The sequence below is a fragment of the Aethalodelphis obliquidens genome, unplaced genomic scaffold, assembly GCF_003676395.1.
Source record: "Aethalodelphis obliquidens isolate GAN/ISIS:26980383/991018 unplaced genomic scaffold, ASM367639v1 scaffold45, whole genome shotgun sequence".
NCBI classification, from domain to species: domain Eukaryota; kingdom Metazoa; phylum Chordata; class Mammalia; order Artiodactyla; family Delphinidae; genus Aethalodelphis; species Aethalodelphis obliquidens.
Window position 1 is genome coordinate 1,313,298 of NW_020837989.1, and position 144,179 is coordinate 1,457,476.

The 144,179-nt window shown below is 38.6% G+C and overlaps 1 protein-coding gene and 2 pseudogenes across 5 annotated transcripts; 2 read left to right on the forward strand and 1 right to left on the reverse strand.

Annotated features, from left to right (window-relative positions):
• Positions 1-10,685: 10,685 nt before the first annotated feature.
• Positions 10,686-33,260, forward strand: LOC113606757 (RNA-binding motif protein, X-linked 2 pseudogene; annotated as a pseudogene).
• A 19,666-nt stretch (positions 33,261-52,926) lies between these two features.
• CLINT1 (clathrin interactor 1) lies at positions 52,927-118,834 on the forward strand. Of its 5 annotated transcripts, XM_027081419.1 has the most exons (13): positions 52,952-53,160; positions 76,452-76,506; positions 89,407-89,511; positions 90,049-90,145; positions 91,715-91,823; positions 92,775-92,939; positions 95,778-95,955; positions 99,527-99,773; positions 101,840-101,909; positions 109,146-109,220; positions 112,996-113,288; positions 115,157-115,361; positions 116,567-118,834. In XM_027081419.1, the coding sequence occupies exons 3-13, from the start codon at positions 89,420-89,422 to the stop codon at positions 116,911-116,913; spliced, it is 1,878 nt and encodes a 625-aa protein (XP_026937220.1). In that variant the 5' UTR covers positions 52,952-53,160; positions 76,452-76,506; positions 89,407-89,419; the 3' UTR covers positions 116,914-118,834. The 5 variants fall into 5 exon arrangements, with proteins under 5 accessions (XP_026937218.1, XP_026937219.1, XP_026937220.1 ...); XM_027081417.1 differs by lacking the exon at positions 76,452-76,506 and having other exon boundaries at positions 52,927-53,160; XM_027081418.1 differs by lacking the exon at positions 76,452-76,506 and having other exon boundaries at positions 52,927-53,160; positions 115,211-115,361.
• On the reverse strand, positions 96,385-96,585 carry LOC113606941 (uncharacterized; annotated as a pseudogene).
• Positions 118,835-144,179: the final 25,345 nt, after the last annotated feature.

A 144,179-nucleotide genomic window follows, 5' to 3' on the forward strand; every position in this document is an offset into this window, starting at 1 on the left:
GGCAAACTAATGAGTATAACAAAAAAGAAGGAGATTTACAGATATAGAGAACAAACTAGTGGTTACAGTGGGGAGGGAGGAAGGGGTACTATGGGGACCAGGGAGTGGGAGGTACAAACTATTGGGTGTAAGATAGGCTCAAGGTTGTATTGTACAACACGGAATATAGCCAATGTTTTTGTAATAACTGTAAGTAGAGTGTAACCTTTAAAATTGTATTTTAAAAATAGTATTGTAGGGCTTCCCTGGTGGTGCAGTGGTTGAGAGTCTGCCTGCCGATGCAGGGGACACAGGTTCGTGCCCTGGTCCGGGAAGATCCCACATGCCGCAGAGCGGCTGGGCCCGTGAGCCATGGTCGCTGAGCCTGAGCGTCCGGAGCCTGTGCTCCGCAACGGAATAGGCCACAGCAGTGAGAGGCCCGCGTACCGCAAAAAAAAAAAAAAAAAAAAAAGTATTGTACCAATATAAAAAAAACTTTTGGAGGTTCAAAGTGCTGAGCTTTACTGGAATCTACCCATATATCCCCATCTTAATTTTCAGGATCCCACTCCTGCCAACACGAAGCATAAATTTAACATACGAGACCTTGTGAGACTTGCGAACTCCATTTGTGTTGTAATTCAGCCACTCACAGGATTAGACTTCGGGTCTGATTTTCAAAAACCTAAGCCCATGGCTACAAAAGATAAGCTTTTTTCTTTTTTTCAGAGAAGTCATAGAAGATTTGTGTTTCCTTACTTGGCCTTTGCGCTAAGAATTAAAATCCCTGAGTTTATTATTTTCTTTCTCCAAATTCTCTGGTGACCTTGAAGTAGTTAATCAACTGCAGTCCTTAAATTTTTACTTCCACTACAGTGTTTTATGGTAGCAGCTACTTGGTTATCTTGCCTTCCATAGGCACTTGGCTCCAGGTGACTACAGGTGATCAGTAAAGTAAGTGATTTGCCACTATATACCTCAGTGTCCCATTTACCACTGGCAACAGGCTCATTTATGCCATAAAATCAAATCTGATCAAACAGCTAATTCCAGATTCCAATCTTTATGGTTTGATTTCCTGGAACCATTCCAGTACCAATAACCGTATCAGAGAGGGTTCGGTCGGGGAAGCAAAATCACTCTGAGTATATAAAATAAATACTTTATAAAATAAATACTTTAATATAGAAATCAGATCTTACACCATTGTGAAAGAAACTGTGAAAGAAATAAAGGTCAAGTAGGGAAAACCAGATGATCAGAAGAACCACTAACCTGTTAATCTGAGAAGCCAAGAGCAATCAGCCTCTGAAGTATGACCACAAATAAGAAGCTTGTGGAAAGGTCTATGGAAAGCTGTTGTTTCTGTGTTACTACTGCCTCTGTGGGTCCACAGCCAAGCATCTAGTGCTCAGTCTGGGACCCACAGTTAGGAAGACCTGAGAGCACCAACGACAAACTGGAACCCTACCAGCACCTGTCTGTCACCACGACTGACCACAACAACCCTCTGAGAGTAATGGCCACTTCTTCACTGCCACCTGCCCAATCTCACAAAATCTCCTCTTTCAGCCAACTCTTAACACAGAACCATACAGGGAAGGGAAGTCTGGGAAATGACTCCCAGTTAAACCAAGCTGACCCAGCATAATCTAGCACGTATAGTATACTACAACATAGGCGTATCATGCTTTCTTTGTTCCTTTATTGATTATATGTACTTAAGTTGACTCTATTAGGTGTTTAAAAGTGCTCCAATAAATATCCTTGAGTATATATCTATATCTATATCTATCTATCTATCTATCTATCTATCTATCTATCTATATATATATATTTTTTTTAACCAGTATTTTTTTAGGTAAATTCTTAGAATTAAAATTGCTGGGTCAAAGGACATATGCATTTCAAGTGTTTATGGATGAGTCCAAATTGTCCTCCAAAATGGTTATGTCAATTTATACCCTTTTCTGCCTTCTTTCGTCGTCCACACTGAATATCATTTGCCAATATGATAGAGAAAAATGGCATCTTGCTTTTTTATATCTTTCTATCTTCCATATGTCAAGAGATTTACATTTCTTCTTTCAGTTATGATTATAGTCTTTGCTCTTTTTATACAGAGTTATCTTTTTCTTGTTGATTTTAGGAGTTCTTTATCTTTTAATATATTTTAGGTAAATATTTACAAATATTTTCACTCAGCCTGTAGTTTACATTTTAATTTGGTTTATACTGTTTGACTTTTTGTTTTATTTTGTTTTGGTTAGGATCCTATCACTTAATAATGAAAAATGTCAATGTGTGCTTGTGGGCTTAGCGAAAAGATGACTCTATCAGTGTAAAAATTCCCCACTTCAAGAAAAACCACAGATGTATAGATCCAATTGATGGCAGGTTAGAAGCAAAGCTGTCCTAAATGAAGCAAAGAATTATAGCTATTCCTCTGCTCTAAACAACCCAACTGTAATTTTGAGAAAGTTCACAGAATCCCAATTCTGAATACAGAAAATCTCTTTGAATATTTAACAAATAATCGCATTAGGTTTCAGAATCCCAGTTGGAATTTCTTAGAGCCTATTTGACCAAGGGATATTAAAAATGAGGCACCCATGCTATCATCACCACCACCGTCCCTTGTTTTCACCCATGGTAGACAGTGCTAATTGATTATTCTTTCTTTCGGAGCCCAGATGTGTTCTAAAAAGCTTTCTCTATGAGGCATTCAAGGGAGGTGTTACCAATCAGCCAGATAAAATCTGTTTTGCCACCCTTTTCTAATCTAACCTCCCATTTTTAGAGGAATAAATGGGAGTCCAAGGCAGGGATGTGACTTACAAAAGAACATTCAGCAAGTTAGTTGCAAAGCCAGAGCTCAAAGCTAGCCTTCTGCCTCCCAATCTAACACTCCTTCCATGGGACAACTGTATCTTGCCACCACTAGCAAAAGCCCTTCACGGAGGATTTGGTGAAGACCTTTTCAAAGAATGAACACTACATAAATGGTTAATCACAGCATATGTGTCAATAGTATCCTGATAGCTTTAGAGCTGGGTTAACAGGGGACTAAGTTGGGCAATTAATAATCTATAAGAGGCACTGAAATACAATGACAAATCAAAGAAAGTGGAGACCTTGTCTCACTAAAAGCTCCACATGGAATTGGATGAAACATTGAGGATAAGTTGCTTGCAGAGGGCATAGGGAGCAAGGGTCCCATCAAAGAGCAAGCTCAGTACCAAAAGATCGTCTCTAAACTACTGCTCTAGGGACTTCCCTGATGATCCCATGGCTAAGACTCCGCGCTCCCAATGTAGGGGGCCCAGGTTCCATCCCTAGAACTAGATCCCACATGCTGCAACTAAGAGTTCGAATGTCACAACTAAAGACCCCGCGTGCCCATCCTGCATGCTGCAAAGAAGATGCCGCGTGCGACAATTAAGACCCCGTGCAGCCAAACAAACAAGTAAATATTAAAATAAATAAATAAATAAACTAGTGGTGTAATTAACTTTTGTTTTGCAAAGTGGAGCAATAATAAATTGTTGGAGACAATCACGGAGAGACTAAAGGCTAACAGAAGCTAGCCTCCTCTCTGATCCTCCCCCATGCATGTTCCACTTCACCTCTGAACTGATCCTGAACAAATATTTAAGGACTATCAATTTAAAGGATCACCATATTATTGGTCTGCTCTGAGCACCAAATCACTGATCCTCAGGAGGCAGTCCCAGGTCTCCAGCTAACTCCGTTTACCCCCGCCCCAAACTCTACCCATCCTTGCGTCTTAACTACTCTACAAAAGCTTTCCTGATTCCCACCCTGCCCACTGTTATCCGTTTCTCCTTTTGCTTCTCATCTGCATCTTGATTAGGCCCTGGGAATGTGCCACCTGTTATCAGCAAGTACCCCTCTATGGAGGGACAACCTGCTTCTTCTTCTCTACCAGGCACAAACTGTGCCTTTTCCTTATTTGTATGCCATGCAGCACCTGGTTGACACAGTCAGTGCTCAAAAACTGTCTGTTGATTAAATGGCAAAAAGGAAAATTCACAGTGACTCCTGGGCTTGACTTTCAAAGGGTCTGTGGAGACTTTGGAAGCACACAGAGTTCCATTTCCTCAAAGGCCTGACTGGGTCCTGTGCCATTTGTGGAAGGGTTCTGCTTGGAGAGGAATGATTTTGAATTGCCTACACTGTTTTTTTGTTTTTTTGACTGACTCCCATTTTATCATAATACTACACATATAGTAGTAATTTGTTTCTATTTGCTCTCATGCCTAAGTCTAGCAACAATTTGTTGTGAGAACCACAATGTAATTTATGTTATCGTGTATCATAAGGGCTGGAATTAGGGAGAGAGATGAGAAAGAAAGAAAAGTGGGGCAGGAATAAGAGGAGGATGAGGTTGTTGGTAATGTGAGTTCACTGATAAATGCAAATCTTTATCTAGAAGAGTGGCTCTTAACTAGGGGGAGACTGTCCCCCCAGGTAGGTTACCACATTAAATATAGTATCCAGTTAAATTTACACATTCTAAAATTTATTCATTGTTTCTCTGAAATTCAAATTTAACTACGCACCCTGTATTTTTATTTGCTAAATCCGGCAATCCTACCCAGGGGACACATGGCAATGTCTGGAGGCATTTTTGATTGTCATGACTTAGGGGTTGTTAAAAGATAAACTGAGGCATATTAAAATTCTTAAGAGTTTATTTGAACAAAAATCAATTCGTATTGGGCAGTACCAAATGGGAAGTGATTATGAACCTCCTCCAACAGGAGCTGGGGGCAAGACTTTTAGAGATAAGACCACAGAAGCAACACAAGGAAAGTATTTGATTGGCTATGGCTTAAGTGGTTGCCCTATTTGGGAAAGCCTAGGTTAGCTGTTTGTGCTTGGTTAGCCTTAGGCTTTGATACCTCAACCTTGGGGCATTTACAGCCTTAGTCGTGGTTGCTTACATAGACTAAGTAAGGCATTAGAACCACCTCAACTTAATGGCTTCCTTGTTTAATTAATTTCACAGGGTGCCACTGGCATCTACTAGGTAGAGGCCTGGGATGCTGCTAAACAGTCCCCCCCATAGCAGAGAATGATCTGGTCCAAAATGTCAACACTGCCACTGCTGAGAAGCCATGATGTAGAAGAATAATTTTCATCCCTAAAAAGTACCTAGTATGGCTAAAATAGCACCGTAGGAAAACAGTATGCATATGTATACATAAGCATATATATATATATATATATATATATATATATATATATATGGTACCCAGAAAACATGTATGCAAAGCTTTTCTAATTTAAATCTACAAGCTGTGATGATCTACGGTTTTATCACAATAACTTCTCCAATTTCTCCCAGGGGAGATAAGACAAAATTCAGATCACATTTGGAGGAAAAATACTTAGAAATAGTAAGTGATTCTCCAGGATCCCACAGAGCCCCAAGGAAAATAGAACTAAAGCTCACAACTGCTAAACACACTACTCATTCCAGCAAAGCCAGCCTCTCTGCACCTCCCCTGTTCAGCTCTCACCACTCTCAGAATAAGGCAATTGTAACGGGGTTTTCGTTTCCAAGAGATCAAAAGTTTTCACAACTGATTAGTATCCAAAAAGCAACAGCCTCCTTTAACCTGGAGATGCAAGTAGCCCAAGATTGTCAAGGGGTCTGAAGAGCTGGAGGATCTGATTAGTTTCACATGCAGAGTCACAGGATGGTCCTGCCTACTCTCCTCGAGCAGGAAAGCTGTAATAAGACTCTGAGCTTTATAAACTTGGACTAATTGGTCTGTACCCATCCAGCAGAGTTCATTATTGTCATCCCCATTTCATAAAACACAGAAGGTGGGTAGAAATCTTTTTACTCCACCACCACTGGGCACGGGCTTCTTTATTTCCCTCTTTGGATCACTATACATAAACTCCAGGTACCAAAGGTGGGGATTGCTCTGCTAATTATTCATACTAGAGGGAAGGAAAGGTCTAGAATTAAGTCAAATCTCATTGCATGTGCCTCTTAACATTCCACTTGAAGGTGAGTCCTGGCCTCAAAAAGGTTTAAAACAGTTCAGCACTCTTATCTAACAGTTCAGGAAACCAGGGAGGAAATTGCTGTCAATTACAGCCCGGACTTTGGAGCATGAGCTAAACTGATTTTGAAAGACCTGATTGCTGAACCACTTCCCGCACACTGGCGGCCAGGACTGGAGCCACGGCTGACTTCTCCAGACATGCCGTGGCAATCAAGATCCAGCCAGTTGGCCAAGTCCATCCTGCAGCCTGTTGTCACAATGGATTTTCCACTCACATATGTACAGTTATGTCTGCATGTCTTTTGTCATCACCTCGCTCTCTGAAGGGCAGCATGTCAGCCTCCTCCAGGACCATTTAATGGCTGGAGAATCTTCTATCAGGAGACCCTGCCTGACCAACGAGGTTTATGACAATCCCAGACTCTCTAGGGTTTTCACCTTGATGTTTCCCTTCCTCTGGCACTGATGAGGCTTTATCTTATGCAAGCTGGCAGCTCGCTTTCTCAAATCGGCCAAAGGATACTGGTGGCAAAGACTTGCCCGGAGAGAGTGTGGCCAGCCAAAGATGCTGGTGGTATCCTCGCTGCCAGCATTGACTCTGACTGAACAGCTCGGCACTGACTCCCTCACCCTTTAGGCTTTCCCCTACCTATCAAGAAAAAGGCAAGCCTGATAACAGGAGGTCCAGGCCCTAGAAAGATTTCTGTCCCCCCTTACCTCTCGGGGATGCTTTTAACAGTAAGGTGTGGTGGTTAAGAACAGGGCTCAAGTTTCTGCCACTTTGCTAACCTCATACAAGTTACTTTTTCACTGCCATTTCCTCATCTATAAATAGGGGATAATGATACTGAGACCACAAAGAGTTGTAGGGAGCAATAAATGAACCATGGGCACATGGCAAGGACTCAATAAATATGACCTTGTATAGTGCCGGTGGCGGTGTGGGCTCCCCCTGTCAACCAAAGTCATAGGCAAATTTAAGCCTCAGGCCCACTCTATGACACCCACGAAAATCCATCACTCATGGAAAAAACAAACTCCAAGTGGCCTCATTTTCTTGTTAGCCTGTTACACTCTAAAACCACTCTCTATCCCCACCGAGTCCCAGTGCCCTACTCCTGCCCTGTTTTTAACAGAAATATACACCACCCTTTGACCTTCACTCAGACAGCCCTTTTACATGCACCCTGGCACACATTAAAATCCTGCTGCCCATTCCATCAAAACTCCTGTTGTCTCCATCACTCTAGTCTCCTCCAGCATCACAGCATACACACTGGGCTGGCCCTGGGCACTGGCAGGTCACACCACTACCTTCAAAGGGTGACTTGAGGAATGTCAGGAGGCCATGCTTGTCCAAGGACCTCCCCGCAGTGGTCAGTCTCAGAGCCTTCCTTCTTTCCTTACTGGCCTAAAAGGCCCAGTGTGAAACTTCTAGTTTAGACAACATCAAGTAACCCATGAGTTACTATGGAGATGTTCATTTATTACATGAGAGGTGAAGGAAAGCCACTTCTCTTACTAGGTACCCAGTAAGTCATTAGTTCACCAAAATTGATCAGATTAGTGCATTGAAAAGAGAGCAGACTGAGAGAGGTGGGCCACAGATGGGGAAGTTTTGCTGGGATCATCGGGGAAAACATTTTACTGTATGAAGAACAGGCAGCTCTGGGGACCATAATTATTGGGGGAAGAATGAGGGCTTGATATCTAGGAACTTAGGAGGTAAGAGGCCCAAGACTGTAGGACAGAGATATAGGAAAGGTCAACTTCTCCCACTTTGTGTCCTGTAGCCTGAACCAGAAGGCAACAGCTGACTGGCTGGATATGCATGTTCATGAACCCATGCTGCTGCGGACAGAAAGGCATGAATATTTTAAATCTACATTTTCTGTTTCTGTCAGGAGCTTCAGAAACTTTTGCAATCAAATTGTGGAAGGCAGGAAATCTGAGGGTAGAAGTCATTACCTTATTCGGCTTAAAGAACAATAAACTTTTTTACCTGCAGGGTCTGTTGGGTAACATATCAAAAGAAAGGGGTAGCACAGGGAACTCTACTCAATACTCTATAATGGCCTACATGGGAAAAGAATCTAAAAAAGAGTGGATGTATGTATATGTATAACAGATTCACTTTGTTGTACACCTGAAACTAACACAACATTGTAAATCAACTATACCCCAATAAAAATTAAAAAGAGGGGCTTCCGTGGTGGCACAGTGGTTAAGAATCCGCCTGCCAATGCAGGAGACACGGGTTCGAGCCCTGGTCCGGGAAGATCCCACATGCCACGGAGCAATTAAGCCCGTGCACCACAACTACTGAGCCCGTGTGCCACAACTACTGAAGCCCGTGTGCCTAGAGCCCGTGCTCTGCAACAAGAGAAGCCACAGCAATAAGCCTGCGCACCACAACGAAGAGTAGCCCCCACTCGCCGCAACTAGAGAAAAGCCTGTGTGCTGCAACAAAGACACAATGCAGCCAAAAATAAATAAAATTAAATAAATTAATTTTTAAAAAATTAAAAAGAAAGGAAGGGAGGGAGGAAGGAAGGAAAGAAGGAAGGAGGGAAGGAAGGAAGGGGTAGGGAGGAACTCCGCACTTCCACTGCAGGAGGTGCAGGTAATATCCCTGTTCAGAGAACTAAGATCCCACCTGCATGCCGTGCAGCGCAAAGAAAGGGTCAGGGGAGGGTGCTCCATGTGGGGCTTTTATCATGTGCCTGTGGTGGGTCACTTTATATGGGAAAAGAATCCAAGAGTAGAAAAAGCAATAATAAATGCAGGTGAGAATAGCACATATTGTAAAGTATCTCAATTTATAAAGTCATTACTTTAGGTGACCTGAAACACTTGAAGTATCAAACGTAATTTTTTTGACTTCTACAGATGCCATTAATATTTGGCATCTAACTCCCTGATGTCTGCACACCTAAAACTAGAGGAAAAAAAGTAGGCAGACACAGTAGGGTAAAAACTCTCCCCCCACCTCCCCAAATCTCAGTGATTTGAGAGATAAAGGTTTATTTCTCATTCCCATCACAGTCCAGTGTGGAATGCATTTTTTCAAGCACCCAGATCCTTCCAGTGAATTCTCTCTTTGGAGCTGGTCAAGAAGGGAGAAGGAGAGAGCCCAAAGAAGGCTTCCTTGTGCTTAACCAGCTCAGCCCATAGGTGACTTACATCACCTGAGCTTATATTACATTGGTGGGAACTAGTCACATGGCCCAGACTTAATACAAGGAGCTGGAGAAACATAGTCCAATATATGTGCCCAGGCAGAAGAGAAAACGGATTGGCAAGCACCTAGTCTCTACCATAGCAAGTGACATTAATTTTAGCATCTAGTCAGTTTCACATTTGGTTTTCCCTTCATTAGCACAATATATAGTGCAGATTATGGTTGGGTTGAGCAAGATTCTAATTCAAAGCAGTCAGAGGAATCATCTTTCCCTAGATTGCCACATCCTTGGCAGGTTTGCTGTCACTTCCTATTTCCTGACCATAACAGACATAGCTCATTAATCATGACATTCTTCCCTATAACTCTAGTCACAGCCCCACAATCCTTCTCAGTATAGAACTACAGATATTCAGGACCAATGGATCAGAGGCAGCATGCAATACAAAACGTATTTTCATCAAGAATCATTGGATTCTTTCCACCCCTTACATTTTATAGATGAAGGAACAGAAACTCAGGGAAGTAAAATAACTTCATTCACTGACAAAGTTCTCTTTTGTCCCTACTATATATTAGACATGCTAGGTTTAAACAATACTCCTTCAAACAAGATACAGCCCTGCCTCCAGGAATTTAAAGGACAGTGGGAAGTCAGATGAGAGGAGGGTAATTACAATACAGTGTGACAAGTGCTACAAAAGAGGTAGGGGCAGGATGCTATGGGAGAACGTGACTGACATCTAACCTGCTCTTGATGAGGGTTAGGCAAATCTTGCTAGAGGAAGAGCCATCTACGCTAATCATAAAAATGAACAGACTCTAGCCAAGGAAAGGGTGAAGCTGAAGGATAAGAACATTTCAGGCAGAGGAATCAGCCTGTGCAAAGATCAAAAGGTAAAAATCAGGGCTTCCCTGGTGGCGCAGTGGTTGGGAGTCCGCCTGCCGATGCAGGGGACACAGGTTCGTGCCCCGGTCCGGGAAGATCCCACATGCTGCGGAGCGGCTGGGCCTGTGAGCCAGGGCCTCAGAGCCTGTGCGTCTGGAGCCTGTGCTCCGCAACGGGAGAGGCCACAACAGTGAGAGGCCCGTGTACCACACACACACAAAAAAATCAGGATGGCAATATATAGAAAACTGCAAGAAATTTAGCCTGACTGGACCCCACAATACAGAGAGATTAAATTAAGGGTGTATCAATTAGCTGCTGCTGTGTAACAAACCACCCAAAACTTAGTGGCTTAAAATAATAACATCATTATTATTGCTCATGAGTCTGTAGTTCAGCTGAGCTGTTCTTCTAGTCTTGGCTGGCTCATTCATGTATCAGCAGACAGCTGAGAGCTGGGCAGGTAGTCTCTCTCTCGCATGTCTGGGCATTAGCTAGCTGTAGACTGGTTTAGGATAGCCCTGGCTGTGACAGCTGGGCTCTCCTCCAAATAGTCTCTCATCCCCCTGCAGGCTAGCCTGACCTTGTCCACATGGCAGTGGCAGGATTCCAAAAGAAAGAGCAAAAGCACTCCAAGCCTCTGATGCCTGGGCTCAGAAATAACACAGTGCCACTTCCAGTGCATTCAGTAAGCCAAAGTGACAAGGACAACTCAGAGTCAAGAGGTGAGAAAACAGACTCTACCTCTTGATGGGAGAAGCTACACAATCTTTTTGCAAAGCATGCGCATATAGGGAGGAAGAGTTTAGTCTATTTTTTAAAAAGTCAACCTGCCACAGAGGGAGAGCAGTGGCAAGAGGTAAACCTGCAAAGATAGACAGGTCCAAGACATAAAAAGTCTTGTTTTTCAAACTCAGGTGTTCAGAGAGGCAATGGAGAAACAGGGAAGAGCAGCATGTTCAGATGTGAACTCTAGAAAGGTGTTACTTTAACCCAAAAGATAGTTGATGAAGGCCTGGATCATGGCAGGAGAGATGGATTGCACAGTGATTAGATTCAAGAGAAAACTACAGATACTACCTGTTGTGGGCATGGAAACGAGGGAAGCACCTAAGGTTTTATAGCTGGTGAGCAGAAGAGCTCAGATTAAAGCCAGGCCTTCTACATCCCAATCTCATGTTACTGCCATTCTTCCCACGAGTACAGTATTTTAATTAAGTTCATGGATTTTTCCATCCCTCCCCTACCAGTCACCGTGTTTCCTTGGCTGCTTTCTGAATCCATTACCAGGAAACAGAGGCACCAAGGCCATTCTAAGAAGTAAACCTCATTGAGATATGAAGCCCTGCTTATCAGAGCTAACTATCAGCGGTAGAAAGCCTTTAGAGATAGGGAAATAACAATAGACCCTAATAACAAGGGTGTCCACCTGGTGTGGCCTGGAAAATCATTAACCATTGTTAAAGAAATCCTGCTTATTGCTTACCCAGGAGCATGCTTCTCAAAGTTGCTTATGTGATAAGCAGCTCAGTTGCAAATCAGCACCTGTCATTAGGAGCATTCACCCTTTTGACTTTCAATTTAGGACTCATATTTGAAACCATTTTGTTTTTTTCTCTGCCTACAGCATCTCAGTCCTTTGGCCTGTCTCTCCCAGTCAGCAGTCTGCAGGCCTCAGTTCAATTTTAACTGCTCTAAAGAATGGCTTCTTTAGAGAGAGCTCCTCACAAGTGAATCCCATGCATGCCAAATCAATATTGCCCATATTTTGTCTGATCTTTGCAAACATACCCTCCAAACCTGATGAAATCTACCTAATTGATTTTGTAGGTCATGGTGACAAACAGAAACTACTTCTGCTTATTTATAGTGGATAATTGCCCATACACTGCACTTTTCTAGCAAGGGGCTCAAATCAGTTTTTTTTGGTTTCGTTTCGCTTTGTTTTGTTTTTTTGCAGTACGCGGGCCTCTCACTGCTGTGGCCTCTCCCGTTGCGGAGCACAGACTCCGGATGCGCAGGCTCAGCGGCCATGGCTCACGTGCCCAGCCGCTCCGCGGCATGTGGGATCCTCCCAGACCGGGGCACGAACCAGCGTCCCCTGCATCGGCAGGCGGACTCTCAACCACTGTGCCACCAGGGAAGCCCTCAAATCAGTTTCTGAATCTTCTTTCATTTAATATTACACCTTGACAGGTATGAATCAGCTATCATTATTCCTTTCTCTTTTTCAGGTCCATTGTGACAGTTGATCTCCAAAGATGGTCTCAATAATTCTGCCCACCCTTTATATTGCATACCCTTTTTCAGCAATTCCCACCAAGAAGTGGAATCTGTTTCCCCACCTCTTGAATCTGATTTGGCCTCATCACTCACATGAACCAACAGAATATGGCATAAGTGACACTGGGCAACTCAATTGGCCTTGCAGCTTCTGGTGTGGCTCTCCCGGAGCTGCTGCCATGTTAATTAATGGCAGCCTGCCAGATAGCCTGCTAAGCTAGCCAGCTAGCCAGCTGGAGGATTAAACAAGAGAATGTGTACTAAGTCCCTAGCACATAGTAGGTATTCCAGTACATGTGAGTTTCTTGCCTCATTTTCTATAGTAATCAGTTCCTATCTAGGTAAGGCTTGAATTAAATCAGTAATTTCTGCACATTTCTTTTTAAGAGTGGGAGAATGGTTTTTCCCTCTTCCTTGTTCAGAAATGTACTAAGAACCTGGTGTGATCGTGGCCAGTTGAAGCGTGTCAAATATGATTACCATCTGAAGGACAACAGCAGGGTTCTTCAGAAACCCTCTGCCCCTTAGTGAGAGAAAGGGTTCACTTTGTAATATGTTCTCATCAATGAGCACAGAGAGGACTTTGAGTTCTGAATACTAAGTATAGTTCAAAAATCCAACTTATTGGAAAGGAAAAAGGAAAATCACAGGTTTTACAACAAAGTCACTCTTCAGGTTCTCGGAATCAGTTTAAAAGACCAATTCTACTGTTTGCCTGCCAAACCTGAGTATTTTCGTCCTATGGCTGCTAACCGCATAGGTCTCCATGGGTCACCAAGGCCTCAGAGACTGGGCTGCTGTAGCAGGAAAAACCAGTCAAACTGGTGGAGGGCAGTGCAGGAGGTGGCAACTTACCTTGGAGTCCTTTGAGGTTTACAAGGAGAAAGGGGCGTGGGAGGTGGGCGGTGGCAGTGGTGAGGGTAGTGTGACATTTTCTTGCCAAGACTGTGTGACAGCAGCAGTGGCAGAGCTGATAACAGTCCAAAATCTGGAGAGTCATTAAAAGAAAAAAATACAGTGCCTGCTAAAACCTCCTGACCACCAGCAGGAAATACGATCAACCAGGGTCTGTGGTCTTTCAAAAGCACCCATCCAAGACTCCAATGCATGCTCTTCCATTCGCGGAGGCTGTGCCCATATATAGGGTGCTGTGGGTGCTAGGGACTGAGAACAGAGAAGGGAGAAGTGAGAAAGTCAATAAGCCCCACAATCAGGTGGGGAAGGTTACTCCTATGCCAGTCTTCTTTGGCATATGAGTTGATGCTTGCCAATACTTGCAATGAATTGAAGTCTGTATGAAAGTTATTTTAGTGAGTAGAAATTGTGACCCTATTTGAGCAATGTCACATTTTTTTTAAAATAAATAAATTTATTTATTTATTTATTTTTGGCTGCGTTGAATCTTCGTTGCTACATGAGGGCTTTCTCTAGTTGCGGTGAGCAGGGTCTACTCTTTGTTGTGGTGCGCAGGTTTCTCACTGTGGTGGCTTCTCGTTGCTGAGCACAGGTTCTAGGTGCACAGGCTTCAGTAGTTGTGGCATGTGGGCTCAGCAGTTGTGACTCGCAGGCTCTAGAGCACAGGCTCAGTAGTTGTGGCACACGGGCTTAGTTGCTCCGTGGCACATGGGATCTTCCCGGACCAGGGCTTGAACCCGTGTCCCCTGCATTGGCAGGCGGATTCTTAACTTGCCACCAGGGAAGTCCCAATGTCACATATTTTTATTTTTATAAACCACACAAAATCCACCTTCATGTCCCAGACGACAAGGTCAGTGAGAAGATGACAACTGTCATCAGTCATTTTTGTGGCTTCTCTCTGTCTTGGTTTGTATCAGAGCATGGGTGTGGTGCACTTCTGGAAAAAATGGAGGTAAGAGCTCTGTTCAGTCCCTGCTGGTCACTATCATCACCACTGTGCCTTCTAATATGTGCGCAAGGGTTGAGAGCTGCTCCCTCCATTTGTTGGTACTGGCCACTCTGTGTGCTTACTCCTTCAGCCTTCCTCTCCCTAAGTCCCTAGGCCACAGGGGCTGAGACATTCTTCCCAAGAGCACAGCAGCTACACAACCACCTGCTGGCCAAGGGCCTGTGATTTTTGAAGGGTTTTGTACAAGAGGCAGCCCAGATTTCAGACACCCTACACAGGAGTCTACAATTCCCATCTCGCCCCCGTCTTCAGGACAGAACTTCAGCACAGCGCTCTTATCTGGAAAATAAACAAGGTGGTCAATGCACCCGTGGACCAGGAACCTGAAACTCAAGGCTGCCTGACCTTCCTCAGATGTGAATGGAAAATCTACCTCCTTATTCTTTGGCTCAGAGTCCACCACAATGAATAAAACAAAGCATAAACTAAGTAATTATTAATGACAGCCTCCCTGATGCTGAACCATGGTCATTTCTCTGTCTTTCCACTGTTGGTAAATAACAGTAAACCTTTCCTGATAGACAAAGAAATGCAAAGTCACTTACACAACGTGTCCATGCTTTCTCTGTCCAAGCTACTGTGGTCTCTAAGACAGTCAATTCCCAGGGAGTCATCACCAATTGTTTACTTTCCAGTATAATTACAATATGATGCACAACTAGGCAGTTATGTATAATGATCCCTTCTAATAATCATCATCATCATCATTATCATTATCATATATTATCATTTATTGGGAGATTATTTTGTAATAAGCACTATGTCAAGAGATATACTTGCATTACCTCATTTTATCCTCAGAACAACCCATAGAAGCAGGCATTATTATCCCCATTTTCCAGCTGTGAAAAATCAAAGCTCATAAAGATTAAATTGCCCATGATCACTAGCTAATACATACAAGAAGTGGGGTCAAGGATACATTGTCTGACTTGAGAGCCCAAGCTTTGAACCTCTAGGATACGTAGTCTTCCTACCACATACAGGATATGCCCAAGCGTGGCTTACTAAGCCCCCGCCCGCCTCTCCGGACTTTTGTACAGCCACACATCACATTTCAGGTCCAGCAAAGAACATACAACTCCCTGAACACGACCTGCTGTTTTACACCTTGGAGCCTCAGTTTCTATGGATCACTCTGCTAGGATCACATGCTCCCCACCGCTTTTGCTCATTCATCTCACACAAATCGGCTGAGATGTAAGTTCCCCAGGAAACTTTCCCCAGGCTGGGTTTGTGTCCTCACTCTGTTGTCCCCTAGCACTCTAGGCATTCTTCTGTCATTGTCCTTACCACATCATGTTGTAGTATTATATTTCCTTTTTATTTATCTGTCCTACTAGACTTCAAAAACAGGAGTTATGTAATATATGTTTTTATATAATATATAGTCATATATAATTTATATAATATATGTTATATTATATATAATATATATGAGTCCCTTGAGCCACTGTTAACTAAAGCACAGATGAAATGACAAGGTAGCTGTGTCAAAATACTACAGCATATCTGTATATGAATCAGGTAAATGGTATTTATATATATATAAATATATACATATATACATATGTCCTGTTATATACATTAATGTTATATTTTATGATACATTTGTATTTTTTATATATATATTATATATATATATATATATATATATATATTTTTTTTTTTGCGGTACGCAGGCCTCTCACTGCCGCGGCCTCTCCCGTTGTGGCGCACAGGCTCCGGACGCGCAGGCCCAGCAGCCATGGCTCACGGGCCCAGCCGCTCCGCGGCATGTGGGATCCTCCTGAACCGGGGCACGAACCCGTGTCCCCTACATCGGCAGGCGGACTCTCAACCACTGCGCCACCAGGAAAGACCCTATATATATTTATATATATATATTTTTAATCTCCAACACGTCATACATTCCCTATTGTGTATGAGATACTCAATAAATATTTGCTGACTTGTACTTCCAACAATGTTAAGTGAGTTTCCAGATGCTTATCTAAAAGTATTACCCACAGCTTTGAAACAATGTTAAAAATGACCACCATTTAATTCAACCAGTATTTATCACAGTCACTAAAAGAGCACAAAGAGACCTTGGAGAAAATTTAGTTCACAATGGCATGTAGATGAAAGACTCTGTCTGGAATGGGAAGCAAGGAGCTGAGTTCAAGTCCCTCTTAGCTACTTTCCAGCTCAGGCACTCGTGACCTCCCTGAGCTTTGGTTGGCTCATCTGTGGAAGAGGGTGAATCGTACCTTATCTACCATGAGTGGTTGGTGTGAGGATCAATTAGAATATTTATGAATGCTGAAAACATCATATAATTAAATAGCTTTGTTTTGTTTTTGCTTTGCGTAGAGCCTGGGACATAGTAAATGTCCAATAGTTGCCAATAAAAGGAATTAATGATTAAACTCTTCATTCTCTGGTTAAGATATCAGAGGTCAGATTAAATAACTTGCTTAAGTTTCCCCCTAAACTATAAGCTCACAGAAAGCAAGACATTTTTTTTATCCCCAGCACCTAACACCTGGCCCATGGTAGATGCTCCATGCGTTTGTGGAAGGAAGAAAGGGAGGGAAGAGAGAAGGAACATCATACAGCTGGGAGTGACTGAAAAAAGGCCCTTCCGCCTGATTATGGCATTAGGTACTCTAGGTCAGTGGTTCTCAAAGTGTGGTCCTGAGAACCAGCAGCACCAGCATCAAGTAGAAACTTGTTAGAAATGCTCATACTTCATCCTAGACCTTCTGAATCAGAATCTCTGGGGGTGAGTCCCTGCAACCTAGGTTTTAACAAGACCTCCAGGAAATTCTGATGTGTGCCAAAGTTAGACATCATTGCTGGAGGAGAAACTCTTCATCATCCGCTTATATTTGACACTAAATGGACAGAAAAGGGTGAATGTATTTATGGCTTTTAAATAATGTCTTCAAAAACCCTAATGCATATTATTTTCATTGTCATTTCCTTCTGACTTGATATATTTATGATACAAGGGGGGTACATTGCTGGAAAGATTGCATCAATAATGCAATATGTTTTTGGTTAAAAATAACATTTACTGAATTGTTTTCTAAGTATAGAAGACTACATGATCGTTGCTAATAATATGGATAATACTGAAAATTGTAATGATACTTACATAGTGTTACTATATACCAAGCACTATTCTATGCACTTTTCCTATCTTAAATAACTTATTACTCAAAACAATCCCATGAGGCAGGTATAGTTTTTATCATCCTCATTTTACAGAGGGAAAATTGAAGCATGTAGAGGTTATGTAACTTGCCAAACAAAGGTCACATGGCTGGTAGAGCCAGGATTTATATCCATGCGGTCTAGCTCCAAAATTCTTGAGATTAACCATGTTATACCATAAATCACCCATAATTTAGAGATAATCACTGATTATTAATATTTACAGAGAATTCAGAATTTTCCTTGAGGTTGGTAAAATATATATCTATACATATATAAATATACACACATATCTGTGCATTTACTTATATGTATATAATATATTGATAAACTACTTATTTATAATTTATTTATTTACATGTACTAATCATAATACTTTTTACATTTTTAACTCATTTTTATATTTTTTACAAATACATTTATTTACAATTTAAAAAATAAAACTGGCTACAGATTCAATGCAATCCCTATCAAACTACCACTCCATTTTTCACAGAACTAGAACAAAAAATTTCACAATTTGTATGGAAACACAAAAGACCCCGAATAGCCAAAGCAATCTTGAGAACGAAAAACGGGGCTGGAGGAATCAGGCTCCCTGACTTCAGACTATACTACAAAGCTACAGTAATCAAGACAGTATGGTACTGGCACAAAAACAGAAATATAGATCAATGGAACAGGATAGAAAGCCCAGAGATAAACCCACGCACATATGGTCACCTTATCTTTGATAAAGGAGGCAGGAATGTACAGTGGAGAAAGGACAGCCTCTTTAATAAGTGGTGCTGGGAAAACTGGACAGGTACATGTAAAAGTATGAGATTAGATCACTCTGTAACACCATACTCAAAAATAAGCTCAAAATGGATTAAAGACCTAAATGTAAGGCCAGAAACTATCAAACTCTTAGAGGAAAACATAGGCAGAACATTCTATGACATAAATCACAGCAAGGTTCTTTTTGACCCACCTCCTAGAGGAATGGAAATAAAAACAAAAATAAACAAATGGGAACTAATGAAACTTCAAGGCTTTTGCACAGCAAAGGAAACCATAAACAAGACCAAAAGACAACCCTCAGAATGGGAGAAAATATTTGCAAATGAAGCAACTGACAAAGGATTAATTTCCAAAATTTACAAGCAGCTCATGCAGCTCAATAACAAAAAAACAAACAACCCAATCCAAAAATGGGCAGAAGACCTAAATAGACATTTCTCCAAAGAAGATATACAGACTGCCAACAAACACATGAAAGAATGATCAACATAATTAATCATTAGAGAAATGCAAATCAAAACTACAATGAGATATCATTCACACCAGTCAGAACGGCCATCATCAAAAAATCTAGAAACAATAAATGCTGGAGAGGGTGTGGAGAAAAGGGAACACTCTTGCACTGCTCGTGGGAATGTGAATTGGTTCAGCCACTATGGAGAACAGTACAGAGGTTCCTTAAAAAACTACAAATAGAACTACCATATGACCCAGCAATCCCACTATTGGGCATATACCCTGAGAAAACCAAAATTCAAAAAGAGTCATGTACCAAAATGTTCATTGCAGCTCTATTTACAATAGCCCAGAGATGGAAACAACCTAAGTGCCCATCATCGGATGAATGGATAAAGAAGATGTGGCACATATATACAATGGAATATTACTCAGCCATAAAAAGAAATGAAATTGAGCTTTTGTAATGAGGTGGATAGACCTAGAGTCTGTCATACAGAGTGAAGTAAGTCAGAAAGAGAAAGACAAATACCGTATGCTAACACATATATATGGAATTTAAGAAAAAAAAATGTCATGAAGAACGTAGGGGTAAGACAGGAATAAAGACACAGACCTACTGGAGAACAGACTTGAGGATATGGGGAGGGGGAAGGGTGAGCTGTGACAAAGCGAGAGAGAGGCATGGACATATATACACTAACAAATGTAAGGTAGATAGCTAGTGGGAAGCAGCCGCATAGCACAGGGAGATCAGCTCGGTGCTTTGTGACTGCCTGGAGGAGTGGGATAGGGAGGGTGGGAGGGAGGGAGACAGAAGAGGGAAGAGATATGGGAACATATGTATATGTATAACTGATTCACTTTGTTATAAAGCAGAAACTAACACACCATTGTAAAGCCATTATACCCCAATAAAGATGTTAAAAAATATATAAATAAATAAAACTGGGTCATGTGCTGCTATAACCTAATTATTTTATTTAATAATATATTGTATACACATTCCAATATTACTACAACTCTACAATAATTGTAATGGCTGTACTGAATTCTCTTCTAATTTATTTAATCAGTTCTCTATATTGAACAATCAGATCATATCCAGTGTTTTGTATGGTAACACGGTAATGAATATCTCTGAACTTAAAGTGTGACAATCGTGCACTTCAGTTTTGAATCTCTGAATCACTCTTCTTTATTTATTTATTTTATTTTATTTATTTTGGGCTGTGTCGGTCTTAGTTGCAGAATCTTCGTTGTGGTGTGGAGGCTTCTCTCTAGTTGAGGCGTATGAGCTCAGTAGTTGTGGTGCGTGGGCTTAGCTGCCCCGTGGCATGTGAGATCTTAGTTCCCGGACCAGGGATTGAACCTGTGTCCCCTGCATTGGAAGGCAGATTCCTTCCCACTAGACCAACAGGGAAGTCCTCGAATCACTCTTAAACATGGGCCCACATAAATAAAGAAAAATAACTCTATCCAAACAGAACATATAGTCCATAAACTTTCTCACTTTAATACTTTATGACAGCAAAATCTAATTATGCCCCACTGCCCAGCAGCAAGACTATCTAATAATTGTACATGTCATTTAAAAATACTCTGAGTGACAATTTTATTAGCTTTATATTAAGGAAACCACAGGCACTATCTTCAGAGATTCACAGATGCAGTAAAGGAAGAACTGAATAGCAATAAAAGGTCAAAATATTTATGAAGGAAAATAAAAGCTCTCCTTCCATCTAGATTCATCCCAAAGGCTAGACAGTGTCTAGAACGTAGCAAATGTTTTGTGAATGAGTATCCATCTAATACCAGTAAGTAGATGAAAACATGAGAGAAACTAGAGAAAAGGAGAAAATAGGCCCTTTTTCCAGACTTCTCTGTAAAAGGCTCTTGATTCCATTGTGGCAAATAATTTGGATATGATTCATACACCAACACTAGAGAGAAATATAAATAGCAAAGTGATTCATTTACATACCACCGCATTCCTGGTGCAGACTTCTAGGGCCTCGATGTGTTTGGATTTGGCCTGAGGTTTCTCAAATCCAAACTCCCAAGGAACTTGAGGGAAACCAAAATATTTAAGCCCAGGATGTCTGCTGCAAGCTAGTAATAATAGGATCTCTGGGTCCACACCTGTTACAGTGGGAAGGGGAGATGCAACTCTACTAACCCAGATTTAACTGGAGGATTGGAGAAGAAAAAATAATGATTGAAATAGATGTATACTGCCAGGAGTGAGTCAGTCATTTCAGTGTCAGAACCTACCGAGACCTCGTTTCCCATCATTATCTCATTCATACTTTCTTGCCAAAGTAAAATTTCGTACTGTGGAGAGACAGGTTCTTCTGGTATAACTGATCCTTTTGGATCATGTAACTAAATTTTAAAGGCATACTGTTGGCTTAAATATTTAAAAAGCTTAAGATGCTGAAGTTGGAAGGACTTTCATGTTCAACAAATCTCAGTCTAGCATTTCTCAGATGAGAAAATTAAAACCTAAAGAGACGAAGAAACTTCCAATACCACAGAGCAAATTAGTCACAGCCAAGATGAGGGCCACAATTTTGATTTCTATTCCCATACCACATGGCCACTACTCCATGCTTGTGGCCTCAGTGTAATGATATTACACTTCCTCAGACCATCAGCCAACAAATTTTATTTTACCCCAATACTGCTTAATTCCTTTGCATTCTTTTATTCAACACCTATTTACTGAACACTTTCTAGATGTCAATGTTCTAAATGCAGGTGAGAAAGTAAGCAGCAAGATGTGTCCTTGCCTTCACAGATTTAGGGGGATACAGACGAGGAGCAAGTAAAGAAGATAATTTCAGGTCATGATAAATGCTATGAAGACAACATAATACTGTGGCAAAGGGTGTCTAGGATTGGAAGAGGCTACTTTATAGAGAGTAGTCAGAGAAGGCTTATCTGAGCAGGTGACAATTGAGTTAAAACCTGAAATATGAGTAGGAGTTGGTCAATCAAAGATCTGGGTGAAAAGCATTTCAAGCAGGGAAGAAAGTAAGTGGAAAATCCCTGAGGCAGGAGTGCCAGTTCCAGGTAAGATGATGTAAGCACATTCTCTCCCAGTAGATATGGCTAGAAAGCCTGAAGTTTTCTTAACTTAAACCATAGAAGGCAAATTAGAGAAGATCAGAATTTGAAGTACCACCAAACCAGCTGTGAATTTCCCCTTTTTTCCCTGGTATCCCCAACCTGGTTTCTAGACATCCTGATATCCAGAGCTTGTCAGGAGGCAGAGAAAGAGAGGTCCAGGAGAAGCCTTCTAGAGCTGGGCTAATGCTAAGGGAGAATGGAAATTTCTTGGGGGTGGTCCTTTTCTCTGTGCTCTCAAGCACCAGCCCTCAGGCAATCCCACAGTAGCAACCACAGCAACAGTAACAGCAGCCACGACAGCAACAGTAACAGCAGCCAGGGCCTACAGGTGTCTACTTTCTCAGGAGGGGAGCCTTTCTCTCTCATTAGAGGGACTTTGAGCCTAAGGAGTTGGGGAGAACACCTATTGCTTTTTTCTTTCTTACTGTTCTCCCACCACTGATGCAGGCACAGCTGTAGGAAATCCAAGGCTGAGTGTTGTACCTAAAGGCCTGAGGACTGAACAGGGGAACACCAGGAACCTGGAAACTACAGGGAGATCATAGAAAGGGAGGAGTCAGAAAGAATTCTTTCATAAAAAAAAGGAAATGCAAATGACTCTTAAACATATGAAAAGATGTCCCATCTTGCTCATAGAGAGAGAAATGTAAATTAAAACCATGTTGAGATACCACTTCTTACCTATCAGATGGCAAAAAGTCCAAAAGATTGACCACATATTCTGTGATGTTACTTTGGGGAAACAGAACTTTTCATTCCTTTATGGTGGGAAGGCAAAATGGTACAACCTCTGTGGAGGTTAGTTGGCAATATCTACAAAATTTTCATTTTCTCTTTGACTCAGAAATTCCACTTCCAAGTTTTGATCCCAAAAATACACTTACAAAAATAGGAAAATTTCTGTGTATGCTGTGCCAAGTGCAAATTGCATTACTTGGAACAGAAAAAGCCTGGCTACAACTTAAGTGTTCATCGGTAGGAAGCTGTCTGCATAAATAATAGTCCATGCTCACAGTGGAGTTCTCCAAGCTATAAATATGCTATGAAGTGATTTCCAAGGTATAACAATGAGTGAGAAAACAAGACAGAGAAAAGTTATTGCAGTAAGCTCCTGTTTAAATACATATAGGCTTATACATACATGATATCTATGGTATGTATATACACACACACATATTATATATATATTTGCATATATATAAAAGAGATTACATATATTTAGAACAAAATGTTACCTGCTGGGGAGAGAGTGAACAAGATAGAGGGAATAAGATGAGAAACTAGACTCTGCATATAATGTGTTTTATAGATTTGACTTTTAACCACCTAAATGTCTACATGATTAACTAACAAAAATAAAGGCACTTCCTAAGAAATAAAAACAAAATAAAACAAAAACTAACAGTATATTGAAAGGAATTACTTCACATGGTTTTAAAACATAGTACTTTGGCTATGTATCCCTAGTAAAGAAAAGGAACTGCAAAACTATCTTAAAGTATGTTTAGTAATCATATTGTTAGTAACAATATTGCTGTTATTATTCTGAAACTATTATATTCATGGTAGAATAAAGCAAATAAGTAATTGTTAATGTTGTTAGGAACCAAGATTTTCAGATTAGGAGAAAATAGATACAAATACTATGAAAATCAAAGATATTACATAATACCCTGTAATAATAAATTTGTATTATTATGAACTCATGATGTCTTTCCTTTTTAAAATAAAAAAAGTATTGCCAAGATCTCTCCACTGCAATGTCATAAAAACAATAATAAACCCAATAGAAATGAGCACTGCTAATCTTCAGATCATGGCCTCCAAATACCATTTCCTTGGTAAAATAGTTGACTTGAGGTTGAAGCAGAAAATGTAAAAGACAAGTCTGGATATCGTGTGATAATAAAAAGCGAGGAAGCAGTTAAAGAAGTCTGGTGTTGCGTCAAAAGGACTCAGGAGCCATAGTGAAAAAGTTCCCCTTGGCCAAAGTTGGAATAATCTGAACATTAAATAGAATAACAACTGTAATTAATTCAAACAAGTCAAATGTACTAAACTTCATGAGTTCATTTTAAAAAAGAAGCGTTTCTGAAAGATGCTAGGGAACCAACTCACTATTCTGAATACTGGTGAATAAAGAGAAAATCAAGCATTTATTTTTGTTCTCAGAGTTTCCAAACAATTGGTGAAGGAAACATTTCTCTTTAGAAAAACAAATAAATCCCAGTTGAATGAAAAAGTAATGATAGAATTAGAATGTGACCATTTTTGCAAACCCTGAATGAAATAATGGATCTAGTCAATAATCCTCAATGGGGCTTCCCTGGTGGCACAGTGGTTGAGAGTCCGCCTGCCGATGCAGGGGATGTGGGTTCGTGCCCCGGTCCGGGAAGATCCCACATGTCGCGGAGCAGCTGGGCCCGTGAGCCATGGCCGCTGAGCCTGTGCGTCCGGAGCCTGTGCTCCGCAACGGGAGAGGCCACAACAGTGAGTGCGAGGCCTGCGTACCGCAAAAAAAAAAAAAAAATCCTCAATGATAGCTTATATTGCCATAGAGGGAGACGACCTCTCACTATGTGCCTCGTGATAGAAATTCCCAACACCACCTGTGTTCGTTTTCTAGCCTGGGTGGCTGAAACAAAAGAAATTCATTTTCTCACAGAGGCTAAAAGGCTGAAATCAAGGTGTCAGCAGGGTTGATTTCTTCTAAGGCCTCTCACCTTGCCTTGCAGATGGTCCATCTTCTTGGGTTTTCACTCTGTAACTGTCTGTGTCCAAATTTCCTCTTCTTATAAGGACACCAGCCATACTGGATTAGGGCCCACCCTAATGATATGATTTTAACTAAATTACCTCTTTAAAGATCCTGTCTCCAAGAACAGTTCACATTCTTAGGTACCGGGGATTATGACATCAACATACAAATTTTGGGGAGACACAGTTCAGTCCATAACAACATCCATGACATATTCTTGCCAAAAACTAGAATCTGAATTAGATCACAATTAAACACCAGTTTACAGGGAATCCGGGGCGGGGGGAGGGTGGCAGTGTTGTGGGGGTGAGAAACATGTTAAACAACACAATGGGAATGCAGTCCGCAAAATTCAGAATTTGGAAAACTCCAAACTTCCAAGTGACCTGCTTCTGCAACAGATAAATTGCAAGGACAAAAGAAAAGGTACCCACAGATTATCAGAGACCTAAGAAATACATGGATCAAATGCTATCTATGTGCCTCATGGATCCTAATGAAACCAAGCAATTTTTTAAAAGACATAGTTGTGAGACAATTGGGAAATTTGAACATTAACTGATTCTGAGATTTTTTACATTATTAAGGAATTGTTTTTAGGTGTACTAATGTAGGTTGTGTTTTTAAAACAGTCCTTATCTTTTAGAGATAACATACTAAAATATTTACGTATGGGTGATATGATGTCAGGGATCTATTTAAAAATAATCCAGTGGGGAAGGAGGCAGACAGAGTGCAGATGAAAAAAAGAGTGGCAATGAGTTAATGCTCACAACTAGGTGATGGGTACATTGGGCTTGCTTATACCACGCTCTCTACTTTTGGGTATGTTTGAAGTTTTCCATAATAAAAAGCTTATAAATCAATAAATGAATGAACAAATGGGTGGTCATACCACGCATCCCACTGGGCAAGAGCAAAACAACTGAGATGAAAACAGGGAAGATTAACATACTAAGGGAAGCAATTGGGAATAAAATGTAACTAACACATAATAGCAACTGCCCTTTGTTGAGCAACAGGTAGATTCCAGGACAAGCACTAGGCAACATCATACATCTACACGTATAGTCACAAATCTCTACTGCTTTTCATCTTTATAATGTTCCTGGAGCAGGGGAGAAACTGGGTCATTTTACAAATAGAAAATCCAAGATTCAGAGATGCCTGAAACCATACACTGGTAAGGACCTGAGATAAACCAGCACCCCAGACTTTGGTCTACAATGTGTATCCCCTTTCCCTTATCCCACTGTACCTTGGGGGTTCAAAAGGGAATGAAATAATGGCCAAAACTTGAGTCAAGAGGGAGTGGCCTCAATCTGGAAATAAAACTTTGTTTTCTTTCTTTGTTCTTAAGGAAATTAGTTTTAAGAGCTTTCTTAGCTTTGTCCTCTATTAGTACTCTTCATTTTTTTTTTTCCAGAAAAAAAAAAAAGTACTTTAAATGGTCCTCATCCAACAGAAATGCTTGCAGTCACATTTCTCTGCAGGTTCACTTTTACAGTAATGAATACAAAGCCTTTTCTTCACCCCCATGATGATATATGGAGAGCTATGACACCAACGTGGAAATATAAAGAAAACAGAGATAGTGTGGAAAATATGTGCGCATTTTTTATCTTCTGCTATGAGTTTCTAGGTATTCCTCTCTGCCAAAATAAAACTCTTCAGACATGATTCACAAGCACATGGTATCTCAAATAAAATGTCATCCATCTTTTTCATTTGTAGACTATGTTTTGGTTCTGTTTTTTATTTTCAGTACACTCTTTTTAATAACGTGGGGAAGTAGACTCCATTTTAGAAAGATTTCCATCAAGACAGATGACAGTGAAAGGATCAGCCCATGAAGCTGAAGCCTGGCTCACCTGTGATTCTATACAACCAGCCATTACTCAAGCTACTAGAATGTCAGCTTCTCTCTCCCCTTAGATTTTTATCTTCCTCATGAATGTTAGGGGAAGAGTTGAGGTGGAAGTGGACGTTAATGATTTGTCCCTTCCAGAATCATCTGCTTGACTGCTCCTTCAGGCTACTTGGTCTTTGGCCACTTCTCTCTGCAAAGGTGGTGGGAGGGGTCTGGGGAGAGAGGGCCCTTACTTCCCTTTATGAATCTGCCTTGAGCACAAGGATTGGGAGTAGAGGGGTGCAGAGGGGACTTTTGGTCTGGCCTCCCATTCATGAACGGACTAAAGTTCTCCTGTAAAGATTTTTCTCAACGGGCTTATAAATAAAGATAGGAAGATAAGGTGACAGGACTGGAAGATACTGATGTTTGCCTTGTCTTTCAGCTTTAGGCTTGTATCCTATCCCTGAGCTACAGTGTCCACAGTACGTAATTTGTATACCATTGTAATTACCGCATAAAGAGCGCAGTTTTACTGCTTGTATTTTTCGTGTGTGTGTTGCAAAGCATTAATTTGTCATATATAAATGTTTAAAGCATACCAATATTTTGCAATCATATTTTGTAATTTCCTTATTTGTTAATACACTGGTAGCCTCAAAAAATGGAAGTAGCTCTGGCTCCTTTCACTGTCTGAAAGGCCTTAAGAGGGACTTCCCTGGTACTCCAGTGGTTAAGACTCTGTGCTTCCGATGCAGGGGCCTCAGGTTCGATCCCTGGTTGGGCAACTAAGATCCCACATGCCACATGGTGTGGCCAAATTAAAAAAAAAACAAGAAAGGCCTTGAGAAGAGGAAGAGGAGAAGGTATGGTAACAATAGGCACAACAGTGAACATATACTGAGCATTTTTATGGGCCAAGTGCTGCTGGGTATCCTAATTTAACTCGTTAATTAGCACTTTTTAAAAAAAAATAAATTTGTTTATTTTTTTTTGGCTGTGCTGGGTCTTCGTTGCTGCATGTGGGCTTTCTCCAGTCGTGGCGAGCAGGGGCTACTCTTTGTTGCGGTACGTGGGCTTCTCATTGTGGTGGCTTCTCTTGTTGTGGAGCACAGGCTCTGGGATCACGGGCTTCAGTAGTTGTGGCATGTGGGCTCAGTAGTTGTGGCTCGCGGGCTCTAGAGTGCAGGCTCAGTAGTTGTGGCGCACGGGCTTAGTTGCTCCACAGCATGTGGGATCTGCCCAGACCAGGGCTCGAACCTGTGTCCCCTGCATTGGCAGGTGGATTCTTAACCACTGCGCCACGAGGGAAGCCCTAATTAGCAGATTAATTAACATGTATTAATTTAATCCTCACCTAAGAGGTAGATATTATCTCCATTTTACAGATAAGGAAATTGAGGCACAGCTAATAAGAAGCTGTGTATCAAACTTTACTGAAGGGTTGGAAGAAGCCAAAGGCAATTACAGAGTATGAGGGAAATAGTATACAACTAAATACTAAGTATAACTTTTCGTGGTTAAAAGGAAAAGCACCTAAGAGGTTAAACCCTCCATAAAGGGAATTTCCTTCCTGGAATCCCCCCAGATCCTAACCTTGTTTCTGGACCCTCATATTCTCATACGAAAGCACCACCCTCCTCTCTAATCTCTGGAAAATTCCACCCTTTCTCACAAGGACTGTTTTTGCCCCAGCGCCATATCTCTTCCCCAACCAGGGGAGGTGTTTCCCCTAGGGAAAATATCTCAAATTCTGAGTTACTCAGTCTGACATAACACTCAGATATTTGTCGAGGAGGTGCGCTGTAGGGGAGGGGGTTGTTGATACTCCAGGTGTCCAGTCCTCTTTTGGTGTCTCTCTTGACATGGTAGGTGACAAAGATCTTCTATCTTGGCCTGTCAGTAACTTTTGGACCTACTTGTATCTTCCAAAACTTAACATTAATCATCAAAGGCAGTTAAATCTAAACCAATCCACAGGGATATAGAGAATCATACCTAAATGCTTCATAATTTGCAAATGTATCTTTCTCAACACTGGAGTTAGTGTTCTGGATTACTACGGTTCCTTTATTTGTTTCACTGTCCCCCTCCCCTCAAATAGGGTTCCCTTGAGCAAACTATCTTCCTCCCCATAACTACTTGGGGTGGATGGGAGGTGCGTGGACGAGGGTATGAAGACTTAGGTCTTCCAGCTGCACCACAATGTAAATAAGGTCATCTGAGACTTTTTTTTTAAAACATACTTCCTCCATATTCTAAGTCATCAATAAAAGACTATAGTTGATATTATTCAGTCACATTTTACCCCAGCACCAAAAGTATTCGTTGAGAGTTCCCTGAGAGCTTGGTTGTTAATAAACGCTGTATAACTACTTTCTGTGAGGCAAGTACCAGGGCCTGGCCCTTACCCAGCTAAGTTGTAAGAAATCTCATATTAATGTTTTATTATTGTAAACATCAGTTGGGGCTGGCCCCAAGCACAGGGATAAATCGGTACTATAAACAATTCAAGGGTAGTTTTTAGAATGAAAGCAATGCCTAGAATAAGAAGTTTTCCAAAGCACTTTTACACCTACTGCATTGTTTCAGTCTCAACGATAGCTCAGAAAGGTCCTTAAACTTGTCATTATTACCTGCATTCATAGAACAGGAAATTGAGAGTTTAAGTGATTGGGCAAGGTCACCCAGTTAATTAATCAAAGTGCAAAGCTTGCTTTCGGACAACCTAGTCCAACTTTTGCCAAAGCATTGACATTTGCCTTCTTTATATCTGTAATGCATTTCACAGGATTAAAACTCATTTAATCCTTGTGATGGTTAATTTTATGCATCAACTTGTCTTGGCTAAGGAATGCCCAGATAGCTGGTAAAACAGTGTTTCTGGGTATGTTTCTGAGGGTGTTTCAGAAGCGGTTAGCATTTGAATTGGTGAAACGAGTAGAGCAGATGGCCCTCCTCAATGTGGGTGGCCATTATCCAATCTGTTGAGGGCCTGAATAAAACAAAAAGGTAGAGGAAGGGTGAATTCACTCTCTCCCTGTGAGCTGGGACATCTGTCTTCTCCTGCCCTTGACATTATAACTCCTGGTTCTTGGGCTTTCAAACTTGGACTGGGATTTACACCATTGTCCTCCCTCAGCCACCTCCCTTAGTGGGTTCAGCATTGTGTTAATCAAGAATACAAGTCTTGGGCTTCCCTGGTGGCGCAGTTGTTGAGAGTCCACCTGCCGATGCAGGGGACACGGGTTCGTGCCCCGGTCTGGGAGGATCCCACATGCCGCGGAGCGGCTGGGCCCGTGAGCCATGGCCGCTGAGCCTGTGCGTCCGGAGCCTGTGCTCCGCAACGGGAGAGGCCACAACAGTGAGAAGCCTGTGTACCGCAAAAAAAAAAAAAAAAAAAAGAATACAAGTCTGGGACTTCCCTGGTGGTGCAGTGGTTAAGAATCTGCCTGCCAATGCAGGGGATACAGGTTCGAGCCCTGGTCCTGGAAGATTCCACATGCCACAGAGCAACTAAGCCTGTGCGCCACAACTACTGAGCCTGTGCTCTAGAACCTGTGAGCGACAACTACTGAGCCCATGCGCCACAACTACTGAAGCCCGTGTGCCTAGTGCCCGTGCTCTGCAACAAGAGAAACCACTGCAATGAGAAGCCAGCGAACCGCAATGAAGAGCAGCCCCCACTTGCCACAACTAGAGAAAGCCCATGTGCAGCAAAGAAGACCCAATGCAGCCAAGAATAAATAAATTAATTAAAAATAAATAAATAAAACAAAATAAAAATTAAAAGGTAGATATGGGGGGAAAAAAAAAAGAATACAAGTCTGAGATCCTGGAATGACCTCTGAAACAAAAGTACCCAAATTGAAGGAGACAAAAATTCTTCATGGAAACTAAGAGTCAGCAATAATTCTAGTCATTATTATTGACATTAGGAATAACTTCTGACAGTTATCATCAATCAACTAAAATAATTCATTGGGAAAAGAATAATCTTTTCAACAAATGGTGCTGGGACAACTGGATATTCACAAGCAAAGAATGAAATTCACACCATATACAAAAATTAACTCAAAATGGATCAAGGACCTGAATCTAAGAACTAAAACTACAAAACTCTTAGAAGAAAATATAGAGGTAGATCTCTGTGACCTTGGAATATGCAGTATTTAGGTACGGCACCAAAAGGACAAGTAACCAAAGAAAAAAAAATTAATAAATTGGACTTGATCAAAATTTTAAAACGTTGTGCTTCAGAGGACATTATCAAGAAAGTGAGGGACTTCTCTGGTGGTCCAGTGGGTAAGACTCTGAGCTCCCAATGCAGGGCGCCCAGGTTCAATCCCTGGTCAGGGGACTAGATCTCACATGCACACCACAAATGAAGAGTTTGCATGCCGCAGCTAAGAATCTGCATGCCAAAACTAATTAGTCTGCATGCCAAAACTAAGAAGTCCGCATGACACAACTAAAAGACCCTGCATGCCACAACTAAGGATCCCACATGCCTCAGCAAAGATCTGGCATGCCTCAATGAAGATCCCACGTGACACAACTAAGACTCAGTGCAGCCTAAATAAATAAATAAATATGGACTTCCCTGGTGGCGCAGTGGTTAAGAATCCGCCTGCCAATGCAGGAGGCATGGGTTCGATCCCTGGTCCGGGAAGATCCCATATGCCACAGAGCAACTAAGCCCATGTGCCACAACTACTGAGCCTGTGCTCTAGAGACCATGAGCCACAACTATGGAAGCCCACACACCCTAGAGCCCCTGCGCTGCAACTACTGAGCCCACACACCACAACTACTGAAGCCCGCGTGCTCTAGGGCCCGCGAGCCACAACTACTGAGCCTGCATGCTTCAACTACTGAAGCCCGTGGGCCTAGGGCCCATGCACCGTAACCAAGAGCAGCCCCTGCTTGCCGCAACTAGAGATAGCCTGCGTGCAGCAATGAAGACCCAACGCAGCCAAAAATAAATAAAGTTAAAAAAAAAGGACTCAATTGACTGGTCTTAAATCATTATTATAAATAAATAAATAATTTTTAAAAAATTTTTATTTATTTTTGGTTGCATTGGGTCTTCATTGCTAAGCGCAGACTTTCTCTAGTTGTGTCGTGCGGGGGCTACTCTTTTGTTGTGGTGCACAGGCTTCTCATTGCAGTGGCTTCTCTTATTGTGGAGCATGAGCTCTAGGTGCGCGGGCTTCAGTATTTGTGGCACACGGGCTCCGTAGTTGTGGCTCGCTCACTCTAGAGCGCAGGCTCAGTAGTGGCACACGGGCTTAGTTGCTCTGTGGCATGTGGGATCTTCCCGACTAGGGCTCGAACCCATGTCCCCTGTATTGGCAGGCAGATTCTTTTTTTTTTGCGGTACACAGGCCTCTCACTGTTGTGGCCTCTCCCATTGCGGAGCACAGGCTCCGACGCGCAGGCTCAGCGGCCATGGCTCACGGGCCCAGCCGCTCCGCGGCATGTGGGATCTTCCCGGACCCGGGCACGAACCGTGTCCCCTGCATCGGCAGGCGGACTCTCAACCACTGCGCCACCAGGGAAGCCCGGCAGGCATATTCTTACGCACTGCGTCACCAGGGAAGTCCCTAAATATATTTTTTTTAAGTGACAAAGACAACGTACAAAATGCGAGAAAGAGATGCGCGCACAGCACCTGGGCTGCGCATGCATCAGACGGCTTCTCCCGGAAGTCGCTTCCTAGGTTCTGAGCGTGAAGTCGGTTCCCAGCTGCTGAGTGTGAACACGCAGAGGTGAACCCTTTAACTAAAGTTAAGCTGATCAACGCGCTGAATGAGCATGAGGTCCAGCTGGGGGTAGCGGAGAAGGTGTCTTGGCACTCCGAGTACAAGGACAGCGCCTGGATCTTCTTGGGAGGGCTTCCTTATGAGCTGACTGAAGGGGACATCATCTGTGTGTTCTCACAATATGGCGAAATTGTTAACATTGTTTTGGTACGGGACAAGAAGACTGGGAAATCCAAAGGATTCTGTTTCCTCTGCTATGAAGACCAGAGGAGCACAATTCTGGCTGTTGACAATTTTAATGGGATCAAGATCAAAGGAAGGACTATCTGAGTGAATCATGTGTCTAACTATCGGGCTCCTAAGAACTCAGAAGAAATGGATGATGTGACCAAAGAGCTGCAGGAGAGGGGGCTGCGGGGCTCACACTCCCTCACTGAGTTCATCTGAGGGCTCTGAAGATGGCAAACCCACCAGAAAACGCAAAAAAGAAAGGAAAAAAGAAAAGAAGAAAAAGAGAAGACTGACCAGGAGGTACAGGCAGAGCAGCCAGCCTCCTCTTCATGACCCAGAAGCAAGATGATAAAGGAAAAGGATGACCCTGGCTCTAAAAAGCACAGTGGCAAGAAATCAGAGAGGGGTCAGAAGTCAGAGTCCAGGGAGGTGTGGAAGCCCCAGCCCAGCTCCCCCGAGATCAGGACGACCCGCCGTGGTGGAACAGAGGACCGAGAGAGGGAGCCGAGGAAGGAGAAGCCCAAGCACGAACACAAGTCATCAAGCAGGAGGGAAGAGAGAGAAGACAAGAACAGAGATAGAGACAGAGGTCGAAGCTCAGACGCACATTGCAGCCGGCACAGTGGGCGCTCTGAGGGGCGTAGTCACAGAAGTAGAAGTAGGAATCAAGATAAATCCCACAGGCATAAAAGGGCCCGGCACTCCCGGGACCGGGAGTCCTCTAATCCTAGTGACCACAGGCATCACTGAAGCCACAGCCTGTTCAGCTGCATGGTAGAATTGGAAATGAACTGTGTTTTTTGTTTGTTTGTTTGTTTTTTCTGTACGCGGGCCTCTCACTGTTGTGGCCTCTCCTGTTGCGGAGCAAAGGCTCCGGACGCGCAGGCTCAGCGGGGATGGCTCAGCCGCTTCGCGGCATGTGGGATCTTCCCGGACCGGGGGACGAACCAGCGCCCCATGCATCGGCAGGCGGACTCTCAATCACTGAGCCACCAGGGAAGCCCCTGAACTGTGTTTTTAAAATGCAGTGAAATTCAGTTATGCTTTTACTATTTCTATATGTAAAATATCTGAGGATGAGTTATTTTTTTTTAAATTTTTTTTACATCTTTATTGGAGTATAATTGCTTTACAATGGTGTGTTAGTTTCTGCTTTATAAAAAAGTGAATCAGTTATATATATACATATGTTCCCATATCTCTTCCCTCTTGCGTCTCCCTCCCTCCCACCCTCCCTATCGCACTCCTCCAGGCGGTCACAAAGCACCGAGCTGATCTCCCTGGGCTATGCGGCGGCTTCCCACTAGCTATCTACCTTACGTTTGGTAGTGTACATAGGTCCACGCCTCTCTCTCGCTTTGTCACAGCTTATACTTCCCCCTCCCCATATCCTCAAGTCCATTCTCTAGTAGGTCTGTGGCTTTATTCCTGACTTACCCCTATGTTCTTCATGACATTTTTTTTTCTTAAATTCCATATATATGTGTTAGCATACGGTATTTGTCTTTCTCTTTCTGACTTACTTCACGCTGTATGACAGACTCTAGGTCTATCCACCTCATTACAAATAGCTCAATTTCGTTTCTTTTTACAGCTGAGTAATATTCCATTGTATATATGTGCCACATCTTCTTTATCCATTCATCCGATGATGGACACTTAGGTTGTTTCCATCTCCACGCTATTTTAAATAGAGCTGCAATGAACATTTTGGTACATGACTCTTTCTGAATTACGGTTTTATCACGGTACATGCCCAGTAGTGGGATAGCTAGGTCATATGGTAGTTCTATTTGTAGTTTTTTAAGGAAACTCCATACTGTTCTCCACAGTGGCTATATCAATTTGCATTCCCACCAACAGTGCAAGAGGGTTCCCTTTTCTCCACACCCTCTCCAGCATTTATTGTTTCTAGATTTTTTGATGATGGCCATTCTGATTGGTGTGAGATGATATCTCATTGTAGTTTTGATTTGCATTTCTCTAATGATTAATCATGTTGAGCATTCTTTCATGTGTTTGTTGACATTCTGTATATCTTCTTTGGAGAGATGTCTATTTAGGTCTTCTGCCCATTTTTGGATTGGGTTGTTTGTGTTTTTGTTATTGAGCTGCATGAGCTGCTTGTAAATTTTGGAGATTAATCCTTTGTCGGTTGCTTCATTTGCAAATATTTTCTCCCATTCTGAGGGTTGTCTTTTGGTCTTGTTTATGGTTTCCTTTGCTGTGCAAAAGCTTTGAAGTTTCATTCGGTCCCATTTGTTTATTTTTGTTTTTATTTCCATTTCTCCAGGAGGTGGGTAAAAAAGGATCTTGCTGGATTTATGTCATAGAGTGTTTTGCCTATGTTTTCCTCTAAGAGTTTGATGGTTTCTTGCCTTATATTTAGGTCTTTAATCCATTTTGAGCTTATTTTTGTGTATGGTGTTAGGGAGTGATCTAATCTCATACTTTTATATGTACCTGTCCAGTTTTCCCAGCACCACTTATTGAAGAGGCTGTCCTTTCTCCACTGTACATTCCTGCCTCCTTTATCTAAGATAAGGTGACCATATGTGCGTGGGTCTATCTCTGGGCTTTCTATCCTGTTCCATTGATCTATCTTTCTGTTTTTGTGCCAGTACCACACTGTCTTGATTACTGTAGGTTTGTAGTATAGTCTGAAGTCAGGGAGCCTGATTCCTCTAGCTCCATGTTTCTTTCTCAAGATTGCTTTGGCTATTCGGGGTCTTTTGTGTTTCCATACAAATTGTGAAATTTTTTGTTCTACTTCTGTGAAAAATGCCAGTGGTAGTTTGATAGGGATTACATTGAATCTGTAGATTGCTTTGGGTAGTAGAGTCATTTTCACAATATTGATTCTTCCAATCAAGAACGTGGTATATCTCTCCATCTATTTGTATCATCTTTAATTTCTCTCATCAGTGTCTTATAATTTTCTGCATACAGGTCTTTTGTCTCCGTAGGTAGGTTTATTCCTAGATATTTTATTTTTTTTGTTGCAATGGTAAATGGGAGTGTTTCCTTCATTTCACTTTCAGATTTTTCATCATTAGTGTATAGGAATGACAGAGATTTCTGTGCATTAATTTTGTATCCTGCTACTTTACTAAATTCATTGATTAGCTCTAGTAGTTTTCTGGTAGCATCTTTAGGATTCTCTATGTATAGTATCATGTCATCTGCAAAAAGTGACAGCTTAACTTCTTTTCTGATTTGGATTCCTTTTATTTCCTTTTCTTCTCTGACTGCTGTGGCTAAAACTGCCAAAACTATGTTGAATAAGAGTGGTGAGAGTGGGCAAACTTGTCTTGTTGCTGATCTTAGTGGAAATGCTTTCATTTTTTCACCATTGAGGACGATGTTGGCTGTAGGTTTGTCATATATGGCCTTTATTATGTTGAGGAAAGTTCCCTCTATGCCTACTTTTTGGAGGGTTTTTATCATAAATGGGTGTTGAATTTTGTTGAAAGCTTTCTCTGCATCTATTGAGATGATCATATGGTTTTCCTCCTGCAATTTGTTAATAAGGTTTATCACATTGATTGTTTTGCATATATTAAAGAATCCTTGCATTCCTGGAATAAACCCCACTTGATCATGGTGTATGATACTTTTAATGTGCTGTTGGATTCTGTTTGCTAGTATTTTGTTGAGGATTTTTGCATCTATGTTCATCAGTGATATTGGCCTGTAGTTTTCTTTCTTTGTGACATACTTGTCTGGTTTTGGTATCAAGGTGATGTTGGCCTCGTAGAATGAGTATGGAAGTGTTCCTCCCTCTGCTATATTTTGGAAGAGTTTGAGAAGGATAGGTGTGAGCTCTTCTCTAAATGTTTGATAGAATTCGCCTGTGAAGCCATCTGGTCCTGGGCTTTTGTTTGTTGGAAGATTTTTAATCACACTTTCAATTTCAGTGCTTGTGATTGGTCTGTTCATATTTTCTATTTCTTCCTGATTCAGTCTTGGCAGGTTGTGCATTTCTAAGAATTTGTCCATTTCTTCCAGGTTGTCCATTTTATTGGCATAGAGTTGCTTGTAGTAATCTCTCATGAGCTTTTGTATTTCTGCAGTGTCAGTTGTTACTTCTCCTTTTACATTTCTAATTCTATTGATTTGAGTCTTCTCCCTTTTTTTGTTGATGAGTCTGGCTAATGGTTTATCAATTTTGTTTATCTTCTCAAAGAACCAGCTTTTAGTTTTATTGATCTTTGCTATCATTTCCTTCATTTCTTTTTCATTTATTTCTGATCTGATTTTTATGATTTCTTTCCTTCTGCTAACTTTGGGGGTTTTTTGTTCTTCTTTCTCTAATTGCTTTAGGTGCAATGTTAGGTTGTTTATTCGAGATGTTTCCTGTTTCTTAAAGTAGGATTTTATTGCTGTAAACTTCCCTCTTAGAACTGCTTTTGCTGCATCCCATAGATTTTGGGTCGTCGTGTCTCCATTGTCATTTGTTTCTAGGTATTTTTTTATTTCCTCTTTGATTTCTTCAGTGATCACTTCGTTATTAAGTAGTGTATTGTTTAGCCTCCATGTGTTTGTACTTTTTACAGATCTTTTCCTGTAATTGATATTTTGTCTCATAGCATTGTGGTCGGAAAAGATACTTGAAACAATTTCAATTTTCTTAAATTTACAAGGCTTGACTTGTGACCCAAGATATGATCTATCCTGGAGAATGTTCCATGAGCACTTGAGAAGAATGTGTATTCTGTTGTTTTTGGATGGAATGTCCTATAAATATCATTTAAGTCCATCTTGTTTAATGTATCATTTAAAGCTGTGTTTCCTTATTTATTTTCATTTTGGATGACCTGTCCATTGGTGAATATGGGCTGTTAACGTCCCCTACTATGAATGTGTTACTGTTGATTTCCCCTTTTATGGCTGTTAGTATTTGCCTTATGTATTGAGGTGCTCTTATGTTGGGTGCATAAAAATTTACAATGTTATATCTTCTTCTTGGATTGATCCCTTGATCATTATGTAGTGTCCTTCTTTGTCTCTTGTAATAGTCTTTATTTTAAAGTCTATTTTGTCTGATATGAGAATTGCTACTCCAGCTTTCTTTTGTTTTCCATTTGCATGAAATATCTTTTTCCCTCCCCTTACTTTCAGTCTGTATGTGCCTCTAGGTCTGAAGTGGGTCTCTTGTAGACAGCAAATATATGGGTCTTGTATTTGTATCCATTCAGCTAATCTGTGTCTTTTGGTGGGAGCATTTAGTCCATTTACATTTAAAGTAATTATCAATATGTACTTTCCTATTCCCATTTTCTTAATTGTTTTGGGTTCATTATTGTAGGTGTTTTCCTTCTCTTGTTTTTCTTGCCTAGAGAAGTTCCTTTAGCATTTGTTGTAAAGCTGGTTTGGTGGTGCAGAACTCTCTCAGCTTTTGATTGTCTGTAAAGATTTTAATTTCTCCATCAAATCTGAATGAGATCCTTGCTTGGTAGAGTAATCTTGGTTGTAGATTTTTCTCCTTCATCACTTTAAATATGTCCTGCCAGTCCCTTCTGGCTTGCAGAGTTTCTGCTGAAAGATCAGCTGTTAACCTTATGGGGATTCCCTTGGGTGTTATTTGTTGTTTTTCCCTTGCTGCTTTTAATATGTTTTCTTTTTATTTAATTTTTGACAGTTTGATTAATACGTGTCTTGGCATATTTCTCCTTGGATTTATCCTGTATGGGACTCTCTGTGCTTCCTGTACTTGATTAACTATTTCCTTTCCCATATTAGGGAAGTTTTCAACTATAATCTCTTCAAATATCTTCCCTTTCTTTTTCTCTTCTTCTTCTGGAACCCCTATAATTCGAATGTTGGTGCGTTTAATGTTGTCCCAGAGGTCTCTGAGACTGTCCTCAGTACTTTTCATTCTTTTTTCTTTATTCTGCTCTGCAGTACTTATTTCCACTATTTTATCTTCCAGGTCACTTATCCGTTCTTTTGCCTCATTTATTCTCCTATTGATCCCATCTAGAGTATTTTTAATTTCATTTATTGTGTTGTTCATCGTTGTTTGTTTCATCTTTAGTTCTTCTAGGTCCTTGTTAAATGTTTCTTGTATTTTCTCTATTCTATTTCCAAGGTTTTGGATCATCTTTACTGTCATTATTCTGAATTCTTTTTCAGGTAGACTGCCTATTTCCTCTTCATTTGTTAGGTCTGGTGCGTTTTTATCTTGCTCCTTCATCTGCTGTGTTCTTCTGTCTTCTCATTTTGCTTATCTTACTGTGTTTGGGGTCTCCTTTTTGCAGGCTGCAGGCTCATAGTTCCCATGGTTTTTGGTGTCTGTCCCCAGTGGCTAAGGTTGGTTCAGTGGGTTGTGTTGGCTTCCTGGTGGAGAGGACTAGTGCCTCTGTTCTGGTGGATGAGGCTGGATCTTGTCTTTCTGGTGGGCAGGTCCAGGTTTGGTGGAGTGTTTTGGGGTGTCTGTAGACTTATTATGATTTTAGGCAGTCTCTCCGCTAATGGTTGGGGTTGTGTTCCTGTCTTGCTAGTTGTTTGGCATAGGGTGTCCAGCACTGTAGCTTGCTGGTCGTTGAGTGAAGCTGGGTGCTGGTGTTGAGATGGAGATCTCTGGGAGATTTTCTCCATTTGATATTATGTGGAGCTGGGAGGTCTCTTGTGGACCAGTGTCCTGAAGTTGGCTCTCCCACCTCAGAGGCACAGCACTGACTCCTGGCTGCAGCACCAAGAGCCTTTCATCCACACAGCTCAGAATAAAAGGGAGAAAAAGTAGAAAGAAAGAAAGAAAGGAGTTAGGGAGCGAGGGAGGGAGGGAGGGGGAAGGAAGGAAGCAAGGAGGGAAGGAAGGAAAAAAGAAAGAAAGAAGATAAAGTAAAATAAAATAAAGATAAAATATAATAGTTGTTAAAATAAAAAATAATTATTAAGAAAAAAAATTTTTAAAAAAATGAAACAAAAAAACGGACGGATAGAACCCTAGGACAAACGGTGGAAGCAAAGCTATAGAGACAAAATCTCACACAGAAGCATACACATACACACTCACAAAAAGAGGAAAAGGGGAAAAAGTCATAAATCTTGCTCTCAAAGTCCACCTCCTCAATTTGGGATGATTCATTGTCTATTCATGAATTCCACAGATGCAGGGTACATCAAGTTGATTGTGGAGCTTTAATCCGCTGCTTCTGAGGCTGCTGGGAGAGATTTCCCTTTCTCTTCTTTGTTCTCACAGCTCTCAGGGGCTCAGCTTTGGATTTGGTCCCGCCTCTAAGTGTAGGTCGCTGGAGGGCGTCTGTTCTTCACTCAGACAGGACGGGGTTAAAGGAGCCGCTGATTCGGGGGCTCTGGCTCACTCAGGCCGGGGGGAGGGAGGGGCACGGAGTGTGGGGCGAGCCTGCGGCGGCAGAGGCCGACGAGACGTTGTACCAGCCTGAGGCGCGCCGTATGTTCTCCCGCGGGAGTTGTCCCTGGATCCCGGGACCCTGGCAGTGGCGGGCTGCACAGGCTCCGCGGAAGGGGGGTGTGGATAGTGACCTGTGCTCGCACACAGGCTTCTTGGTGGCGGCAGCAGCAGCCTTAGCGTAGTATGAGTTCTTTAAATCCCTTGAGTGTTAGAATCATTCAGAGAGCTGTAGTTCTTAACAGCTAAATGTCCTGGATTTTTGAGCAAAATCCATTGTCCCTGGGAGTATACTTGGTATTTAACCAGAGTATATATCCTAGATTTGGGTTCATTTATGGCCCTTGAATTTGAGACCCCAATTTATGATGAAATGGCCAGGAAGGGGAAATACCAGGCAATTCTAGAATTCCAGTCTTTGTGAGATATTTAGAACCCTTGCAGTAACCTTTCCAGTTGGCAGGTGTAACCATAGAGTAGAGAAGTGTGGCTTCACTAGGCTCAGACAGCTTGCTGTGAGTGGTAAGGATTCTTAACATCAACCTGCTCCCTTCCCACCTCCTCACCCCTTTTTGAAATTGTAGAATTTTTTGTTTTTGTTTTTGTTGATATTTCTCCACATCTTTTCCTTACAACTTTATTTATTTATTTTATTGTGAAGAAATTAACATAAAATTAACCATTTTTAAAGGGAAAAAAAATGAGAGAAAGTACTTGCAAATCATATATCTAATAAGGGACTTGTATCTAGAATATATAAAGAAGTCTTACAACTTAACAACAAAGACAAAAAATTCAATTAAATATGGGCAAAGGACTTGAATATAAAATTCTTCAAAAAAGATATACAAATGGCAAATAAGCACATAAAAAGATGTTCAACATCATTATCCACCAGGGAAACACAAATCAAAACCGCAATGAGGTAGCACTTCACACTTACTAGAATGGCCATTATCAAGCTCTAAAGAGGATGTGAAAAAACTGGAACCCTCATACATGGCTGTTAGGAATGTATAGTGGTGCAGCCACTTTGGAAAACTCTCTGGCAGTTTCTCAAAAAGGTAAACATAAAAAAAAAAAAGTAAGCATAGAAGTATCATATGACCCAGCAATTCCACTCCTAGGTTTATACCCAAAAGAATTAACATATGTCCACACACAAGTTTGTACACAAATGTTCATAGCACTATTTATTCAAGGTAACTGAAAAGCAGAATGAATGTGCATCAACTGATGCACGGATATACAAAATATGGTATATTCATACAAAAGAGTAATATTCAGCCATGAAAGAGAAATGAAGCACTGATGTATGCCACAAATGAATGAACCTTGAAAACATCATGCTTAGTGTAAGAAGCCAGACACAAAATGTCACATATTACATGATTCCATTTATATATATTGTCCACAGTAGGCAAATCTACAGAGACAGAAAGTACATTAGTGGTTGCCAGGGACTGGGAAGACAGGGAGATGGTAAGTGACTGCTAACAAATACAGGTTTAATGATAGTGTTCGGGAATTAGTGCGATGTGAATATGCTAAAACTCACTGAATTCACACTTTAAAAGACTATTATGATATGTGAATTATATCTCAATTAAAAAAATAAATTCCAGCTTCTTAGAGGTGCTACATTAAGGAAAACAGATAAATCAATTCAGGGCATCTAAGCCCATCATCAGGGAACCCAGTGAGGAAAGAATAATGCTCAGAAAATCACCAGGGAGGTCAGATTGGTTGTTATGACTCTAGAAGTATTCTAGTAGCACTCCATGTCAGTCTCTAGGAAATCTGCATCATGCTTTATACGATGACTAGCCCCAAAGTGAAGCTATGGCCTTAGGACCAAGCTGGTTTCATTTCTCATTAACCTCTATCTTGCTGTCTTTCAGGTGTTTCCTCTGCAGTATCAGAAACAAGGACCGTCAAGTTTATGACTCTCAGATAACTGAACTCAATTCATTCAACACATTTTATTGAGTACCTGGAAAGTGCCAGGCACTTGCTATACCCAGGGAATCAGATGTGATCAGGATAAATGCTCCCTTCCCTTGATGAAACATATTCTAATATGAAAAATGGATAATAAAATATATGCTGCTTCTCTTCAATGGCTCTCCCATCCCCAACCTATTCAGTGGCCTTTTCTGACCTGCTTCTGGAGAGGTAGGGTTCACCTCTGAGAACTGTGTAAACCAGGCTCCCTTTTACTAGCAAGAAATTAGGCAGCAGGAAGAGAGAGATGAGGGTATTTCTTCTCCCTGCCTCAGCCTCACAGTTCTGGCAGTAAATTTCAACTACTACATCTCCTGTAGGATAGACTTCCTCTATAGCACCAGATCTCCTCTATCTTTTCATACTGAAGCATGTGTGGCAGATTATCTGAAAAGACAGCTACTAATGATTCATTTCAACCTATATGTTCAAGCTGATCCTCCCCTTAAAAAGTAGTATCTAGTTCACCTCCCCTTGAATCTGGACTTGCCTTGTGACTTGCTTTGACCAGAAAAATGTGGCAAATGTGATGCTCTGTCTGTTCTGGGACAAGTCCTTAAGAGGGCCAGCAGCTTCTACTTTGACTTTCCCGGGACCCAGCCACCTAATAAGCGCTCAGGCTAAATTATTAAACAGGGAGAGATCACATGGAAAGAGAGACAAGTCTAGCCCACCACTCACCAGTCCAGCCACCCCAGCACAGAGGTACCAGATGTATGAACGTACCTATCTTGGACCCTCACTCAGCTCCAGTTGAATTTCCCCAGCCAACTCTACCAAGTACAGAGCGGAGATGAGCCATTTCTACCAAGCCCTGCTCAAACTGAATAATCGTGAGCAAATAAATGGTGGTTGCTTTTTTTAAGTCACTAAGTTGTGGGCACCTTGTTACATAGCAATAGAGACCTTAAACTGATGGTAATGGGTCCTCAATGCTGCTTAGTCCCAGATGCCTCAACATCCTTATTAATACCCTTAACCCTGACCTTGGCTCCATGAAGGGTCCACTGGCTTCATTCTCTTCAATTAAACCCTCTTGAGTTCTGTTTTATGTTCTGAGTTCTGAGACACTGCCCAACACAACAAGTAAATAAATGAATAAGACAATCACAGATCCCTGTTGGTACCAGGATGAAAATAAGCAGGCTGCACGATAGGCAATGACAGAACCAACTTCAGGCAGGGTATTCAGAGAAGGCCTTTCTAACTAACTCTGCTTAAGCCAGCTAACATCTGCAGCAAAGAGGCTGAAGGAAATGCAGTGCTAGTGGAAGCAAGGTTGGTGACAAACTCAGCTGAGGAATACACTTCAGGTTCAAGTCACTTTTTCTGGTGTCTCTGTCCTATGCCACAGAGCTAAGGCTTGCAACTGCTTTCATATCTCTGGGTATATCACTCATTTCATTCATCCCATTAGGCTGAATATTTGAACTAGAGGAAAGACAAACAAAAAGAATGGGAATGGCTCCTTCCCTGCCATGCTTGCCTCTCATCTCCCAATATACCTGAAAATACAAGTTTGAAGGGTGTGAGCCATACTGCCTAAGAAGAACCAGTACTAAAAAATGGGAGGGATGTTAAAAAGGACTTTTACATAAGGTATGAAAACATATTTTTTTTCCCACAGTTAGGAGTAATTTGAAATTAAGGCAACATATTTTTATCAATACAATTGGCAAAAATTCTAAAGAGCAATAGCATCTAGTGCTGGTGAGGATGTGACAAAATGGGCTTTTCAATATGTTGCTTGGTGAGAGAAAGAACTGCTATCCTCTCTTTGGTATACAATTTGCCAACATCCTTAAATAAAAAAACATATAACATATCTTTCCCTGGTCCCACTTTTGAGAATCTACTCTAAACACCATATGTAAAGATAGATGTGCAAAGATCTATTTTATTGCAATATTGTTCACAGTGGCAAAAATAAAAAGTAGGAACAACCTGATTATCCATCAATAAGAAAATGGTTCAATAAATTACGGTACATTCATATTAAGGAATCACACCAGTACTAAAAAGAATGAATTAGATCTATATTTATTGAACTGGAGGGATATCCATAATATATTATTAAGCAGGTATTTTAAAAAGCAAACATCATGTATAGTATGATCCTAAAGCAAAAGTTACATATGTGCACATATATTTGTTTATATTTATAGGAACATGAAGACAGTGTGGAAAAATACATATGCTTTTAACAGGATTACCGTAGAGGGGTGAAAATAAATGGAAAAGGATCAACTTTTCTTTACATATTTTTGGACTGCTTCATTTATTGAAATGAGTGTATATCACTTTCATTTTTAATTCTGCTGTCCCCACCCTTCTTTCCACCTCAGGCAACCAGTTCTGACTTACTTCACCTTAGATTAATTTTAACTGTTCTAGAATTTTATATAAATGGATTCATAATTTTTTGTGTCTGGCTTCTTTTGTTCACTGTTGTGCCTGTGAGATTCATCCAGGTTGTTGTATACATTGGCAGTTCATTCCTTTTTCATTGCTAAGTTGTATTCCATTCAAACGGTGTATCACAATTTGTCCATATCCTGCTGATGGACATTTGGGTTGTTTCCAGATTTTGGCTATTGTGAACAAAGCTTCAGTGAACATTCTTGCATGAGAATTTTTTTTTTAATTGAAGTATAGTTGATTTACAGTGTGTTAATGTCTGCTGTACAGCAAAGTGATTCAGTTATACATATACATACCTCCTTTTTTATATTCTTTTCCATTATGGTTTATCAAAGGATACTGAATATAGTTCTCTGTTGCACAAGAATTTTGACATAGATTTCTATTTCTCTTGGATAAATACCTAGGATTTGAATTGTTGGGTCAAAGGGTAGATATATGAGGATGTATGAACATATTTTACTTTTGGTAATTTAAAAAAAAAAAAAACAGGCTTCCCTGGTGGCGCAGTGGTTGAGAGTCTGCCTGCTGATGCAGGGGACGCGGGTTCATGTCCCGGTCCGGGAAGATCCTACATGCCGTGGAGCGGCTGGGCCTGTGAGCCATGGCTGCTGAGCCTGCACGTCCGGAGCCTGTGCTCCGCAATGGGAGAGGCCACAACAGTGAGAGGCCCGCGTACCGCAAAAAAAAAAAAAAAAAATTTTGAAGGAAGAGGATGAATCTGTACTTCAAAAAGATAATAATCCTTGCTATCTTTTTCTCCATCCTTCCCCTCCCAATAGGTGTTTGCATCTGTCAGTTCTTAGGCTTCCCAGGCCAGATCAGTGACCCACTACTTTTCAGGATGAATCATCAAAGACGGGGAAATTCTAATGTTATACCTGCCCAACAGGAACTAGGTTTAGCTAACGCCCACCAGAAGCCTTAAGACTCAAATGATAATTCAAGAGAACTGCTAACACACAGGAAAAGCGGCTTCTATAGTCGGAAACTTATTGCAAACCAAACAAAACTCATGACACTCCTTTTCTATAATAACAAGTTGTCACCAGAATAGATACTTAGCATGAAAAAGAAGAAACGAGTCAAATCAAGACATCAACAAGAGTAGCAGAAGTAACCCTACTGCAAGGGAGGGTTTACAAACAAATTGTGAACCAAACCTTGGCAACTTTCCAAACTTAAACTGACAGTCCAAGATGCTATAAAAATCCAGTCAATACCATGAAGACCTATTCTAGGAAGGATTGGCTGGAATAAACATATTTTTTAAGTGTTAAAAAAAGGGGTACTGCCACACTGTCAATGACAGATTTTAGCACCCTTTTTCTCGGAACCGGCCTTGAGTCTTAACCCATAAGAGGGTCACAGTTTCAGTATATCCTCCAGGATACAGCTGTTTAGACCAGGGATGGACCTCAGACAGTTCAAGTTTGGATTCGAAGTGCCATGGGAAGCCAATAAAGTATTCTGTGCAAGTAGTAACATGGTCTGATTTATGATTCAAAAAGATCTTGGAAGAATAAATTAGCAAGCATTTGCAGTAGTTCAGATGAGAAATGATTATGGTTGACGATGGCAGTGGAGAAGGAGAGAAGTCCTAGGCAGCCCCTCAACATCTACAAGCCAGGGAGAGGAACAAAGGGTTTCTGAAGGAGTCGACATGTAGACCTAAAAGACTGTGGGGTCATGAAAGCTAAGAGAGAGGGAGTTTTTGAGAAGGAAGAAGTGATCAACTGCAGCTTCAGAAGTAATGACGAGGAGCCTGTTTGTGAAGAAGACAGCCTTCTGTTAAAAGGAGCAGAGAAACGGGGCGGTAGCAGGAAGAAGATAAAGTGACAAGGAAGTGACTAAAGCATGTTTGTAGCTTCTTTTGCACTGCAGATAGAAATCTAAAAGGCCATGTTCTTAACTTGCCATACAAGTCCCTCCGTAGCGTAACTACTTTTATCAGTCAGGTTCCCAGTAGCAGACACTGGCACACTCAGAGTTTAGCTGAAGAGAACACCGTAATGGGACAATTTACAGCCGTGCAGGCAGGGTGAGGAAACACATCATTTGGGGAAGCACCCAGGTGTTAGCTTCAGGGTGAAAACATTGCCACACAAAGCCTGAAGAGAAAAGGGAAGGAAACTTAGAGCTGGAGCCATGGAAGGGGGGCCACCTGACACCAGCAGTGGCCACAGAGGGCCAGAACCCTGTTGCTAAAGCAGGAAGGAAGGAGAAAGAAATATCTCTCCCCCTGTTTTCTGATCCACCCTCACAACATTGAACCCAACTGGAAACCGGAAGCCATGAGAATGCAGATGATGTACTGCACAGAGGTCAGGAGGGCACAGAGAAAGGCAGAGAAATCCCTGGGAAGTTGATTGAGCAGTTGATTCACCAGCACACCCTTGCTCACCTCCCCAGCTCATCTATGACCAGTTTCCCTCCCCTCACCCCCACACTGAGCCTTCTTTCACATGCAGGAACATGCTGAGCTGCATGCTACCTTGGGCCTGGGTACAGGCTGTTCTTTCTATCTGGAATACTATTCCTCTCTCCACCTTGTTAGCTCAAAATTATCTTTCCACCTTCACTTTAGATGTCACTTTCTCAGAGAGGCCTTTCCCTGCCCTTGTTCTTATCTCATCTTCAGGAAACACCACTGTTACATTCTCTCATAGCACCCTGTTCTTTTTCTTCTACAACATTCTTCATCGTGTGCAATGATAGCTTTACCGCAGCGTTATTTGTTTAACATCCACCTACTCCCTCAGACTAAACATCATGAGAACAGGAATTAGTGTCTGTTTTCACAGGATGATTTTGGCAATGGGGTAAATGCCCAAACACATATTTATTTAAAGACTTAATGAACCTGTTATAATACCCTCTCCACGTCACCCATGATCTCTGAACACAAACGGTTTAGCAATGATAACAGATCTTATTTAATCCGTCCTTGTTACATGTCAATCAGTGTGCTAGAAATTTAATGTATGTCATCTCATTCACCACCCACAGCAAAGTCCTAAGAGTCAGGGACTCTTTTCAGCCCCATTTACCCAGAAAGGGCGCCAAGGCATGAGAGGTCAAGGAATTCAGTCAAGGTCACACAGCTATGGGTTGTGAACCAAATCCCACTGATATCACAGCCGGTGCTCTGACCTTCCTCCCCTCACCACCCCCACATTAAACATCTCCCTCTGGTTTTTGCTTGTTTGTTTATAAGTCTATCTTCCATATTAGACTATAAGCCCCTTGGGTAACAACAGGTTTTAGTCAACTATTTAACCCCACTGCACATTGCAGATGCTCTATAAACACTGAACGTCAACTCTTTCCTACCAGAAAAGCATGTCTTGCGCTGACTGACCTCTCCCTTCACCTCCAGTCTTTACCCACATTCATTCTGTTTATTAAAGAACAGTGGTCTCTCAGTCAGACTCTTTTGATGTCCACTGCAGTGAGCTCTTCCACTACAGCACAATTCTTTTAATGAACTGATAAAGAGTTCAAGAACCAGCAAAGCCTCCTGTGAACTCTGAACACCTGGGGGCTTTCCCAGGACGCTTGCCCTTATGCAGAAAGACCTTGCCTCAGAAACCAGCCAGCCCATCCTTTCTGACATCCACCCAATTCAGCCCTGAATCTCACTTGACAAAGCAGGATCAGTTCCCACAGTCACAGGCTGCCTAGTTGCTTCACTGACGGCAACTTGGATTCCTGTGAATAGAGCTTTCAGAGGCCCAGCCACTGGGAGCAGCACATCTACTCTGGGCTCCCCTGTGGTCAGGGGACAGAAGGAGAGAGAGCATTCCAGGAGGCAGAAAAATGATTCCAAGAGCACTTCTGCCTCCATCTCACCTACTGCCAGCACCTGCGCATTCTTGCAGAAGGACTTGGAATGTGTTAGCCCTTTAGAGAACCTACCAGGCTCTCTGAATAGGTTCACCCAAGCCCTCTAACAGCCCTGAAAGGAGACTGAATTTCAGCCAAGAAGAGCCCAACTGTCAGCAGAACAGAGAGTTAGGGAGGGCATGCCCTCCTACCAGCTTACCTGCTGCACGGTGCTGCGGCTCCACTTAACTCCTTACTTCTTCATCGCTTCTTTTTCTTTTCAATTATCCCCATGGCACTCTTTTCTCTTTTGCTCTCCACAACCCAACTTCTGTGTGATGTGGACCAAAAAAATAAAAAATAAAAAAAGTCAGAGCTAGAAAGAACCTTGTGTCATCTAACCCAAGGCATCCCAAGCCCTGGCAAAATCACTTAAGAGGTTTTTTAAAATACAGATTTCTAGACCCTACCTTAGACCTGCAGTAGTAAATAACTATTGCTTTTGTCTGTCGAGGCATGGCTTTCTTCAGCGTTTCTTCAGAGAACTTTTCTTTCCCCAGTCTACATGGTTCTCCTAGGACTAGCAATTCCATAATGCATGGCCCCAAGATAGGTACATGATCCAAACTGGGCTAATCAGTCATTCCCAGTGCTATCAGACTCAGTGGAGGAAAGATTAAAGTGTCCCTTTCCCACTGGTTGCCTAATCGAAAAAAATGCAACCCACTCTCCACACAGTAGTAGCCCTATTTCCTGCCAACTAGAAGAAACTTGTCTGCAATGAAGGAAAATGAAAATCAGAGAGAGTTCTGACCATATCTGTTAAGTTCCTGAGGCAAATTCTATCTCCGAACTCCTCTGTCTCCTGGGTCAACAAATTCTCTTGCTTTGCTTAAGCTAGTTTTGAGAGTTTCTGTCATCTGTGACCGAAAGTATAGGGATTAATACATCTACTGAGTCAATAACTCAAAGGTTAGGAAAGAGAATCTGAAATTTTGAAAGATGTGCAGGGATTTCTGATGTATGGCTAGGTTTAGGATATTCTGATAGACCAACCCCTCACCTTATAAGGATAAAAGCTGAGATCCACATAAGGGATTTGATAATAATGATGAGGTAGAATTTAGTGAGCACTTACTACATGCAGGACTCAATGTGAAATGAGTTATATGTATTACTTCATTCAATCCTCAGCACATCACTTTGAATTTAGTATGTTTACCATATCTATTTGCTTGTTTACTGTGTCTGTTTTATCTACAATTATACATCTACCACCTTACCACCTAGCACAGTGCCTGCAACATAGTAGGAGCTTACTAAATACTTGCAATATTGAATAAATTTTACAAATTAATACAATTACTAGCAGCAGCAGTAGTAGTAGCAGCAAGGTTACTAACATTTACTGAGTGTTTATCTTGTGTTAGATTCTATTCTAAGTTCTTTTTAAACATTAGCTTAATTGTCTGAAAAAGCTTTTAAGGTAGGTTTCTGTTATCCCCATTATGATAAGAAAACTGAGTCACGGAGATGTCAAATAATTTCCCTAAGGTCACATAGCTAGGAAGCAGCAACACTAAGATTCAAACCCAGGCAATCTGGCTCCAGCATCCCAGTTCACAACCACTATGCTATACCGGTTTAATTAACTTATTCAGAATGACCAAGCTACTGAATAGCAGATACAGAATTTGGGTCTAGGTTTGTCTGAGTCCAAAATCTGCACTTTTTAACGACTACTTTATACTTCCTGCCTGTGGTTGTCTGACAGTTCATGGTAGTCCATATAAATGGTCCTGGGGTCGTGCAATATACAATCTGCATAGCTCTTGTGGCGACCCTCATAATATGATTCGAAACCAAGTATCCTGACTTCTAGAGAGGAATAGTTAGGTGTGATCAGAAACAGCCCTCGCTGGGCCAAATACTGAAACCAAGGTACAACTGTTTGCCTCTTGTGTCAGTTTGGATACTGCAAGAAGCAAAAGCCAAGATGGAATTAGAAGTATAAGAGATTTATTGAAGGATAAATGGAAGAAGGAACAGGAGTATGTGGGAAGAGTTTCAGACTACAAGGAAGTTCTGTCAAGAGAGAAAGGAGAAGGAAGATTGGGTTGGAAGAGAATCTGTCCAGTTGCAGCAAAGCTCCGAGGAAATGTGGGCCAGGTCAGTGGGGAGCCCAAGGCAATGCTGGCCCAGCAGAGGAGTCCTGCTTTGGGCAGAAACAGCCTCACTCCAGAACACCTTGCTCAGTCATTGCTTGGGAGCAGCCCAGTGACAGCACAGCCTTGGCATAAATGCTGTGGCTGATCCCCAAGAAGTGGCTGTCGGAGCTGCTGGTCATCCACACTCCTCTCAACTGGTTCTCTTAAAGATAGATCTGGCCGGAGCCTTCCCATGGCTGCCACAGCCCTGTACTAGGAATCAAACTCCTCTGGAGGAAACACCAAGGAGCCAGTCATAGGAGAGAAGCAGTGTTTACAATTGCTCCTGTCACATAAATAACACTGCTGAGTACATTTGCTTTCAAACCTTGTGTTGGTTTGGCCTTACTAAAAGCCCATTTAGTGAAAAATATGTTTTCCTGAAGAGGGGTAGGTGGGACTTTTTATTGTTTATTTTTCTGTGGACACATTTAAATTGCCACAAAGAAGTTACTATGGAAACTGCTCCCAAACTTGCAAGATAAAGGGTAAAAATGGAACACTTTGTTAAAATGCAAATGATTAGTCTTTAGAGACCAGAGCACTTTTTAACAAACTCTCCTTGTCTGGCTCTTCTGAGTCCATTAAGGGCTCTCTTAGATCAAAGGTAGACAGGCAGGTTTTTTGTGTTATATTCTAGATGGCATTGGTCAACTGTGAAAACACCACAGGTGACGACTCTGGAATAAATCTAGACACTTTCAAACTTGTTGGATCAGGCAAAGTAGATAACAGTATTGTACTCTCTGGGTAACTCTGGTGAAGCTGACTATGAATTACTATGAATGTGCAAACAGGCCGAGGGCAGGGAAGGTGGTTATTTTTATGCCAGGCCCATTCTGCTGGTGTACCCTGAACCCACTTGTTTGAAAGTTAACTTGCTGAGCTCTTATTTATGGGAAGCAGTTTCCCTTTCTTATCTCCCCAGGCCACATTCCACCCTTTGAATCTTGAGCTGGACAGTCCTTTCAACACGAAACACAAACTTCTCATTCGAAAGCCCCATTTCTCTGCCTATCTCTTTACCTGCCCCTCCCCACCCACTCTCCAACTCACTTTACTTCTGTCTGCCTGAGCAATCCTATCTTGACAAAGCTCTCAGATAGCTTTGTCCTGATTTCTGCTTTTTGTACTTTTCTGCCTGGCAATTCTTTCAACTTGCTTGTCTTGTTGAAATCCCGGAAGTCTTAGTGAAACCCTTTTTCAGAGTTGCTTCCAGTTATTAAGTGGATGCAATATGAAGGGGTGATTTGACCTCAAGAACTAACTAAGGGGTCACATGTTCTAGATTCTTGATTTGAGATCATTGTTACCTAGCTTCATGACTAGCAGCAATCAATTTCAGGTCTCCTTTGTGAATCAGAGTCATCATCTGTTCCCTTCACCAGGAATTCTTTTCTTGCAGTTGTTTGTTTTGTTTGTTTGTTTTTTGCCAGCTCCTTTTTATCATTCAAGTTTCAGCTTAAATAAAATGTCATCAGGGAAATTCCCTGGCCGTCCAGTGGTTATGACTCCAGGCTTCCACTGCAGAGGGCACGGGTTCAATCCCAGGTTGGGGAACTAAGATCCTTCATGCCAAAAAAAAAAAAAAAAGTCCTCAAAGAGGCCCTAAATACTCCCTAATGTTATTTTCCTCTAACATCATTCTTCATAACATTATCTTCTGTTTTCCTCAAGCACTTTCTATCTGCAATTATCGTAAATGTTCCCTTGATTACTATGTTTTCCTCCAGAGTACCTTTAAGATCCAAGAGAGCTGAGGCCTTGTCTGTCTTCTTCCCAGCTGTATTCCCCACTCCTGGCACATAGAAAATGCTCTGTAAAAATTTGTAGAATGAAAAAAACTATAAAATTTAAGCAGTTGGACCAAATGAACTTTAAGGTTGCTTGTGGCTTTAACATGAACACTGTCAAAAATGAGTAAGTTAAAAATAAAATGACGACAACCATTTAAATAAAACAATGAATGCAGTGTGGATGTATACTTACGCTTTAAGAATATACATCTGCCAAGTTCTTGGGCCTGTCATAGTGTTGTACTGCTGTTTTTATACAGTTTCCCAGGGAGTATGAACTGAATTTCCGAGCTTTATAATACAGTATTTAACAAGGATATCAAATAGCTGTCTAAATATAAGAGCCCCGTATCACAGAATTAGAGTGGGATAGGTTTTAAAATACAATCTCTTCAATTTACAAGGATGTAAACTAAAGCCCTGGGAAGGAAGTATATTTGGACATTTGGAACCAAATTCAGCGTTGCTTCTGTCAATGAGGAATACATATACCAATCACACTTCCTTATATGTAATCATTATTAATAACATAATAATGCTTTATATTGGAAAAACAAGTTTGTGTGACGAGATTCTATACCGGTGGTTCTGAAATGTGAGCATGGAGGATTTGTTAAGGCACAGACTGCCGACCTCACCCCTAAAGTTTCCGGTTCTGTGGGTCGGGGGCTGGGGAGGGGTGCGGAGAACCCCGAGAGTTTAAGAGGAGCCCTACTAATCTTACCTCAGGAACTCTCTCAGCTTGACTAGCCCGCTTGGCGCGCTGAAAGAACTACAAGTCCCAGAGTGCCCCGCGCGCAGCGGGAGGAAAGTCGGGCACTTCCGCTCCACGCAGAGCCTCTGTCCCCGCGTCTCGACGTGTCACTGGCGGCGCCGCGGCTGTGGCACGATAAGACGCTGACTGGGGGAGTTTGAGTCGGCGGCGACCCCGGCCTCGATCTGTCCCGGCGCGGAAGGGTTCTGGGGTCCGTGGGGAACAGGAAAGGGAGGTGGCGGCTCAGCCCGCTCGGGGCACGATGTTGAACATGTGGAAGGTGCGGGAGCTGGTGGACAAAGCGTGAGTATCTGGGGTCAGTTGTGGCCGAGGCCCACGCGGGGGAGGGGCGGGGGGAAAGGGGAGCCGGGTCTACGCGCGGGGCCTCCCGCGTCACGCCCCCCGTCTCGGCCGGCCCCATCATGGCGGCGTCCGGCTGTCTCCTCGACCCCGGGCCGCGTCCCGAACCGCCAGTCTGGGAAGAGACCCTTCCTCGTTCGAAACATCCTCTTAGCCCCCTTCTCTCCTATGCAGGCCGTCCTCACCCTGCCCCTACCCCCACCCTTCTAGGCACAGACACTTTGGTCGGGGAGGGGGCGGGGTTGTCTAGAGATGGGTCAGTGCCCTGGCTGGAGAGCTGTCTTGGCCCCAGGCTTTGGGCTTTGACTCCTGGGCAGCAGCGAAAGCTTGTGGGTGGAGGACTCACTTCACTGGCTCTCTGTGCACCTCAGAGTGTGGTGCAGAGACCTTAGGCCTGGTCGGGAGGTGTCCTTTACCTTGCTGGGTTTCTTTTAATTCCCAATGAACCTGAAGTGTTGGAGTGGGTGGTAGGTGTAACAAGTGGCCACTGTGGTCAGAGTGAAGTTACTCAAGAGGAGACTCATCCTTCGCTTTTCTAACATCAGTGAGAGTAGATCACCACATAGCTTACTGTGACTCTTTTCCTCTGTTTCCTTTTCCACTACACTTCATTTTTGGAGGGCCACTTGTTCCATTTGGTTTAATTAAGAAGTCATTGAATTAACAAGAAATTTCCCCTAAAGAAGGAAACAACCCAGGTTTATATCCTGTTGATCTACTTTTAACTTCCCTGACAGGTAAAATGACTAATATATAGTTGATTTTCTTTAAGATTTAAGTCGTAACTTTAGTATCTTACACTTAATTGAGTGTATCAGATAGATATAACAGTGGTTAAGTAAGGTCTGCTAGGCCAGCAGGAAATAAAGTTTAAGAATTTTCCCCTTTCTCTCGGGTTTTAGTGATGATACAACGTGTGGTGACAAAAACATTTCATTTGTGCCACTCACCCAACCTAAAATCAGGAAGTGTAGATGGCAAATTCTTGAGGCTTTCTTGACCCCAGAAAAAATAATTCATTAAGAGATACAAACTACTAGGTATAAAATAAATTAGATCCAAGGATGTAATGTACAGCACAGGGAATATAGCCAATATTTTATAGTAACTTTCAACAGAGTATAATATATGAAAATATCTAATTGCTGTTGTACACCCGAATCTAATATTATAAATCAACTATACTTCAATAAGAAAAAAATTTACAGTGGCTTGGGTAATACGTCAGATAGAATTTAGAGTCTGACCATATTTTCAAGTTTTCTGTGCTACCAAGAAGGCAGTAGAGTGCCTAAGGAGCACAGGTTTGTGAACCTGCAGAGCTGGATTCAAGCGCTGTACCCTTGGCAGATTACTTAACCTTGAAGTGCCCCAGTTTTCTCAGGTGCAGTATGAAAATAACGATAGATACTTAAAGTGTTGTTGTGAGAATTAAGGGCTAAGGACTTAGATAGCATATAAAGCCCTTAATACAGTAGGTTTAGATCAGTATGCTTTTGATAACTATAGCAGATGTTCTGCATCTAGAGTAAGATTTAACTTCATTAAGAGAGAAGCTCCACGTTTGGAAAGTGATTTGGTGATTTTGCTTTATCAACTATTTATTTGACCGTTAAGTTCTCAGTCCTTTATTTTAGGTTTGTTTTGCTATTTATATAACCTGTGCTTTCCAAAGATAAAATAAAATCATGTTGCTTATTTTTTCAGATCCAGGTTCGTTGGTTTTTTAATATTTGGTGTAAGTCTAGGATACCAGCTTAAATAGTCTTTAAAAATCCAAAAGCCTCTACAAAACTCTCTCTTTATTTCTTAGCCAGAGGACAGTGGAAGAAAAACCACTAAAAAAACACGTTCTTATCTTAGGGGACTAAATCTGTAGTACTCAAAAATTTGAAGAGACTGTACATTTTTCAGGAGACAAATCAAGGCAATATTTCTGCTTTAATTGTTCATTTCATATTGTTTTTAACACCTTTGTTACTAATTTTCAAGTGCTTCAGGTTAAATTTGTCACATAAATAGTTAGCAAGTCAATCTAATGGAAGAGCTGCTGTTGAAAAATAACTTCTCTCTTCCTTTTTACTACCCAATTTAGAATGGAGACTTGAACCAAGTTATTCAAGAACATGTAAGAACGTTGCCAACAAGGACTTTTTAAAGATTTCGTGGGTGTCTGACACATGATATTAGGATTACAACATGAGGTTATTTTACTGATGAATACTCAGAATTTAATTTTCATCTTTCACTGGCAGGAGAGAAGAAATTGTTCCCCCCAAATGAAAGCATTTTACAGAACCAGTACCTGTGGCACTGTGTGCATTTAGACTCTTCACCTTAAATTGCCATAATGAAGATGAAGCAGATCCATAGAACCGCTGTTCTGATTATCAAGGGGATAAGGTGATGAGGAAACTTGCAAATGAGGAAACAATGAAGTGACTAAGGACTGCTCTGAGAGCTTTGTTGAATAGAAATGAGGCTTTATATGATAGAGCACTGGCTAGAGGTTTAGGAGACCTGGGTTCAGATTCTGATACTGCCTTTTAAATTAGCCATATGTCTGATCTGAGGCAGACTCATATGACTCTCTAGACCTTGGATTCCTTATCTTTAAATTGATGGGATTGGGCTAGAGTAAGACTTTTGCCAACAATATGCCAATATGCCAACTGGCATATTGGAGGCATGAATTTCTATCGGGGCAAAGAAACAGCAGATATTTCATAAGAGTAGATAAATTTTAGGAAGTCATTATCCTCCAGAGACAGTTTCAGCTGAAAAAGGAATTTTGTTTAAATGTGGCAATCCATAAATGTTATATTTAAATGCTTTATGCAGTAAATAAGTGCAACCCATGACTGGAAAATTAGGACTTTCACTTAGCATATATCCCTACCCATTCAGGTTTACTTCAGAAAGAAAAATGTGGTCTTTCAAAATGTGTCCTCTGGAGCTACTGTTAGATCCAGCATCGTGGCAGTTCTTAAGTATAATGATATATTTCAAATACTGGCTTTTGAGATTTATGGAAGGCTGGGGAGGTATTTTCCACAATTGTTGCACCTGCTGGTGGTATTAAATGGCTCTGTTTTGCAGAACATTGTGGAACTGAGGAAAAGCAGATAAAACCATAGGCCAGCCAGAGCTTGGAGTGCCAGTTTCCTCCCACTTGTACTCGAGTTGCATTAAAGAGAGCTGTGGCAGGAGAGGATAAGTGGCACCACTCCCACCAACTGGGAAAAGCTTGACCATTGTCATCCTTTGACCTGCCTCCCTTTATTTGAGGCTGTAATAAAATTGAACACTTTTATATTTTGTTATCCTGTTTTTGTATATTGTTTATTGTATATTGTATATATATACATATACAATATATATATATTGTATATTATATACAATATACAATTTTGTATATTGTAATTGTTATCCTGTTTATCATATAAATTTATCGTATAAATTGCTACAGTTCTGTTGTCTTTTTTCTTCAAATTTTGGAAATGCAGTGAAGGTAACCTGGTAGTGGTCAGTCAAACTGCTACTTACTGTTCAAGCCCAGCCAATCCTTCTCTTTCATGCAGGGAGTAGTATTAACAGTAAATCTATTTCATCAGTGGCCCCTGTTTTTTTTATGATAGTGATTCAAACAGGGCTGGCCAAGGTCCTAAGGCAACTGCTATAGATACTTCATTTTAAGTTATTCTCTTAAGCATAGCTTGCGTTTTTTCCCCCCATAAGTTGATTTTTTTGGTGTTATTTGCATGATTTTAGTTTCTAAATGGTCACATAATGTAATAGAATTGTAGAAACTACTGATCTAGTCTAGCTGACTCCAGAGGGAGAACCCTTTGCTTTTACGGAAAATATTTCATTCAGTTATTTCAACAGATAATACATTTATTATTTCTTGGAATAGTACTGTATTTTCTGAACTTGAAAAATACAATACCTGCCTTCAAGAAATTTGCCACTGCAAATTGGTGCACTTGAACTTATCATTGGTTTTCCACTTCAGTCCTCGGATGTGTTCCCCCTATTTCCGTATCTTACTGGTAAATCTCTGTTCAGTTTGCTTCTTAGAACTTGAAAACAAAGGTGATTTTCAGCTTTCTAGTTTCCCCCTATCAACTTTTCTTTAAACCAGTTGTTATTGCTGAAACAGTAAATTCATTATCCTTCCTTCCTCTCTTCTAGTAACTGGACACAAGTAGATATTAAGAATTTAATTGCAAAGAAAGATGATTTTATCTTTGCCAGCATTTCTTAGGAGTGATTTTCTGTAGTTCAAATTAGTCTGTTTAGTACCATTGCCAAGGTGCTTTTAAAAAGCTCTTAGCTGCCTCTTACATTTTCCTGTGCCCTTCCTGTTTTCAAGTAGTTTTTCATTTGTTTACTATGCATCCACTCAAAGTATTTGGCCTTTTTAATTTTAAGTACTACTTAATAGTACTCACTCCTAGGTTTTACAGTATGACTCCACAGTTGAACCTTTTTCTATGCTCTTGTATTATTTTCTTACTTATTTCCAATGTTTATTTACTATTTCCTTTAAGGAAAAAAGGAAGAGTATAGGCAGCTTAAATAACTTTTTTTAGTTTTGAAGAAATTTTATTGTTTAATATTTAGATCTGTCTGGTTGGAATTTACTTTTTGGCTTTTATTATGGAAGATTTCAAATATATCCAAAACTGGAGGGACTGTTGTAATGAACCTCTGTGTACACAGACCTAACTTCAACAGTCTGACTAGTCTTGCTTTATCTGTGCCTCTGCCTCCCACCCCCACTCCGTATTATTTTGAAGCAAATCCCTCACACTGTATCATTTCATCTATAAGTATATCAATCTACAAAAAGTAAAGAGTCAACTTTTTTTATCATAACCATAATACCATTATCACACCTTTTAAAAAGGATGATTACTTAATATCAAATGCCCAGTCAGCATTTGTTTCTCATTTGCCTCATGATTCCTCTTTGATGTTTCTGAGTTGGTGGGTATATCTCTTGATTCTTTTAATGTGTAGGCTCAATCTCTGTCTTCTTTTTTTCCCTCTTAAGGTTTACGTGTTAAAGAAACTGAGTTTTTTGTACTTTCCTCAGTTTGGTTTTTGCTAATTGGATCCCATAGGGTTGTTTAAGTGTTTTTCTAACCTCTGTATTTCCTGCAATTTGGTAATTTTATCTACTCACTTGATAAATTCAAGTTCCAATTTGGGGGGCAGCAAGACTACTTCATAGATTCAAAGTACATTTTTAGTACTTGTAATGGGTCTTATGTATAAAGATTTAGCTCTCTTTAGTCTCAGCTGACATTACTTAACATTCTGGGACAATGTATTTAACTGTTTATTCTTTTTTTTTCCTAACGTGTCACTGCATATGAGCTTTCATTGTTTAGTCTAATTATGTGAATGTGTGCATATATATATATATATATATATATTTTTTTTTTTTTTAATGTATTTATTTATTTATTTTTGGCTGAATTGGGGCTTTTTTGCTGCGCGCGGGCTTCTCATTGCAGTGGATTCTCATATTACAGAGCACGGGCTCTAGACGCGTGAGCTTCAGTAGTTGTGGCACACAGGCTCAGTAGTTGTGGCTTGTGGGCTCTAGAGCGCAGGCTCAGGAGTTGTGGCACTGGGGCTTAGTTGTTCCGCAGCATGTGGAATCTTCTCGGACCAGGGCTTGAACCCGTGTGGCCCGCATTGGCAGGTGGATTCTTTTTTTTTTTTCTGACTGGTGACAGTGTTCTTTATTCTTTTCCTTCTTTGCTACTAATTTTTTTTTTTGTTGTTGTTGTTGCGGTACGCGGGCCTCTCACTGTTGTGGCCTCTCCCATTGCAGAGCACAGGCTCCGGATGCGCAGGCTCAGCGGCCATGGCTCACAGGCCCAGCCACTCCGCAGCATGTGGGATCCTCCCAGACTGGGCACGAACCCGTGTCCCCTGCATCGGCAGGAGGACTCTCTACCACTGCGCCACCAGGGAAGCCCTCTACTAATTTTTTTTTTAACATCTTTATTGGAGTATAATTGCTTTACAATGGTGTGTTAGTTTCTGCTTTATAACAAAGTGAATCACCTATACATATATCCCCATATCTCCTCCCTCTTGCGTCTCCTTCCCACCCTCCCTATACCACCCCTCTAAGTGGTCACAAAGTGCCCAGCTGATCTCCCTGTGCTATGCAGCTGCTTCCCACTAGCTATTTGTTTTACATTTGGTAGTATTTGTAAGTCCATGCCACTCTCTCACTTTGTCCCAGCTTACCCTTCCCTCTCCCCGTGTCCTCAAGTCCATCCTCAACGTCTGCGTCTTTATTCCTGTCCTGCCTCTGGGTTCTTCATTACCTTTTTTTTCTTAGATTCCATATATATGTGTTAGCATACGGTATTTGTTTTTCTCTTTCTGACTGACTTCACTCTGTATGACAGACTTTAGGTCCATCCACCTAACTACAGAAAACTCAATTTTGTTTCTTTTGTTTGTTTGTTTGTTTGTTTTTTTGTTTTTGTTTTTTTGCGGTACGCGGGCCTCTCACTGTTGTGGCCTCTCCCGTTGTGGAGCACAGGCTCCGGACGCGCAGGCTCAGCGGCCATGGCTCACGGGCCCAGCTGCTCTGCGGCATGTGGGATCTTCCCGGACCGGGGCACGAACCCACGTCCCCTGCATCGGCAGGCGGACTCTCAACCACTGCGCCACCAGGGAAGCCCAATTTTGTTTCTTTTTATGGCTGAGTAATATTCCATTGTATATATGTGCCGTATCTTCTTTATCCATTCATCTGTCGATGGACACTTAGGTTACTTCCATGTCCTGGCTGTTGTAAACAGAGCTGCAATGAACATTGTGGTACATGACTCTTTTTGAATTATGGTTTTCTCAGGGTATATGCCCAGTAGTGGGATTGCTGGGTCCTATGGTAGTTCTATTTTTAGTTTTTTGAGGAACCTCCATACTGTTCCCCATAGTGGCTGTATCAATTTACATTCCCACCAACAGTGCAGGATGGTTCCCTTTTCTCCACACCCTCTCCAGCATTTATTGTTTCTAGATTTTTTGATGATGGCCATTCTGACTGGTGTGAGGTGATACCTCATTGTAGTTTTGATTTGCATTTCTCTAACGATTAGCGATATTGAGCATTCTTTCATATGTTTGTTGGCAATCTGTACATCTGCTTTGGAGAAATGTCTCTTTGGCTCTTCTGCCCGTTTTTGGATTGGGTTGGTTGTTTTTCTGACATTGAACTGCATGAGCTGCTTGTAAATTTTGGAGATTAATCCTTTGTCAGTTGCTTCATTTCCAAATATTTTCTCCCATTCTGAGAGTTGTCTTTTGGTCTTGTTTATGGTTTCCTTTGCTGTGCAAAAGTTTTTAAGTTTCATTAGGTTCCATTTGTTTATTTTTGGTTTTATTTACATTTCTCTAGGAGGTGGGTCCGAAAGGATCTTGCTGTGATTTATGTCATAGAGTGTTCTGCCTATGTTTTCCTCTAAGAGTTTGATAGTGTCTGGCCTTACATTTAGTCTTTAATACATTTTGAGTTTACTATTGTGTATGGTACTAGGGAGTGTTCTTATTTCATTCTTTTACATGTAGCTGTCCAGTTTTCCCAGCACCACTTATTGAAGACGCTTTTTCTGCATTATATGTTCTTGCCTCCTTTATCAAAAATAAGGTGACTATATGTGTGTGAGTTTATCTCTGGGCTTTCTGTCCTGTTCCATTGATCTATATTTCTGTTTTTGTGCCAGTACCATACTGTCTTGATTACTGTAGCTTTGTAGTATAGTCTGAAGTCAAGGAGTCTGATTCCTCCAGCTCCATTTTTCTTTCTCAAGATTGCTTTGACTATTCGGAGTCTTTTGTGTTTCCATACAAATTATGAAATTTTTTGTTGTAGTTCTGTGAAAAATACCAGTGGTAGTTTGATAGGGATTGCATTGAATCTGTAGATTGCTTTGGGTAGTATAGTCATTTTCACAGTGTTGATTCTTTCAATCCAAGAACATGGTATATCTCTCCATCTGTTTGTATCATCTTTAATTTCTTTCATCAGTGTCTTATAGTTTTCTTCATACAGGTCTTTTGTCTCCCTAGGTCAGTTTATTCCTAGGTATCTTATTCTTTTTGTTGCAGTGGGAAATGGGAGTGTTTCCTTGATCTCTCTTTCAGATTTTTCATCATTAGAGTACAGGAATGCAAGAGATTTCTGTGCATTAATTTTGTATCCTGCCACTTTCCCAAATTCACTGATTAGCTCCAGTAGTTTTCTGGTAGCATCTTTAGGATTCTCTATGTATGGTATCATGTCATCTGCAAACAGTGACAGACTTACTTTTTCTTTTCTGCTTGGGATTCCTTTTATTTCCTTTTCTTCTCTGATTGCTGTGCCTAAAACTTCCAAAACTACGTTGTATAATAGTGGTGAGAGTGGATAACCTTGTCTTGTTCCTGATCTTAGTGGAAATGGTTTCAGTTTTTCACCATTGAGAATGATGTTGGCGTGAGTTTGTCTTATATGGCCTTTAATATGTTGAGAAAAGTTCCCTCTATGCCTACTTTCTGGAGGGTTTTTATCATAAATGGGTGTTGAATTTTGTTACAAGCTTTTTCTGCAGCTATTGAGATGATCATATGGTTTTTCTCCTTCAATTTGTTAATATGGTGTATCTCATTGATTTGCGTATATTGAAGAATCCTTGCATTCCTGGGATAAACCCCACTTGATCATGGTGTATGATCCTTTTAATGTGCTGCTGGATTCTCTTTCTCAGTATTTTATTGAGGTTTTTTGCATCTATGTTAATCAGTGATATTGGCCTGTAGTTTTCTTTCTCTGTGACATTTTTGTCTGGTTTTGGTATCAGGATGATGGTGACCTCACAGAATGAGTTTGGGAGTGTTCCTCCCTCTGTTATATTTTGGAAGAGTTTGAGAGGGATACATGTTAGCTCTTCTCTGAATGTTTGATATAATTTGCCTGTGAAGCCATCTGGTCCTGGGCTTTTGTTAGTTGCAAGATTTTTAATCAGAGTCTCAGTTTCAGTGCTTGTGATTGGTCTGTTTATATTTTCTGTTTCTTCCTGGTTCAGTCTTGGAAGGTTGTGCTTTTGTAAGAATTTGTCCATTTCTTCCAGGTTGTCCATTTTATTGGCATAGTTGCTTGTAGTAATCTCTCATGATCCTTTGTATTTCTGCAGTGTCAGTTGTTACTTCTCCTTTTACATTTCTAATTCTATTGACTTGAGTCTTTTTCCTGTTTTTCTTGATGACTCTGGCTAATGGTTTGTCAATTTTGTTTATCTTCTCAAAGAACCGGCTTTTAGTTTTGTTGATCTTTGCTATTGCTTCTTTCATTTCTTTTTCATTTTTATTTCTGATCTGATCTTTATGATTTCTTTCCTTCTGCTAACTTTGGGTTTTTTTACTTTTTCTTTCTCTAATTGCTTTAGGGGTAAGGTTATTTGAGATGTTTCTTGTTTCTTGAGGAAGGATGTATTGATATAAACTTCCCTCTTAGTACTGCATTTGCTGCATCCTATAGATTTTGGGTCGTTGTGTTCTCGTTATCATTTATTTCTAGGTATTTTTTGATTTCCTCAGTGATCTCTTGGTTATTAAGTAGTGTATTGTATAGCCTCCATATATTTGTATTTTTTAAAGATATTTTCCTGTAATTGATATTTAATCTCATAGCATTGTGGTCAGAAAAGATAATTGATACTATTGTAGTTTTCTGAAATTTACCAAGGCTTGATTTGTGACCCAGGATATGGTCTGTCCTTGAGAATGTTCCACGAGCACTTGAGAAGAAAATGTATTCTCTTGTTTTTGGATGGAATGTCCTATACACATCAAATAAGTCTGTCTTGTTTAATGTATCATTTAAAGCTTGTGTTTCCTTATTTATTTTCATTTTGGATGATCTGTCTATTGGTGAAAGAGGGGTGTTAAAGTTCCCTACTATGATTGTGTTACTGTTGATTTCCCCTTCTATGGCTGTTAGCATTTGCCTTATGTATTGAGGTGCTCCTATGTTGGGTGCATAAATATTTACAGTTGTTATATCTTATTCTTGGATCGATCCCTTGATCATTATGTAGTGTCCTTCTTTGTCTCTTCTAATAGTCTTTATTTTAAAATCTGTTTTGTCTGATATGAGAATTGCTACTGCAGCTTTCTTTTGATTTCCATTTGCATGGAATATCTTTTTGCATCCCCTCACTTTCAGTCTGTATGTATCCCTAGGTCTGAAGTGGGTCTCTTGTAGATGGCATATATACGGGTCTTGTTTTTGTATCCATTCAGCCAGTCTGTGTCTTTTGGTTGGAGCATTTAATCCATTTACATTTAAGGTAGTTATTGATATATGTGTTCTTATTACCATTTTCTTAATTGTTTTGGGTTTGTTATCGTAGGTCTTTTCCTTCTCTTGTGTTTCTTGCCTAGAGAAGTTCCTTTAACATTTGTTGTAAAGCTGGTTTGGTGGTGCTGAATTCTCTTAGCTTTTGCTTGTCTTTAAAAGTTTTAATTTCTCCGTCAAATCTGAATGAGATCCTTGCTGGGTAGAGTAATCTTGGTTGTAGTTTTCCTCTTTCATCCTTTTAAATATGTCCTGCCATTCCCTTCTGGCTTGCAGAGTTTCTGCTGAAAGATCAGCTGTTAACCTTATGGGGATTCCCTTGTATGTTATTTGTTGCTTTTCCCTTGCTGCTTTTAATATTTATTCTTAGTATTTAATTTTTGATAGTTTGATTAATATGTGCCTTGGCGTGCTTTTCCTTGGATTTATGCTGTATGGGACTCTCTGCGCTTCCTGGACTTTATTGACTATTTCCTTTCCCATACTAGGGAAGTTTTCAACTATAATCTCTTCAAATATTTTCTCAGTCCGTTTCTTTTTCTCTTCTTCTTCTGGGATCCCTATAATTCAAATGTTGGTGCGTTTAACGTTGTCCCAGAGGTCTCTGAGACTGTCCTCAGTTCTTTTCATTCTTTTTTCTTTATTCTGCTCTGCAGTAGTTATTTCCACTATTTTATCTTCCAGGTCACTTATCCGTTCTTCTGCCTCAGTTATTCTGCTATTCATCCCTTCTAGAGAATTTTTAATTTCATTTATTGTGTTGTTTATCACTGTTTGTTTGCCCTTTAGTTCTTCTAGGTCCTTGTTAAATGTTTCTTGTATTTTCTCTATTCTATTTCCAATATTTTGGATCATCTTTACTATCATTATTTTGAATTCTTTTTCAGGTAGACTGCCTATTTTCTCTTCATTTGTCAGGTCTGGTGAGTTTTTACCTTGCTCCTTCATCTGCTGTGTGATTTTCTGTCTTCTCATTTTGCTTAACTTACTGTGTTTGTTGTCTCCTTTTCGCAGGCTGCAGGTTCGTAGTTCCCGTTGTTTTTGGTTTCTATCCCCAGTGGCTAAGGTTGGTTCAGTGGGTTGTGTAGGCTTCCTGGTGTAGGGGACTAGTGCCTGTGTTCTGGTGGATGAGGCTGGATCTTGTCTTTCTGGTGGGCAGGTCTATGTCTGGTGGTGTGTTTTGGGGTGTCTGTGGCCTTATTATGATTTTAGGCAGCCTCTCTGCTAATGGATGGGGTTGTGTTCCTGTGTTGCTAGTTGTTTGGCATAGGGTGTCCAGCACTGTAGCTTGCTGTCGTTGAGTGCAGCTTGGTCTTAGCATTGAGATGGAGATCTCTGGGAGAGCTATGGCCGTTTGATATTACGTGGATCCAGGAGGTCTCTGGTGGACCAATGTCCTGAACTTGGCCTTCCACCTCAGAGACACAGGCCTGCCACCCGGCTGGAGCACCAAGACCCTGTCAGTCACATGGCTCAGAAGAAAAGGGAGAAAAAAGAAAGAAAATAAATAAAATAAAGTTATTAAAATAAAAAAGAATTATTAAAAATAAAAGAATTTAAAAGTAATTTTTAAAAATGGACAGACAGAACCCTAGGACAAATGGTAAAAGCAAAGCTATACAGACAAAAATCACACAAAGAAGCATACACATACACACTCACAGAAAGAGAATAAGGAAAAAATATATATATATCTTTTTCCCAAAGTCCACCTCCTCAATTTGGGATGATTCGTTGTCTATTCAGGTATTCCACAGATGCAGGGTACATCAAGTTGATTGTGGAGATTTAATCCGCTGCTCCTGAGGGTGCTGGGAGAAATTTCTCTTTCTCTTCTTAGTTCACACAGCTCCTCGGGTTCAGCTTTGGTTTTGGCCCTGCCTCTGCCTGTAGGTCGCCTGAGGGTGTCTGTTCTTCACTCAGACAGGACGGGGTTAAAGGATCAGCTAATTAGGGGGCTGTGGCTCATTCAAGCTGGGGGGGGGGAGGGGTACAGAATGTGGGGCGAGCCTCTGGCGGCCAAGGCTGGCATGATGATGCAATGGGGCAGGTGGATTCTTAACGACTGTGCCTCCAGGAAAGTCCCATCTATATATTTTTATAGTAATTTGCTAGCTATCCACACTTTTTTTATTAAATTTTTTTGGGCTGCTTTGGGTCTTTGTTGCTGCATGCAGGCTTTCTCTAGTTGTGGTGAGCGGGGGCTACTCTTCATTGTGGTGCACAGTCTTCTCATTGTGGTGGCTTCTCTTGTTGCAGAGCACGGGCTCTAGTCCCGTGGGCTTCAGTAGTTGTGGCAGGTGGGCTCAGTAGTTGTGGCTTGCAGGCTCAGTAGTTGTGGCACACAGGCTTAGTTGCTCTGTGGCATGTGTGATCTTCCGGACCGGGGCTCGAACCCATGTCTCCTGCATTGGCTGGCGGATTCTTAACCACTGCGCCACCAGGGAAGTCCTATACACACTTTTATATTTAGACACCTCCATGTGATGTTTACTGGATCTGGGAAGAAGTGTGGTTCAGAGATCGGAACTGGATTGAAATCTTAGGTCCACCACTAAGAAATAGTGATCTTGGGGATTGGGACAATATCTCCAAACTTTCCCATCTATAAAATAGGATGGTATTTATTTTACAGGGTTCTTGTGAGGATTATATTTATGTGAAACACTTAGCATAGCACTTGACATAAAATAAAGTCTTGAAACACTGTCATTATTGTATAATTAAAAAAGTAATTTATAACAATTTATAACGTGTAGAAAAAAGTGAAAGGAATATAGTTTTTGAAGGAGTAAAGAAAATGTCAAAGTAGATTATTTACAAGTATATAAGAGCTGTGTCTTAATCCGTAAGTCATCATTTTCAATGTATATTCACCTCAATAGACATGTTAAGCAATGTATAGGAGAACTTATAAAAATATCTGTAATATGTGCCTTATGTTGTGTTCACCAAATCACAAATGCCTTTAATATTGTAAAGCATATTACAGAAATAACTCTTTCAAAAGACATAGGTAAGGAATAACATCTTTGGAAGGACATATTGCATTTCCATCTGCTAATTTTTATTCAGCTTGTTTTGTATTTTCTCAAGATTTTAAAGATGCTGCTAATCTAAAATATTTCTTCTAAAATATAAAAAGATATATTTTGTGAGGGCAATTTGAAGTTGACAGTCTATCCTTAAAGAAACTGAACAAAATCAAGAAAAAGAATCCTCTAAAATGTGATATCCAATTCATAATCTCTGATAATGGATGAGCAGTATATATAAGGAAAGCACATTGCAGTGTGCTTTCCAGTTTTTCAGTACACTCTCCCAAACTGGCAAGAAATTCTTTTGGCTTACCAGAGCCCTTTAGCCAGGTAATTTCATACAGGTAAAATAACATAATGCATTCCCATGTATTGATAGCTCCTCATGACTATGAGTATAGTAAATATGAGTGATTTTGTTAATGTGCAACAATAGCCAAGAGTGTTTTGTACTTAAGAGAAGTCTAGTTAGCCAATTATTTTGGAGTGTCTTCTCTTGACATACGAATTGTATTTAGTTTAGAAATTCTTAGGAGAGTAAGTTCTACCTAATTCTAATATAAATAATTTTTTTATAACTTCCACACAAACTCACCATTATGTGATAAACGTGTATGTATGCATTTAAAAATGTTTCACTCAAAAAAATTCTCGTCCAGATAGGGTTTTTTTTTTTTTGGCCATGCCACATGACTTATGCAATCTTAGTTCCCCGACCAGGGCTTGAATGGGACCCTCTCAGTGAAAGCATGGAGTCCTAATCACTAGCCTGCCAGGGAATTCCCTTAGGTAGCTTTTATTTTTATAATAGAAAGAAGACATATATTTAAAATTCAATTTCTTATTTTTCTTGCTATTTGTTTCTAGGCAGTTTTAGCAGTTTTAGCAAATCATTAAAGAACAGTGCATATTCATCACTTGTAATTTTTAAAAGTGACTTAAGATTGTATGATTAAAACTTTTTACTTGAAGTTAAACCATAATGGTTAAAAATAATATCCTTAGTTTGATATGTTTGGTTTATAGTTATAAGTTTGGTACTGAATGGGTTTCTGAAGTGTGGCTCATTTCTCATGAAGCCAAATAAAAATTTTAATCCTATAATCTGTTCCGTCTGCTGCCTCTGGGATATAAGCTCGTTGAGGGCGGGGACTTCGTTTTGTTTACTGCTATATTACTCCAAGTACAGTGTGTGACGTACAGTAGGTGTTCAATAAATATTTTTTTGAATGAGTATGTTAAATTTGGTAAGTTGTTTTATATTACTGAGGAAATCTTTTAAGTACAGATATTTCTAATAAAAACAAATCGTTATTGAGCATTTGTCATGTGCCAAGAACAATAGTGACAACATTATTATTATTCTGAATTTGTGGTTGAGGAAAATGACCACAGAGAAGTCCAGAAACTTGCCCGAAGTAACACATCTAGAAAATAAGAGTCTAGATTTAAATCTAGTGTCTGCTTTCAGAACATATATTTAACAGTTTTTGCTAGCTTGTACAAGACATTATTCACTGTAATAGAGGTGAATTACTAGTGTATGCCTTAAGCAAGTTAAAAATTACTTGAAAAAAGTTTATAATAAGCTTCTGAACCAAATTCAGTGAGTATTTATTCCTTTCTTCCATATATGTACCAGTCATAAAAGAAAATTTTTCTGGACTCTTTTAATACTCTGAATAATGTAAGTAGGATGCCCCTCAATGATCGAGAAGCAAACAGTTGTAGGTGAAAAAGGAAATCTTTTTTTTCTTGTAATGAACTTGCTCACTGTAATTAATCCTAAAAAAAAATGTCATGACAGTCATGAGCTGTAGTATGTGTTTCAGAATTAGTCCCCTGTAGCCAGCTTCCACAACTTTAGTAAGTTTCACACAATTTTTTGATCTTTATATTGTGGTCAGTTAACTGTGCCTGTAGTGCTATGTCTTATTACCCTGATTTATGTACAACTTTTCCCAATTTTTCTTATGCTCAGATTGAATAATTTGGGAATAATTTTCCTTAGTTCGTTATGTACCTATCCAAGGAGTATGTTTTTGGCATAGGTTGTGTTTAAATGGTATATAATAACTGAAAATACATTACTGATACCCTTACTAATCTTCACCATATCTTATAAGGATCTTTCAGTGAGTGCTTATTAAATATCTACAACAAGCACTGTACAGTACTGTAAACTGACTGACAGACCTTATGGTTCCAATAGCAGCTTATGATTCTGTGAAGTGGATGCACATGACAAGCACATGAAAAAGACAGAATAATATAAGATGATATGATATCTGAATTTGGGGTATAGGTATATATACTGTAGAAATTCAGAGAATGGAAAGAACAATTAAGACAGAGCAAAGGCTTAATGAAAAAGATAGATCCTGGTATTTCAAAATATGTGTTTGCTGAAAGGAGGATAAGGCCAAATAAGGAATCAAACATGGAGTGAAAAATCTTAAACACAGGTCAAACGATGTGGGCTCACTGATAAGAACCTACTCCCAAATGGTTCCAAGTAGAGGATGACATTACTGAATACTGTCTAAGAAGCTGTTCTGTTGCAAAGGGAGGTCCTCCTTCTACCCCAATCACATAGTCCAGATTAAATAATTTGAAGTGTAGATGTTTGGTGGTTTGTGTTTGTTTGAGTTTGAGGGGAAATAAATTATATAGGCTTCAAAATTTTAGTAGTGAGGTTCTGGAAACAATTTCCTTCATGTCAGAAAAATTGAGCCTAGTTTTTGGGATTTGGAAATGCATTTGAGTAAATCTAAGTTTAATCGATCGTGGATGAAAATGGGGGAAAAAGACTATTGCTGACAATATTTTTAAGTTTTAAATTTTATTTAAAATTTTTTAATTATTTGAGTTCACTTACAGGTAGTTTTACAAACTTATCACTGCTGAGGTGCACGATTTCTCATTTTATTATTCTATTGATAGGATTTCTTAGTTATATACTTTCAGTTAGTGTTTGATATTTGGCAGTGCATCTGAACTTAATCACATAGAAGTGAAAACATCTATAAGTGATGTGATCAAACTACAACGTCAAGCATTTGTGTCTACAAAGATGTAGTTTTCACATATTGTCCCAGTGCAGGATGTTTCATAATTTTCTCATTCTCTTAGAAGGGTTTTATGCTTTTTTTTAAGCTTAAGTAATTTTAGTACTTTCTTTTAGATTTTTTTTCCTGAAGAAGTCTCATAATACAGTTAATAAACTTACCTTAATAAGGTATTTTAAATAGGGTGCCACATATTTTAAAAGATAATTTTTTATGAGTATGCCCAAGCTGAGCAAACTTCTTTGGGTTTCAGTTTTATTTTTAAATGAGGGGTGGGAGGAGTAATTTGAGGGAAGACATCATAAGTCAAGAGACTTTTTGTGCATTTCTGTATGAAATGGGCATAAGGTCTACCTTCCAGGAATGTTGAGAGAATTAAATGAGTTAATATATTGTGAAAAGGTTTACCATTGTGTTCTCAGTAAATTCTTGTTCTTTTGTTTTGTTTGGTCATTATGAGATAGCTTTAAAAAGGTGTAACCTAAAATTAAAAGATATAGGTGAACAAAAACTGTCATTCCTTAGATTAGTTCTAAAGAGTAGGAATTTAAAAGTTGGCAAATAATTTTAATAAACTTTAAACCCCTTTAACAGTAAAATTTTTACTGTTATTTTAGTAGCTACTCTTTTATTATACCTGTAAAAACTAGAATTGGGATCTATAATGCTAACAATTCTTATGCTATACTCTTTTTTAATACACTGGGTTATTTGATTTGCTTCTGAAACCAGTTTAACATATGACATCTCTTGATAAGAAAAACATCACACTGTCCTTTCTTTTTTGGAAAAAAAAAATTGATTTACTAAGTAACCTGAGCAAGTGACCTTAAGCAACTGTCAGCAATAGGAAAGATTGTTTCGCAATTAAACTTACACACAAAACAATGCAAGTCTGAAGCTGCTTAAAGTAGAGAAGGACTGTTTCTGGTTGTTGAATAGGAATAATATTCCCATACTTTAAAAAATATATGGACCTCAGGAGCTTACGCTTTCAAAATTTATTAGAAGTTGCATTTGAGGAACTTGTGCTTGAATTGTTAACGTGTGTCATAAGATATACAGTTGAATTTGAAATGACTGGTATTTCCAGAACAATTTTCAAATAAATACGTTATGCTAAATATTTAACTAAAAGTTTTTCTAGCAAGTGGGAATGGGTGTCCTAGTTATTTAGAGTCATAAATAGAACATTACTGTTGTATCTAAATATAACATTTAGCTAGCTTTTATTAACTTTTGTCATTAAAAAAAATGGTAATAGATTACTGTTTTTCATGAGAACTTTGTAACTAGAATAATCCTAAGAGAGTCCTTGAGGGTGTGATTGGCCTATTTATAAGTTGTGTGAAATGTTTAACCTTGAGGATTTTTTACTCATATAAGTACTTAACATTGCTTGACATGTTAACGTGGTTTGGGGGGGGGTGTGTGGTAGCTGGTGTACCAAAAGAATGATTTGCATATGCTATGCTACTAATTGTTCTTTTTTACTATAATTTAATTATAAAATAGAATGATACTAATTATAAAAAGTCAGGTGAGCCTAAATTTCATAATGCATTTTAACTGTGATAAACTTCCTTTACATTAAAACTGATGCATTCTATATCTAAAAGCATAATGTATAGTGTTCACTCTATCAAAACTCTTCGATGCTTTAATGGAGGAATGATTGCACTTGAAAAAGCTAGTTCCTGCCTAATTTGACACTGAAATAAATGTTCTCCAAATTATAGAATCAAGAAAATGACAGCTTGAAATGAAAAAGAAATAAACCAATCAATCTTTTCATGAAGTTTGACTTTGTTCCAAGTTATTTGTGTTACTTAGAGGGGTAGTTTTAGGGAAAAAAATGTTTTTTATTGCTGTTAAGATTCACATAGCATGAAATTAACCATTTTAAAGTGTTGAATCCAGTAGCGTTTAGCACATTCACAGTGTTGTGCAGTGAGGCAGATTTTTAAATAACTTTTTATTTTGAAATCAAAGTTTTAAGAATAGTAAAGAGAATACCTGTATACCCTTTATCCATATTCACCAATTTTTAAGATTTTGCCATAATTACTTGTCATTTCCCTCCTCTTCTGCTCTCTATTTCTCTGCGCGTGCGCGCGCTCTCTCTCTCTCTCTCTCTCTCTCTCTCTCTCTCTCTCTCTCTTTCTCTCTCTTTCTCTATCACTCACTCACTCACTCACTCACTCACTCATCTGATCCATTTGAAAGTAGGTTACATGACCCCTTTGCCTCAAGTGTGTATTTTCTAAGAACAAGGTTTATTCTCCATATGGCTATGATATAGTTAGCAGATTCAGAGGATTTAACGTTGAAACAGTAATTTTATCTCCCTGTAGCCCATATTCCAATATTGCCAGTTATCCCACTCCAGTACAGGATTCTATCCGGGATCATGTATTTAATTGTCATGACTCTTTACTCTCCTTTAATGAAGAGTTCCTTAACCTTTCTTTCCTAACAAAAATGACACTGGCACTTTTGAAGGTTATAGACCAGTTATTTTATAAAATATTCCTCAATTTAAGTTTAGCTGATACTTCCTCGGGTTATGTTTTCTGAGCTGGAAAATTACATTAAGTGATGCTGTGTCCTTTTCAGGGGGAAAACAATTTCTGTATGTTGCTCAATAGTGATGTTAATTTTGGTCACTCAGTCAAGGTGTTGTCTGACTCCTCTACCATATAGTCACTATTTATCTAATTGCAAGTAATAAGCAATCTGTGGGGAGATACTCTGAGACCCCCTCCTCATCAGACTCCCCCCTGGATTTAGCATCTACAGATGATTGCTTGAGCCAGTCTTTACTATAATGGTTAAAAATAGTGATGCTCATCCCTCCCCTTCTCTTCAGAGTTATCAGTTTACTTTAAGCAAGAGCTGTTACTTTTTTTCTTTCCTCCATCCCTCTCTCATGGATTTTCATTTTATTCAGTGGATTGTAATCCATTACTGTCTGCCACTTATTTCAGGACTCAAATTGTCACTGATGTAGCCAGTGAGAGCCCCGTGAAGCTGGCCTGTATCCTTTCGTCATGCCGTTTTATTTTTTTTCGCCCTTTCTGGCACAAGGTGTTTCAAGCTTGTCCTGTATTTTCACTGCTTCAACTCTGGAGTCAGCCATTTCTGCAAGGACCCCTGGCTTTGGTTCTTTTTAGCAGTGGGACAGATTTTAAAAAGAGATTTTTTGGTAGATTAGAGAGATTTTTGTCATAATTAAGATGTTGCTAGAACTTCTTACATGTAGGAACACCTACAGTACAGAGAGGTGGCACATGGGATAAAGACCTCTTTGGAAATGTGGTGGTGGTATTTTTCTTTTGGATAATTAAAGTTTAACATTTTGTTTTCGTATTTTTAAACCTTAAGAGAATAAGATTTGTGAAGGATGCTGCATTGCTATTCTCTCCTGCTATTCCCACATCCAGCAATGTAATTTGCTTTCAGTGAATCAATTAAGTATGAAAAGACAAAAATCAAAGCACTTGCTATACAAGTATATACATTGTAGATAATCTGATTATGTCAATAAAATGCTGTCACAGAGTACACTTTTCCTAGTGGTATTTCATGTTACAACCATCTACCTGTACTTCACATACTTTTTATTATATCTCCTGTTTGGCTTTTGAATTGTTTATACTAGCAGCTGATTACTGAGTAATTTAAGTCTCACTTAATTATGGCAGTACTGTTCTAATTAGAATGCTGGATGTTGGTGCTTTATTTAGCTAGCAAATGTAAAATACTTACGTTTGTGATATTTGTAGAAGTAAGTATTGAAGATTAATTTCCTGTAGATAATCTTAGGATGTATAGCTTAAGTGTAGACTTATGCCTACTTTACCCCCAAACCAAATAGATAACTCATTTGGAATATGAAACACTTTTGACTTAAATTGGAAAAAACTGGCCATAGTTGAGAGTCTCATTTTCTGAACAATTAAAAAAATAACTATATGTGCATAAATGTTAAAACGCAGCAAAATTACACAGTTTTAAATAATTAAATAAAAGTAATTTGAACATTAAGAGTTAGAAGAGCTTGAGAAATTTGCTAGAGATACAACACTGGTGTTTGAATTTAACATAGGTAATATCCCTTTGGTCATGTTGAGATTTATAAGGAATAATTTGAAAATAATAACTACATAATTAACATTCCCTTTAGACTGATAATATTTTTCAGATGAGTTTTTTAGAATAAATGGTGATGATCATCTTTTCATGAATGAGTTATATTCTTAATGCTTAGATAATCTCTGATAGAGAAAACTCAAATTATAGGTATGCTTCTCATGTCAGATACCCATACAACAAAGAGAATGGGGTGTTGTACTAAGGATTGCAGGAAGCCACAGGACAACCTGGCTTATTCACTTAATGAATATTTACTGATCATCTGGAACTCTTTCAGATACTTGAAGTAAGTTGTAAGCAAGTTTTGGTGGGGAGAGATAAAAAGAACAAGTAAGCAAAATAATTACGTATTTTTTGAGTGTTATGAAGAAAAGGGGCTGAAGTAGAGAATGATGAATGGAGCTGTTTTAATTAGGGTGGTGAGATGAGACCTGAGAATATGGTATCTACATTAAGACTTAAAGAATTTAGAGCACACAGAGTAAAGGAGGAGTGTTCCAGAGAGAGGGCATTATGGAGTGAGCAAAGACCCAGAGTGGGGAAAGAGCTGGTGAGAAAGTTAGAGAACAATATGGTAAGAGCATGTGGAAGAGAAGTGATAGGCTCAGGGACTTGTAGGCCATTGCATGGAGTTTGGATTTATTTTAAGTGTATAAAGCCAGTGAGGAATTTTGATAAGCAAAGGAGTGAAATAATCTCACTTATGTACCTTACTCTTGGTACTGAGTTGAATAATAGATTGAGGGTGGGGACAAGAGTAGAAGGGGGGCACTGGTTAAAGTCATGATTATAGCATAGCAGTTAGGAGTGTAAGCTCTGGACCTTTATCTCCAGAGTCAGATCATCTAGGTTCAAATACTGAGGTCCCTAATGGTTGTGTGCCTAGAGTGAGATAACCTCTTTGTACCTCAGTTTCCTCATCTGTAAAATGGGGATAATAATACTGTCTCATAGAGTTGTTAGGAGAATTAGATGAATTGTTTTTAAAGGGCTTAGACATTGCCTGGCCTGTAGAGTTACATAAGTGTTTAAGAACCAATAAACAAATATATATGGCCATCTTATGGAATAGAATGTGAAGCAGGCAATAAAATGTCCTCATTTACCTCTGCCATTTGTGTTACTTTGGAAGGAACACACAAGAATTACTGCTATGCAGTCTTTGCTTTGCTCAGTTCTTCTGTGGTAATAGATTGTGCCAAGTGAGGGCCTGGTCCAGTATGTATGAGTTTCAGTTAACAAGGTGCCATGCAAAGGGAGGGCTGCTTGTATATTAGAATTCCAGCATCTAGAGAAGTGAAATTCATGATGCTCTCAAATTCATAGTTGATACTGAGCATGAGTAGGAAGTTTAAAGTGTTTGAAGTTTTTTGGGGGGTTTTTTTAGCCTTCAATTTCATATTTAGCTCTTTACATGTTTCTGTGGGGCACAGAAGTCCTTTGCCAAGGTATCTTAACTTTTTAAGTCTTTGCTAGGGGTCAGTAAGCTAATTTTAAGGGATATAGTAAATTAACAAGTCTTTCTTGCTGTGATTCCAAAAAGCCTGAGATTGAAACATTCTACGTCAGCTTTTTAAAAAAGAAATTTTGTGAGGGTAGTATTTCTTATGTCATTCTCTTTTGTGTATTTGTTGGTCAGTGGGTGTTTATTTTAGTCCTCTCTATTCATATCTTAATCTCAGCTTCCTTATCTTCCATCCACCCCTCTCTGTTACCAGGAGATCATAGATTTCATTTATGTATTCACCGGTCAGTTATTAAATACCCGTTTTATGTGAGGCATTCATTGTTAGGCACTGAGAGGGAAACAAAAATGCATAACATGGAGTACAGTCAATTCTGATTATTTGAGGTAGTTATGTTTTAAAAAGTCACTGTGAACACTGAACCTTTGTTCATAGGGGAAGTACAGGGTTAGTTTCCTGTAGGCCTCTGGTCACATTTTCATCAACCAATTAGTAACCTTCTTTTATATGTGTTTCTGTTTAAAGTCACCTTCTCTAATATTGTTGATTCATTAACATTGAACTCAGAGCCAAGTACACTATACTTCATGTCTTATTTAACATAGGTATATTCTCTGTAAGGCACATCATAAGCCTCTTACTTTTAGAAACACTAGACAGCTCTTCAGCAGTCAGCTTGGGGGCCATATTAAACAATGAAATCAAGAAAAATCATAAAGATGTGAAACAGCAATACTGAATAGACCAGAGAAAGGACGTTTGTTTACAGTACAAGAACTCAAACAAGAAGACAGAGCATCAACTTTTTGACCTCATCTGGGAATGCATGACAGATGACTCAAATGTTTTGCTACACTCTTCACAAATGACCACAAAAGCACTGTGAATATTGATTTTGGTGTTAAAAATACATTTCAGTGAGCAAATATAAACTAACAAATACAGAGTCCTCAAATAATCAACTCTACTTGCTTTTTAAAAACTTATATTTTATTAAGGGAATTAAGATAAATTCATACATAGCCATTGTACGGGCAGAATAGAATTCATAATGTTTATTTCTTCATAGGAAAGGGAGACTATGGGCTGGAAAGAGTCAGAAAGTCTTCATTTTTGCATCTTTGTTTAATACTAGGCTTGATTTTAACTGAAAGAAGAGGTGGGGATTCCAGGAGTGAACAGTTACTCAGGTAAGAAAGTAAAGGGCATGTTTAAATTCCAACTAGTAATACAGTATGATTATCCTGTAAAGTAAATGAAACAGAAGTAGTGGGAGAAAAGGCTAGACAGATAGGTTGAGTCCAGATTATGTAGGTCCTGATCACCTGCATGATCAACAAGGACTTTTTTTAGTCAGAGGAAAGAAGCTATAAGGATTTTAATCCTTTTGTTTAATTAGTCAATAAATATTTATTAAACATCTGCTGTCACCAAGCCTGTTCCTGGTACTGGGGATTTTAAGTGAGTTAGAAAATTTGTGTCCTCTGGATGTTTTCAGTCTAGAAGTGGAGACAGGCAAGTAAACAAACACGTCCATTATATAGTGCACTGGTTTTAGTTTTAGTTCAAGGTAATAGAAAGCACATAATGTGCTTTGCTGTGTAGAGCACATAGGCAGATCCCCAGAGTTGAAGGAAGATTTCTTGGAAGAAGTGGCATTTAAGCTAAAATCTGATGATAAGGTGGGATTAGGTGGGGGGGATGGGATGTTTGGGCAGAGGATTTAGAAACAGAGGGATAGCATGTGCAGAGACCTGGAGAAAATAACAGTGATGGGACTGAAGAAATAAATTGGTATCTCATATGAAGGAATGTGGACTTCATCTTGAAGGTAATAAGGAAGACTTTGCTGGATTTAAAATGGGAGCTGAGATAGATAGGATTTGTATTTCAGCAAGAGTTCACTTTGTTTCTAGCCTGTTGGAAGATAGAGGGGAAGCAGAGAGACTGGTTACAAGGTTGTTGGCAGGAATCCCTGTGAGAAATGGTGGTCACCCTGGACCAAGGTAGTGGCAGTGTGTGTAGCTAGAAGTGGATGGACGTATTTGAGAGATACTTAGAAAATGGGGTTGAAAAGACCTGGGAATGGATTGGATGCTAGCTAGAAGACGGGAGAGAAGTAATCAATAGTGATGTTCAAGCCATAACCCAGGATGGTACTGTTCACTGTACAGGAGGAGGAAGATGTTTCAAGGGGAAGGTGGTAATGAGTTTGTGGTAGACTAACATGACCAACACTAAATATTAGGAAGATGAATCTGATTGTGCTTTGGAGGATGAATAAAAGGAGAATACACCTGAAATGGAGAGATTGTTAAATGCTTTTGTAGGAGTCTAGGCTAGAGGTAGTGCCTGTATTTTTAATGCAGATTGAACAGGTTTTGGAAATTAATGGGAAGTAGACATTCAGGGAAAAGACTCCTGAAGATGACTCCAGACATCCCAACAACTGCACCCAGCCTGCCCAGCTTTATGATGTGCCCTGAGATTATATATCAGGATGCAAAACAGTGAAGCTACCTTCATGTTGCTACCTCTCAAATACATAGGAACTAACATTTTATTGTTAAAAAGCAGCACTAATTTGTAAGAATAATCATTTTTTTCCCGCTCTTGGGACTTTCTTTTGGGGTATCTCATATATGTATTTAATTGATCCTTGTGAAAAATGTTAGCTCTGCATGAGGGAGCCTAGAAAAGCAGCTACCAGTGTGAGAGTAAGGGGCCATGGGGAGAGGCCATCTATCACTTTTCCTGAGCTCTTTGCTGTGGTTCTTCTTGTTCAGCTGTGCATTATAAAATATCATAAAATAAGTAAAATATATAGGAAAGATGTTTAACATATGGTTATTAAATGAGGATTAAGAAATTAAAACTTGAAGCTGAAATAAAGTGAGAACTTTGAAGGGGTTGGAATAAAGTTTTAAAGTTTTTTAAAACCCAATGCAGAAAGGACTTTACAAAAAGAGTAAAACAGATGAGTCTTAAAATAATATTGAGGGAATTCCCTGGCGGTGCAGTGATTAGGACTCAGTGCTTTCGCTGCCAGGGCCTGGGTTCGATCCCTGGTCAGGTAACTAAGATCCTGCAAGTTGCATGGCACAGCCAAATTAAAAAAAAGAAAAAGTATATGTATAACTTAGATCAACAATAAAGTTCAATCAGGAGTTTTTTTTAAGTGTGATAAAAATAAGAAATAAAGCAAGGTAAAAGGCTGAAAGCCAGTCAACAGATAAGAGTTTAAAAACATAAAAGGTTTTCATTAGGTTAAAAATGAGAAATAACAGATACTAAAAATAATGGTAAGGTAAAAGGTATCAACTGACAATATTTTTGGAAGTTTGGAAAAAAGGGCCTTTTAAAAAAAATACATCAAAGTGGGTTTCTTGGGACACTTTCAAAATGTCCCAAGGGAAAAGGTGTCTCGTCCCCAAAGTTTTAGAAATGTTTAATATAGTCCCTGTTGGAGATTCATAATACACTTGAGAATAGTAAAGCCTCCAACAAGTGTTGCAGTAATAAAGTTGCCTTTGTTTTACATAACATTTCCTAAACCTTACCATGTAACACATTTCTCACACACCTATTAATGTCTCCCAGAGTATTTTTCACAAAACACTAGAGTACTGTTTCAAAAGAAAATAAAAAATGAAAATCTTAACAGTTACAGAGTTATGTGATAAAAAAAAAGTCAGCTGGAAATAAGAAAATGGTTTTGGGTTGGGACTGGCATTCATTCCTTGGGTATGTCTCCTGTTGAGGCAGCAGTGTTCTGCAGGAGCCAGGGGGCAGAGAGCAACCTGATACCTTTACCTTCTGGCCCTCCATCCATAGCTGTTTTCTTAGAAAGCTTTTTATCTGTGCAGACAGAGCATTGCTATAACACACAGGCTGCTGAGGCAGGGGAGTGCAAGCTGATCCTCCTCCAGCCAATGGACACTTACCTAGCAAGTGAAAAGAAGTTTTATATACAAGTACTGTTTTTCTTTTCTTTAAAAAAAGATCATGTTTTTTCATTGTGTAAGTGAAATTTTAAACAAATGTGCCTCCACCCCAACACTTCTTAATGGGCTTTTTTCCTTTATGCTTTGTCCACATGCACATGTGTTTTTATATACTTGGTAGTGGTTAATGTTCATACAATTTTGTGTTGTGAGAGCTTTTTTCCTATGGCCATGAAAGGAAGAATTTCCTAGTGGTGGCTGCCTCTGCCTGTTCTGTTGCTACATTGTTCCAAGCACCATTTCTGCAACATCTTGGGAGCAGCTTTTCATTCTGCTTTCCTGAACCACTCAAAAAGTCTTCCCTTTTTCCAGCCTTCCCAAACCTTACTGCTGCCAGAGTGCCTCTCTGGAAAATAATAACTCCTTAGCATTGTGGGACTAGCCTATGTTGGGACAGCTTTTTTCTAAGCCTATTGTCTGCTGCCCAGGTCATGTTAGCAGTGCTTATGCTAGAGAGACATTAGAAGGGCTTCCATATAAACCATCAAGACCTGTGAACATCCAGACATTTCCTAGTATAATGATTTTGCTGTTACAGAGGAAACAGGATAGAGAAACTGGGTGTCATGGCTTTTCTAACATCCTTTGTTCAGCTAGACACCTCATGGAGTGAGTTACATGGGCCTTATTTTTGTTACTTTGAAGCTCAGAATTCTGCAACTTTTTCAGTATCCCCAAATTGTAGATATAAACTTCATGCTAAATATGTTTCTTCTTATAATAGCTTAAAAGTCTTTGTTTTTTGTGTAATTTGCTTTGGGATGTGTGGCTTCAGTAGCTGATATTTATGAGTTAGTTTAGTGAATCCAAAAAAATTAGAGACATTATCAGATGATGTCAGATTACCACTACAGGAGAAATTGCTGTTTAATGTAAAAATAAAAACCTAGCTCATGGTTGGTGGTGTACCAAGATTAAGGAGAGTGAACTTCAAAATACAAACTCTGTTAAGCATAAAATGGCAGTTCTGTGCTAGGGCTTGTATTGATACTTGTCCTGTCTCTTAGTGAAACTCATTTCCAGATCTTTGGCCATTTTTAAGTAATAGCCATCCTGCCTTGTTGTATAGTTACAATAATCTTCATTTCAGTATGCACACCGGGGTCAGATAGGCTGCCAGTTACCATGACTGTAAAGTCCCACAGCAGTGAATGAGATGGGTAAGTAATAAGTATGAATACCAGTGTACTCTAAGGAGCCATATAAAGAATATCTTCAAACTAAAAATGATAAATACTGGCAGAAAAGTAACGATGTGTGCTAAATGCTTTACATGTCATTTCATTTAATCTCTGTAATACATAGGAACTACCTTTCAGATGAGGAAACTGAGACACATCAGTGGTTGATTTGTCCAAGGATCAGAGACAAGATATGGGCCCTATTCATTTCTAATAAATTATTGATCAATTAATATACATATTACTTTGCTTTTCTACAAAATAACCATAAAAGATGAATCAGATCATGAAAATACATAGATGTGCAATGTTTTCCTCTAGTGTGGCCCTTGTGTTTTGGAACAGTTCCTGGAGTCAAGGCTCATTTTAATGTCTGAATAAGGGCTGCTATAAAATGGGTTATGTAATTTGCTATTGCTAACCACTGAAGTTGTAAGGAAAGGGAAATAGTTTTATAGTTTCTCCCACAGGTCATAATTTAGTTGTGGACATCAGGATGTTTTTCTTGGCTTATCTCATCCATGTAGTTTTCCTTTGCACATCTGTTACATAAATTACTAAACTATTTTCTTGAAAAGTTGCCAGTTTAAGTCACACTTAATAGTGATCGAGGGGTTGGTACCTTTTGGAAAAATGAATTAAATGACAGACTTGGAGGGGCAGAAATCCAACTACTATCCCAATTTAAGTATTTTTTTGTTTTGGATCAATTCCTGTATTTTTTGAAAATTGAAATAATTATGTGTGGTTTCTAGTGTTTCCCAAAAGACTTTATGTTGGACTATAAATATTTAATGATCTTTCATATAAAATGAGGTATTTTAGTTACTGCTTCTGTAAATTATCTTTCTAGTGATCAATTTATGTATACATTCTAGTCTGGTATAAAGTTTGCTATTTGAAATTAAATTTGGAGTATTGACTTCTTTAATGATTATTCATCTTATGTACCCTTACCTTGAATTCTACATAAACCATAAAATAATGATTTTTCTGGGGGGGGGGGTTTGGGGGGGGAAAATTCATAAGATTTATTATGTCTGCTAGTTACATGTTAGGACTACTTTATACTTAAATGATGAACAAGTCAGTTAGGAATCTCAGAAATTTTAGATGTGGGTCTGGTTAATTTTGGCTTGTGCAAACTGATACTGAATCAATACTGGAAATTTTCATGGAATGTTTGGTAAACTGTTACATAAGCAAGGGCCCAAGTATTTTTTTAATGCACATTGTGAAATTATGTAGATTTGGAATGCTGGTTTTTAAGCTTGAAATCTTTAGATAAAGATATCATTTAGAATACTGATAATCTGTAATGGCTGTTTTTAGAGACGGGAAGAGAAAGTACGTTATAAACCGGTGTCAGTTACTGATAAAAGTTCTTAGATAAAATTTTTTTACATTACATTTCCTACTGTGTAACCGTTCTCCTTTCTAAATTACGGTAGAGTCTTGATAGATTTTTCTGTTCAGAGTTTTGACTTTTTATAACAGATCTTAGAAGATTTGTTAACAGAAAATAATGTATAATTTTGTCATGATCCAAATCTGACTTGCAGTATGGGAATTAGTCACTTAGCTAATAAGCCAGTCACTGGCATCCACCTTGCAGCTCAGCCCTGTTATGCTCCAGTTCTGGGGCTGTGGTAACACCTTAACTTTTTGTGTGTGAAAACGACTCAAAAGAAAGCCAACCTCTGGTACTGGTATTGAATGTGGCAGAGCCTAAGAAAATGATGATTCACAGGCAGAAAACAGAAGTTTTACGCGTATTTAAAGAGGAACACATTTAAGGGTTTGGTAGTACCTTGGACTGATGACACAATCAAATCCATATGGAATCAGTAAAAGAAATGTATGGAAAGTGTTCTGCCATGCAAAAGTTTCTCACCTAAGAAATAAAATTTAGTGAATCTAAATATTGGTTACCCTGTGTTAAGGAAGTATAATATGCACAGGATACTTTAATTTTTTATTGAATCTGGGAGATTGTCAGGAGTCTACATTAACATTTTTATTTTCACAATTTTAAAGATACACAAAGGTCTTCAGCTCATCTTTCAAGAATGCTAGGGGTTTATTATAGTTCCTTCTACCTGCAGAGTAGTGTTTAGTGTTTATTTTGCTCTCTGTTTGCCTTGCCCCCCCCCCGGAATGAAAAATACTTTTATAGAAAACAGTTTTGTACAATTTATCTTTCCACTTTATCTGTAAGTAGTACAAATGCAGTGTAAAATTTTGAGTTAAGATTACAAGAATATTGAGCCATATCTATCAACAGTGTTCAGTAATAGTAAAACATCACAGGTGATTAAAATTCTATAGTTCATTTCTCCACCCCATGATAATACTAGTCTGAACTATTTATTGAAATTGAAGGCCAGCATCACTCAGAATGGATCAAAGAATTTGGTAGTAGAATTGATGTGAGAATAGCTTTTGATTAAGAAAAGAGTATAAAGTCCTTAATTTTCTTACAACTTAAAACAATTAGAATTTCAAAAATAGTTATGTCAGTTAGGAGTACTTTTCATAATAATATGTGGGGAGGGAACAATTAAAATGGTGTTTTGAACATTAATACATTTTCTATGGTTTTAATGTCATATTTTAAAAGTTAGAAGCTTTAAAAAGGACTATGGGGCCCCCTTCCTCCCTCAATAAAACCTGGCAGCAGATTGCTCTTTAATATTTATTTGGGTTTATTTATTTATTTTTTTACTGTGATAGCTAAAGGAAGAGGTGTAATATTTCAGTGCATATTCTTCTTGATTATTTTTAGAAGTAGCAATTAAATATTGTAGCATTTAGCATTTTAACGTTCCCTCTTGAAAAGTGAAGAAGAAAACAGAAGGTACATAATCCAGCACAGTCCTCCGTGTAAATAGGTGAAGTCATAAATAATATGCACATGAGCATACTACATACCTATAAGTGGATTGAAATAGGGTATTTTCTTTTAAGTAAGCAGGTTATTCTTTTCTGAAATCTTGTTACTGCAGAAGAATGGTTGAGAGCCTCAGGTTTTAGATGTCTTCAATTTCAGTTCTTTCCTATTTAAACTGTTTTCTTTACCTTGCTTTTAAGAATATGTATGTTTAAGAGGGGGTACATTGATTTCCTTCTTTTCAACTGGGTAGTTTGTTTTTAATTTTACTAAAACCAAAGAAAATGTAATTTCCATGACCGAGAATATATCTTTTTAAACATTAATTCAGCATTTAGTTCTTTTAGTAGCACAATTTGTGATGTCATCTTATATATTAATTAGTAGACTTTTAGCTCAGATGATACTACTAATTCTCTGATTTTAGAGCATTATGGCATAATAGAAAATGGGCTACATTTAATTAGAATTAGAAAGCCTAACAAAATTTGGACATCTATTGCTATTTACTAGTCATGTGATCCTGAGTGTAAGTTTATTTAAAGTTCTCTACTAAGGAGATGCTATTAAATATTTTTCCCTCTCTCTTCACTCAAATTTTTAAATTATTTATTTTTTGGTAGGGGGGCTTTTGCTAGTAATGGCAGTGTGGTAGCACTAGAGAGAAAGTGGCAAGCATCAGATTTGTTATTTGTTTCTTCTGTACTTATCAATATTTCATTAGTTTTCTTTTTATGATATGGATGGAGTACTGTAGTTTTTTCCTTGCTTTAGCACTGTAGCTATATAACTATGTTACTGTATAATCAAATATGATAACATCTGCTTTAGCAACATTAATTCTTCTACTGAACGATTGCTTGTGTTAAGACATAATTCATTGCTTTGTGTTTCATTTTCAGATCAAGAAAAAGCTTTTTTTTTTGGATGGGTAGCAGTATGAGTATTGAACCTGTAAATGTTCACCTTGCAGATAAGGGTAATGTGGTGAAGACCATCATCCCCTGATGAAAAATGAATGTCACATGGTCCATTATCTAGGTTTTAGAGCAAGTATTCTTAAAACTGTTTCTCTGCTCTTTTGGTTAGAAACATTTTTAAAAAGGAACAGATTTTTCTGGCATAAGTAATTTGTTACCTGAGAAAACTGTCTTTTTCACTGTTCATTTTAAGGGTGTTTTATTGTTTTTAAAAAGTTTCTTAAAGATTGATATTTTTAGAGGGAGCGTAATAGTTTTACCTATATCGTAAAAGTATCTTCTGAAATCTGTGGCATTAAGATCAAGAGGTCACTTTTAAATATAGATTTTAATGTTGGGAATTATTCTTCCCTAATACAGTTTTTTTTTTAATCACATTAATTTCAATATTATGTACCTAAGTTGCCCCTGTGGTTTTACACACATAGCATTTGGTATACATATTTTAGTTTGTATACATATATTTTAGTTACTAGTTTGCTACACTTACTAGCCTGATAACAAGACATTGGAAGTACAAATAATACTAATTTGGTCTACCATGATGCTTATTTGCCTATAAATAGTTAAAGTGTTGCTAATGATGATATAGTACTCGATTTGTATTCTTAATGGCATTTTAATACTTTTCCCTTGGTTACAATATAATGTTCATAGGGGAAATTTTGGAAAATATAGAAAAAAAGAAAACACAGTTTGAAGAAAAAAAAATACATTATTTAAAGCCATTACTTTGAATGCTGTATTTGTCTCCGTCTCTTGCTGCCTCTGTTTTTCTGACTCTCCTGTGTTTGTAAGTGTGGATGGTCGTATGAAAAAACACAAGTTTAACCATCTAATAGAAAATACTGCTGAATATTTTTTCCTGAGCTCGGAATGAATAAAGTCTTTACAATAACTTTAAAACAAAAAGAAGGGGCTTCCCTGGTGGCGCAGTGGTTGAGAGTCTGCCTGCCGATGCAGGGGACACGGGTTCGTACCCCGGTCCGGGAAGATCCCACATGCTGCGGAGTGGCTGGGCCCTTGAGCCATGCCTGTTGAGCCTGCGCGTCGGGAGCCTGTGCTCCGCAACGGGAGAGGCCACAACAAGTGAGAGGCCCAAATATCGCAAAAAAAAAAAACCAAACAAACAAAAAGAAACCATATTAAAAATACAGACCCATTTGATTCCATTTTGTTTAGAAAGAAGTAAAATTTAAAAGGCAGGCTAGGAAAAAGGCTTCTTACTAAATCTGTTTCAATTTTCGTATTCCTTTGTTAGCAGTTAAGACTGGATTATACCTGTACTTTACCTTTTCTCCTGGTCTGTCGTTTTGTTTAGCAAAGCATATTCTTGAACTTTTGGCAGGAAAAAAATACCATAAGACTATTCAAGTTTTTTTTGTCAGTCATTTTACTGATTATTCTTAATGCAGATTAGAAGAATCACTGACCATCTGTAGGTAAAGCTCCATTTTAGCTTTTACTTTCAACCAATTTTGCCTCTAAAACCTGGACCCAAACTGTTACTGAGTAAAATAACTTGATATTTATCAGTAGTGACCAGTGATACAAGCAGAAAATGGGGAATAAAGAGGAGGGCCCAAATGAACACTAATCATTAACAAATTGAATAATCAACCCTTGACTTATTATATTGGCTGTGTTCATATAGCCATAGAAGCATGTGTACAGGACTTGAGGATGGTAACTTTTAGTAGTTAGCATTAAAAATCCAACTGAGTGCATAGTGCTGGGTAGTGCAGAGTTAAGTACTCTCTTTGGAGACTCTTAGTCCTGTCCTACCTGCCTGTTGCTGGGGTGCTGTGAGGAGCACATGTGAAGTGTGTGAAAACACTGTGGTTTGATTTTAATTGTGGATTTTATCCTTATAAAAAAGCAGTGGTTCGGGCTTCCCTGGTGGCACAGTGGTTGAGAATCCACCTGCCGATCGATGCGGGGGACACGGGTTCATGCCCTGGTCCGGGAGGATCCCACATGCCGCGGAGCGGCTGGGCCCGTGAGCCATGGCTGCTGAGCCTGCGCGTCCGGAGCCTGTGCTCTGCAATGGGAGAGGCCACAACAGTGAGAGGCCTGCGTACCGCAAAAAAAAAAATAAAATAAAATAAAAAATAAAGCAGTGGTTCAATATTACTTTAAGGTAAAAATCTTCAGAACATGAGCAGCTTCTTATATTTTTCACTCTGGTCACTCCCTGGTAATTTCCTTTAATTTTGTTTGCAGAACAGATCCTTGACCTTTGTCTGAATTTTGTGTGTTTTAAAAAACTGATGAGAGATCCCCCTCTAGTGTCTGAATTATCCATTTTAAAACATTTGTGTCAATCATAAGAAGTTTTAGGAATTAAGCTGAATGTTTTTTCCTTTCACATCTGGACATAACTTTTTTTTTTTAACTTTTCTTTTTTGGGGGAGAGGGGAGGAGTTGTTTTCCTTTCTTAAAAAGGGCACTGGAATTATGGGTAGGGTGTGGATTGAGGGCAGTAGAAAACATGGGAAAGGAAGGATCAAAATGCCATTTCTACCTTTTTAGAAACAGTTATTTTTAAATGACCTGGAATAAGGCCAAACTATACAGTGTTGTTTTGTTTTAGTTTATATTTGTTTCCGAATTAAGTGCAGCTTAAAAATACTTTGCTTTGGAATTCTTTATGCCATCGGATCTCATCTTGAGCATTCCAGTTTCTGGAAAGCAGCGGTATTGTTAGAAAATGGTTTTAAAATAGAGCCTGATCATCTTCATGGAGGTGTTCTAACTTTGTTACTTTTTGTTACTATTGTTGCCATAGTTTTCCATGTTGTTGCCATTTTATATTTTATGTTGTGTGTTTAATGGCAAGCTGTCCTTTTACATAGTTCCCATTGTTTCTCAACCAAGGAAATAGGGAGATTCTTAAGCTATTGGCACTCTGCCACCTCTTCCTCTTAAACACACAGCACTCAAACACATATAGGCCTTCAGCTAAGAATCTTGAGAAGGGTTAAGGAAACAGGACCTTTCTCATTTGACCCATGGGTTTTTGTAGCTTGAACAAGGAAAGTAGTGTTCGGAAAGCTACAGCATTTATGAAGGCTCTAGTAAAAATATTTCATGTACATGAGCTAGAGATTAACTCTTCATCTTGTTCTCCAACAAATTAAACAGTGCAAACAATTTCAAGTGCAATTAGAATGATTATAGGGTTTTTATAAAAATCCGTTCATTAATAGTCTTAAATTTTGAAGGAGGCAGTGGAGACCAGGGATTTATTTTAGTGCCATGGAAATAATTTGTATTTGTTATCAAACAGTTGATATTTTAGGAGAAAGAAAGTAATAGGATTTCGCTTTTCTACCTTAATAGAACAGTATTCTGAATGTAAATCTAGAAGCCATATTTATTCTGTGATTTGTCAAGTCATATATATGCATAATGGTTCCTTTAAAATTTGAACTGTTTATTAATTGAAGTATTTGTAATAAATTTGAAATTTATATTTGAGAGATTCGAGTGCCAATTATAATCAAACCTTCCTTATTTAAAACAACTTTTTGATGACTGAAAAACCGTACAGCAAAAGTGGGGTAGATATAACTAATAAGAGTTACCAAATTCTTATTTTTTCACTATTTCTAAAACTCAATTTTAAGTGGAAGATTTGAATTACCATATTTACAGGCATCTGTTATAACAATTGTTCAGTAATAATTGGAGTGTTACATGTCAAATGAGTACTACTATAATGTGTCACATTTCCATAGTATGTATTCCTCAGAATGTCTTTGAATTCTTCAATCCATATAAGCATGAGAAATTCTTTTTTAACAACCACACATTTTGCCATCTCATCTCTTAATTGTAAGGTATTCTTTTCAAAGTTAGTTCTTTCTTATAAAAATATTACTTAATATTGATATTTTTAAATTCTAATAGGTGATATTATCTCTAATAATAATAGCTAACTTTTATTGAGCACTTCCTGTATATGTCAGACACTGTACCATTGTGTATCATTTGATATGTTACCCTTTGAGATAGTAGTAGTTTTCTTCCTTATTCCCATTTTACATTTGAGGAAACATTAAGAGAAGTATTGGGTTGGCCAAAAAGTTCGTTCAGATTTTTCTGCAAGATCTTATGGGAAAAACCCGAACGAATTTTTTGGCCAACCCACAAAATAATTTTGCCAAAGATCACAACGTAAGTTAATTGGAGTCAGATCTTTCTGACTCCTAGAATCCATGTTCTTGACCACTGCTGAAGTCTTAAGTGAAAGTTAAATACATTATCATACAGTCTCCAGATGGAATATTATGTAGCCATTAGAAATGAGGGCTGAGACTTCCCTGGCGGTCCAGTGGTTAAGACTCTGCGCTTCTACCACCGCAGGGCCACGGGTTCGGTCCCTGGTTGGGGAACTAAGATCCCACATGCTGTGCAGCACAGCCAAAATATAAATTAATTAATTTTAAAAAAAACAACCACTGAGGGTTACAGTGACTACACAGTGACATAGAAAACACATGTGGTACAGTAAGTGAAAGAAGACAAGGACTACAGTTAAATGTTCATAGTGGTTCTAAACATCTTTAGACTTATCTTTGATTTTTCATTGCTTTTTTTATACAGTATAAATAACATTTAGCTTTTATATAATTTTGCTCATTAAAGAATTTCTGTGAACAGGAAACCTAAGACTGCATGTAAACCAGGTCTGGTCAGCAAAATGACAACTTAGCTTTATAATAGACTGTAGCATGTTCAATTTCCTTTTTAATTTGACCTAAAGCCATTTTTTACTGGACTTATGCCAGCTCTAATGTAATCTCTCATCTGTATTCTTGAAGCCTAATGGAATAGTAAAATCTTCTTAAAGATAACTTAAATGTGTTATATAGTGTCCTCAGGGTAGCTTGTGCACAAAAGATGTTTTCTTTCCCACCCTGTAGAGGTATCTCATTAGGACACCCAGTAGTGTCATTATTAAGTTTTCATGTGTTTCTCAGTTTTGATGCTAATCTTTGTGCGTATGTGCATGCATCTTTTTTCTCTGCAGCACCAATGTGGTTATGAATTATTCAGAGATAGAGTCTAAGGTTCGAGAAGCAACGAATGACGATCCTTGGGGACCTTCTGGGCAACTCATGGGAGAGATTGCCAAGTAAGTGATAATTTGACTCAGCAGTTCAGAAAGAATGCAGCTATCTTCACCCAGAAATGTGAAATTTGCTTTCAGTTTTAAACTGTTTAGCTGCCAGATATAAATTTTGCATATAATCATTCATATATTAGTGGGGGAAGTTTTACAGAGGATCCATTCCCCTTAGATATTAGCTCAGAAAAGTAAAACAAAATTTTTCTTTTTCAATGAAGTTTAGACAAACTTTGTTAAAATTTTGACAAATGCATATAAAATGACTTAAAATAAAGCTAGGAAAATTTTTTCCTGATGAACATCTGGACGATTACACCAGTGAATGAAGGGCTTGTAAAATATGATATTAATTAGTGGGACTTATGAATGTGCTCAATATTGTATAAAATATAAGAAAGACATTTTTAAGGAAGCATATCTAAAGTTTTTTGAATTAAGCTTATTAATTTTTTAAAGCTCTTTAGGAAAACACAGAACAAGCCTGCCATCTACTGTCAGAATTAACACACTGCAAACTCTTAAGGAAAATTATTCTTTTTTCAGGGCTACATTTATGTACGAACAATTTCCAGAACTTATGAACATGCTTTGGTCACGAATGTTAAAAGACAACAAAAAAAATTGGAGAAGAGTTTATAAGGTATGGGTTTTAGTCTGTATTTATTATTTGACATGTTGAAGACAAATGCTTGAAGTTTTAAGGTGTACATACATAAGTGATTATGAAGGATATTGAATCCTAGAATAGAATATTCTAAAACAGCTAAAAGAAGTATATTTGCTGTTTGTGTTCTGTTTTCTAGTCACCATAAACCACTCTTCATATATTTGTCCATATCGAAAGTAATGAATCTATAGTAGTATGCATGTTTAGTGTATGAGCAATTAAGATGAAAACCACCCTCTAATATGCTTTGTCATCTCTACATAAAAATTTGCCAGTATTATTACAGTATTGTACACCAAAAATATGTGTTAAATTTAAGTATAACAGGAGATTCTAAAGCATTAAAATTCTAACTTTTTAAAATTTGCAAATATGTACTCTTTTGTTAGATTCCTTTCATTTAATACTGATCTCATCATATAATGTAGAATTCTAAAACAAGATAGTAATCTGTTCTTCCATCCCCACGATATTTTCTTGCTGCTCAGAAAGTTTTTCTGTGCTTTCCAAAATGGTGTTATTATATTTATATTTGAAACTTTGAAAGAAACGTTTCTGGCTTTCAGTATTGAAAATCAATGCTTTATTTAGTTCCATGTTTTTGATGTTGTTTGTCTCTGAAAACATTCACTGTCATTCCTTTAGCTTATACAGTAGTAGTGATGAAATAGTTTAAATTTCTATAAATTAATTTTTTTAAATTAGAGCTTTTTGTTTGTTTTAATAATTCTTGGGTAAACTACTTTTTTAACGAATAAACTCCTGGTAGAATGAGGGTTTTTTGCCCCTCAATTTCTTCAACCTAACTAGATTTTCATAGATCTAATCATCTTTATGTGAGGTTTGTTCCAAACAAAGTTAAGTTCAGAATTCATAATTCATTGGTTTTTAGTGCATTCACAAAGTTGTGTAGTAGTTACTAATGTCTAAACCAGAACATTTTCATCACTTCAAAAAGAAATCCCGTAAACATTCTTTTCTCATATTTGTTGGCAGCGAGTTTTTTTTTCCTTTGATTCTTTTTTTTTACGTGTCAGCATAAATCACCTTTTTAGCAGAAAATATCTATATTTTCCAAAGCAAGCAGCAAGTTTTTTAAACAAAAGCCACATCATAAACCTCCCAAATTAAATTTTATCTGAGGAAAAATGCTGTGAGGTCATGTAATTACCAAATAATTGTTCTCTTTAAACTGATGCTTCTAACACTAAAACTGAACCAGCTTTCTAAAAAGCTTAGTGTTCATTTATATCATACATTCAGATATTTAACATCTAAGTTTTTTTTTTAATCTTTTGACACGTGTATCCAGTGGACAGTTTATAATTACTTAGTACGCTTGGTATAAGAGGAACTTTAAATTGATAATAAGAGTTTTTAAAGGTACTTTCAAAGTCTAACGTAAGGTAAAGAACCCACATACACATACGCACACAAAGATTATTTATTTGCTAATGTTAGAATTTTTTTTTTTAGCCATTTACCAGAGCTCTACCAGAATTTATTTCATTAAATCTCATTTGGTGCTTTGTATTTTTACAGTCATTGCTGCTCCTAGCTTACCTCATAAGGAATGGATCAGAGCGTGTTGTTACAAGTGCCAGAGAACACATTTATGATTTGCGATCCCTGGAAAATTACCACTTTGTAGGTGAGCAATGGAAAAACCTATAAGCAAATTAAAACAGTAGTTGGAGTTGTCAGTCACCTGAACCAGCTTAGAAGCTTCTCCGCTCTAATTAGAATGTGACTGTTGCTGGTTGTGTGACGAGTGCAGAATCCAAGACGTGGGGCCCTAGAGTATTAATTAGTGAAGACAAGAACTTGCAGAAAATACTGGCTAATAACAACAGAACCAACACAACATGAGTGTTCGGGTTTATATTAAAATATGCACTAGAGACTGGTCCCCTGTGGTGTCCATAAAGGAATAGCTTTAATCATATGGGAAGAAAAGGTTAGAGCTCCAAAACACACACATCTGTTTGAAGCTGGGGGTTTTTTTTCCTCCCACCAAATAATATTTACTGTGCAAAGGCAGCAAGGCCAGAGTGTGTTTTGAATGTGAAAGAGGATACAGAATGAACCACATTTCATTTTGTAGCATACCCCAGTTGAAAGCATTTTAAAAATTCAGTTTTTCAGCTACACTAAATCCTGGTAATTAGTATTTCCAAACTTGTATTGGGGAGACGAAGGCGTTTGGGTGCTTTTCAGTCATTAAAATATACGTTTCGTTTTGTTTTGTTAAAATACCATAGAAAAAGAAAATAACATTTTTGGATATTAGTCCATTTTGTATGGTTATTGTTAGTAATCCTTTTTAGTGGATCTTTAATTGATTTTGCATAGAACTGTTATCTGTGGTCCTTTTTAGTTCATCTTTGCACTCTCTTATAAGCCAAAATTGCATCTCAAGACTTAGGATTTGATGAGGAAATGACAAAATTCAGTAACACAATTTGCCTCTTTTTATTCACTTTAAAATATTGAAGTTGGTTTCTTGTGTTGAAATTTTCATGTCTTTTTTGTGTGTGTTAAAGAGTTTGATACATATTAACTGAATTCTTAAGGTTTTGTTTCTCCCTTACCATCCTCACAGATGAGCATGGCAAGGATCAAGGTATAAATATTCGCCAGAAGGTGAAAGAATTGGTTGAATTTGCCCAGGATGATGACAGGCTTCGTGAAGAGCGAAAGAAAGCAAAGAAGAACAAAGACAAATATGTTGGGGTTTCCTCAGACAGTGTTGGAGGATTCAGATACAGTGAGTATCAAAGACAGACTGGCACCTAAGCATCAGTTTAGCTTCTTGGGTGTATTTTAAGAATCATTGAAATACAGGAGACAAAAATGCTATTTTGAATACATACAATACTGAGATATATGTAATACTCATTTTGGCTCCTGTGGATCTTAGGAATCTTTCTATTTTTTACTTTTGTGTTTCAAGAATATGATTTTAACCATTAAGCATTATTGAATGACGAAACTTTGAGTTGACATACAGAGAATAAAATAGATATATGCCCTTTCCTCTTGGGCTTCCCATTCTAAGAAAAAAAAGGATTTCTGTAACTTACCATGTAGAGCATTAAAAAAAAAGTTTGATGAAGAGATTCATCCTCCTAATTCAAAACCAGTTTAGTTCTATTTTTGGCCAAAAATAGAGCTACAGTTTAGTCCATCCTGAGTCTGTTCCCTTAATTAAGCACTGCGTTAATTTGATGTAGAAAAAGGTAACTGACAATACCATCAGTTTTTCATCTAGGCCTACACTGTATTGTTCCTAACATATTTAAGAACAGCTAGAACATTCATCTCTCATGTTTATTTTTAATGTAATAATATGGCTTTCCTAAAATAGATCACTAGGCAGGTGCTTGAAACAGATACAGAAAATAAGAACTCTCTTTCATGTTCCTTTGGACTCGTTCTGTCTTCTCTGAACACTGACAGTCCCTTGTCATTTTGTATATACACAGACAGGCCAGTGCCACGTATACTTAGCAGCTGCATATTGGGGATCTCTAACTGCCCCCCAACTATATCTAAGTTTGTTTATATTTGAATTATACTGAGATCTCGTAACTCCTTCATTGTAACTGTGTAAAAATTTTCTATTTCTTACCTTGCAAGTATCTATAAAATGTCTTCGCTCCTTTTCTCCTCTGCTTTCTTGCCCTCAAATTAAAAATACTGCATTTAATTGGTTAATGTTTCTAACAGCAGAAAAATTCCTTTTTTCAATGTCCCATATCACATTTAAGTCAGTTCTTGAATTGGGCAAAAATGTTTCTCTTAAATAAATCACAAAAATATGTTTTGGAGTTTTTATTTGTTTAGGGGAGTAAGAAGTCTTTCAATTATTTACCCAAGTAAATATTTTATTCTTTAGATTTTTCAAAGTAGCTTTAGCAGTTTAATGTGTTTTTGAGTAGAAAGAGCTGTTTGCCACTCCTTTCCTCATTCTACTTGCTAGTAGTCCTTTTTTTAATCAGCATAATATATAATTAGATAAATTTAGACAATTGAGTAAGTTTTTAGACTTAGAGTGAACTAATTACATCATCTGCATTAGAGATAGAGCTGAATGTCCTGTGCATTGCCTTCTTTTATAAATTATTTTTAATGTTATATATATTATTCAGAGACTTAATCAACTTTAACTATTTTACATGCTTTTTATTTTGACATTAGATAATGTTTTGCCAATATCCAGTATCTCTGGCACTCATTTAGTATGATGTCCACCGTGCTAATTTAGTTTTCACCTGCTTTCATTTATCCTGTAAATTTGTTTCTTTTCAAAGTCTAGTTCATCACATTGTTATTGAAGTGTACATATACATTGTTGGAGAGCCATTCATTTTTATAATACCATCCTGGCTTAAATTTTGTCTAGAAAACATTTTTTTCATGTTCTCTTTAAGTTGGTGGTCACTTTCAGATTTAGTAGACATATTTTTAAATCCTCAAACTCTCACAGAAAATTTTGGCTTTGCAGTTTTACTGAGTAATTCAGCAAAATGGTTTTGTTCGATCTCCAAAGGGCATGTATGCCATCAGAACTTGTTAACCAAAGTTTAAACAAAAGCTCAGTTATCCACCTTTTGATTATTTTGCTGTTTCTCATTGGTCTTCCTTTTTCTCTGCACCCTGCCTTAATTTTCGGTCTTCTTTTTAACCACGCATGATTTTTCTGCACCTTGTACTCTTGCCTCTTTTGTTGAGTTTGGACATGAAAATGGAAGAGGGTCCATTTAGCGCCTGTAATTCCTGTCTCTTCTTTAGGCCCTCAAAGTCAAGGACTAAAACAAATCTTGACATTTTGGGGCTTTTTTTCACTGCCAGTGATCTACTATCTCCATTATCAAATTCACACAGAGGCTCCCTAGGTTTTGCCAGTCCCCGCATAATGTTTGGACTTGGTGTTTGAATAGATCATCACTGTTCTGAACTGCTTGAGCATATTTCATGATTCTAGTCTGTATAGTTTTTGGTAGTTAGAATATTCTTTTCTTTTTAAAATAATTGAAGGATGCTTTCCCATGCCATGAATTACATTTATTTTTCTAGTTTGATGGTAAAGAATGACAGTTATGAGTCTTTACAGTATATTGGGATATGTAGCATTCAGAGTAGTGTTTCCTGTAGTTTGTGTTTTGTAAGAGATTGTTGCTGTCCAGTGCTTTTCTAATAATTGAAAAACCATTAAGAAATGGGAATGAAATATAATGCATTAAGTGACTTTTGTGAAAACAAAAGATTTCCATTTCTCTTTTGCTTATATAGCTCATGTTGGTTTTTGTGTTTTCCTCTACTCCTTTCAGCAGCCCTTAAGAACTTCCTGATATGCTGTGCTGTGCATTAAGGTTGTGTTAGTTTTCATAAACAAAAGCTTTTGAATCTGCATTCCTGCCACTTAATGATTGGCACTACATGCTGTGCCTTGCTGCAGTTGTGTTGATTCAGCACTGTGGGAGCTTTCTGTTTTCCTTTGAAAACTATTTTATTATGAGGAAAAGTTTCAGAAATAAGGACTATAGACACCTTTTGAATTTAATGTCCTTAGAGTTGCTTCTTTTTTTAATGCTTTATATAGGTGAACGATATGATCCTGAGCCTAAATCAAAATGGGATGAGGACTGGGATAAAAGCAAGAGTGCTTTTCCATTCAGTGATAAATTAGGTGAACTGAGTGATAAAATTGGAAGCACAATTGACGACACCATCAGCAAGTTCCGGAGGAAAGATAGAGAAGACTCTCCAGAAAGATGCAGGTATTATTAACACTTTGTCTCCTGGGTCTCTTGGAAAGGGAACTAAATTGACACAGCTGGGTCTTGGGTTTTTTTATTTGTTTTGGGTGTTGGCATTATCTGAAATTCAGCTTTATTTGTTTGTTTCTTTAATTTATTTTTTAGAGCAATTTTAGCTTCACAGAAAAATTGTGCATAAAGTACAGGGAGTTGCTGCATAACCCCACCTCTCCAAGTGCAAGAATGCATGCACACACACACGGTTTCTCCTGTTATTAACATCTTGCATTAGTGTGGTACATTAATTTATTAACAATTGATAACCAATATTATTAACTAAACTCTTCAGTTTGCATTAGGGTTTACTGTGTTGTATAGTTGACAAATGCATAGTATCCACCATTACAGAACCATACAGAGTAGTTTCACTCCCCTAAAAATGCCTTGTGCAAAAATATGGAAAAATTCATGAATTTGCATGTCAGCCTTGCATGGGGGCAGGCTAATCTAGTTCCCTGACGAGGGATTGAACCGAGACCATGGCAGTGAAAATGCCAAGTCCTAACCACTGGACCGCCAGGGAATTCCCAGGTCATGCGAATTTTCACTGTATTGTTCCATTTTTAGTATATTTGCTGCTGATTTATACATATATATATAGTGTGTGTGTGTGTATTTACACACACATATATACAGTGCAGCTGTTTATAAGATGCTGTGTCAGACATTTGCATTTAGTATTGACACACTTTCCTTGTCTGTGTCCATTTATTTCTAAAATTGATCACGTTTCCTGTATGTTTTTATTCAGGCCATTTATTGGCATTTTTTTTCCCAGTAAGAACTTGAATAGCTTATTTTGCAATTGGGCATCTGATGATCCAGGGATCTAAGGTATTGCTGAGGGATAATGAAGTTTATTATTTTATTAGATTTAAACAAAAGTTAGGGGTTTGAAAATTCTTCCTGTGACATTTCATTAAGATTCTGTGTCAGTTTATACCAGAAAAAAAAAACTCCAGATGGATATTTGGACTAAAATGTTTTCGAGTATGACCTGTATTTTCATAGATTACATTTTCTAATGGTGGGGTATTTGTATTTAGTTTTACATAGAACAGTGCTAGGAACCTTTTAGCATTCACTTTTTCTTACCTACCAATATAGCTATTAACTAGTTTTTCTGCCAGTTATAAGGGCAATATATGTAGCACTTAATTTGCAAAGCAAGTTTTATAAGATCTTTGTCATTTGTGCCTCACTGTATCTCTATTAGATAGTCTAGAGCAAGGATTTTACCATTATTTTTGGGGAGTAAGAACTGAAGCCCAGTCAGGCTGTGTGGAACTTGCCTAAAGTAACGCAGAGATGCGACCAAAACTTCAAGTGAGTTCTTGTAACTAAGTACCATCTCTTTTTCTCTTATAAAAAAATCTTAACAGTTCAGATTTAGGGGTCATTAAAAAGAAATAAAAATAATAATTTTGAAACTATTCAGATTCTAAAATATTTTAGTGTCTTCTCATTACGTTTCCATATTTATTAAATCTGTGGAATTCCTGTCTGTTTCTGGAATATGACCTTTGAAGAACCAGAATTTATTTTTAATACTTTGAATATATTTTACAACTATATTTCTAGCTCTTTTATACTGAAGGTGTATGCATATGGTAATAATAAATAACTAAACTATGGAAAACGATGCCTACCTCAAATACTCTGTGCTGTTTTTCCCTCTTTAATGTTCTTGTGGCCTTTGTGTTCACACTTTTGGTTTGACTTAGAAAACATAGTGGCCACATATTCTGTTGCTATTTCCTGAAGAAGTATGGGAATCAGGTAGGTAGGCTGGTTAGAAATCTAACTATGTACCTTCTTGTTTTGTTTTCTCTTCTTTGCCCTCCACCCACAATTTTTCTTTACTTGCTTTGTCTTCCTATTCTTTTTTTCTGTTTCTTCCTTGATTTTTTCTTTTCTACATTTGCCTCTAAGACAGGATCTGCTAGAGTTCCTAAATCTTTTATATATTCAGGTTTAAAAGAGTGAAAATGTAGTGTATGTTATTTGTTTTAGTAACTAAAGAGCAAACCAGGGACTTACATCTTGGAGTATATGTGAGAGAAGAATAGATTTTTAGACAAAGTTGCATGGGACCTATCTGGCATGTTATCAGAATTTTAGACTTAATAGCTCATTATTAGATTCAGGAATTCTTGAACACTGATCATATCTGAAGCTTTCATTTCATTGTGTGCTAGTAAGGTTTATATTCTCACCTTGTAAAGAAATTACCTTGCACTATAATCAAATTGGACATCAGAAAGGTAAGAAGTTTCAGTCTTAGATATAGGACTGATGGTGGTAATTTTTAGGTCATTTGTTGCTGAGAAATTAGTAAGTGACAAGGGGTTTTGAACACTTGATCAGAACTTGTAGATTCCCTAAAATGTTTATAGATAAAAATACGTTTAACCCCTTTGCTCAGTGTGGGAAGCCATTCTTCTTGATTCTTGATTTATACAGGTTCCAAATTGATTTATATTTAAGTAGAAATTGCTTTAGATTAGTCCGAGTTAAATTGCATCAGTAATAATAGTCATAGTTTTAAGGAGAATTTTAAGTATTTTACTTCAGAATATTTATAATTTAAACCACCTACTCTGAAATTAAGAAATAATAGGTAATGGAACGTATTTCAGGCAATTTCTCTCTCTGTCCTACTTGCACCAGAAAAAAAAACCCAATGCGTCATTACTGGAGAGCACACTAGTACTGACATATTTAATTTGGGGCATATGAAAAACACAGTTCTTTTACTCGTTCTGTATTTTTTTCCTTTCGCATGTTAAGAAGAAGAAAAAATCTTTGAATGTGCCTGAAAAGGAATTCTTTTAAAATATTTTAAATATATTTAAATTTTCTGTGAAGCAGTTTTCTTAGTTTTGTGAAAATTTGATCTCGCGATTCTATATAGTAAAATAGAGCACAGTTCTTGTAAAGTGCATTACCTCATTTTTCTGCATTTACAGATGAGAGTTTAATCATTTGAATGCAGATAGGATAATATTTAAAAGATATCCATCGAAATTATAGTATTTTATTATATATTTGCATTAGTATAGGAGAGTCAGTGACAGAATCATGTTATATAAATGGAACTGTAGTTGTTGCACAGTCCATTTCAAGAAAATGGTTATCAAATGCAGCTATTTGAGCTCCTAGACTCTAATCAATTGATTCTGATATGAGAATAACCCTGCTATTTTATTTTTTAATTAAGCTTTAAATCTATAATAAATAAGCACTTGAATTATTTCAGGCTTTTTTATTTGTACACATTTATGTAAATACTTTTTTGTAGCAGTGTTTTAGACTTACCTGGGGAATTTGATGGGTTCCCACTTCCGCTCCCCAGTGCATACATATGATTATTCAGATAGCTTAGATAACATTCTCTTGATCCCTGTCAAATAGTCAAAGTATGGAATTTTGGAGTTACTACATTTGAAATTCTTTAGCTCAAATCACTGAGGGCTCCATTTTAAAGTAATCCCTAGTCTTATTATTTTCCTTCATTTTTAATATCTTTTAGTGACAGTGATGAGGAAAAGAAAGCAAGAAGAGGCAGATCTCCCAAAGGTGAATTCAAAGATGAAGAGGAGACTGTGACGACAAAACATATCCATATCACACAGGCCACAGAGACCACCACCACAAGACACAAGCGCACAGCAAATCCTTCCAAAACCATTGATCTTGGAGCAGCAGCACATTACACAGGGGACAAAGCAAGTCCAGATCAGAATGCTTCAGCTCATACACCTCAGTCTTCAGTTAAGGTGGGAATGGCACGAGTTTACACATTATACACAGTTTTATTCTTATAAATTACTTTTAGAATTACTGCATTAGTAGTCTCAGGCATTTCTAGGTAATCATATTAATTATAGATCATCTGGCATGTATTAGTCATTAATAATAAGAAATCTCTTTGGAGGAAGAAACCTGTCCAATTGCTGAATGATTATCTATGTACTTTCTATGAAAATAGTAATAACACTCTTGGTTCATTTGGGAAAGGCTGTGAATCAGAATGTAGTGCATCTGTTTCCTTCTAGACACCACCACTGGTACCAAGTGTGAGATTCACTAAGGAAAACATGGTAGTGTTTGGAAATTGTAAGAAATGACCACTTGTATACATGACAAGTAGTTATATAGCGGAACTGGTCTTGTTTAATACAGAGATCGTTCCTCTGAAAAGGAGGTTTATTTGCCCTGTGGTCAGTATTGATTAGTAGCAGCACTAATTCTTGTAACTGTCTTCACTTTTTATTCCGCACAGAAATGAAATCCACCTGATTGATAGATACCTGGCTGCAAGCTAGTCTTTTGGACAGAAATCTGCCTAAGAGGGAGGTTTGCCCTGAAAGCCTCAATAGTTGTTTTGTTACTCTCCCCCCACTAGTATTCACCCAGCTTGTATCTTTGCATCAAATGTAGCTGAAAGCTAGGGAAAATATTTTTCTAATGTATCTTGCAAATTGCAGGTGACTCTAAAAATAAAGCTAGTCCTACTTAGTGTCAAGAACCGTGTCAAGTTTTCCCACATATCTTCTGGTGTATAATTTCACCCATATTGTGCTCTTTTTAGTTTTGAGGAAAACCTCAAAATTACAACTCAACTTTAGTTGTAGTTAAAAGGGGGAAATGGATGTGTTATTTCCTTGTGGTCTTAGTTTTCCCCTGCTGTGGATACAGTTGCTTACTGATGACTGTCTAAGATCTGGTAGATAGTCATAATTAAAACCCAAATAATACATGATGGCTGTTATATGAAGAGTTCATTTATGGTTGCATGGGGAAAATCATCCAACCTGTATAATTTTTTTTAACAGTAAACTGAGACTTTTATATCTTAAAAGGATTTTAAGTATCAATATGTAGTACAGCCTGAATGTATGTCCCTGCCATAAATACTTTAAATTTATAGTGTAAGCTTTTTGACTTTGTTTTTATTACCAAAAAAAATGCATAGAACTCTGAAGTTCTCAGCAAGTTACTCAGCTGCTTCAGATCTCTTTCAACCTCAAGGCCTTTTTGAACCACAGTATATAGTGTTTTAATCTTCAAAGCTCAAATTAACATGCCTAGGAATTTACAGTGTTTTCCTGTTGCCTAGCACTTCTGTTCTAATTTAACATGTATGTATTGAACATTGAGGACCTATGCATTAGGGTGCTTAGAACTATGTATAGGAGAAAAATCATATTACAACTCCAGCCCCACAGTTTAGTTTGGGAACTAAATATAAAACAGATGTCAAGGTATATCAGACCAACATAGAATTATACTGACCTGAGCTAGATAGGATGTTGGCCTCCAGTCCAGTAGATCTCAGACCTTCTTATGCATTGGAATTACTTAAAGGAGCTTTCTAAGACTGTACAGACCAAGATCCCAACCTGGGCAATTATGATTCAGTATGTTGTGATGGAGCTGGGCATATATATTTCTTTAATGCTTCTCAAGTGATTCTGTGTTAAGATTTGAGTGGGATCTGGAAGGTATGTTTTTTCAGAGTGAAATGCAGTAAGAAATGAGAAAGTAACCCAGGAGTAGTGGACATGCCTAATCTTGTCTGATCTCCGAAAAGAAGTGAGTTAGGGAAAAGAGGAGTGTGGATGTTAGGGACTTTTACAATGGTAGGCATTTAAAAATACTATCTCTCCATAAGGATTCAAGGTCACTTCTCTTTTTTCAGAAAAGGAAATCTACCTTTATTAAGATAATTACAGGTATTTGTGTCTCAGTTGGGAATTAAAGATGAGTAGAGCAGATTTTTTTAAAAAAAAATAGTAGAAATATGTTTTCTAAGCTTATTTAGCTCTGTGTGTGTTTTCAGACTTCAGTGCCTAGCAGTAAGTCATCTGGTGACCTTGTTGATCTGTTTGATGGCACCAGCCAATCAACAGGTAAGCTTCCATATTGCCTTTTCTTTTTATCAATAGTATTCTTGGTTTCAGAGTAATTTTTTTTAATGGCAAATAAAAGATGGAATGAAAATTTAAAAAAAAATTTTTTGCATTAGATTTATTTTTAATGTGAAATTAATTCACTTTGAGCATTATTTGGGAGGAAGTGTTTAATTGCCTTAAATAAGGAAGGTGAGCACTTAAATATTTGACTGGTAATTCAGTAATCTCTCTCAATTTCTTTAGCACTGAGTATTTGGGGTCCCTTTGCTTTTTCTATAAGCAAAATGGACTGCTCTGCCCATTTCACTGTCTTTCCATAAATCTTAATTCTGGCTGTCAAACTACCCACGCCTAGAGTTCATTTAAACTTTTCATTCATTTATTCACTAAACATTTATCGAACCAGACACTGGCCTGGGTGCTTGCAGTATAATGCTTAGTAAAACAGTTCTTGCCCTCACGGTAAGGTCAAGTGGAGGAAGTAATCATTAACCAAAGAGTCACAAATAGTTACCTAGTTACAAACATACAGAGTGCTTTGGAGGAAAGGGGCATTCTGTGAAAGTGTGACATATTTCAAAGAGGGCTGCAGCAAAAGAATAGTCCATTTACCAAGATTTTCTCACAGAGAAGATTAATGGTTTCTTCAGTTTGATGTCCAGTATGTGCTAGATTTTTTTGAGTAATTCCCTATAAATTGTTTTCAAGAAAATTGATTATTTTAGGTTGCATTTGATGATTATGGAGTCGTAATAAACTGTACTGCAAGTCAAAACAGCTTAAGAAATAAAACTTATGTTTAAAGTTCATTTCACATTAAAATGTAACTGGCGAGATTGGCATAGAAATAATGTCAAAGTAAATCTGTTGTTTCTAGTTGTGTGTAATAATTTTTCAAAACTGAATTGTTTTAAAATTTACATTAGTGTTTATGATGAAAATTACTTCTCACTGATAGTTTAGTACATATGATTAAAGTCTCCTATTATTTTCTCCCTGTCCTTGCCTACTATCATAAAATTAATTCTTAGACTAGGTATGAACTTACTCGGGTGTCTGGTTCAATCCAATTTCTGAGATTCTTCAGTTCCCACTCCCTTTTTTCTGTAAATGTAACTACGTAAAATTATTCCTTAAACTCTATTGAACTGTCATGCCCAAGTTTGCAAACAACTACATTAGTTGTTTAACAATTTATGTGCTGTCTTTTTGTACATTGAAGATTTTCATAGTAGTATTAACTGGTAGTTAGCATGTAGTCATATAATACAGACTTAGTGTCACAGAATATCAACTATTTTGGATTTCCTGGTATGAAATATTAAAGAGCCCTTTTCATGCATCTGTGAAAATTTTTAATGGAGCAATCAGAGAAGAATTAACTAGGAAGGTCAGATGAGTGAATCTAACTTTTTTCCTTGGTGTTAGCCAGATTGCTTTGAACAGAGAGAATTATTAAATACCAGCATGCTTCCTTTGCTTGGCAAGAAACCTTTGAGTGGTTTTTCTTCTCTAGTGCAAGCAGTAGATTGGCTAATTAAATAGAAGTAGCAATTAATATTAATACAGTAATTGAGACAAAGTCTGAATGAAATTTGGAATATTTCTTGCCTTAATGTTTTTATCTTAATAATTTCTAAAAACCAACCGAAAATGGGTTGACATCATAAATTTTTTTTTAATTGTTCACTGTTTATTATCACGGTCACTCTTTTTTTTTTAATTAATTTTTTTTTTTTTTTTTTGGCTGCGTTGGGTCTTCGTTGCTGTGCACGGGCTTTCTCTTGTTGCCACGAGAGGGGGCTGCTCTTTGTTGAGGTGTGCGGGCTTCTCGTTGCATTCTCGTTTAAGGTGGCTTCTCTTGTTGCGGGGCACACGGACTCTGGACGTGCGGGCTTTAGTAGTTGTGGCACAGGGCTCAGTAGTTGTGGCTCGTGGTCTCTAGAGTGCAGGCTCAGTAGTTGTGGCACATGGGCTTAGTTGCTCCGCGGCATGTGGGATCCTTCTGGACCAGGGCTCGAACCCGTGTCCCCTGCATTGGCAGGAGAATTCTTAACCACTGCACCACCAGGGAAGTCCCCATAATTATTTTTTAAAGTTCACTCCTGTTTGAAACAGTTTAACCACTTTGTGTAGAACCCCCTCCAATCAGTAAGATGAATTTCATTACTATGAATTTCTATTTAAATATTTTAGTAGTAATATATTTTAAATTGAATTCAGCAGTGGAAAAAAAAATTGGATGTTAAATCTTTAGCACCTACATGTAAGAAAGTCTAAGAATCTACCATATCAGCATTGCTATTTGGTATGCCATTTGGGTGTCATTTCCAATATGTGCCTATATTTATAATACTGCTGTCATGCAAGTAATATGGACATGAACTGTAAACCTAAGCAGATACAGCTTCTGTACCATTCACCAGATAAATGTCTCCTTGGAGAAAATGCTCAGATTTTCTTTTTTTATGTGTTATTTCATCCTTTTTGTTAGCATCTTCAGAAGTATATGTGGTAAAATCATTGTGGAATATCAACCAGTTTAAAAGTACACATGTGAAACCCATTCATCAAGATTTTCTTGAGACTCTGATGATAAATGTCCCACTCTGGTGATGTTCTTTTAAAATCTGTACTCAAATGATATTTTGGTGACATTTATACATAGTATGTCTCTAAGTAAACATTTTTTAAATGAATAATAATGTATTTAGAAAATAAGCCAGTTACAAATATAATGCCAAGAACCATTCCATTTCATTTTTAGTATATCTCGTCTTCAGAGTTTCCGTTGTCTCCTTTTGTCCCTTTTGTAATTAAGGAATTCAGATCTTGATTAACATACTACTACATAAGTTGTTTCTAGTACAATGAATGAGGTTGAAGAGAAAATATAAAGACTTTACAAGGCTTGCAATATCTTTTGATTTTTTGGTTGTTAAAAAATATCTTTTAAGATTAACGTGTATAAAATCCAAAATGTTCATTACATTTACATTTGAACCTGTTGCCTTGTACTCCGTTATCACTAAAGTTAGTTGAGGATATTTACATGGATGTGAACCACCTTGTTATAGCCAAGTTACTGGTTATTACAACCCAACTTACATATTAGAATTTTCATGGGCGTTGTCTCTAGTTTAACCTAAGTTTACTAAGAATAAAATGTTTTACCATATTCTGTTTTCACTAATATAAAAGTAGTGTGTGCTCATTTTAGAAATTTTATGGAAAAAAAGTAATTCACCGTAACTTAGGTGCATAAAGTTAACTATTAATAATTTTGGTGAATAGTCTTTCTTTAAACATTTTCTATATAATCAGTCAATATATTTTATTTAAGCATTTATTTATTTATTTTTTTTCCACAACTCACACACACTGTATTTTATTTTTACAAGAGATAAATAAACTGACACCAAGCATTGTAAATAAAGCATTTATTATGTTGCAAATCTTTTTCAGGCTTCTAGATAAAGATTTTATTGTTATTATATTTTTTTGTAAACTCTTTTTCATCTAAAATCTCATGACCATTTCTTTATTATAGTTGGTATTTTACAGACCTTTTAATTGCTTTATAATCTTAACATTATGTAAATATGCTGTAATTTACTTGACCAGTCAGCCTCTTATTTTTTGGACATTAGGTTTTGATTTGTTTCCAAACTTCTCTCTGTTATAAAGTAGTGAAGTAGCATCTTTCAAAATCTTCCATTTTGGTAAGGAGAAAATAATATTTCATTCTATTTTGCATGTGTTTGATGACTGACTTTGAAACTTTTCATGGTTTTATATTGCTAGTTGTAACTTGTCTATTCATGTCCTTTGTCCTTTTTTTTTAAATTGGGGTTGTTTATCCTTATCGATTTTTTAAAAACTTATTTATATTAGTTCTTCATCATATATTTACAATTTTTTGTCATTTCTATTAATTTTGTATTTATTAGAACTCCTTGTGCAAAAGTTTTCATAACGTAATCTAGATTAAATTCTTCATTAAAGAATATTTCCATTTATAGTTAAAGCACTGTCTAGTTCAACTATATTTTTCCTGTTCACAGTGTTGCTTTGGAAAATACATGTTCCCAGCTGGTGACTGTAAATAACCTCCTTGCTTCCCTGAAAAGGCAGATGGAAATGGTTCATTTATAATGACACCTCTCATGTGGGAATCTTGAAGGATAGCTCTTATTGTGAAATTTAGCAGTCTTCCACATGCAGCAATTTTTGGTAGACTCTTACTTAAATTCCCTTAGATAGAAGTTACCTGGGAAAAATGCTTAAGTATAGAAAATGTCTGTTAAATTTAAGGCATTGGTATGAATAACATCATGCATATAGGTTTGGATAGTCCCTCCTAGGAGGGAGAAACTTTTCCTAAATGAAATAAGAGATTTTTAATTTCTGAGATAGTTTCCAAAGTTGAGGATCACATTATGTAAAACACAGTAGAAGTATAATCTGTGGCACTTCAGAAGATGGAGAAAAGTTAAATCCTTTTCAAGGAAAGGTGGCTTCTATTTGTTAAATTCTTATGTGTGTTTCCACTCTTTTACCTCCAGTGTTCTTAAATTAGTCATGTTTGAAATTAAACTCCCTGCAGTGTGGATGGAAAGAATAATATTTGCTATAGACAAGTTATGAACATAGTATAATTTTAGCTTAGGTGTTAGAATGTAGAGCAATAGAATAACAAAATAATTATTTGAAATGTTAAATTCAGGATAGGACAAAAATAAAATATGTCACCCAGTTTGAAGATGTGATTCACAGTATTCAGTGCTATACTCCACAGCATGAATTTTCTTTGTAGCCCAGACTGGATAAGATTTGAAAATTCCGAACTCATTTGGCATAATAAATTACATATTGATGTTTATTCACTGCTTGGATGAAGAAAATGAAAATAATCCCCTATTTTCAAATCCCTTAATGTTATAATAAAAGATGAACTATCATTCTGTTACCTAACAGTATACTTTGATCAATATTTTTAACATGAAGGAATATTACAGAAGACATACTTATGAATATTAAGCAGCAACTGTTCACACCATTGATTTCCCTGCTAGATTTTATTAATATATGTGCTTGTTTATATAGTTTAAAAATATAGCTCATTGATCTTTTGTACCTGTTGTCACATTTATTATGACATATGTACCTTTAAAGAAGAGAAAAATCACTGTGATATTTTCCTTTGGATAAAGCAAAAGCAGACATATAAGCTGTAGTTGTTGCTAGGAGTAGAGAACCTTGGCCTTGGTGGAAGTTAGTTCACGGTGAGTGAGTATATATGTGAATATGTGAATCTGTAATGAGGTGAAGGAATAAGGAATTTGTTAGGCCTGCTGATAGTTGACTACAGTAAATGTGCATTAAAAAGAAATACCAAGTTCACCTGTGTCAGAAACTGATTTGTTCCTTTTATTACTGCTGGCTATTTATTAAGAAGGGGAGATGGTTCTAGTTTAATTAACCCAGTTGAGTGTAGCAGATGGGACAGAATGTCTTGCAGCGATAAGACAATTCAGAAATGGCACCAGATGTTGGAAGCTGTCCCTGGTGGTATTTGAGTACAGCCCAGATGTTCCAGTCCCACCTGGCTAGTTTCTAAGCACTGCAGGCTAAGCAGCTGTGATGTAACCTATATAATGTTCACATAATAGTAAAAGCACTATAATTGAACTGCTGCTCTAAATTTCTAAGGTTGTGACTCTTAAGAGGTGAAATCTTTAAGGACAAAAATAAGGACAACTATTTAAGGTTTTAGATCCTTTGACTATTGCTGTTTCATTGATAACTGAATTGAGGAGAAGTGGAATATAAAATTTAACAATGTTACTGTTCAAATTATAGATAAAAGTAAATATTCGTACCTATTTAGTGTTTACAAATGAAAATTTGTATAAGAATGTGATGTTATGCATGCAGATTGATCTGCAGCCTTATGATTTGAATCTCACCCCTTTAAAAACACCAGTCTGGAAGTAGCAAAAAGCTACTGGTTTTTTTTTCAAGGATTAAAAATGCAAGTATTTTGCAAATATTTGCAAGTAAACAATAGGAAAAAATAGTCCACGTAAATCATTGCATTCATTTTTCTTCCTATAGCTATTAAAACTGATTACTATGCAGATCAACTTCAAGGGTTTTTGGGTTTTTTTTTTTCCCCTTCTATTTAAAAAAAAGTCAAACTGCAGAAAATTTGTCACATTTTCTTTGTCTCTCTCTAGTTCTTTTTTGGTTTTGTTTATTTATTGTGCACCGTTTGAGAGAATTGCAAACATCATGACATTTTGCCCCTAAAATACTTCAGCGTATATCTCCTTACAACAAGGACATTCTCCTTCACAATCATAATATAATTATCATACTTGGGGAATTTAACAGTAAAACAGTACTGTTGTATAATAGACCATATTCACATTTCCCTGGTGTCTCAATTACGTCATTTCAGTATAGCACTTACTTAAATATCCAGAGTCCAGTCAAGGATCACCCATTTCATTTACTTGCCATGTTTCTTTAGGCTTCTTTAATCTGGAGTGGTCCTAGTCTTTTTCTTTTATGATGACATTTTCTGAAGAGTCTTGAGAGCTGTTTTGCAGAATGTCCCTCAATTTGTATTTGTCTGATTCATTCTTCATGACTGGAGTCAGGTTAAATATTTTTGGGAAGAATTTGGGTGATGATTTCTTTTTTAGTCCCTTTATATTAGAAGACCCATGAGTGCTATTTTGTCCGATTATTAGTGACATTAAGTTTGAGCACTTGTTTAAGGTGGTATCTATCTGATTTCTGCCCTGTAAAAGTAGCTTAATCTCTTTTTATTTGTAATCTGTGGAGTGATGATTTGATTACCCAGCAACATTTTACCCAGGTTTTAGCATCCATTGAAGATTCTTATAAAGAGCATAATTGGCCAGATAAACTGCATGCCTACATTATGTTCGTGAAATGTGAGTAAGGGGTAACTGTAACCACAGTTGTAGTATCTATTATATTACTAGTTATAGAACTGAGGGATACTGTAAGAGAGTCTGTCCTGTGGTAGCTTAAAGGGAACATGGTGACATGAAAAGCTGGATCAACTAACTAGCTGTTATGATGGGTCTTGGGGCTCTAGTATTGGGTATTTTTTGAGTGCAGTGCTAAAATGGCTTCCTAAAAGTGCTATCAGTTGTGCTGTGGTTCTGACAGTTTTTTTTCCTCATACTTAATTTCTAGGAGGATCAGCTGATTTATTTGGAGGCTTTGCTGACTTTGGCTCAGCCGCTGCATCAAGCAATTTCCCTTCCCAAGGTACGATATGATTTGATTGGCCAGAAATCTAGGGGCAGTGGAAATGTTACCAAAACAAAACAACCCTTCACCACCCCACCCCCATCTGCTTCTTTTGGCCATTTTCTACTTGTAGTAGTATTTATAATTCCCAATTCCCAAAGAATTTATTCACAAAGGTACTTTATTGGGCCAGTATCCTAAATGTGCCAGACGAATTAATCTGGCTGCAGACTACTCAGGTACACCTAAATAAAATTGCCCTCACTCATAAGTGACTCTTGTTTTTTTTTTGGGGGGGGGGGGGGGGGCAGGGAGTAGGTGCGTAGGGAGTGTGAATAAGTATAAATCTCGTTTTAGCAGCAAGAATATTATGGTTTATGTTTAGCTTATATGATTTTCTTGAATGAAATTCAGGGACATTGGAGTTGGGCAGACCATCTTACCAAAATTCATTTCTTTATAATATAGACATCTTAAAAGAATTTCTATGAAAAATAACTGAATTTCATTTTGGCATATCCTTAAATGTGAGCAGTTGAACCTCAGGCAAAAAAGAATTCCTCATTCCATGTTAAATTAGAAATTTTAAAATACTCTAGATTTGTTGTGATCATTTCACAATATTTGTAAAGATCAAATCATTATGTTGTCCACCTGAAACTAATATAATGTTATGTGTCAATTAACACCCTCAATTTTTTTAAAATGGCAAAAAAAACAACTAACATCCAAGCAGAATATAGGCTTAACCATAATGGACTGAGGTGAAGGGCTTGTATTTTTCCCCCTTATTATTAATATTTTTATCTTACTACCTCTGCCATATACTTTGGTAGCTATTTAACTTTATGAAAGCCTCTGAGCCTCCACCTTTCTAAAATTGGGAATAATGCTACTTGTCATGGTTCTTTATAAGGATAGAGTAACGTCTGTAGAGACGTGTAGAATAGGGTCTGAGTTCATTATTAAGTGTCTTTTAGGTTGTAAAGGGGTTGGTTCTAATGTTTTTTTCCATAAAATTTGGTCAGTCTGAAGTTTGAGAGATAATATAAAAAATTTAGCTATAAAAATCATAAACATGAGGTGAGGCAAGGAGGAAATATTTAACTGAATTAGTTTTATTATTCATTTCAAGTAGAGTCATCTATCCCCATTAATTGGATTAAAATTTATATTTAGTACTGTCTAGTTTAGGTTAGTGAGGATTTAGGAAGAAAGACGCATAGGTTTTAATGTGATTTGGGTTATTTGGACCACTTGTGTAAATTCCAAGTATTTCCCAGAAACCAGGATTGTGGAGTAATGAACTGCTTCATTTTAGAAGTGTGGTTATACCTTGTAAGGGTTAATACCTTGCTATAGGCAAATCAAAGTGGAAAATGAACATTGCCCTAATTTTACAGACTGCCTGTGTAATTCTCAAAGTTTTTATGTATATAAAGTTGGCTACTATGCAAATAATTCAAATATGTTAATGTTGCTAAGTGATAACATCTCTTCATCTTACGTGATTAACATAACCTGATCACCATTACGCAAGGGGCTGAAACTGTTGCAACAATGATTAATGATTGCTGAACAATATACGCCTCACTAGAAATCTCTTCCTTCCATGATTAATCATCTCAGATAAAGTTTTCAGATGGGGCAACACATTTTGCCCCAGTTTCCATTCTTATTCTGTTTTCTAGATCAAGCAGATAGAAAATCAGCATAAAGTTTACCTTTATCCAGCAGTCTTCCTTAAATTAGTTTAAATTGTTTAATACATAGAACTAATTGTAAAACTCTTAATTCAGTCTTTTTGTAAAGAAGATCAAAGACATATTTTAGCAAAACCCCGAAGTAATGAATATCAGCCCAGTTCTTATATTAAATTGTTGGTAGAACTTGGGGTTTCTAAGTGAATTATTTTCTCTTTTGAGGGTGCTTACATTACAAAATGGTAATAGAACATATAATTTTAAAGACTTAATGTTATTGTTCTCTTGATATTTAGCATAATGAGACACAATATCATAGTGGGTGGTTACCTTTTAGGCTACACAAATTTTATTTCCTAGTTGTAAGTGAACATATAGTGCAAAGAAATTAACTTGAGCTACATACTGTTCGCTTTCAGATGACAGTTTATATGTAGCTCTTTCTTCACCTTTGCTTTTTTCAACTTCCATTAATTCATATTTATCTGTTTGTCCCTTTCTTAAAGCAAGGTTTGTTTACTTAGTATAGCCTAGTTTAAAAAAAATTTTTTGCAAGTATCACTTGCCTTTATATTTATTGTGTTCCAAATAGTTAGTATTATGTATGCAGAATTTATAGAAGCTTGACTTATACTTTTATATGGCATACCTAAAGGAAAGAAAGTGTGATGCTTTGCCTCTCCTCTGTCTTTTCACGATTAATCCAAAGTAACAATAAACCTCAAATGGCACTTACTATATATTAAGTTATTCAGTCTTCGCAACTTAGATTTTTTAAAAAGTATGGCACGGGGGACTTCTCTGGAAGTCCAGTGGGTAAGACTCCATGCTTCCACTGCAGGGGCATGGGTTCGATCCCTGGTTGGGGAACTAAGATCCCACATGCCTCACGGTGTGGCCACATAAATAAATAAAAGCTCTCCTTTAAATAAAATAAAAATACAAAGGCACAGAGAAGGTTAAGTAAGGTCACACAGCCAGTAAAATACAAAATCCGTTCTCTTAAATATTTCAGTCTATTAATTAACCTATTAATTTTTTTTTTTTTTTTCCACGGTACACGGGCCTCTCACTGCCATGGCCTCTCCTGTTGCGGAGCACAGGCTCCAGACACGCAGGCTCAGCGGCCATGGCTCAGGGGCCCAGCCGCTGCACGGCATGTGGGATCTTCCCAGACCGGGGCACGAACCCACGTCCCGCACATCTGCAGGCAGACTCCCAACCATTGCGCCACCAGGGAAGCCCTAACCTATTAATTTTTATATTATTAAATGCATTAAATCTTTTCTATGCATTAAATCTTAAACTTGTTATAATTATACTTTCAAGCATAGTGATAGTTTTGTTTCTTTTTTTAAATATTAGCATGAGTTCCCCTCTTAAGACTATACCCTGCTTTTTACTTAAATAGATTGAACAGTCCCATTTGAAGTAAACAATGTACTAAGGTTATATATCATGGCTCTCTGTAGCCTTTGTGTTGTCAGTGGAAGCATGGCCAAATGGGTGAGAACTTCTTACAGAAATTTAGTAATCCTAGTCTTAATTGTATTGAGTTTTTGGGTTTTTCTTTTTAATGAATTTGGGGTTTTATTTACATGAGATGGTATAAATCATAGTCTGATTTCTCTTTGAACCTTTCCAAATAATGATTGAACAAAATGAGCTGAACTGTCTGATTTTACTGAGTTACTCCTTGCATGAAGATTCTGGATCTCCCAGCAAAGAGTTTAACCAGTTTAGAGGTTTTTTTCTTGTTTTTTGGGGATCTCAGGCTAGTTCATATTTGTTTAGCTAGAAACTTATTTGATATGCAAACTTAGGTTGAAGGAAAGTTTTAGTTTCTGTAATTTCTTTGTGTCACCTCAGACCTGCCAATGCCAAGAGATGGATTTTACTTTATATGTGGAAGTTTTTTTTCTTTGCCACCTTGTTAACACTGGTGGAATATTCATGAGAAAGAATAATGTCCAGATGGAGATGGTACCTGCAGATGTTAATCTGGATGGACACAGATCAGCTCTAATTTGTTTCAGTTGGAAGATTGTCTGTGCATTTCAGAAACTTTCTTACCCTTTTTTCTTTCTCAGTAACAGCAGCAAGTGGGAATGGAGACTTTGGTGACTGGAGTGCCTTCAACCAAGCCCCGTCAGGCCCTGTTGCTGCCAGTGGTGAGCTCTTCAGCAGTGCCTCACAGCCAGCTGTAGAGCTTGTCAGTAGCTCACAACCAGCTTTAGGCCCACCTCCAGCTGCCTCAAATTCTTCAGACCTATTTGATCTTATGGGCTCATCGCAGGCAACAATGACATCTTCCCAGAGTATGAATTTCTCTATGATGAGCACTAATACTGTAGGTCTGGGTTTGCCCATGTCAAGATCACAGGTAAGTTGTCTGCCTCCCTTGGAAACTGTGATTCATAATCTTTGAGATGCTCTAACTATCTAATGGCAGATTAGCATAAAACAGAAAAATAAGCAAGTGACACATAGATTACTTTTGTACATTGCGTTTACCTTGTGTCCCTACCCTGGAATAGTCATTTGGGTTTTCCAGGGCAAGGCCTTCTCACTCTTCTTGCTGTCCATGCAAAGCCAAGTGTGATGCCTTGCACAGAGGAGGCATTTGTTGAAAATTTATTGAACTAATAAACAAATTGGAATTTAATAGTTTAAAAAATTGTTTTTAAGATTAAGGAATAGAGGAGTTCCCTGGTGGCCCAGTGGTTAAGACTCTGTGTTTCCACTGCAGGGCATGTGGGTTCGATTCCTGGTTGGGGAACCAAGATCCCGTGTGCCGTACTGCACGGCCTAAAAATAAAAAATTAAAGACATTAAAAACAAGAAAAGAGGGGCTTCCCTGGTGGCGCAGCGGTTGAGAGTCCACCTGCCGATGCAGGGGACACGGGTTCGTGCCCCAGTCCGGGAAGATCCCACATGCCAAGGAGCGGCTGGGCCCGTGAGCCATGGCCGCCGAGCCTGCGCGTCCGGAGCCTGTGCTTCGCAATGGGAGAGGCCACAACAGTGAGAGGCCTGCGTACCGCAAAAAAAAAAAAAACAAGAAGAAGAAGGAATAGAGATATATTGCTAATATAGAAAATTATTCTCTAAAATAATGAATGTTCTTCCCTATTCTGGACCTGCTCTACATTATATAATGCTTATATAGGCTCTTCTTTCAACTCTTATTTTCATAAAGGAAAATAACTAAACAGGAACTTTTAAATTCACTTTTTAAAATTAAATCTAAATTACCTAATACTAGCTTAGAATTCAAACAAGTGCAGAATATATGTGTCTGAGTTGTATCAGGAGGAACTTGCTATTTTTGACTCAGGCTATTCTGAATATTTGTTTATGATGCTAATTATTCATTTTAATATGTAGAATCTCCTGTTTTGGATGTTAGGATGAAGGAAGAGAAGAAAGAAGCAGAAAGGTGACTGATCTGTATAACAGATATTAGACCTAACATTAAGAAAAAGGACATGAAAGCCATACCAGTACCATTAAATTGAACTGAACAAACTCAAGCCAGTTCACTGTTTCTTTCATATGGTCTAAGCATAAAGCCAATCTACTAATTTTCAATCTTAATTGCAACTGTGTTGTGAGTCTTTGCATTGGTCCATTTTAAATTATTCTTCCTATTTGTATTTATTTCCCTTTTTCTGTCCTTGTTACAATTATTCTGGTAGTAACTACCAGGCACCTCTGCTGCTTTTTCCTGAATTTCTCCTTTCTTCTGTATTGGTCCATACTGTACCAAATTCCACTAGTGTTGCTTGCTTTAGGCAATAGAAATATACATGGAGCAGGGATATGTCAGTCAGGTTATGTGGAATGTAATTTGCTGTTTTGATGGTTTTGTTTTTTTAACATGAGAAATCATACCCCGAATTCCATTTTGTACGAATAAATTTCCACTTGTATATTTCCTTAAAGTTGTACTAACCCGAAGTTAATAGTTGCCCCAGGATTGTGGCTTCTAGACTTGGGGTGATGGGAGGATAACTGTTAGTGTACATATGTTTTTTCCCCACCCCAAACATGATTTGGACTTCAGAGGAATATTATGGGAAGCTGGTGATTCAGGATATTGAAGACCTTAATGTAGAACATTTGTTGTTCTTATTGGTTTCAAGAGTTTATTACAAAGTCTAGTATATATTTCGAGTTACTATGATTAAATTGCCGTCTGGTAATCTTTATAGAGCAGATGCTTAATTTTTAGAGCATTTTTCTATTTTCCAGCCTTTGCAAAATGTTAGCACAGTGCTGCAGAAGCCTAATCCTCTCTATAATCAGAATACAGATATGGTCCAGAAGTCAGTCAGCAAAACCCTGCCCTCTACTTGGTCTGACCCCAGCGTAAACATCAGCCTAGACAACTTACTACCTGGTATGCAGCCTTCCAAACCCCAGCAGCCATCACTCAATACAATGATTCAACAACAGAGTAAGTTACTGCAAGACATCCCATTTCTTTGTGTATTTGTAATCCTTTGCCCTCATGCCAGGACTACTTCAAGCCATGAAATAAAACTACTGAAAGCAACTGTGTATTCACTTAAGATTGTTTTCACATAATACCTGGTATCGCTCCTGGCACATTGAATTGCTTTGTATTCTGCTCTTGACATGTTAACATTTATTGTATGGTGGTGAGTTTTGGGAGCCTGATCACTAAAATAAAAGTATTTGTTGAGAAAAAATTTTTAATATAGGCAGATATGTCAAGAAATAAAAATCATCTGAACTCCATAATCCAGGGATAATCACCATTAATTCATATTTCTTCACAGTCCATCTTTTCTAACCACATTTTTAATACTTGAGATCATTCTGTCTATATTTTGTTTCTTGCAGTTCATATTCAACATTATTGTTTTTTCTGTGTTGAATATTCTTAAAGAAAGAAAGCATGGGGCTTCCCTGGTGGCACAGTGATGGAGAGTCCGCCTGCCGATGCAGGGGATGCGGGTTCGTGCCCCGGTCCGGGAAGATCCCACATGCCGCGGAGCGGCTGGGCCCGTGAGCCATGGCCGCTGAGCCTGTGCGTCCGGAGACTGTGCTCCGCAACGGGAGAGGCCGCAACAGTGAGAGAGGCCTGCGTACCGCAAAAAAAAAAAAAAAAAAGAAAGCGTGATTTTTGGATCTTTATAGTTATCCATCATATTAGTGTGCATTTCCTCTCTTGCTGGTTATTTCAGTTGTTTCCAGCTTTTTTCCTATTATAAATAACTCCATGGTTTTGTATAAATCTTTTTACTTGTGATTTTTTCCCTTAATATAATGTTCTAAAAATAGAGGGAGTCAAAGGATATAAACTTTTTAAGGTTTTTGATACACAGTAGCTCTTGACAACTTGTTAGGTCGGATTCAGTAATAGATTTTATAGGAATGGTTTTAAATTGCCTGATGTTTTCTGCCAGCCCACTCTTACTGTTTCTACATCTTGGGGAAATCAGAGCTAACAGCCACTGAATATTTCTCAAGAGTAAACAATACAAGTTAATTGACTTCTCTTATAAAAAAATCACTATAAAGTAATTTTATTGGAGCTTACAAGTATTGATGGTCAGGAAGATTGTATTATTTTTCTGCTCTGTGAATCTAAGAATTCAGTGTGATAAAGTTCTTTTGTCTCTTTTCTGCTGTTAGATATGCAACAGCCTATGAATGTGATGACCCAAAGTTTCGGAGCTGTAAACCTCAGTTCTCCATCGAACATGCTTCCTGTCCGGCCCCAAACTAACCCTCTGATGGGGGGACCCATGCCTATGAGCATGCCCAGTTTGATGACTGGCACCATGGGAATGGCCCCTCTTGGAAATAGTCCAATGATGAACCAGAGCATGATGGGCATGAACATGAACATAGGGATGTCAACTGCTGGGATGGGCCTGACAGGCACAATGGGAATGGGCATGCCCAACTTAGCCATGACTTCTGGAACTGTGCAACCCAAGCAAGATGCCTTTGCAAATTTCGCCAACTTTAGCAAGTAAGAGATTGTATAGGAGCAGATTGAATGAAGGATTTTTAGTGGTGCAGATAGGTGATGTTGGGATGGAAAATGCTAGTCAACTCCTCTTTCTTTCATCAATTAATTAAAATAAACCTACATTAAGAACCAAAAAGGTTGTTTTATAAAAGCAAAATATCTAGTATTTCAGATGGCCAGGCAAGGGCGCTTCAGATGAGGCAGTCAGAATCATTTTTCCCAGTGAGACTTAGACCACAAATGGGGCAGTGAGACCACTGAAAGCCTTTATAAATTGAGGAGCCCATTTTAATATCATAATATGTGGGAATACTAGAATAGGGCTGAATAAATGTGTTTGAATCTCTAATTTTATACTTTTCTTTTCCTGAAGAACTTGATTTTTCTGTCCCTGAATTGCCTTGTCACAATTGGGTCTGTTCCTTTTACTACCACTCTTGAGTCCATATATGAAATCATTAAAGTTGGATGATCAGTTTTTTATAAAAATATATATTTTTGTCCAAAAAAGGCATACATATGTGATTATGGCTAAATCAAAGGTAACTGGAATGTATATACTTTTGCTAATGTTCCAGCAATACTGCTATTATACTATCCAAATTTTTATTGTAACAAAACCTCTTTAAGCAATTGGTGATAGCTATGGGGCTTTTCCCATTTCTTCTGCTATAATTATCCTGTGCAGAACTCGGAAAAATATTTTTTTCAGGACTGCTCTATGGTTTCCTTTAAAAGAAAAGAAAAAACAAACCTCCAGTATTTTTATTTGTTCTTAGCAGTCATTATTTACACTTTGCAGTGATAACTTGGCAAGGCTTCCTTCTGTGTTTATCCCTGTAGCCACCATGTAATAGTCAGGAACAGTCAAAAAGAAAAATATTTATTTTTTTTTTTTGGTGTCTTCAAAAAATTTTTGAAAAGGGTAAAAATCCATTAAGACCTTCAATATAAATGTTAGAACTCAACAATGTTGGCTTTTAGATTTTATACAGTATTGTTTTGGTTTTGAGTGTATATAATATGGCATTAGCAATATGGTTCCAATAGAGAGGAGTTAAATATATATATTATTAAAGGAGACCTGTAGCAGTCAAAGATTTTATCGATTTAATGGCAAATAAAGGAAATTAATTAAATTGTTTTCCTGCTGTAATTCTGCATTAAGGTCACATGAAAATCATGATTCTAGAGTTTGGAATGCAAAATTGTTTCACCCTTAAGCTGGGAATATTTTTTAAAATAAATACTATAATATAGGCATCAAATTATTACCTCCCCACTTTGTGTTGAAATTTTTTTTATTGATAAAACTTTGTTTCCATTGTATTCATAATATAGTTCTGTTATACATAACATTAAAATGTTCATTAAAATCAATGTTGAACTGCTTTTTCTTTCATTATGTTAGACATTAGAGACCGTTTGGGGAAGAAATAATTATAATTTGGGCAAAGTAATTTTTATAAATAATTTAAAATTATTTAATGACTTCTCTATTCCTTCCTATCAGACTGCTGTTAGGAATTAAAAATGAAGCAGCAAAGATATCCTGACCTGCTCCATTCTTGCTAATGTTCCATCTACAACATTTCTAATTAGGCAGAAATTCATGTACTTCAGCTAAGTGGTAATGAAAAGTGATTCATTTGCTGAATAAGAGATGAGAGAGAGTGTAATTAGCTGACTGTGGTTTTTAATCTTTCAACAATTCAATGTGTTTAAATTAGTTTCAAAGAATAGGAGCTTTCAAGTGTTGTTACTTCAGAGCAATCAAGCCAGGCTCTGGTGGCAGTTTGGAGAATATCTTCACTGATATTTAAAACCCGCAATCTTAAATGAATTTTTTCTTTAAATTGAGAGGTATGGCATCACCTTTTCGAATATGTATGGTTCTTAAAGGAAATAAATATTTTGTTTCTAAACTTTCGTGTTTAAAATTTCTTTCTAATAAAACTGATTTATTTCTAAAGCATTTTCTTTACTACTATGCCTTCTTCCAATGTTGTATTCTGAAGACAGAAGGGAACCCCTACCTTAGTTATTACTGTACCTCAACATACAGTCTGCTGTCTTACCAGTGTTTTTTGTTTCAGAGCCCTTGAAAGAAGAAAACAAGAATTGCCTCACTGGGGTTCCATTCAATTTAATGACTTGTCTCTGAAGGGGTTATTAAGTGATACCTAAAGAAAGGTCTGTATACCCCAAAACAGTTTGGAGCTGGCAAGAAAATACTCTTCTTTAATAGTCTTTTGGGCTCCCTTTTGCCCATCCTGTACCTCTTTCCTTTTTCAATAGCTTCTCTGTTGTATCTGTTTTTCATTTTGCCTACTATTTTGTGGAGAGAAGGAATTAGCTACTCTTCTTGCAATTTACATATAATGTGTGAAATTCCCCTGCCATTCCAGATTCATTTTTTTCCCTCTTAAAATGTTTTTTACTTCTCTGATATGATCTTCAGGAACCATAAATAGACACAGTGTTCTTGTACAGTACTTGGGATGTCTACTTTTTTGTTTAAAATAAATTGCCTGAATGATACCCCATAATGCCGTTGGTTAGGAGCTAGTCACTAATAAGTTGAGGCCTATAGTTACTTATATTTGGAGGGAAGGCTTAATACCTTTTTCTTCTCAAATATTTTTGAAACACTAGAATAAAGCTAACTGTCCTAAGCACAGAACATACCTTATGGTAAATAGATTTCTGAAATAAACTGGCTTTGTGTTTCAGCTCTCCTGGGAGATAGCACTGCATTGTGGAAAGAGCATGGACTTGGAAGCAGACAGATCTAATCCCATTTCAAGCCCTCACTGTCTGTGTGACACCCTGATCAATTGACCTGACTTTTCTGGGCCCTAATACATTTTTTCTAAAATTAACTTAAAATATGGAAGTGTTGGATAATTAAAATAAGTGCTATCAGCAGCACTGACATATATATGCTGTAAATGTTTCTCTGCCTCTCATTTTTATTATTTATGCAAATGTGCTTACATATCAGGAACTTCCTATGTGCCAGTCACTGTGCTAACCGTTTCACATGCACGTCATTTAATCTGCATAGCAAACCCCCAAACCTCATACTCCTAAAAGGAGTGTGTAGTTAAGAAAGCCTGAGAGGGACTTCCCTGGTTGCAGTGGTTAAGAATCCACCTGCCAATGCAGGGGACACGGGTTCAAGCCCTGGTCCAGGAAGATCCCACGTGCTGTACAGCAACTAAGCCCGTGAACCACAACTACTGAGCCTACGCTCTAGAGCCCGTGCGCCACAACTACTGAGCCTGTGCTCTAGAACCCACGAGGCACAAATACTGAGCCCGCATGTCACAACTACTGAAGTCTGCACGCCTAGAGCCCGTGCTCTGCAACAAGAGAAGCCGCCACACTGCAATGAAGAGTAACCCCTGCTCGCCGCAACTAGAGAAAGCCTGCGCGCAGCAACGAAGACCCAATGCAGCCAAAAATAAATTAAAAAAAAAAAAGTTTAAAAATAAAAGAAAGCCTGAGAGACTGTTACTAAGCTGATTTCTAATTGAGGATTTTCCTATCTGCCTGTATTTAATTCTACTTTCTTTTTTTAACCGACAAGCAAATTGTAAACGAACTGCTTTGTGAATGTATTGAGTCACTTATACTTAACCACATTAGTGCAGATGTGAGGGAGAGAACTATGAAAGTGAGCTCTTGACTTGCCACACAAATAACCCTCAGAATGTTCTCAGCTTTTAGAAGCAGTAGAGATCTCAATTTTTCTATTGACTTCTTGCAATTTTCTTGACTAAGATCTTGTTATTCTAATATCCAGAGAAGCAATCTGATATAAAAACTAAAAGAACAAAAACATAAAAGAGGATTATTTTCTCTTTCTCTTTTCTTTTTTTTTGGCTGCTTGCAGGATCTTAGTTCCCCAACCAGGGATCAAACCCCACACCCCCTGCAGTGGAAGCACAGAGTCCCAACCACTGGACCACCAGGGAAGTCCCTAAAAGAAGATTTTATGTTTACTTTTAACTCATTATGACCTTAATTCTTATGTGTCTTCCTTCTATGAAAATGGCAGCCTTGCTAATGCACTGCTCTCAGAGACATAATAAGTAACTCCTAGCACCCCTTCACACTGCACTGGATTACCCCAGTGGGGGAAGAATCAGCATGCAGCCAATTCAGATGCTAAGTTTCCCAGGGATTTTGAATGGATTTGAAAGTCCTGATGGGCAAACATAATTTTCATTTGTTACCCTTTAAAACAAGTGTCAGGAATTCCTTGGAGGTCCAGTGGTTAGGACTCGGCGCTTTCACTGCAATGGCCTGGGGTTCAATCCCTGGTCAGGGAACTAAGATCCTGCAAGCTGTGCAGTGCGGCCAAAAAAATAAAAATCATAAATGTCATTACTTTAAATAACTGAGTTCTGGACTATGGAACCCTACATTTCCATTTGATTTTTCTTAACTGTCCATCTGTGTTCTTTAAATGCTCCAAGCACATTTCTTCCATTTGAGATAAGAGTGCTTAGAGTTGGTATATGGAACAGTTTGACCTCAGGACGCCCTTAATGCCATTAACAACTAATGAGGACCCCAAAGAACTTTTGTTTATGTGGGTCATATCTGTTAATACTAACTGAAATAAAAGGTGAGAAACTTTAAAATTTGAAATAAAAGCTGAGAAACTTTAAAAATATTAATTGGTTTTATAGTAACCAAGCCCATCACCTGCCAAATTACAGTTTTATTAAAAAACTTTTTCAAAATAAAAATCTGTGAGAAGAGTGGCATTGTTTTACATTTCTGAAAATCTCTTTATTACCTGGCTTAATAGAATACAGCTGGATTCTCTTACCTGCTTCTGCATTTGATCTGCTGTGCCATGTTGTTTTGGTGGAAATACATGAAAAAAGTCCGGCCTCAGAAATATGTGGTTGGAAAAGGTGGAACCTCGCAGGTCCCCTGAATGGGTCTCAGGGGTCCCCAGGTGTCCTCAGGCCACGGGTAACTGCTCCTGTCTGTTGAGAATTAACAGATAAGTATTTCTTAGTAACTATGTATCCATTTACTTGATTTATTCTGTTTATAAGGTGATCTGCTTGAGGTACAAAAAATTTAGTTTTGCCTTTCACTTCAGTCACAAGCAAAATGCCTGTCATGAACTTGCTCTCTGGACCCTGAATATTAAAAATTGGTGACACCAGAGCTCTTGCTCACTTTTCAACATTATTTCTTCTGATACATAGTGCATATTTACTAGCTTTTTATAATTATGAAGAAGTGAGTTTCTTACCCATTTTAGGTTTTTTTAGGAAAGCTTAGATTGAGAGACTGGGTGTTGAGTGCTTTGTGAATTATAAACCTTTTGAACCTCCTTTTCTATCCTTTGAGAAGGGAGAGTAAAATGGGTCAAACCTGAAGGCCTCTGAGTTATTTGCAAGGGGGCCTGGCAACTTTGTACACTGTTCTCTGTCAAACACTTCACGGAAGGATATGGCTATAGAAATAGTGCATCCACATTCATATGCATGTGAATCCTTATGAATCCTAGATAAATTTTATCCCTAACAGAGGAGGAATCCAGCAAAATTTCCATCCTCTTCATGAAATGGCGGTAGCTAGCTCCGTCCTTATATACATCAGCTCCCTTCATTGTCATAACCTATGGAACAATGACCTCCCTCTGATAAATAAAGAACAGGCATGTCAGAAACAAATTAACCAAAAGTAGCTTTGCAAAGATTGTTGTGCAGGGTCCCCAAAACAGATTTCCAGTAACTGATCACCATGATCTGCCTTCAGTAAGTATGCCTGGCAGAGTTTTTTTTTTTTTTTTTTTCTTCACGGTACGCGGGCTTCTCGCTGTTGTGGCCTCTCCCGTTGCGGAGCACAGGCTCCGGATGCGCAGGCTCAGCGGCCATGGCTCACGGGCCCAGCCGCTCCGCAGCATGTGGGATCTTCCCAGACCGGGGCATGAACCTGCATCCCCTGCATCGGCAGGCGGACCCTCAACCACTGCGCCACCAGGGAAGCCCCTGGCAGAGTTTTAATCATGGAAATAGGAAGGAAATCCTAGGCAGAATTCCCTCCCATATCAGAAGAGCTCTGTTTGAGAAACATGCATACAGTAGTCACAGAATCAGCTTTTGTTAATGAATGAAGTGTTGAAGATTCGATCTGTTGTGTCTGGTAATTTAAAAACCAGTTTTATTGGACTGTATTTTCTAAAATGTAGCTAAAATATTAGGTAGTAGACTGAGTTCCAGTATTCCTAGATTTTTTTCATGATATTTCACTTCTCCGTCATCAAAATTTTAAATCTAGGAAAACAATCACAAAACAGTCATGATAAAAGTGTAGAAAGTCCAAACACTCCCAGCTACGAAACAAGACTACAATGTGGTAATGAGCCACTAAACCAGAGGACCACCACCCACACGTTCTTCCATGTGTTTATGCACGCAGAGATCTGAAGAATGATGAGAAGGAGCCATCCCTGTGAACTACACATGTGAACACCCCAAGTGGACAAGAAACATCAGAAGTTTAGTAGGGTGTGTCCAGAGCTTGATGTAGAAGGAGTGGGACTGGGGAGATAAGCAAGGACATGGTAATAATAGGTGCTTTGGGCAATCTACAGATTACATGCAATCCTTATCAAATTACCCATGACATTTTTCACAGAACTAGAACAAATAGTCCTAAAATTCATATGGAACCATAAAAGTCCCACAAATGCCAAAGCTATTCCTGAAGAAAAAGAACAAAGCAGGAAGCATAACGCTCCCAGACTTCAGCCAATACTACAAAGCTACAGTAATCAAAACAGTGTGGTACTGGCAGAAAACAGACATATGGATCAATGGAACAGAATAGAGAGCCCAGAGATAAACCCACACACCTATGGTCAATTAATCTTTGACAAAGGGGTCAATGGGAAAAAAGTCTCTTCAGCAAGTGGTGTTGGGAAACCTGGACAGCTACCTGTAAATCAGTGAAGTGAGAGCACACTCTCTCACCATACACAAAAAATAAACTCAAAATGGCTTAAAGACTTAAACATATTACATGACATCATAAAACTCCTAGAAGAGAACATAGGCAAAACATTCTCTCACATAAATGGTACCGATGTTTTCTTAGGTCAGCCTCCCAAGGCGATAGAAATAAAACAAAAATAAACAAATGGGACCTAATCAAACTTACACGCTTTTGCACAAGAAAGGAAACCATAAACAAAACCAGAAGACAACTTACAGAATGGGATAAAATATTTGCAAACAATGCAACGGACAGAGGCTTAATTTCCAAAATATATAAACAGCTCATACAACTCAACAACAAAAAAACAAACAACCCAATCCAAAAATGGACAGGTGACATAAATAGACATTTCTCCAAAGAAGATATACAGATGGCCAGCAGGCACAAGAAAAGATGCTCAATATCACTAATTATTAGAGAAATGCAAATCAAAACTACAGTGAGGTACCACCTCACACCAGTCATAATGGCCATTATTAAAACGTCTACAAACAACAAATGCTGGAGAGGGTGTGGAGAAAAGGGAAACTTCCTAACCATTGGTGAGAATATAAGTTGGTGCAGTCACTGTAGAAAACAGTATGGAGGTTCCTCAGAAACCTAAAATTAGAATTGCCATATGATCCAGCAATCCCACTCCTGGGCATATATCTGGATAAATATATAATTCAAAGAGATACATGCACTCCTATGTTCATAACAGCACTATTCACAATAGCCAAGACATGAAAATAACCTAAATGTCCATCAACAGATGAATGGATAAAGAAGATGTGGTACCTATAAACAATGGAATACTATTCACCCATAAAAAGAACAAAATGATGTCATTTGTAGCAACATGGATGCAACTAGAGATTATCATACTAAGTGAAGTAAGTCAGAAAGATAAAGGCAAATACCATATAATACCACTTATATGTGGAATCTAAAATATGACACAAATGAACTTATCTATGAAACAGAAACAGAATCACTAACATAGAGAAGAGACTGGTGGTTGCCAAGGGGGAGGGGGTCAGAGGAGTGATGGAGTAGGAGGTTGGGGTTAGCAGATGTAAGCTTTTATATATAGAATGGATAAACAACAAGGTCCTACTGAATAGCACAGAGAACTATATTCAATATCCCATGATAAAACATAATGGAAAAAAATACATATTTTAAAGAAGGAATGTATATATGTGTATAACAGAATCACTTTGCTGTACAGCAGTAATTAACACAACATTGTAAATCAACTATACTTCAATTTTAAAAAAGGAGTCACAGTCCCTCCCTTTAAAAATGCACAAACACTTTATACTCTTTTTTTTAAACATCTTTATTGGATTATAATTGCTTTACAATGGTGTGTTACTGCCTTATAACAAAGTGAATCAGCTATACATATACATATATCCCCATATCTCCTCCCTTTAGCATCTCCCTCGCACCCTCCCTATCCCACCCCTCTAGGCAGTCACAAAGCCCCGAGCTGATCTCTCTATGCTATGCGGCTGCTTCTCACTAGCTATCTATTTTACATTTGGTGTAAAATGTGTATATATGTGTATATATGTCAATGCCACTTTCTCACTTCGTCTCAGCTTACCCTTCCCCCTCCCCATGTCCTCAAGTCCATTCCCTACATCTGTGTCTTTATTCCTGTCCTGTCCCTAGGTTCTTCAGGACCTTTTTTTTTTTTTTGTAGATTCCATATATATGTGTTAGCATATGGTATTTGTTTTTCTCTTTCTGACTTACTTCACTCTGTATGACAGACTCTAGGTCCATCCACCTCACTACAAATAACTCAATTTCGTTTCTTTTTATGGCTGAGTAATATTCCATTGTATATATGTGCCACATCTTCTTTATCCATTCATCTGTCGATGGACACTTAGGTTGCTTCCATGTCCTGGCTATTGTAAACAGAGATGCAATGAACATTGTGGTACATGACTCTTTTTGAATTATGGTTTTCTCAGGGTATATGCCCAGTAGTGGGATTGCTGGGTCCTATGATAGTTCTAATTTTTAGGTTTTTAAGGAATCTCCATAGTGGCCGTATCAACTTACATTCCCACCAACAGTGCAAGAGGGTTCCCTTTTCTCCACACCCTCTCCAGCATTTGTTGTTTGTAGATTTTTTGATGATGGCTATTCTGACTGGTGTGAGGTGATACCTCATTGTAGTTTTGATTTGCATTTCTCTAATAATTAGTGATGTTGAGCATCCTTTCATGTGTTTGTTGGCAGTCTGTATATCTGCTTTGGAGAAATGTCTATTTAGGTCTTCTGCCCGTTTTTGAATTGGGTTGTTTTTTTTTTTTTTTTCCATACTGAGCTGCATGAGCTGCTTGTAAATTTTGAAGATTAATCCTTTGTCAGTTGCTTCATTTGCAAATATTTTCTTCCATTCTGAGGGTTGTCTTTTTGTCTTGTTTATAGTTACCTTTGCTGTGCAAAAGCTTTTAAGTATCATTAGGTCCCATTTGTTTATTTTTGTTTTTATTTCCATTTCTCTAGGAGGTGGGTCAAAAAGGATCTTGCTGTGATTTATGTCATAGTGTTCTACCTATGTTTGCCTCTAAGGACTTTTATACTGTCTGGTCTTACATTTAGATCTTTAGTCCATTTTGAGTTTATTTTTGTGTATGGTATTAGGGAGTGTTCTAATTTCATTCTTTTACATGTAGCTGTCTAGTTTTCCTAGCACCACTTATTGAAGAGGCTGTCTTTTCTCCACTGTATATTCTTGCCTCCTTTATCAAAAAATAAGCTACCATAGGTGCGTGGGTTTATCTCTAGGCTTTCTATCCTGTTCCACTGATCTATATTTCTGTTTTTGTGCCAGTACAATACTGTCTTGATTACTGTAGCTTTGTAGTATAGTCTGAAGTCAGGGAGTCTGATTCCTACAGCTCCGTTTTTCTTTCTCAAGATTGCTTTGGCTATTCGGGGTCTTTTGTGTTTCCATACAAATTGTGAAATTTTTTGTTCTAGTTTTCTGAAAGATGCCATTGGTAGTTTCATAGGGATTGCATGGAATCAGTAGATTGCTTTGGATAGTATAGTCATTTTCACAATGTTGATTGTTCCAATCCAAGAACATTGTATATCTCTCCATCTGTTTGTATCACCTTTAATTTCTTTCATCAGTGTCTTACAGTTTTCTGCATACAGGTCTTTTGTCTCCTTAGGTAGGTTTATTCCTGGGTATTTTATTCTTTTGCTTGCAATGGTAAATGGCAGTGTTTCCTTAATTTCCCTTTCACATTTTTCATCATCAGTGTATGGGAATGCAAGAGATTTCTGTGCATTAATTTTGTATCCTGCTACTTTACCAAATTAATTGATTAGCTCTAGTAGTTTTCTGGTAGCATCTTCAGGATTCTCTGTGTATAGTATCATGTCATCTGCAAACAGTGACAGCTTTACCTCTTCTTTTCCAATTTGTATTCCTTTTGTTTCTTTTTCTTCTCTGATTGCTGTGGCTAAAACTTCCAAAACTATGTTGAATAAGAGTGGTAAGAGTGGGCAACCTTGTCTTGCTCCTGATCTTTTTTTTTTTTTTTTTTGCGGTACGCGGGCCTCTCACTGCTGTGGCCTCTCCCGTTGCGGAGCACAGGCTCTGGATGCGCAGGCTCAGCGGCCATGGCTCACAGGCCCAGCCGCTCCGCGGCATGTGGGACCCTCCCAGACCGGGGCACAAACCCCTGCATCGGCAGGTGGACTCTCAACCACTGCACCACCAGGGAAGCCCTTGCTCCTGATCTTAGTGGAAATGGTTTCAGTTTTTCACCATTGAGAACGATGGTGGCTGTGGGTTTGTCATATTTAGCCTTTATTATGTTGAGGTAAGTTCCCTCTATGCCTACTTTCTGGAGGGTTTTTATCATAAATGGGTGTTGAATTTTGTCAAAAGCTTTTTCTGCATCTATTTAGATGATCCTATATGGTTTTTCTCCTTCAGTTTGTTAATACGGTTTATCACATTGATTGATTTGCGTATATTGAAGAATCCTTGCATTCCTGGGATAAACCCCACTTGATCATGGTGTATGATCCTTTTAATGTGCTGCTGGATTCTCTTTCTTAGTATTTTGCTGAGGATTTTTGCATCTATGTTCATCAGTGATATGGGCCTATAGTTTTCTTTCTTTGTGACATCTTTGTCTGGTTTTGGTATCAGGGTGATGGTGGCCTCATAGAATGAGTTTGGGAGTGTTCCTCCCTCTGCTATATTTTGGAAGAGTTTGAGAAGGATAGGTGTTAGCTCTTCTCTAAATGTTTGATAGAATTCGCCTGTGAAGCCATCTGGTCCTGGGCTTTTGTTTGTTGGAAGATTTTTAATCACAGTCTCAATTTCAGTGATTGTGATTGGTCTGTTTATATTTTCTATTTCTTCCGGGTTCAGTCTTGGAAGTTTCTAAGAATTTGTCCATTTCTTCCAGGTTGTCCATTTTACTGGCATATAGTTGCTTGTAGTAATCTCTCATGATCCTTTGTATTTCTGCACTGTCAGTTGTTACTTCTACTTTTCCATTTCTAATTCTATTGATTTCAATAGAATTCTTCTCCCCTTTTTTCCTGATGAGTCTGGCTAATGGTTTATCAATTTTATCTTCTCAAAGAACCAGCTTTTACTTTTATTGATCTCTGCTGTTGTTTCCTTCATTTCTTTTTCATTTATTTCTGATCATAAAGAAATCTTTATGATTTCTTTCCTTCTGCTAACTTTGGGGTTATTTTTATTCTTCTTTCTCTAATTGCTTTAGGTGTAAGGTTAGGTTGTTTATTTGAGATGTTTCTTGTTTCTTGAGGTAGGATTGTATTGCTATAAACTTCCCTTTTAGAACTGCTTTTGCTGCATCCCATGGGTTTTGGGTTGTCATGTTTTCATTGTCATTTGTTTCTAGGTACTTTTTGATTTCCTCTTTGATTTCTTCAGTGATCTCTTGGTTATTAAATAGTGTATTGTTTAGCCTCCATATGTTTGTATTTTTTAAAGATTTTTTTCCTGTAATTGATATCTAGTCTCATAGCGTTGTGGTCAGAAAAGATAACTGATACGATTTCAATTTTCTTAAATTTACCAAGGCTTGTGACCCAAGATATGATCTAACTTGGAGAATGTTACACGACCACTTGAGAAGAAAGTTTATTCTGCTGTTTTTGGATGGAATATCCTATAAATATCAATTAAGTCCATCTTGTTTAATGTATAATTTAAAGCTTGTGTTTCCTTATTTATTTTCATTTTGGATGATCTGTCAATTAGTGAAAGTGGGGTGTTAAAGTCCCCTACTATGATTGTGTTACTGTCGATTTCTCCTTTTATGGCTGTTAGCATTTGCCTTATGTATTGAGGTGTTCCTATGTTGGGTGCGTAAATATTTACAATTGTTATATCTTCTTCTTGGATCGATCCCTTTATCATTATGTAGTGTCCTTCTTTGTCTCATGTAATAATCTTTATTTTAAAGTCTACTTTGTCTCATATGAGAATTGCTAGTCCAGGTTTCTTTTGATTTCCATTTGCATGGAATATCTTTTTCCATCCCGACTTTCAATCTCTATGTGTCCCTAGGTCTTAAGTGGGTCTCTTGCAGACAGCATATATATGGGTCTTGGTTTATTTATTTTTTGTTGCTGTTGTATGCTGGCCTCTCACTCTTGTGGCCTCTCCCGTTGTGGAGCACAGGCTCTGGACGTGCAGGCTCAGCGGCCATGGCTCACGGGCCCAGCCGCTCCGCAGCATGGGGGATATTCCCGGACCAGGGCACAAACCCGCGTCCCCTGAATTGGCAGGAGGACTCTCAACCACTGCGCCACCAGGGAAGCCCAGGGTCTTGTTTTTGTATACATTCAGCCAGTCTATGTCTTTTGGTTGGAGGATTTAATCTATTTACGTTTAAGGTGATTATCAATATGTATGTTTCTATTACCATTTTCCTAATTGTTTTGGGTTTGTTATTGTGGGTCTTTTCCTTCTCTTGTGTTTCCTGCCTAGAGAAGTTCCTTTAGCATTTGTTGTAAAGCTGGTTTGGTGGTGCTGAATTCTCTTAGCTTTTGCTTCTCTGTAAAACTTTTAATTTCTCCGTCAGATCTGAATGAGATCCTTGCTGGGTAGACTAATCGTGGTTGTAGGTTTTTCCCTTTCATCACTTTAAATATGTCCTGCCACTCCTTTCTGGTTTGCAGAGTTTCTGCTGAGAGATCAGCTGTTAACCTTATGGGGATTCCCTTGTGTGCTATTTGTTGTTTTTCCCTTGCTGCTTTTAATATTTTTTCTTTGTATTTAATTTTTGATAGTTTGATTAATATGTGCCTTGGCATGTTTCTCCTTGAATTTATGCTGTATGGGACTCTCTGCACTTCCTGGACTTTACTGAATATTTCCTTTCCCATATTAGGGAAGTTTTCAACTATAATCTCTTCAAATATTTCCTCAGTCGCTTTCTTTTTCTCTTCTTCTTCTGGGACCCCTATAATTCGAATGTTGGTGTGTTTAATGTTGTTCCAGAGGTCTCTGAGACTATCTTCAATTCTTTTCATTCTTTTTTCTTTATTCTGCTCTGCACTAGTTATTTCAACTATTTTATCTTCCAGGTCACTTATCTGTTCTTCTGCCTCAGTTAATCTGCTATTGATTCCTCCTAGAGAATTTTTAATTTCATTTATTGTGGTGTTCATCATTGTTTGTTTGCTGTTTAGTTCTTCTAGGTCCTTGTTAAACGTTTCTTGTATTTTCTCCATTCTATTTCCAAGATTTTGGATCATCTTTGCTATCATTATTCTGAATTCTTTTTCAGGTAGACTGCCTATTTCCTCTTCATTTGTTTGGTCTGGTGGGTTTTTACCTTGCTCCTTCATCTGCTCTGTGTTTCTCTGTCTTGTCATTTTGCTTAACTTACTGTGTTTGGGGTCTCCTTTTCACAGGCTGCAGATTCGTAGGTCCTGTTGTTTTTGGTGTCTGCCCCCAGTGGCTAAGGTTGGTTCAGTGGGTTGTATAGGCTTCCTGGTGGAGGGGACTAGTGCCTGTGTTCTGGTGGATGAGGCTGGATCTTGTCTTTCTGGTGGACAGGACCACGTCCGGTGGAGTGTTTTGGGGTGTCTGTGACCTTATTATGATTTTAGGCAGCCTCTCTGCTAATGGGTGGGGTTGTGTTCCTGTCTTGCTAGTTGTTTGGCACAGGGGGTCCAGCACTGTAGCTTGCTGGTCGTTGAGTGGAGCTGGGTCTTAGCGTTTAGATGGAGATATCTAGGAGAGCTTTTGCCACCTGATATTACGTGGAGCCGGGAGGTCTCTGGTGGACCAATGTCCTAAACTCAGCTCTCTCGCCTCAGAGGCACAGGCCTGACACCGGCTGGAGCACCAAGGCCCTGTCAGTCACATGGCTCAGATGGAAAGGGAGAAAAAAAGAAAGAAAAAAACAAAATAAATTTAATAAAATAAAAAATTAAAAAGTAATAAAAAACAGAAAAAAAAGAAAGAAGAGAGCAACCAAACCAATAAAATAATCTACCAATGATAATGAACTCTAAAAACTAAACTAAGATAAACATAAAACCAGAAACAAATTAGATGCAGAAAGCAAACCCCAAGTCTACAGTTGCTCCCAAAGTCCACCACCTGAATTTTGGGATGACTCGTTGTCTATTCAGGTATTCCAGAGATGCAGGGTATATCAAGTTGATTGTGAAGATTTAATCCGCTGCTCCTGAGGCTGCTGGGAGAGATTTCCCTTTCTCTTCTCTGTTCGCACAGCTCCTGGGGTTCAGTTTTGGATTTGGCCCCGCCTCAGCATGTAGGTTGCCTGAGGGCATCTGTTCTTCACCCAGACAGGGCGGAGTTAAAGTAGCAGCTGATTAGGGGGCTCTGGCTTACTCAGGCCGGGGGGAGGGAGGGGTATGGAATGTGGGGCGAGCCTGCAGCGGCAGAGGCCAGCGTGATGTTGCAACAGCCTGAGGCGCGCCGTGTGTTCTCCTGGGGACGTTGTCCCTGGATCACGGGACCCTGGCAGTGGCGGGCTGCACGGGCTCCTGGGAGGGGAGGTGTGGATAGTGACCTGTGCTCGCACACAGGCTTCTTGGTGGCTGCAGCAGCAGCCTTAGCATCTCGTGCCTGTCTCTGGTGTCCATGCTGATAGTCATGGCTCATACTGGTCTCTGGAGCTCGTTTAGGCGGTGCTCTGAATCCCGTCTCCTCGCGCACCCCAAAACAATGGTCTCTTGCCTCTTAGGCAGCTCCAGACTTTTTCCCGAATGCCCTCCTGGCTAGCTGCAGTGCACTAGCCCCCTTCAGGCTGTGTTCACGCAGCCAACCCCAGTCCTCTCCCTGGGATTGGACTGAAGCCCGAGCCTCAGCTCCCGGCCCCCACCTGCCCTGGTGGGTGAGCAGACAAGCCTCTTGGGCTGGTGAGTGCTGGTTGGCACCGATCCTCTGTGCGGGAATCTCTCCACTTTGCCCTCCACACCCCTGTTGCTGTGCTCTCCTCCGTGGCTCCAAAGCTTCCACCCCCTGCCATCTGCAGTCTCCGCCAGTGAAGGGGCTTCCTAGTGTGTGGAAACCTTTCCTCCTTCACAGCTCTCTCCCACTGGTGCAGGTCCCGTCCCTATCCTTTTGTCTCTGTTTTTTCTTTTTTCTTTTGCCCTACCCAGGTACGTGGGGAGTTTCTTGCCTTTTGGGAGGTCTGAGGTCTTCTGCCAGCGTTCAGTAGGTGTTCTGTAGGAGTTGTTCCACATGTAGATGTATCTCTGATGTATTCGTGGGGAGAAAGATGATCTCCACATCTTACTCCTCTGCCATCTTGAAGGTCTCCTATACTCTTAATAATTTGTACTAGAGTTTAAAAGCTTAAAAGAAATAATCGCTGCTTTGCAGACTGAGGTAAGTGATTACTCCACTGTCCTCAAAAGTTCCTCAGAGGGAACTATGACCACCAGAGGTGGTTTGTTCTAAAGGCATGGCTTGCTTTCATTGCCATGGTTGTCATACGGCTCACTTTATTTATTTATATTTAAATTTTTATTGGAGTATATTTGATTACAATGTTGTATTAGTTTCTGCTGTACAGCAAAATGAATCAGTTATACATATACATATATCTATTCTTTTCTAGATTCTTTTCCCATATAGGTCATTACAGAGTATCACAGGGCTCTGTTTAAAAACTTTACTTGGACTTTAAAAACTTGAGTGGAAAATTGTATGGCAAAAGTTTGATATTTATTGTTGAACCTGAAATACATTAATAGTGAAGTTATATGTGAAATATATGAATTTTTGGTATCTAAGGGGCATTTATAAAGACAAGTTGAGTATTTCAAATAGTCATAACTTGCCTTTGCATATTAGTTTACAGAATGGATTCACACTCATTTCCTCCCTGATATTCACAATAGCCCTAAGCTAAGAAGGTAAAACAGTTATTATCCCCTTGTTAAAGATGAGGAAACAGGCTCCAAGAGAGCAAAGCTGTCAGTGAAGCCATGTCTCCTAGGATAGGTTTTTGGAATCCAAATCCAGTTTTATTCCACTATCCCTCATTACTCCTCTATTAATATTTCAGACCTTTCAATTTAAAGACTGTACATGCCATACAGATGTACTGTCAGCTTTTTGTTACATATCCCTGATCTCTGACCACACTGTCCCAGATGCCACACATAGTAGACCGCTAGTAGATGGTTAACTATTATGTTTTTTAAGTAAGCACTGAATGTTTATGAAGTCTTTTTACATTTTCTAAAGGTTACCAGCTGGAGATGAGCCACAGGGCGAATAAAAACTGATCTATTCTGAAGAGTAAACCTTTGATTTCTTTTGCAGGAATGGTGATATAACTTGCACAGGACATTAACCAAATCTCAAAGTCAGGGATTTCCCTGGAGGTGCAGTGGTTAAGAATCTGTCTGCCAATGTAGGGGACATCAGTTCAATCCCTGGTCCAGGACAATCCCACATGTTGCGGAGCAGCTAAGCTCAGGCACCACAACTACTGAGCCTGCGCTCTAGAGCCTGTGAGCCACAACTACTGAGTCCACGTGTCACAACTACTGAAGCCCGTGCACCTAGAGCCCATGCTCTACAACAAGAGAAGCCACCACAATGAGAAGCCCACGCACCACAACGAAGAGTAGCCCCCGCTTGCCACAACTAGAGAAAGCCATGTGCAGCAATGAAGACCCAACACAGTCAAAAATAAATAAATTAACTAAATAATGTGTAAAAAATCTCAAAGGCAGGGCTTCCCTGGTGGTGCAGTGGTTGGGAGTCTGCCTGCCGATGCAGGGGACACGGGTTCGTGCCCCAGTCTGGGAAGATCCCACATGCCGCGGAGCGGCTGGGCCCGTGAGCCATGGCCACTGAGCCTGCGTGTCCGGAGCCTGTGTTCCACAACGCAAGAGGCTGCAGCAGCGAGAGGCCACGTACTGGAAAAAAAAAAAAAAAAAAAAATCTCAAAGGCAGAAAATTCCAGCAGATTTGGACTAGTGTAATACAATGGCTCCTCAAGGGATGGGAAGACATATTAAGAGCAAGCCACAGTACAGTTGGATGGTCTTGGATTACTTGTTTAGGAAATCCATTTTAAAAAGAGTACTGCAATGTTTTCTAAAGATTATGTGCTCTAGGCTATTTTTAATTTGCTCCTGTGATTCTTGCACTTGAGAAATAGAATTGAGATGCCCAGTCACCAAATAAAAGTAGAAGTGGAGATTGTAGATTTAAGGTGCTCTTAAGGGAATATTTGAATTGACATCTTTAGAATAGGATTTTTAAAGGGCATTTAGAGACATTCAGGGGTTAAGATGGCAGAGTAGAAAGACCCTGAGTCTTGGTGTGCTCACCTCCTCTCACGAGCACACCAATATCACAACTATCTGCAGAACAGCCATCGATAAAAAAAGACTGGAACCTCCCAGAAAAGATCTTCTACAACTAAAGACATAAAGAAGGAACCACAATGAGATGTGTAGGAGTGGCAGACTCACAATATAATCAAGTCCCATTCCTCTATGTAAGCAACCCACAAACTGCAGAATAAATATAATTGCAGAGGTTCTCCCACAGGAGTGAGAGTTCTGAGCCCCAAGTCGGGCTCCCCAGACTGGAGGTCGTGCACCAAGAAGATGAGCCCCCAGAGCATTTGGCTTTGAAGGCCAGAGGGGCTTAGTTTGGGGAGTCTAACAGTACTGGTGGAAATAGAGACTTCACTCTTAAAGGGAACATTCAAAATCTCACATGCACTGGGACCCAGGGTAAATGCTGTAATTTGATAGGAGCCTGGGCCAGACCTACCTGCTGGTCTTGAAGAGTGTCCCAGAGAGGCGAGGTGGGGGAGGGTGCTGGTTGCAACTCACCCTGGGGACATAGACACTGATGGCAGCCATATTTGGGGACTATCTACTATGGACACTCCTGCTGGTGGCCACTATCTTGGAATCCTCCCTCTAGCTCATTAGCACCAAGACCTGGTCCAACCCAAAAGCCTGTAGGTACTAGTACTGGGATGCTTCAAGCCAAACAACAAAATGTGGGGACACAGCCCCATCCATCAGCAGAGAGGCTGCCTAAAGTCTTCCTGAGCACGCAGCCACCCCTAGACACGCCCCTGACCACTAGAGGGCCAAGACCCAGCTCCACCCAGCAGTGGGCAGGCACCAGCCCTGCCCTCCAGGAAGCCTGCACTAGCCACTGGACCAGCCTCACCCACCAGGGGGCAGACACCAGGCACAAGAAAACCACAATCCCACAGCCTGTGAACCCAGCTCACCCACAGCAGGCCAGACCCTGCCGTGAGACCAGCTGGGTTCTGGCCCTGCCCACTAGCAGGCCAATGCAAGCTTCAGGACACCCCAGACCCCATACCCAACTGTGTGCCAGGAACCAGACCCCAGCCTCTACTGCAGTGATCTGACACTGGCTCTAGGATCCCTGAGCCTTGCAGCCAGCCAGACTCAAGGACCTAGCTCTGCCAGTAGTCCAGCACTAACCCCAGGACCTGGCTTCACCCACCTGTGGGTGGGCAGCAGCCCCAGAGTCTTCTGGACCCTGACTTTGCCGGTCAGTGAGCCAGCACTAGCCCCAGGACCTCCTAGGGTTCAACAGTCAGCTGCCTAGTGACCAGGCCCTGCTAGCCAGCAGCCAGCAGCACCCACACAAAGCAGGGCCTGGCAACCACCCAGGCTAGGGGCCAACCAAGCCTACCAGACCACCCACATACTTAGCTTGCCACAACAGAAGAACACACACGGCCCTCTTAGGGGGACCCCATAGAGCATACTGCTTGGGTGTCCAGAGGGGAGTGTACTGCTGGGACACACAGGACATCTCCTACAGAGGGCCACTTCTCCAAGGTCAAGAAATGTAACTAACCACAGACATAAAAAAACAAATAGCACCTTAGGCAAAATGAGGCAGCAGAGGAACATGTTCCAGACGAAGGAACAATATAAAACCCCAGAAGAAGAACTAAGTGAAGTGGAGATAGGCAATCTACTTGAAAAAGATTTCAGAGTAATGATCTAAAGATGATCAAAGAACTTGGAGGAAGAATGGACACACAGAGAAGTTAGAAGTTTTTAACAAAGAGTTAGAAAATATAAAAAACAATCAAACAGATAAAGAATACAATAACTGAATGCAAAATATACTAGAAAGACTCAACAGTAGACTAAATGATATAAAGGAACGGATCAGCAAGCTGGAAGACAGAGTAGTGGAAGTCACTGCTGCTGAACAGAAAGAAGTAAAAAGAATGAAAAGAAATGAGAACACTTTAAGAGACTTCTGGGACAATATCAAGTACAGTAATATTTGCATTATAGGGGTCCCAGAAGGAGAAGAGAGAGATAAAGGGCCTGAGAAAATATTTGAAGACATAATAGCTGAAAACGTCCCTAACCTGGGACAGGAAACAGTCACTGAAGTCCAGGAAGTAAAGAGAGTCCCATAAAGGATTAACCCAAAGAGGAACACACCAAGATACATTGTAAACAAAATGACAATAATTAGATAGAGAATATTAAAAGCAGCAAGGGAAAAGCAGCAAATAACATACAAGGGAACTCCCATAAGGCTATCAGCTGATTTTTCAGCAGAAACTCTGCAGTCCAGAAGGGAGTGGTATGATATATTTAAGGTGATGAAAGGGGAAAAGCCGATAACCAAGAATACTCTACCCAGCAAGGCTGTCTTTTAGATTTGATGGAGAGGTCAAAAGATTTACAGACGAGCAAAAGCTAAAAGAGTTCAACACCACCAAACCAGCTTTACAACAAATGTTGAAGAAACTTCTCTAGGCAAAAAAAAAAAAGGCCACAACTAGAAACAAGGAAATTATAAAATTAAAATGCTCACCAGTAAAGGCAAACATACAGGAAAGGTAGGAAATCATCCACACATAAAGCTAGTAGGGAGGTTAAAAGCCAAAGCCAAAAATAGTAAAATTATCTATACAGCAAGTCCCCTACATACAAACCTTCAAGCTGCAAACTTTCAAAGATGGGAACCTGTGTTCTCATGTCCAATCACATAAGTTACTTCCCTTGTTTGGTGTATGTTGTCACGTGCATGCATCTACTGTAAGTGGTTGTGCTTTTGTGGACTTTACTGTACTGTACCCTATACAGTATCTTTATTTCAAGCCCAGGATGTCCGGAAGCAAGCATAAAAGCAGTGGTGATATAGCTGGTACTGCTGAGAAGTGCCAAGTGATAATGATGGAACTTGCTGTGCAACATGAGAAATTTACTAATGAAGACCTGATGGAACTGGAGGCCCAGAGAAAGGACGAAGAGAGACAAGAGGAAGAACTAACTGAAGAACCAAAGAGATTCACGATGCAGGAAATGGCAAGGGGATTTTCTTTATTTGAGGAGGCACTATTAGTTTTTGAGGCACAGGACCCGAACGTAGAACAGTACACAAAGGTTGCAGCAGCTGTTCAGAATGCCAACCAGTGCTACTGTGTCATCTATGATGAAAATAAAAGAGCTGCTACCCAGACATCACTGGATCATTTTTTTCAAAAGGGTAGATAGAATTGAATCCAGCAAGGAACCAGAACCTGTGCCATCAATGTCAGGTGTGAGTGAAACTGCAGCTTGCCCTCCATCTCCTATTGCTGATGATCCTTCAGCTCTACCATCTCCCACCTCCTCTCCCTCCTCCAGTCAGTAACTCTTCTTGCCTGTTCACTCAATGTCAGCCCCAGTATGCCAGCTGTTGTACTGTACTACTGTACTTTTCAAGGTACTGTACCATAAAATTAAAAATGTTTTCTTTATTTTCTGTGTTTGTTTTTTATGTATTATTTGTGTGAAAAGTATTATAAACCTATTACAGTACAGTACTATATAGCGATTGTGTTAGTTGGGTACCTAGGCTAACTTTGTTGGACTTATGAACAAATTGAACTTATGAACCCACTCTCAGAACAGAACGTTTGTATGTAGGAGAGTTACTGTATCCACGATAAGCAGTTAAGGGATACGCAAAACAATTAGATGTAAAATGTGATATCAAAAACAGTAAACATGAAGGGAGGAGAGTTCAAATGCAGGGTTTTTAAATTGCATTTGAGGGACTACCCTGGTGGCATAGTGATTAAGAATCCACCTGCCAATGCAGGGGACACGGGTTCAATCCCAGATCTGGGAAGATCCCACATGCCGCAGAGCAACTAAGCCCATGCACCACAACTACTGAGCCTGTGCTCTAGAGCCCGTGCTCTGCAACAAGAGAAGCCAGCGCAATGAGAAGCCCGTGCACCACAAGAGTAGCCCTTGCTCGCAGCAACTAGAGAAAGCCCGTGTGCAGCAACAAAGACCCAGTGCAGCCAAAAATAAACAAATAAAATAAAAATTTTTAAAAGTGCATGTGAAATCAACAAATCACCAACATAAAACTATATATATATATATATATATATATATATACACACACATATATATATACACACACACACACACATAGAAATACTTGGCAATTTGAAAACACTAGTTTGATTGCCAGTAATTGAACTATCTTTTTTTTTTTTTTTTTTGCGTTACGCGGGCCTCTCACTGTTGTGGCCTCTCCCGTTGTGGAGCACAGGCTCCGGATGCGCAGCCTCAGTGGCCACAGCTCACAGGCCCAGCTGCTCCACAGTACGTGGGATCTTCCCAGACCAGGGCACGAACCCGTGTCCCCTGCATCAGCAGGCGGACTCTCAACCACTGGGCCACCAGGAAAGCCCTGAACTATCTTATTTTTGACAGGGAAAAAATACTAATTTTAATGAAAATATAAAAGTAAGTTTGGGCTCCCTCTTGCAAGAGCAACGGAATCACAACTAACTGCTGAACAATCATTGACAGGAATACACTGGAATCAAAAGCTTTTCAGACAAGCAAAAGCTAAGAGAATTCAACACAACCAAACCAGCTCTACAACAAATGCTAAAGAGACTTCTCTAGGCAGGAAACACAAAAGAAAAAGGCCCACAAAAACAAACCCAAAACAATTAAGAAAATGGTAATAGGAAAATACATATTGATAACTACCTTAAATGTGAATGGATTAAATGCTCCAACCAAAAGACACAGGCTCGCTGAATGGATACAAAAACAAGACCCATATATATGCTGTCTACAAGAGACCCACTTCAGACCTAGAGACACTAACAGAGTGAAAGTGAGGGGATGGAAAAAGATATTCCATGCAAATGGAAATCAAAAGAAACCTGGAGTAGCAATGCTTATATCAGACAAAATAGACTTTAAAATAAAGAATGTTACAAGAGACAAGGAAGCACGCTACATAATGATCAAGGGATCAATACAAGAAGAAGATATAACAATTATAAATATCTATGCACCCAACATAGGAGCACCTCAATACATAAGGCAGATGCTAACAGCTATAAAAGAGGAAATCAATAGTAACACAATAATAGTGGGAGACTTTAAAACCTGACTTACACCAATGGACAGATCATCCAGACAGAAAATTAATAATGAAACACTAGCTTTAAATGACACAACAGACCAAATAGACTTAATCAATATTTATAGGACATTCCATCCAAAAACAGCAGATTACACTTTCTTCTCAAGTATACACAGAACATTCTCCAGGATAGATCACATCTTGGGTCACAAATCAAGCCTCAGTAAATTTAAGAAAATTGAAATTATATCAAGCATCTTTTCCGACCACAACATTATGAGATTACAAATAAATTACAAGGAAAAAAATGTAAAAAACACAAACACATGGAGGCTAAACAATATGCTACTAAATAACCAAGAGATCAAGGAGGAAATCAAAAAATACCTAGAGACAAATGATAATGAAAACACGACGATCCAAAATGTATGGGATTCAGCAAAAGCAGTTCTAAGAGGGAAGTTTATAGCAATACAATCCTACCTCAAGAAACAAGAAGCATCTCAAATAAACAATCAAACCTTACACCTAAAGGAACTAGAGAAAGAAGAACAAACAAAACCCAAAGTTAGTAGAAGGAAAGAAATTATAGAGATCAGAGCAGAAATAGATGAAAGAGAAACAAAGAAAACAATAGCAAAGATCAATAAAACTAAAAGCTGGTTCTTTGAGAAGATAAAAAAAATTGATAAACCTTTAGCCAGACTCATCAAGAAAAAGAGGGAGAGGACTCAAATCAGTAAAATTAGAAATGAAAAAGGGGAAGTTGCAACAGACACTGCAGAAATACAAAGCATCATAAGAGACTACTACAAGCAACACTATGACAATAAAATGGACAACCTGGAAGAAATGGACAAATTCTTAGAAAGGTATAATAACCTTCGAAGACTGAATCAGGAAGAAATAGAAAATATGAACAGACCAGTCACAAGTAATGAAGTTGAAAATGTGATTAAAAATCTTCCAACAAACAAAAGTCCAGGACCAGAGGGCTTCACAGGTGAATTCTATCAAACATTTAGAGAAGAGCTAACACTCATCCTTCTCAAACTCTTCCAAAAATTGCAGAGGAAGGAACACTCCCAAACTCATTCTACGAGGCCACCATCACCCTGATACCAAAATGAGAGACACGACAAAAAAAGAAAATTACAGATCAATATCACTCATGAATATAGATGCAAAAATCCTCAAAAATATACTAGCAAACAGAATCCAACAACACATTAAAAGGATCATACACCATGATCAAGTGGGGTTTATCCCAGGGATGCGAGGTTTCTTCAATATATGCAAATCCATCAATGTGATACACCATATTAACAAATTGAGGAATAAAAACCATATGATCAGCTCAATAGATGCAGGAAAAGCTTTTGACAAAATTCAACACCCATTTATGATAAAAGCTCTCCAGAAAGTACGCATAGAGGGAACCTACCTCAACATAATAAAGGCCATATATGACAAACCCACAGCAAACATCATTCTCAGTGGTGAAAAACTGAAAGCATTTCCTCTAAGATCAGGAACAAGACAAGGATGTCCACTCTTGCTACTATTATTCAGCATAGTTTTGGAAGTCTTAGCCACAGCAATCAGAGAAGAAAAAGAAACAAAAGGAATACAAATTGGAAAAGAAGAAGGAAAACTGTCACTGTTTGCAGATGACATGATACTGTACATAGAGAATCCTAAAGATGCCACCAGAAAACTACTAGAGCTAATCAATGAATTTGGTAAAGTAGCAGGATACAAAATTAATGCACAGAAATCTCTTGCATTCCTATACACTAGCAACAAAATATCAGCAAAGGAAATTGAGGAAAAAATCCCATTCACCACTGCAACAAAAAGAATAAAATACCTAGGAATAAACCTACCTAAGGAGACAAAAGACCTGTATTCAGAAAACTATAAGACACTGATGAAAGAAATCAAAGACGACACAAACAGATGGAGAGATATACCATGTTCTTGGATTGGAAGAATCAACATTGTGAAAATGACTATACTACCCAAAGCAATCTACAGATTCAATGCAATCCCTATCAAATTACCAGTAGCATGTTTTACAGAACTAGAACAAAAAATCTTAAAATTTGTATGGAAGCACAAAAGACCCTGAATAGCCAGAGCAATCTTGAAGGAAAAAAACGGAGCTGGAGGAATCAGACTCCCTGACTTCAGACTATACTACAAAGCTACAGTAATCAAGACAATATGGTACTGGCACAAAAACAGAAATATAGATCAGTGGAACAGGATAGAAAGCCCAGAGATAAACCCATGCACCTATGGTCAACTAATCTATGACAAAGGAAGCAAAGATATACAATGGAGAAAACACAGTCTCTTCAATAAGTGGTGCTGGGAAAACTGGACAGCTACATGTAAAACAATGAAATTAGAAGACTTCCTAACACCATACACAAAAATAAACTCAAAACAGATTAAAGACCTAAATGCAAGACTGGACACTATAAAACTCTTAGAGGAAAACATAGGAAGAACACTCTTCGACAAAAATCACAGCAAGATCCTTTTTGACCCACCTCTTAGAGGAATGGCAATAAAAAGAAAAATAAACAAATGGGACCTAATGAAACTTGAAAGCTTTTGCACAGCAAAGGAAACTATAAACAAGACGAAAAGACAACCCTCAGAACGGGAGAAAACATTTGCAGACGAATCAACAGACAAAGGATTAATCTCCAAAATATAAAAACATCTCACGCAGCTCAATATTAAAAAAAAACAAACAACCCAATCAAAAAATGAGCAGAAGACCTAAATAGACATTTCTCCAAAGAAGACATACAGATGGCCAAGAGGCACATGAAAAGCTGCTCAACATCACTAATTATTAGAGAAATGCAAATCAAAACTACAGTGAGGTATCACCTCACACTGGTCAGAATGGCCATCATCAGAAAATCTACAAAAAGCAAATGCTGGAGAGGGTGTGGAGAAAAGGGAACTCTCTTGCACTGTTGGTGGGAATGTAAATTGATACAGCCACTATGGAGAACAGTATGGAGGTTCCTTAAAAAACTAAAAATAGAATTGCCATATGATCCAACAATCCCACTACTGGGCATATACCCAGAGAAAACCATAATTCAAAAAGACACATGCACCCCAATGTTCATTGCAGCACTATTTATAATAGCCAGGTCATGGAAGCAACCTAAATGCCCATCAACAGACAAATGGATAAAGAAGATGTGGTACATGTATACAATGGAATATTACTCAGCCATAAAAATGGAATGAAATTGCATTATTTGTAGAGATGTGGATGGACATAGAAACTGTCATACAGAGTGAAGTTAGAAGGAGAAAAATAAATATTGTACCTTAACGCATATATGTGGAATCTAGAAAAATGGTACAGATGAACCAGTTTGCAAGGCAGAAATAGAGACACAGATGTAGAGAACAAACGTATGGACGCAAAGGGGGGAAGCGGGGGGGTGGGGGGGATGGTGGTGGTGGTAGGATGAATTGGAGATTGGGATTGATGCTGGTGGTGGTAGGATGAATTGGAGATTGGGATTGATGCATATAAACTAATATGTATAAAATAGATAACTAATAAGAACCTGCTGTATAAAAAATAAATTAATTAAATTAAAAAGAAGTAAGTTTGAAGCATAAGTTACACAAAAACCCATTTTTAAGTCATCTTTTATAGGAAAGTGATTAAGATTAAAGAAATATTAAAGTAGCTTTAATTAATTTACTAGGTTCATCAGTGTTGTCCTTTGGACCTAATTCCTATAATGAACCAAGGAAAGGATATTGTAGCTGAAATTTTTCAGTTGTTAGGAACGTTTCACTTACTTTTAATTTCTCCAACATGGAAGGGTGTGTATGTATATCTCCACACATACAATATCAATCTCTATATATTTATAATTATATAATAAAGGTTGGCTCTTAAATACTGTCTCTTTACCAAATTTTTTAGATGTCCCAAGAGCTCTCAAATTTGAATGATAAAAAGGTACCATAAGGTATCGCTTTAGTAATTAACTGGTTCTTTAATAAGGCCTCAATTACTTTGTTTCATGATAAGGAAAAAAAAAATGTTCCAAGACAGAGTTACATTCGACACCTGGGAACCTCCTAACAGCTGGCTACCTAATGAATATGCATCTGCTTAAGAGGCTGTAGACCATTAATAAACCAATAGATGTAAAGCAGAAACAATCTTTGTCAGCTTCAAATGAGATTGGATGCAATGTGCTGTGAAGTGTCACTGTCACATTGAATCGAGTTTGGGAGCTTAATAATCCACCGTTAGCTAC

Excerpts from the sequence above, each read along its gene's own strand:
- CLINT1 (XM_027081417.1), top strand. The coding sequence starts at position 53,120 with ATGTTGAACATGTGGAAGGTGCGGGAGCTGGTGGACAAAGC. Across the intron at positions 99,774-101,839 it reads CACCTCAGTCTTCAGTTAAG|ACTTCAGTGCCTAGCAGTAA; the intron begins GTGGGAATGGCA and ends GTGTGTTTTCAG. Across the intron at positions 113,289-115,156 it reads TGCCCATGTCAAGATCACAG|CCTTTGCAAAATGTTAGCAC; the intron begins GTAAGTTGTCTG and ends TCTATTTTCCAG.